A 116,201-nucleotide genomic window follows, 5' to 3' on the forward strand; every position below is an offset into this window, starting at 1 on the left:
AGGCTGACTAGCATAGCCTAGCCACAGGGATATCATATAATATAATTTCATGAAATCACAAGTCCAATACAGCAAATGAAAGATAACCATCTTGTGAATCCAGCCTTCATTTCCGATTTTTTAAAATGTTTTACAGCGAAAACGCAATATGTATTTATATTAGCTAACCACAATAGTCAAACACACAACGGCATGTTGTCACCATGTTTCCACCGCATAGGTAGCTTTCACAAAACCCACAAATAGAGATAAAATTAATCACTAACCTTGAACAAATTCATCAGATGACAGTCTTATAACATCATGTTATACAATACATTTATGTTTTGTTCGAAAATTTGCATATTTATAGCTACAAATCCTGGTTTTACATTGCAGCCACCATCACAAATAGCACCAAAGCAGACAGAATAATTACAGAGAGCAACGTGAAATACATAAATACTCATCATAAAACATTCATGAAAAATACATGGTGTACAGCAAATGAAAGATAAACATCTTGTGAATCCAGCCAATATTTCCGATTTTTTAAAGTGTTTTACAGCGAAAACACAATATAGAATTATATTATTTCATCACAATTGCCAAACACACAACGCCATTTATCCACCGCCAACATAGCTTTCGCAAAAACCAGCAATAGATATAAAATTAATCACTAACCTTTGGACAACTTCATCAGATGACAGTCTTATAACATCATGTTATACAAAACATTTATGTTTTGTTCGAAAATGTGCATATTTAGAGCTGCAAATCGTGGTTATACATTGTGAATACGTAGCAACAATTCACCAAAATCTCCGGAGATATTTTGGACAGTCACCTAATCTAATCAAAGAACTCATCATAAACGTTACTAAAAAATACATGTTGTACAGCAAATAAAAGATACACTGGTTCTTAATGCAACCGCTGTGTTAGATTTTTTAAAATAACTTTAGTAGAACATACAGCATGCAGTATTGTGAGACAGCGCTCACATATTCTCCGCCTTGTTGGAGCCAACATTTGCCACAAAAATACGAAATAACATCATAAATATTCTCTTACCTTTCGTGATCTTCCATCAGAATGTTGTGCAAGGAGTCCTATTTCCAGAATAAATCGTTGTTTGGTTTTAGAATGTACATTTCTTCTGTCAAATTAGCAACTTTGGCTAGCCATGTGAAGCTCACGTGTCCAAGAAATGTTTGCGCCTGGAACGAAAAATTCCAAAAGTCCCAATAAACGTTGAATAAACTGATCAAACTCGGTTGAAAAATCCTACTTTATGATGTTTTCTCATATGTATCAAATAAAATCAGACCTGGAGCAATTCGCCGTTTATACCGAACGCTTTTCAGAAGACAATGTCGAGTTCCCCAGCGCGCCGTCGAAAACTGATAAAATACCGGACCTGCCACTCCAAAAGCTCTTATTCGGCCTCACATCAAGCTAGACACCCCATTCAACCTTCTACTGCCTGTTGACATCTAGTGGAAGGCGTATGAAGTGCATACATATCGATAAATAAAAACCAATTGAATAGGCAAGCCTTGACACAGAGCCTCATTTTCAGATTTTTCACTTCCTATATGGAAGTTTGCTGCCAAATGAGTTCTGTTTTACTCACAGATATAATTCAAACCGTTTTAGAAACTTCAGAGTGTTTGCTATCCAATAGTAATAATAATATGCATATTGTATGATCTAGAACAGAGTACGAGGCCGTTTAATTTGGGCATGATTTTTTCAAAAGTGAAAACAGCGCCCCCCTATTCACAAGAAGTTTTAAAGAAGAGTAAAGTTAAGTCCTCAACATCTATCTGAATTTATCTGAACTAACATCTATCTGAATTTCTGTCGCTGTCCATTTATAAAGTGCTGAATGAACAGGCTGACCTGATCGCAGCTCGTTTACTTGCACTTGCTTATACTTAGAGCTAAGTGTTAATTATGTAAGTGTTGCAAGTGTTAATTATATAAGAACAAACATTGTGAATTTACTGAACATCAGTGTAATAATGTTTGTTTATGGTCTAAACTCATGTCGACATTCATTATCATTGAAGGAGAATGCGGTTCTTATCCAGTTACACAAATCCACAAGGAGTCAGTAGAAACCATATGTATTGAATCAAGTCAGCCATAAGCTCCACTCTAAGGACAGCTGGATGTACCCTATACGTTTGTGGTACCGTTTGTCACCGTTATAGTGCATTTCATGTATTGTTTAGAGTTGTGTAGAGGCTTCGCTGTCAAGCAGCTAAAAATAATTGTTGTTTGCCCAACCAAGATTGACATGATAAAATCACCACTGAAAATAGTAGACGTAGACATATCATTACATACAATATAAAACACCATCTAGAAGACATAGACATATCATTACATACAGTATAAAACAGCATCTAGAAGACGTAGACATATCATTACATACAGTATAGAACACTATCTAGAAGACATAGACATATCATTACATACAGTATAGAACACCATCTAGAAGACATAGACATATCATTACATACAGTATAGAACACCATCTAGAAGACAGAGACATATGTTGATAAAACGTTTACTTGAGACAGGAGAACAAGTGGAGACATAGGACGAGGTGGATAATTTTATAATAAGGCCGTTTTATTCAAGTGTAAAGATATCAGGCAAAAACGTGCACGGCCCCTTTCTGTCAGATTCTTATGAAATCGTCGGAGAAGAGGCCGCTCTAAGCAGTACATACAGATTATATAGGCAACAAGCAAAGTAGGTTGATCTTGTCGTCTGGCCTTCCGATTGGTCGATCTGGGTCGTAGGTAGTCCTGTTCGGCCTGATGTCGACATTCCATTGGTTCTTGACATAGTTCTTTGTCTGGAGCTCCAACCCTGAGTTGTGTGTGTCTGAGTGATTGTCATGGGGGAGGGGAGTTGTGGGTGTCGTGCATGTGTCCAATGAGTCCAGCATATGTCCAATAGAAAGAGGGAGTGTGTATATTATGTCATCCATAGCTAATGTTGAGAAGTTGTCAAAACAAGTTACCAATATCTAATACAATTCCTTACAAATCCCCCTCTTCACGTCTCACAAGAGACGTGACATAAAGTATATAAAAAGACAAAACTAAAGGATAAAATTTGTCAGAAGACAAATTTTTGATTCCCTCTCTTCACGTCTCACAAGAGACGTGACATAAAAGTATCTTAGTCCTCAAATAGATAAACAGGTCCAGCTTCCCCATCATCAAGCAATGGGAACATTTGGGCCCTTTCCTGAATAGGGTCTATGGCGGCAGTGATAACACGACTAGCAAGCGTGCGCGCACATGGAATGCAACAGCATCCACAAAGTACAAGAATGCCTGCAAACACGGAAATAGATACTAGGATGGAGGAAACCAGCGTCTTATATTTCCCAAAAGCATCCATCCATGAGTCCCACATAGACGTGTCCACTCCAGAATGCTGTTTCATCTTACCATTAAGGGTACGGAGTCCCTCCAATACCTCAGTCAGACTCCCATCCGTAGCTGTATTGTTGGGAATGAAAGTACAGCACTGCTCACCAAACATGGCACAGACCCCCCCTTTCTCAGCCAATAACATATCTACCGCGATTCTGTTTTGAAATGCCATCAGGGATGTAGCTGCCAATTGTCCATGGACCGCCTCAAATCCTTGTTGAGTCCAATTGCCCAGTTTCTGGACATTAAAATGAATGTAGTTAATTCTGTCCACATTTTTATTAACTGTACACCACCAACAGACAGAAGATTCAAACCCAGCTGTCACTTAGTCCACCAGTTTATATTCATCTGGCACCCCCTAGGGACACCACTAGCATCAATGTAAGTTGAGTCGTAAATAAGCAAGGACCAAAAAGGAGACCACTCCAATAACTACACCTGGAGTGGCCAACCACACATTAGTAAACCAAAAAAACGAGAATATGTTAAACCCTCAGGCCCATCCCTCTATACAACCTGTACCAGGTGGGCTCGTCGCCACCCGGGAACTTCAAACCTTCACAACAGGGAGGACAAACATCACTTTTTATTCATTCGACAACATCAACTACAGCAAACCAAGGGTCCTCCTCTGTCAAGCCCACTTTCCTGCGGAAACTTGTTTTCATATCAGCCTCACCAACTGGAGCATCAAGCAACGGCATCATACCAGAGGCCCCCTACACATCTGTAACAGACTTCATCAAACAAGATATGATACAAGCAACACAGAAATGAAAAACAACAACTAGTGTCAGAAATCCAGTAATCCTCATTGCAGTGTACTTACCAAAACAACCACCCAGCCAGGGGAACAGTCCACTCTCCTCCACACCTGCAAGACCCTTCATCTCCACTGATAACCTTGCCAACCCACTCAGAGCTTTTGAAATGCTCCCATCCGGACTAGTATTGTTTAGGGACAAACGTGCAACACTGTTCTACAATCTTGTTACATACACCTCCCTGGTTGGCCAGACTTATGTCTAGTGTTAGTCTATTGTGTCTACTGGTTTGAGAGGTAGCATCCAATTGTTCAGCCATCCCTGTAAGTCCTTTGTGGGTGTGTTTAACAAATCATCATTAATTATAGTAGATATAATTGATCCAAGCATTCTGCTTAGCATCAACAATAGCTGGGCCAAACTGGGCAATAGATGCCACAGGCCATCATTCCTGTTTGATGTCTGGTATTCGTGGGGGACCCCTATTGGGACCCCAACAGGTTGGTGTGCATGTTATCTGTACCCTCGGACCAAGGAGCGTCACGTTTCTGCCGTCTCCTGGGTTGGTACCGAGTCTCTGTGTCATGTGCAGCTCCCAGAAGTTGATTAGCTATAACCTCAATAATAGGCAATGGTGGTATCAGACTGGCCAAAACACATGAGCAACGACAATTTCCTTTCAAAATGGGGTCAACCGCCTGGCAGGTCCACACATCCACCATACATCAGCAACACCTCTAGTTAATAGTGGCATTAGTGATGCAGTTTGTAGTAGGGAGCCTCCCATAGTCCACACCCCTACCTGTACCAGTGATACAGCTGTAACATCCTCCATATGCCTTAACTCCCCACGGTACCTTCTGGGGAGGTACTTCTGGGAACACAAGACTCAGAGTTTTACACCGGGTTGAATTTGGCTTGAACTTTCCAATATGCACATCCAACCTTCCACATTACTTAGGGCAAATGGGTGAGCAGCCAGAATAGGTCTGGCATGTCCACATACGACACAGTCCTTTCTATTTATTGTTTTGTAGGCCAACCACATATTCTCCCTTTCCTCATATTCAGTTTAAGTCCCCAATTGGTCACTATCTGAGATGTCTTTTACATTTATTACCTGTACCAGATTGGAGAGCTTAGGTGATGGCGTGGGACTTGGTCTTGAAGTGGTGGAGGAGGCCGGCTGAACCCTGGTCCGTTGGAACTGGTGGTGGTTCTGGCAACACTGCGATGGTAACATCCCCATCGTATCCTAATCAGACAGCTCAGGACTACAAGCAGTCCTGTAAAACCCCACCCTCTCCCAAAGAACACATCATCAGCCAGAGGTCAAACAACACTTTCACTTCTATGAACGTACACAGTGAGGAAAGGTCGGGGTCAGGGAATTTTCATTAAGGAGTTGACCCCCGAGCTTTATTAGCAACAGTTCTTCTCCTTAACTCTGTGATCATTCGGCAGTGTCAGTGTGTCTCACCCTCCAAGTGCGATATGCCCCCAGGTCGAGTGAATCACCTTCTCCTTTAATTCACCTGCAACGCATAAAATCCTGGACATACAGATTTGGTTAACCACCAGTTTCTCATTTGTTTTATCTGATTATATATTTAACTTCTATACCTATTTGTTAGCTATAATTTTGAATTTTACATTAGTTTATTTTCCAATAGGCCCCATCCTATCCTAGACCACAATGTACCCCTCCCCCGTTTGATACCTGGCTCTGGCCAGGTATCAACCTTACCTACTCTAAATAATGACTTAGTACATTATAATATAGAAACGTCCCATTCATTCGCCGCATATCCAATTCTCCCTTGGGCGTACATTCATATCTATTTTTTTCCAATTCTCTGTCAAGTGACTTATCTACTTTAAAATGTATCTGTGCTACTTATATATGTTAAACCCTTTCTCTCCTTTCTTATTTCACAGCCTACCTTGCTCATTTCCCGGTCCACCCTCCCCACTCTACTCTCAAACCTTCAAAGTCTCAACAGTGCGGGGTAGACCCATCTGTCTGCCTTTTTCTAATAATAGTCAATAACAACTATGTGTTCTTTTGCAATATTAACTAAGTGTCTCACTGTTTTGACTTTATCTATCCCAAATGGATTTAAAATAACAACATGTCTTATAGTGTCAATCTCTAAAGTCCTTACATAACCTTAATAAACCTATCTCTATCTTCTAATGGCCAAAACAAATGCTAACCTTATGGTCAAGAGTTATAAACTAGTATCCCAAATGACAGAAATTCATTATTCCCACTACATTCTCCCGTGAGTGATCAAGTCACCGGAAAATGCAATGAAAATAGGTCAAAAAGGTTACACCTACATTCGTGTTCCATACCATATCTAGGCATACCAAAAGAACCCTTCATCTTCTCAAAGTCCCTTGCCTAAATAAAACTCAGAAAGTAAAACTCCTATTCCAATATGAGTGTATTCTTTTAAGATATCTTGTCTCTGGGAACACGGAAAACCCCTTAACCCAAACGTTTACCACAAAAACAAAACCTAATAATTATGATAATACCCTTAAATCATTCGTTCTAAATTTCCCCGATGTTTCATGTAACACAACTGTGATAAACGTGTACTGTCCCTTTAAAAACTCCCTGCCAGCCATACCAGGTTGCGAGTCGTTCATTGTTCCCCATAATGAAAACAGATCACGTTTAGAATACGTTTACTTATTGTTCGAATTCTCTGGTGTTACCTAAACAAAAACCAATAACTTTCAACAACTTTTGAAAAGTATCTCAAAGCTATAATGTACACATTTTCCCTCTAAATGACACAACCAATTTTCTCTAGCATAATTTAATACGGCCACACCCGGTGGGGAAAGTACACATTCTATCCCGTTCCTCCTATAATACTCAATGCTAAATTCAAAGTTGTGGTTAAATATATGGATTTGCCAATTATTATCAAATGTTAAATATACAGGTTTAGTACTTTTATCAAATAGATTAGTATAGTTCAAATAAAGATATGCGTTTACTAGCGCTCAACCTGTGTTCAGAACGCAGCAACTAGCCAATATAATACCAAAAATGACTGTCTTATTCCTGCCTCTAGGCAAAACATCTAGTTACCCCAACTAAGTTTGGCAGCAAAACTATCGTATAAGTAAAATCGACTTCTCAACTTTCTCCATTCCAAAGTGTAAACTTACCATATACTTCGCTAAATTTATATCGCATGTCACCCAATCCATAACAATAATATCATTAGTCTGTAAATTTAACCTGAATAAGTTATTAAACGTATTCTCTCTACTCCGAATTGGTTTTAAGTTTTTTCTCTGTCACCAGCACTCAAACAGGCTCCTGGGAGACCGTTGAGTGCTGCAATACTGCCATCTTCTGTCCATTCTCTGTATAGCTCTCCACCCCCAAACTATCCTAAGAGTTATGAGTGTGTGGAGTAATATCACAAATAAGGGGCCAGATACCCCTAGTCTTGCCCAGGGAGGGAGAAATGTCCCTCTAAATGGGCGAGGTTCCTTTTTCAGGGGAGGCGGAGTTTGATGCCGCATCCCCTGAGTCAGGAATGTCTTCATTTGGAATCGGATTCAAGCTGTTTAAATCAGCTCTGACTTCTGTCAGTGTTCTAGAAGGGATTGGGGCTGGAGTGCAATGTGTGAGGTGGTGCCAAGGTGCGCCTGATTTACCTTTGACCTGGACTGAGTGTGAAGTAACCTCCCTCACTTCGTACTGTCCAGTCCACCTGGGTTCTAGCCACTTTCTCTTGTGGACTTTAACCCCACCCAGTCACCAATTTTTTACCTTCCGTGGTGCCGGATCTCTCGTCAGCTCCCCTTCTTGGACCTTGTGAATCTGTTTGGAGAGAGCTGCAGAAAGTTCCGTCAATTATCAGACATTACAATTTGTTGTACATCAAGGGCGGGCATATGACCTCCCTCCCTTGGTGAACCAAGCATAATTCTTCCAACCATTATCTCATGAGGAGAGAGATGGGTGCCTGCACCTGGAGAGGCTCTCATGGCCAGCAACGCCAGGGGCAGGGCTTCAACCCAAATCAACTTCAAACCTGCACATACATTTGATTGGCGCGTTCCACGAGACTTTTGAGATTGTGGCCTGTACACTAACCCAAACTTGTGTACAATACCCAATCTTTCCTCCACCTGTCTCAGGTGTTGGTTACTGAAATGGGACCCGTTTGTCGGATCTGATTTGCCTTGGAACTCCATACCTTGGTATGAGTTCGGTTTGGAGCCACTTAATGATCGATTTTGCATCCTCCCTTGCTGTTGGCATTGCCTCAACCCATTTAGAGAACCTGTCTACCATAACTAACAGGTACCTATTTAGAGAACCTGTCTACCATAACTAACAGGTACCTTTTTCCATTTGTCACATTGTCTTGCCCCATATCTGTGTAATCTATGCTGATGTCCTGCTAACCCATTGTGGTCCAACAGTATGGACTGCTCCATGAGCATACGCTGAGTCGGTGTAGATGTTTACAGTCTTTCCTTCAGCTCTTTCCAGAGCTTGTGTCAACCCTATGAATACAGTTAACTGGGCTGATGCAGGTGTGTGATGATGGCAGATTCCAAAGTCACATGTGATCTATCCGGGAGCTGCTGCACCATTGCGTATGCTGCTATGTTCCCTTCCTCTCCTCTATAGCAGCATCCATCTGTGTATAACCATAGGTCCGGGTTGGTGAGTGGTTCGTTCCCCAGGTCAGGTCTCAGTTTCAGTTCTTGTGCAGCTCTTTCTGCACAGGAGTGGGGCAGACCTTCTTCAGCATTGAGTGCGTCTGCCATGTTTTTGTCAGTGTTGACAAATGTGATGTGTGATTGTGTGCATTTATTCTGGATTTTCGTTTTTCTTTCTGAATTCTTTGCTCATCAGATATGCTGCAACCCCATGGTGGGTGTGTATTTCCAATGGATGGCACATTACCAAGTGGGCTGTTTTTTAATAGCTTTTGCCACTACAGCTACATACCTGGAGCATGTGGTTTGTCCTAGTTCAATGTGGTCCAGTTTGGAGGAGTGATACATCACCACTCTACTCTCCCCCTCTGTTTTGTACCTTCTTATACTGCATCTTTCCCCCTGATCTATCTTTCATTCTCTGATCTAAGTATTCATTGAATTTGTGTTTGGGGACGGTGGTTGTGGCCATTTTGTCGTTAAGCTATGTCTGGCTCTTATGCTATTTTGGTGCACTTAGCCCATCACTGGCCAAAACTAACAATGTATCTCTGGTGCTGACACAGTCTTATCTCTGGTGTCTGTCTCCCCCTTGTGTACAAAGAATGTTATTGCTTTATGTTTGGCGAATTAATTAAATACTTTCCCAAAGTATTTCGGCAATATCCTTTTGGAACACTCTACTAGTATTATCTAGCGCTTCTATTTTAAATATAATAATAATTTTAGGAACTATTTTCAAACAGTTATTATTCGTTTTCACTTTTTCGATTATTTAAATACTTTGCCAAAACATTTCAGAAATGTCCTTTCGGGACATTATATTAGTATATTCAAGCGTTTCTAGAATAAATATTTAATTAATTCTAGGACTCATTTTTCTCAAAAACTAATTAAAAAACTGAAAACTCAAAAACTAACTTAATTAATTAAATACTTTCCCAAAGTATTTCAAACGTGTCCTTTTAGGACAATATATGGTGTATCCTAGCGTTTCTAGAATAATTATCAAATTAATTCTAACCCTTAAGGATTTACCAACAGCACGAGAGGGAAAAATCAGGTCAACTTATCAGCAGAAAATAGCTGCTTCTCTGACCCGGCGGTCACTTCCAACACAGCCTCAACTTAGCATATGGCTAATTATTAGCAATCGGCCTCGTGGAACGTTCAATCACTCACATTGATTTGGCGTTATCGACTTATCTCGGTTCTGCTCATGCAACTTATTTCATCGATTCCTCACTGGTATATCAGACTACTTGGAATACATTTCAGCATTTAATTCCTCACTGTTATCAGACTACTTGGAATACATTCAGCATAGCCTTCTGTCTACTGGAATGCCAACTCCAGTAGGCTCAGGTTCGCTATTACCACAATTCCTCACTGTTATATCAGACTACTTGGAATATATTTCAGTTAATTCCTCACTGTTATCAGACTACTTGGAATACATTCAGTTAATTCATTTAATTCCTCACTGTTATATCAGACTACTTGGAATATATTTCAGTTAATTCCTCACTGTTATCAGACTACTTGGAATACATTCAGTTAATTCATTTAATTCCTCACTGTTATCAGACTACTTGGAATACATTCTAATTCCTCACTGTTATCAGACTACTTGGAATGGGATTTTTAACGCAGATATCCTTACAGCATGCCTTAAATTCTAGACAATTCCACATAAATTTAGCAACAATTCACACTCACCTCAGTACTCCTGATCATAATTTAGATATTGGCTATTATACAATATGCAGATTTTGATTAAACCGGCTCTGCTTACCTTAATATTTTCGAGCTCTTTGATCAGTTTCCTGGGTGAGTTGAATCGCGATTCTCCTTCAAAACAGGTCACCTCTCCTTCTCGAATCTTTCTCCCACGCGTCTCCTGTCTGATCAACTTTCTATTGGACCGAAATCAAAGGTGTCTAATTACCATCCTCTGCTTACCAAGTCTGTTGATAAAACGTTTACTTGAGACAGGAGAACAAGTGGAGACATAGGACGAGGTGGATAATTTTATAATAAGGCCGTTTTATTCAAGTGTAAAGATATCAGGCAAAAACGTGCACGGCCCCTTTCTGTCAGATTCTTATGAAATCGTCGGAGAAGAGCCCGCTCTAAGCAGTACATACAGATTATATAGGCAACAAGCAAAGTAGGTTGATCTTGTCGTCTGGCCTTCCGATTGGTCGATCTGGGTCGTAGGTAGTCCTGTTCGGCCTGATGTCGACATTCCATTGGTTCTTGACATAGTTCTTTGTCTGGAGCTCCAACCCTGAGTTGTGTGTGTCTGAGTGATTGTCATGGGGGAGGGGAGTTGTGGGTGTCGTGCATGTGTCCAATGAGTCCAGCATATGTCCAATAGAAAGAGGGAGTGTGTATATTATGTCATCCATAGCTAATGTTGAGAAGTTGTCAAAACAAGTTACCAATATCTAATACAATTCCTTACACATATCATTACATACAGTATAGAACACCATCTAGAAGACAGAGACATATCATTACATACAGTATAGAACACCATCTAGAAGACATAGACATATCATTACATACAGTATAGAACACCATCTAGAAGACATAGACATATCATTACATACAGTATAGAACACCATCTAGAAGACAGAGACATATCATTACATACAGTATAGAACACCATCTAGAAGACATAGACATATCATTACATACAGTATAGAACACCATCTAGAAGACATAGACATATCATTACATACAGTATGGAACACGACGTACTGTAACGTCCTGACCAGAGTTCTTATGTGTTTTGCTTATTTAGTGTTGGTCAGGGCGTGAGCTGGGTGGGAATTCTATGTTGTGTGTCTAGTTCGTCTGTTTCTGTGTCCAGCCTAATATGGTTCTCAATCAGAGACAGCTGTGAATCGTTGTCCCTGATTGAGAATCATATATAGGTGGCTTGTTTTGTGTTGGGGATTGTGGGTGGTTGTTTCCTGTCTCTGTGTTTGTGTTCTGCACCAGATAGGACTGTCTCGGCTTTCACGTTTGTTATTTTGTAGTTTGTATAGTGTTCACGTTATTGTCTTTCTTTATTAAACATGTTGAACACTAACTGCGCTGCATTTTGGTCCTCTCCTTCATCCCAGGAAGAAAGCCGTTACACGTACAAGACATAAACATATCATTACATACAGTATAGAACACCATCTAGAAGACATAGACATATCATTACATACAGTATAGAACACCATCTAGAAGACATATCATTACATACAGTATAGAACACCATCTAGAAGACAGAGACATATCATTACATACAGTATATCATAGATGACATGTATAAATCCTTACTTTATATTTCCTGTACCACTTTCCATGACAGTAGCCTTATTACTAGTTAGGGTTACTGCTGCTAGTACAGTGGAAGAATGAGGCATCACAGTACTTGTTACACCACTGTACTAACAGGACCAATTACACACCAATAAACACACTGTAATGTAAAGTGTTACATCATTCTCAATGATCAGTCTATACATCCAGTATTCATTTCACCTACAGTACATTGTATCCACTTCAAGTCCCCCTCCCCCCATTGTAGCTAATTATAACACATTGTACAGTTTTACAACCACGTATGAGTTATTATGGAGGCTTATAGTTAGTGTCACAGCACATCAGTTTAAGACATTACAACATTCATTAAAAGCATTATAATATGTACTTCATAGAAACTGTTACTCTTTATATATTCTAAACACTCTATTTAATGTATTCCATATTAAGGGTCCTAACCTGGGAACTAAAATATGTGTCTCTATTAACATTAAAAACAGTTCTCTCCCTCTAATCCCACCCCTCTGGCAGAACCAGGAAGTCCCTCCCCTTCACAAACTCACTTCTGAGGAAACGAAACTGATCTGTGTCTCTGTGTTGTCTGTCTGTGTGAGAGTGAACTACCGTCCAAATGGCTCAGCAAGGAGTTCTGCTGAACCAGGACCAGTTCTGTTGTTCTGTCTGTCTGGATCTACTGAAGGAGCCGGTGGCTATTCCTTGTGGACACAGTTACTGTAGAATCTGTATTGAGGGCTGCTGGGATCAGGATGTTCTGAAAGGGGTCTATAGCTGTCCTCAGTGCAGAGAGACCTTCACTCCAAGGCCCACTCTGAGGAAAAATAACATGTTGGCTGAGCTGGTGGAGAAACTGAGGAAGGCAGGACTCCAGGCTGCTCCCCCTCCTGCTCTGTGCTGTGCTGGACCTGGAGATGTGGCGTGTGATTCCTGCACTGGGACCAGAAAGCAGAAAGCCCTCAAGTCCTGTCTGGCGTGTCTGGCCTCTTACTGTGAGTCTCACCTCCAACCTCACTATGAATCTCCTGCTTTCAAGAAGCACAAGCTGGTCAAAGCCACCGCACAACTACAGGAGAAGATCTGCTCTCATCATGACAAACTGCTGGAGGTTTACTGTCGTACAGATCAGCAGTGTATCTGTCTGCTGTGTACAATGGATGAACATAAAGGCCATGATACAGTGTCAGCTGCAGCAGAGAGGACTGAGAAACAGGTAAGACCAGAACAACTTGTTGGTGACTGTCTGATAAACAAAGAATTAAAGATACAGTAGGAACTAAAACTGTTTGACTATGAGATCATTCAAATTAAATTGATCCTCAGCAGAACAAATATGAACACAAACCTTGATTATGTTAACCCAGATTCTCCAAATGTATCACCATTTTCTAAAGTCAAACACTATTATCATTCTGAATGCCCTTTAATGAGTCCAAAGTTCAGTCTCAACTCCTTGATACGTTTACACCGAATGTTAAAACTATAATCATTCACATAGCAACATAATAATATCATTTCACACAGATACATTTGAATCCTTACTCTCTATGGGCCCGATGTCACATTACTATACTATTGATCTACTGGACTAGTAAAGCTTGATAGCTCATTGAAGAGTGATTCTCCACAGAGGCAGCTGGGGATGAGTCAGCAGATGGTCCAGCAGAGATTACAGGAGAGAGAGAAGGAGCTGAAGGATCTCCAACAGGCTGTGGAGTCTCTCAAGGTGAGTATTGTTGACCAGAGGAGACACACCATTACACCAAGAGGACATTCCCGATTGGGCCGACACTGAATTTGAAGTCACAGGCGGGGCTACGTCATCACAAAGCCTTGAGTAACCATGACTGACTCATGTCCCCTATACATTAACATGGAGCTCTCTCTGTCTCTCTCTCTCTCTCAATCCAATTAAATGGGCTTTATTGGCATGGGAAACAGATGTTTACAATGCAAGTGAAATAGATAATAAACAAAAGTGAAATATACAATCAGAAGATAACAGTAAACATTACACTAACAAAAGTTTCAAAGGAATAGAGACATTGCAGGAGCAGATAGGGTCAAAGCAGTTGAATGGGGTAGTGAGTTTTTAATGACTGCAGGGTTAGTTGGAAGGGGTTTTATTTAGTATTATTATATTTTCTCCTTTTCCCATGTTGTATCACAAAGTAAATAGATTTATATTATAGTCCAGTTGGGGGAGGTAATGCAACATATTGGATGCCAACTGCCGTTAAACTCTAAAGAAGAATAAAAGTTATATTAAGGGGAATACCTAGTCAATTGTACAACTGAATGTATTCAATTGAAATGTCTCTTCCCCATTTAACCCATCCCCTCTACATCAGAGAGGTGCGGAGGGCTGCCTTAATCCACATCCACGGCACCCCGGGAACAATTTCATTCATTAATTAACAAAAGTTAATTGCCTTGCTTAGGAGCAGAATGACAGGTTTTTACCTTGTCATCTCGGGGACTCGATCCAACAGTCGTTCAGTTACTGGCCCAATGTTCTAACCACTAGGCTATGGCTAGTGTTGTAAAGATGTAAATTCAATTCAAGGGGCTTTATATAATATCTTAACATTCCCAAAGCAAGTGAAGTAGATATTAAACTAAAGTGAGGAGTTGGTTGTGTGTGGGTGCTGTGGGTCGTGAGGAGGGATACTATACTTTTTCTTTACTTTTGGTTCTTGCGTATTTTCTTTGTATTTCCAAATGTATTTTCTCATGGTGGAGGGTTTGTTTGTTGCAATTGGTTTTCAAGTGCTCTGGCTAGGTGCCAAGCCTTTTGCATTTTGGTACACCAGAAGTACATTCATTTCCAATGGAACCCTGCGTTTTCCTTGCAGCATTGCGTTGCAGAGGAAGTTGCAGTGTGTTCGTTGTGGTGCGTATGTTGGATGTATCATATGCGTCAAACTGTATGTGTAGATGGCTTGACAGAAATGTTTGTTGCATATATATCCAGCTGCGTACTATTTTGCGCAAAACTCCATCGGTGTGATCAAGGCGTTCAAGGTTAATCAGGGGGAGATTTTGTAAGTTTACTAACACAGATAGTTTATGGTGTTTTGAGGGGACATAGAGCATAATGCTAGTGCAGACAAGTGGGACCAGCCGGCAGCGGGGGCTAGGACTAGACTGGACACAATACATTAAAGCCTATTAGGACTCGGGGCAGAGCTCTTGTTCCCAACCCCCCCGGTGGTCTGCTTGCGGAACTGCAAGCAGAACAAGTTAGTGATTTTTTATCTGGTCGGGGAGTCACTGGCTGAGGGCGGCGGGGACTGTACCTGCCTGTCCAGGAGGGGGGACCAGGCCTGGTGGACCTGGAGAGCAGGGTGGCAGCGTTCTGACTCAAAGCAGCACAGAGGCTACTGTACCGTACGGAGGTGGGCTTAGCGGGAGTGAAGGGGCATCAGTGGCAGGGGGTTGTGGGGGCTGAGAGCATGGCAGGGTATAGGTGGAGGGTGCTCTATAAGCTCCCAGTGCTGGAAAGGTCAGGGGTCATCCAGTGGAGGGTATTACATGGAGCCCTGGACACCAATAGCTGGTTGGCTCGGGATGACCTGGGAGTTGGGGAGGGGTGTCCGTTTTCTGCAATGACAGACTGTTCATCATGTTTTGTCTGTGTTGCCAGGGTAATGCCATTACTGTTGACGCCTTAGGGTTGAGTTTGAGTTTTACAAAATGATCAACGGTGTGGAGATGTTTCAGGAGGTATGGGGGCTCAGGGGGGCTGTCTGTACGGCTGGAGAGGAGGGGTTGGATGTACGGTTGGAATGTGGTGCTGGATGGTGTATTGTACTGTGGTGTTGGGTACTGTATAATGTGGTTGTGTGGATGTTGTGGGGGCACGCAATGTGTTTTTAGGAGGAGGGGGGTGCTATGAGGATAGCTCATTAAAGTAAGACAAGTCAGTCTCTCTCTCTCTCTCTCTCTCTCTCTCTCTCTCTCTCTCTCTCTCTCTCTCTCTCTCTCTCTCTCTCTCTCTCTCTCTCTCTCTCTCTCTCTCTCTCTAACTCTCAACAGCGCTCTGCACAGGCAGCAGTGGATGACAGTGATCAGATCTATACTGAGCTGATCCGCTCCATTGAGAGAAGGCGCTCTGAGGTGAAGGAGCTGATCAGAGCCCAAGAGAAGGCTCAAGTGAGTCAAGCTGAAGGACTCCTGGGGCAACTGAAGGAGGAGATAGCTGAGCTGAGGAAGAGAAGCACTGAGCTGGAGCAGCTCTCACACATAGAGGATCACATCCATTTCCTCCAGGTAACTAAACTGTCTTGTTACATGTGATATGAAATTATCTTAATGTGAAACTATTCATCTCAATCATTATGTTGTCCTGTCCCTCTCTCTCTGTCCCTCTCTCTCTGTCCCTCTCTCTCTGTTTCTTCCCTCTCTGTGTCCCTCTCTGTCTCCATCTGTGTCTCTCCATCTCTGGCTCTCTCTCTCTCTCTCTCTCTCGATCTCTGTCTCTCTGTCTGTCTCTCTCTGTCCAGAGTTATCAGTCTCTCTCCAGTATCAGTGTATCTTCAGACTTACCCAGCATCGTTGTCCGTCCTCTTCAGTACTTTGGAGATGTGAGTAAGACTGTGTCTGAACTGAGAGAGAAACTAGCAGACTTCCTTAAAGGAGAATGGACCAAGATCTCCACTACAGGTGTGTTGAAAATAATAAGAACATCAACTTTAGACAATTGAAAGTTCCCTACTAGACATATACATGTGGAATATGGTATGATGATAACATTCCCTCTCTCTGTCAATGTGTTTGTGTGTCTGTAGTGAATATAGTGGAGGTTGTACTGCCTCCAGAGCCAGAGAAGACCAGAGAACAATTGTTACAATGTGAGTCTCTTTATCGTGAAGTAACTAACAGTCTCTTTTTACTGACACTCCTAACAATCCCTCTAGAAATATATAGCAATAGTAGATCTAATCAAAGACTGGGTATCTATTTGACTCCTCATATTTCTCATATTTGATCTCTGCTGTGCTCTAATCAAAGACAGGGTAGATACAGTATCTGACTTAACTTATTGTTCTAACTCCCCTCATTGGTCTCTGCTCTGCTCTTCTCCCAGATTCCTGTCAGTTCACACTGGACCCAAACACAGCACACACTCACATGTCTCTGTTTGAAGGGAACAGAAAGGTGACCTGTACAGGCAGAGCCCAACCATATCCTGATCACCCAGACAGATTCACAAACCATTGTCAGGTTCTGTGTAGAGAGGGTCTGTCTGGACGCTGTTACTGGGAGGTGGAGTGGGGTGGGTCATGGGTTGATACAGCAGTCTCATATAAAGACATCAGCAGAACATGGACAGATAATAGATTTGGAGACAATAACAAGTCCTGGAGTTTACTGTGCTCTAGTGATGGTTATTGTTTCATACACAATGATGTTGAGACTAAAGTATCAGACCCTCAGTCCTCCAGAGTAGGAGTGTACCTGGATCACAAGGCAGGCACTCTGTCCTTCTACAGTGTCTCTGACACAATGACCCTCCTCCACAGAGTCCAGACCACATTCACTCAGCCCCTCTATCCTGGGTTTAATCTCTATAATAGTACTGCTGAGCTGGTAAAACTGTAGTAGGGTCCACATAGATACTAGTCATGCTGGTGTAGTCTATAGCTGAGCTGGTTAAACTGTAGCAGGGTCCACATAGATACTGGTCATGGTCCCCAGATGTGATGATTCATTCTGCTCTGTTTTATGTACAATGTTTTGATCTTAAGATGTTACGAATTAAAATTCAATGCATTCATATTTTTTATTGATAGTATTGATAGTATTGATAGTATTGATAGTAAAGCCCAGTTTGGACTATCAATACTGGTACTGTATATAGAACCTTAGTGAAGCCCAGTATGTACTAAGGTTCTATATATAGTACCAGTATTGATAGTCCATACCAGGCTTTACTATCAATACAGGTACTGTATGTAGAACCATAGTAAAGTCCAGTATGGACTAACAATACAACGTGACCATTTAGAATGAGGCCCAGTTCAATGAGAGGAAGTCTTAACAGAACTGGGGGATGACAGCCATGAAGTGGGTGAGTGGAGATCTAATATTGTTTTGGTGCCAATTACTACAGCATGATATTGTAATAAATCTACACCCTATTCCCTATGTAGAACACTACTTTAGACCTGGTCAGAAGCACCGTAGTGCACTATGTAGGGAATAGGGATGTGTTATGCTCACATATTCCTTTATCTCCACAACTTTATCTGATTCTCTCTCTAGCTCTCCCACTTTCCTTCATGGATTTATAAGGAAATGACTGGTATATGTAAACTCCCTCTACCCCATGTCAACACCAATCCAATGCTTTTACATTTGTGATGAGTAGTGAAGGAATGCTACACTTCAGGAGGAAGGAGAGATTATTGGGACGCCCCCATGGAGTGATGATAGAGGGATGTGAAAGAGTAATGGTTGTACTGGAATTATTTATTCTCTCATTATTGACATTCTTTTTCAACATAATTCAAGTAAATAAAATAATTACATCCAGGAAGTATTCTGGTAACAAAGTAAACCTGTATTAAATCACCATAAAATGTACAATTAATTCCATAGCTTAACATGGGAAATGCTCCCTCCCTCCTATAAGAGTCATTGAAGTGTTAGTTGAGATAGGACCCTGCCTTCACAGGGGGATATTTGTTGGACCCGTCACAACAGGTGATGAGGGCCTCATCCTCCAGCTGCACATAAAAATCCAGGGACTGCAGTGTGATCCAGTCTCCAGCAGGGGGCAGTAAAACCCTATGGACCTGAAAGGGAAATTGAGGAGTAAAAATGTCACAGGAAGGCCAAAAAGGTCATCAAGGACAACAACCACCCGAGCCACTGCCTGTTCACCCTGTTATCATCCCGAAGGTGAGGTCAGTACAGGTGCATCAACGCTGGGACCGAGAGACTGAAAAACAGCTTCTATCTCAAGGCCATCACTGTTAAACAGCCATCACTTACATTGAGAGGCTGCTGCCAACATACTGACTCAAATCTCTGGCCACTTTAATAAATGGACTTAATAAAGGTATCACTACTCACTTTAAATAACACCACTTTAATAATGTTTACATATCCTACATACTGTTCTCAAATTAAAATAATGTATTTTATACCATCTATTGCATCTTGCCTATGCCGCTCGGCCATCGCTCATCCATATATTTATATGTACCATATTCTTATTCCATCCCTTTACTTTCGTGTGTATAAGGTAGTTGTTGTGGAATTGTTAGACTACTTGTTAGATATTACTGCACGGTCGGAACTAGAAGCACAAGCATTTCGCTACACTCGCATTAACATCTGCTAATCATGTGTATGTGACCAATACAATTTGATTAGATTTGATTTTGACATTGATGTTTCCACAGAGACCTGAGTCATATTCACTAGGCACCAAACTGAAGAAAATGAACTGAAACAGGGAGGGACTAACTGAAACAGGGAGGGACTAACTGAAACTAACTGAACTTAAGAAAATGAACTGAAACAGGGAGGGACTAACTGAAACAGGGAGGGACTAACTGAAACAGGGAGGGACTAACTGAACTTAAGGAAATGAACTGAAACAGGGAGGGACTAACTGAAACAGGGAGGGACTAACTGAAACAGGGATGGACTAACTGAAACAGCGAGGGACTAACTGAAACAGGCAGGGACAAACTGAACTTAAGAAAATGAACTGAAACAGCGAGGGACTAACTGAAACAGGGAGGGACTAACTGAAACAGGGAGGGACTAACTGAAACAGGGAGGGACTAACTGAAGTTAAGAAAATGAACTGAAACAGGGAGGGACTAACTGAAACAGGGAGGGACTAACTGTACTTAAGAAAATGAACTGAAACAGGGAGGGACTAACTGAAACAGGGAGGGACTAACTGAAACAGGGAGGGACTAACTGAAACAGGCAGGGACTAACTGAACTTAAGAAAATGAACTGAAACAGGGAGGGACTAACTGAAACAGGGAGGGACTAACTGTACTTAAGAAAATGAACTGAAACAGGGAGGGACTAACTGAAACAGGGAGGGAATAACTGAACTTAAGAAAATGAACTGAAACAGGGAGGGACTAACTGAAACAGGGAGGGAATAACTGAAACAGGGAGGGACTAACTGAAACAGGGAGGGACTAACTGAAACAGGGAGGGAATAACTGAAACAGGGAGGGACTAACTGAACTTAAGAAAATGAACTGAAACAGGGAGGGACTAACTGAAACAGGGAGGGACTAACTGAAACAGGGAGGGACTAACTGAAACAGGGAGGGACTAACTGAACTTAAGAAAATGAACTGAAACAGGGAGGGACTAACTGAAACAGGGAGGGACTAACTGAACTTTACATTTCTGTTGTTGAACATAAGAAAATAGATGTTTGTTTTCGTTTTATGTTGCTAAATGTTTTTGCTACACTGTGCCCTAACGAATACAACCCTGTATTCAAATTCTACATGCAATTAGCCTGTAACGTCTTGTATGATCTTATCAAGTAAAGGTATTTCTATTGGAAGGGCAATTCTCACCACTGAGAGGAAAACATCACTGGTCCACCTCTGCATCAGGTCAGCTATGTTGATCAGTACTGTCCCAGGGATGCTGGGAGCAGAGATGAACTCCCCTGACCTGGTACCACCTATGGAGTTGTCATTTTAATATCAGTTTAACCCCATTACTGCTATAACACACACAAACCATGTTAAGTCACCACAGAGAGAGAAAGAGAGAGACCCAGACTCAACGGTTAGCTTACCATTTGAAGTACTTTATTAGGCCTACGTGGTCTAAAAGGAAGGACAAAACAATCAGGAGGATCCACTTTTACAGACATGATTGTCACGGCTGTTGAATGAACTGAACCAAGGTGCAGCGTGGTGAGCGTACATTTAGTCTTTTATTCGAAATGACGCCGACAAAACAATAAACAATACAAAACAAACCGTGAAGCTTAAGGCTAAGTGCCATCAAACAAAGTTAACCTCCCACAAACACAGGTGGGAAAAAGGGTACCTAAGTATGGTTCCCAATAAGAGAAAACGATAGACAGCTGTCCCTGATTGAGAACCATACCCGGCCAAAACCTAGAAATAGAAAATCATAGAAACCCAAAACATAGAATGCCCACACCAACTCACGCCCTGACCAGACCAAAATAGAGACATAAAAAGGATCTCTAAGGTCAGGGCGTGACAATGATACAGACCCACTGACAGCACATTGACCAAACAAAACAACCAGGAGGATCCACATTAACAGACATGATACAGACCCACTGACAGCACATTGACCAAACAAAATAACCCTGTCAATGTGAGCTGGAATTACATGGGTCGATTATAAAACTGTTTGTTGAACACAAATATTTGAATTGGAATAGACTGTCACTGGCAACCATGGTTACGAGGAGGGGATACTATAATATAATGTTGTTGGGTCTGTAAAATCACTCTCCTCGTGGAGAAAAGCACCAGAGAAAAGCATCAGAGAAAAGCATCATTCTAACATTACCTCAAATCATTAATAAGATACTAATGAGATGGACCTTTATAAGCAATATAACAACGCAGATGTACAAACTATGGCATATATGACGATAAGAGGTTTAAGAGGCAAGACGTCATTTAAGAGGACATTAAGACATGAGCGAGCTGAGACGGATCTAGCCTATATGCTGCCTATTTGTTCAGCACTTTTGAAATGGACAGCGACATAATTCAGAATATGGGCCGTTCTTACAATATTCTCCCTGTACACCAAGTCAGAACAGTAGGCTAAATTAACAGGGGCACATAAGCAAACAATGAAAGCTTTTACAAGGGGGCAGGTAAGCAAACAATGAAAGCTGTTACAATATTGGAATATGAGATTTCTCAGATACAGGCTATGTAGGTTAGATGTGCACCACCAAGTCAGAACAGTAGGCTAAGACATGAGGGAGAAACGGACCACATTCTTCGGGTGATGCACATGGGCTACCAACTGCTTACTACACAACATACACTTAGTATTATTTTCTTAGCTACAGTATTTACATCTCCCTGATATATTTTAGCCGTACCCTTATCCTACTCCTCCTCTGTTCCTCTGGTGATGTAGAGGTGAATCCAGGCCCTGCAGTACCTAGCTCCACTCCTATTCCCCAGGCGCTCTCTTTTGATGACTTCTGTAACCGTAATAGCCTTGGCTTCATGCATGTTAACATTAGAAGCCTCCTCCCTAAGTTTGTTTTGTTCACTGCTTTAGCACACTCTGCCAACCCGGATGTTTTAGCCGTGTCTGAATCCTGGCTTAGAAAGACCACCAAAAATTCAGACATTTTCATCCCCAATTACACGATTTTCAGACAAGATAGAACGGCCAAAGGGGGCGGTGTTGCAATCTACTGCAAAGATTGCCTGCAGAGTTCTGTTTTACTATCCAGGTCTGTTCCCAAACAATTTGAACTTCTACTTTTAAAAATCCACCTCTCTAAAAACAAGTCTCTCACCGTTGCCGCCTGCTATAGACCACCCTCTGCCCCCAGCTGTGCTCTGGACACTATATGTGAACTGATTGCCCCCCATCTATCTTCAGAGCTCGTGCTGCTAGGCGACCTAAATTTGAACATGCTCAACACCCCAGCCACCCTACAATCTAAGCTTGATGCCCTCAATCTCACACAAATTATCAATGAACCTACCAGGTACCACCCCAATTCCGTAAACACGGGTACCCTCATAGATATCATCCTAACAAACCTGCCCTCCAAATACACCTCTGCTGTTTTCAACCAAGATCTCAGCGATCACTGCCTCATTGCCTGCATCCGTAATGGGTCAGCGGTCAAACGACCTCCACTCATCACTGTCAAACGCTCCCTGAAACACTTCAGCGAGCAGGCCTTTCTAATCGACCTGGCCGGGGTATCCTGGAAGGATATTGATCTCATCCCGTCAGTAGAGGATGCCTGGACATTTTTAAAAAATGCCTTCCTCACCATCTTGAATAAGCATGCCCCATTCAAGAAATTTAGAACCAGGAACAGATATAGCCCTTGGTTCTCTCCTGACCTGACTGCCCTTAACCAACAGAAAAACATCCTATGGCGTTCTGCATTAGCATCGAACAGCCCCCGTGATATGCAACTTTTCAGGGAAGCCAGAAACCAATATACACAGGCAGTTAGAACAGCCAAGGCTAGCTTTTTCAAGCAGAAATTTGCTTCCTGCAACACAAATTCAAAAAAGTTCTGGGACACCGTAAAGTCCATGGAGAATAAGAACACCTCCTCCCAGCTTCCAACCGCTCTGAAGATAGGAAACACTGTCACCACCGACAAATCCACTATAATTGAGAATTTCAATAAGCATTTTTCTACGGCTGGCCATGCTTTCCACCTGGCTACCCCTACCCCGGACAACAGCACTGCCCTCCCCTCTGCTACTCGCCCAAGCCTTCCCCATTTCTCTTTCTCCCAAATACAGTCAGCTGATGTTCTAAAAGAGCTGCAAAATCTGGACCCTTACAAATCAGCCGGGCTAGATAATCTGGACCCTTTCTTTCTAAAACTATCTGCTGAAATTGTGGCCACCCCTATTACTAGCCTCTTCAACCTCTCTTTCGTGTCGTCTGAGATTCCCAAAGATTGGAAAGCAGCTGCGGTTATCCCCCTCTTCAAAGGGGGGGACACTCTTGACCCTAACAGCTACAGACCTATATCTATCCTACCCTGCCTTTCTAAGGTCTTCGAAAGCCAAGTCAACAAACAGATTACCGACCATTTCGAATCCCACCATACCTTCTCCGCTATGCAATCTGGTTTCAGAGCTGGTCATGGGGCACCTCAGCCACGCTCAAGGTCATAAACGATATCTTAACCGCCATCGATAGGAAACAATACTGTGCAGCCATATTCATTGACCTGGCCAAGGCTTTTGGCTCTGTCAATCACCACATCCTCATCGGCAGACTCGACAGCCTTGGTTTCTCTAATGATTGCCTCGCCTGGTTCACCAACTACTTCTCTGATCGAGTTCAGTGTGTCAAATCGGAGGGTCTGTTGTCCGGGCCTCTGGCAGTCTCTATGGGGGTGCCACAGGGTTCAATTCTTGGACCGACTCTCTTCTCTGTATACATCAATGATGTCGCTCTTGCTGCTGGTGATTCTCTGATCCACCTCTACGCAGACGACACTATTCTGTATACTTCTGGCCCTTCTTTTGACACTGTGTTAACAACCCTCCAGGCGAGCTTCAATGCCATACAACTCTCCTTCCGTGGCCTCCAATTGCTCTTAAATACAAGTAAAACTAAATGCATGCTCTTCAACCGATCGCTGCCTGCACCTGCCCGCCTGTCCAACATCACTACTCTGGACGGCTCTGACTTAGAATATGTGGACAACTACAAATACCTAGGTGTCTGGTTAGACTGTAAACTCTCCTTCCAGACTCACATCAAACATCTCCAATCCAAAGTCAAATCTAGAATTGGCTTCCTATTCCGCAACAAAGCATCCTTTACTCATGCTGCCAAACATACCCTTGTAAAACTGACCATCCTACCAATCCTCGACTTCGGTGATGTCATTTACAAAATAGCCTCCAAAACCCTACTCAATAAATTGGATGCAGTCTATCACAGTGCCATCCGTTTTGTCACCAAAGCCCCATATACTACCCACCACTGCGACCTGTACACTCTCGTTGGCTGGCCCTCGCTTCATACTCGTCGCCAAACCCACTGGTTCCAGGTCATCTACAAGACCCTGCTAGGTAAAGTCCCCCCTTATCTCAGCTCGCTGGTCACCATAGCAGCACCTACCTGTAGCACGCGCTCCAGCAGGTATATCTCTCTAGTCACCCCCAAAACCAATTCTTCCTTTGGACGCCTCTCCTTCCAGTTCTCTGCTGCCAATGACTGGAACGAACTACAAAAATCTCTGAAACTGGAAACACTTATCTCCCTCACTAGCTTTAAGCACCAGCTGTCAGAGCAGCTCATAGATTACTGCACCTGTACATAGCCCATCTATAATTTAGCCCAAACAACTACCTCTTTACCTACTGTATTTATTTATTTATTTATTTTGCTCCTTTGCAACCCATTATTTCTGTCTCTACTTTGCGCTTTCTTCCACTGCAAACCAACCATTCCAGTGTTTTTAGTTTTTATTTTACTTGCTGTGTTGTATTCACTTCGCCTCCATGGCCTTTTATATTTTTATTTATTTATACATATATTTGTTTGCCTTCACCTCCCTTATCTCACCTCACTTGCTCACATTGTATATAGACTTATTTTTTTCACTGTATTATTGACTATATGTTTGTTTTACTCCATGTGTAACTATGTGTTGTTGTATGTGTCGAACTGCTTTGCTTTATCTTGGCCAGGTCGCAATTGTAAATGAGAACGTGTTCTCAATTTGCCTACCTGGTTAAATAAAGGTTAAATAAATAAAAAATAAAATAAATATATTACATCATTTATGCAGCAGCATACTAGACATATTTATGGACCATTGTTATGCCGTGCTCACATGAACAGGAAGTTGGCACAGCGGTCCTTCTTGTGGGAAAACTTCTCAATGACTTTATCAAAGTCGGGCATTCTCAGGATGAAGTCATGCTGGATTGACAGCATGGCCAATGCATTTAACCTTTTCTGACCCATGGAGTTGCGTATGAAGGCTTTTATCCTTTTAAGGTTGAAAAGTTTCTCTCTGACTCGCCGATTGTCATCAGAGTGAAGATGATGATTTGGCCTCCTGCAGATTGTTCTCGTAGACTGATTTCAATCAAGTGTTGTTTTCCAGTGTGCAGCCCAGGATGCAGGTAGACAGTGAACAGCTCCCTGTTCAACTTCTCCTGGTTGCCCTCAGGCCATAGCTTTGTAGTACACTGGAGTTGTGTGGTGGGAAAGGAATCCTAGCGTTTGGACACCAGGTACATTACCACTCATCACCGCTGCCCTGTCACAGGTTTGTACAACTTGACATGCAGTGGTGCTAGGACTTGTTTGATAGTGTTGGAGAGGCCAACACCAGTTTTGTCCTTCACCTCTACAACAACCTCTCACACACTGTTGTCTGGTAACATGTAGCACAGCACTATCACCATCTGTAATTTATAAGAGACGTCAGTGGTCCCGTCTGCCTGTACAGACACAAAAGGAGTCTATGAAGACACTCTGTCTGTTCCAATGGAAGACACTCACCAGCTCTATGAAGACACTCTGTCTGTTCCAATGGAAGACACTCACCAGCTCTATGAAGACACTCTGTCTGTTCCAATGGAAGACACTCACCAGCTCTATGAAGACACTGTCTGTTCCAATGGAAGACACTCACCAGCTCTATGAAGACACTCTGTCTGTTCCAATGGAAGACACTCACCAGCTCTATGAAGACACTCTGTCTGTTCCAATGGAAGACACTCACCAGCTCTATGAAGACACTCTGTCTGTTCCAATGGAAGACACTCACCAGCTCTATGAAGACACTCTGTCTGTTCCAATGGAAGACACTCACCAGCTCTATGAAGACACTCTGTCTGTTCCAATGGAAGACACTCACCAGCTCTATGAAGACACTCTGTCTGTTCCAATGGAAGACACAGAGGTTTCAATACCTTGGGATCTTTGTAACAACAGGCCTGAATTGCCTTTTCAAGGAAAATTATCTCCCAGTTCTTGATCGAATTGAGAATGATCTCTGAACCTGGATCTCCCTCCCAATCAGCTTAGTGGGAAGAATCAATGTTCTGTATGAACATCCTCCCTAGATTCAACTATTTATTTCAGATGCTCCCATGATATCGCCCAGTTTCTATTTTCAAAACAACCAACCAAAGCATCACCAAATGTATATGGGCCAATAAAAACCCTAGGATCAAGTTCTCCACTCTATTGCAACCTGAATCTAAGGGTGGTCTTACCATTTCCTGCCTTCAATTGTACTACTGGTCTGCCCAAATCCACAACATGTTAACATGGATCACAAAAAGACAAGACTCAATGTGGATTCAGATAGAGGCCCAATCCTGTGGTTCATTGTCCCTAAGCTCAATTCTATTCATGAATAACTTTAGTGAAGTGGTCAACATCGCCAGAACCTTTGTGATTTACAGCACCCTACTAGCATGGAAGGACTACAGGAAATACCTTGACAACCAGGCTGCATCACATCCGGTCCTGATCGGGAGTCCCATAGTGCGGCTCACAATTGGTCCAGTGTCGTCCGGGTTTGGCCATCATTGTAAATCAGAATTTGTTCTTAACTGACTTGCCTAGTTAAATAAATGAAATAAAGTAAAAATTAATCCCAGATATGCTCTCACTCACCTATAGTATACAACTCAGACTTGCCAAAAGCCCTGAGTGATTCCACTCACCTATTGTACGCAACCCAAACTTGCCAAAAGCCCTGAGTGATGCCAACTTTCATCTTTGGCATTCTCTAGTGTTCAGAACCTTTTCAGACCTGTTACATCAGAACACTACTACACTGAAAGCCTTTCAAGAGCTCTGCAGTGAATTCAATGTGCCAAGATCCAGTTTGTTTTCATATCTTCAGATTAGACAGGTCATTTCCTCATTGACTTCCAAGGGGAGGTTTAGAGCTCAGCTGAATGAAGTTGAGAGCCTTCTTGCTACAGAACAGTCCATCAAAGACTACATCTCCTATATCATATATCTCCTTTCTGAGAATGTGGACTCCTCCTTTACTCCTGTAAAATGAAATAATCTAATTACACATTCTATTACACCTCAGTGAGACTCCATAGAATGAGTCCTTTTAAATTTCTCCTGATTGTAAAAGATGTACCTCTGAAAGTGGAACCTATATTCATCTATTTTGGAGTTGTAGAGAGATTACCAGATTTTGGCAATCTATACATACTGCCGAACTGAACATATTAGATATACAGTTTGATAGGACCCAGTGTCTCTGTCTTCAATCTATACATACTGCTGAACAGAACATGTACCGTTTGATAGGACCCAGTGTCTCTGTCTTCAATCTATACATACTGCCGAACAGAACATGTACCGTTTGATAGGACCCAGTGTCTCTGTCTTCAATCTATACATACTGCTGAACAGAACATGTACCGTTTGATAGGACCCAGTGTCTCTGTCTTCAATCTATACATACTGCTGAACAGAACATGTACCGTTTGATAGGACCCAGTGTCTCTGTCTTCAATCTATACATACTGCTGAACAGAACATGTACCGTTTGATAGGACCCAGTGTCTCTGTCTTCAATCTATACATACTGCCGAACAGAACATGTACCGTTTGATAGGACCCAGTGTCTCTGTCTTCAATCTATACATACTGCTGAACAGAACATGTACCGTTTGATAGGACCCAGTGTCTCTGTCTTCAATCTATACATACTGCTGAACAGAACATGTACCGTTTGATATGACCCAGTGGCACTGTCTTCAATCTATACATACTGCTGAACAGAACATGTACCGTTTGATAGGACCCAGTGTCTCTGTCTTCAATCTATACATACTGCTGAACAGAACATGTACCGTTTGATAGGACCCAGTGTCTCTGTCTTCAATCTATACATACTGCTGAACAGAACATGTACCGTTTGATAGGACCCAGTGTCTCTGTCTTCAATCTATACATACTGCTGAACAGAACATGTACCGTTTGATAGGACCCAGTGTCTCTGTCTTCAATCTATACATACTGCTGAACAGAACATGTACCGTTTGATATGACCCAGTGTCTCTGTCTTCAATCTATACATACTGCTGAACAGAACATGTACCGTTTGATAGGACCCAGTGTCTCTGTCTTCAATCTATACATACTGCTGAACAGAACATGTACCGTTTGATAGGACCCAGTGTCTCTGTCTTCAATCTATACATACTGCTGAACAGAACATGTACCGTTTGATAGGACCCAGTGTCTCTGTCTTCAATCTATACATACTGCTGAACAGAACATGTACCGTTTGATATGACCCAGTGGCACTGTCTTCAATCTATACATACTGCTGAACAGAACATGTACCGTTTGATATGACCCAGTGGCACTGTCTTCAATCTATACATACTGCTGAACAGAACATGTACCGTTTGATAGGACCCAGTGTCTCTGTCTTCAATCTATACATACTGCTGAACAGAACATGTACCGTTTGATAGGACCCAGTGTCTCTGTCTTCAATCTATACATACTGCTGAACAGAACATGTACCGTTTGATAGGACCCAGTGTCTCTGTCTTCAATCTATACATACTGCTGAACAGAACATGTACCGTTTGATATGACCCAGTGGCACTGTCTTCAATCTATACATACTGCTGAACAGAACATGTACCGTTTGATAGGACCCAGTGTCTCTGTCTTCAATCTATACATACTGCTGAACAGAACATGTACCGTTTGATAGGACCCAGTGTCTCTGTCTTCAGTCTATACATACTGCTGAACAGAACATATAGTCTGATATGACCCAGTGTCTCTGTCTTCAGTCTATACATACTGCTGAACAGAACATGTAGTCTGATATGACCCAGTGTCTCTGTCTTCAATCTATACATACTGCTGAACAGAACATGTACCGTTTGATAGGACCCAGTGTCTCTGTCTTCAATCTATACATACTGCTGAACAGAACATGTACCGTTTGATAGGACCCAGTGTCTCTGTCTTCAATCTATACATACTGCTGAACAGAACATGTACCGTTTGATATGACCCAGTGGCACTGTCTTCAATCTATACATACTGAACTGAACATATACAGTCTGATATGACCCAGTGTCTCTGTCTTCAGTCTATACATACTGCTGAACAGAACATATACAGTTTGATATGACCCAGTGTCTCTGTCTTTTTAATCTCCAGCAGGATTTTGTTCTTGATCCAGACAGAGAACACGTGTTTATGACATCACATACTGTGATCCAGACTGAGAACATGTGTTTATGACATCACATACTGTGATCCAGACAGAGAACACATGTTTATGACATCACATACTGTGATCCAGACAGAGAACACGTGTTTATGACATCACATACTGTGATCCAGACAGAGAACATGTGTTTATGACATCACATACTGTGATCCAGAAAGAGAACATGTGTTTATGACATCACATACTGTGATCCAGACATAGAAAATGTGTTTATGACATCACATACTGTGATCCAGACAGAGAACATGTGTTTATGACATTACATACTGTGATCCAGACAGATCATTATTTTTTATGACATCACATACTTTGATAAGAAATGTATTCTCCTACTGTGGTCATCTACTTCTTCTCCTACATTTAAAATGTGGATTGACCAGATTGTTGACTTTCTTCCTTGAAAGCTCACTGATGACCTCTGCAAGAGACAGCCCAGGTTTGATAGACTCTGGTCTCCATTACTCAACTATATTTCACATTGGACAGAGAGAATGGACTGATTAGGGAAATGAGTGTATGTACATGTTGTGTAAGGTGCTGTAAAACTAATTCTTTACTCGTTGACTCAGCTAAGGCTGGAAATAGCTAACATGATCACAGTGCTGCTGCTGCAAATCTGTTGTTTTGTTTAATTTTATTATATTATTTATGTCTGAATGTGGGATGTGTTTTGTTTGTTGATTAAACAACTTAATACAACTTTAAATTGAAATAAAAGAATGTGACCCAGTTCAATGGGTCTGAACAGAACTGAGGGATGTCAGCAACTGGAATATAATTAGTTTGTGATTCATTGTTAATGGATTTTCAATTAGGAACACAGAGGAACAACCTGACAACACACATAACAAAATTACAATAACAACAAAGAGGAGGACCCCACTAAAGTCATTACCATATTGTCATGTTGTAATGACAGGGAGAAACAATCTAACATCTAGAACACTACTGTAGATCTGGTCTAAAGAAACCTAGTGCACTATGCAGGGAATAGGGAGCTATTTGGAACAGAGACACTAACTCCTGTATGAACATCTTTCTCTCCCTCATCTGTCTGATATATCTGCCCATTTCCCCTCTCATCCTCCCTTTTCATTCTATTCTATCAGCCACACCACTAGCTCACCTCCACACAATACATTTACAAGTTAAAGACACACCTTGGAATAAATAACAAAGGAAAACTATTACTACATGAAGTTTAGTGTTGTATTTTTTATTTCCCATCACCATAAATCATATTTAATCACTGAACAGTAGCAGACCTAACTTCATCTGTTCCTGACTCTGGATAGTGGATTAATAAGACCATCAATCTCCAATGATATTAAAGTACTATTCTGAACATTACTGATATACTGAGTGGCAAGTCAAGATATCTGCTGGTTTTATTGTTTGGTCAACAGCACCACCTGCTGGACAGGTTTAATGTTGCTTGACTGAGCAGTATGGGAGGATGAAAGATGCCAAATTTAGGGCTGGTTCCTGGACATCTACATTGAACATACCTTTTAGTCCAGGACTAGTTTTAATCTGTGTCTGGGAAACCAGACCATATAGTTTTGTAGAAAGTAAGTGATACCAGCTTGTAATTGGCTAGTCCTGAATTGTCCTTTTGTTCCTGGACCATTTTCCATGCAGCTCCAGGTGACAGAGAACACATCAATTAGGGCCGAGCCTACAAGCTGTTCAATGATACTGAGGAGAATTACATAGAGACAGAGAACCAACTGAGAAAACATATCAATGGCTCTGAATGACAACCAATATACATCAACACCACACATCATGATTCATGGAAATGCACAAGATTAAAACAATATGAATGTATTGAATTTTAATTCATAACATCTTCTGAAGATCAAATCATTGTACATAAAACAGAGCAGAATGAATCATCACATCTGGGGACCATCACCACCAGCATGACTAGTATCTATGTGGACCCTACTACAGTTTAACCAGTTCAGCTATAGACTACACCAGCATGACTAGTATCTATGTGGACCCTACTACAGTTTAACCAGCTCAGCTATAGACTACACCAGCATGACTAGTATCTATGTGGACCCTACTACAGTTTAACCAGTTCAGCTATAGACTACACCAGCATGACTAGTATCTATGTGGACACTACTACAGTTTAACCAGCTCAGCTATAGACTACACCAACATGACTAGTATCTATGTGGACCCTACTACAGTTTAACCAGCTCAGCTATAGACTACACCAGCATGACTAGTATCTAAGTGGACCCTACTACAGTTTAACCAGCTCAGCTATAGACTACACCAGCATGACTAGTATCTATGTGGACCCTACTGGTTTAACCAGCTCAGATAGAGACTACACCAGCATGACTAGTATCTATGTGGACCCTACTACAGTTTAACCAGCTCAGCTATAGACTACACCAGCATGACTAGTATCTATGTGGACCCTACTACAGTTTAACCAGCTCAGCTATAGACTGCACCAGCATGACTAGTATCTATGTGGACCCTACTACAGTTTAACCAACTCAGCTATAGACTACACCAGCATGACTAGTATCTATGTGGACCCTACTACAGTTTAACCAACTCAGCTATAGACTACACCAGCATGACTAGTATCTATGTGGACCCTACTACAGTTTAACCAACTCAGCAGTACCAAAAAAGAGATAAAAACAAGGATAGAGGGGCTGAGTGAATGTGGTCTGAACTCTGTGGAGGAGGGTCATTGTGTCAGAGACCCTGTAGAAGGACAGAGTACCTGCCTTGTGATCCAGGTACACTCCTACTATGGAGGACTGAGGGCCTGATACTTTAGTCTCAACATCATTGTGTATGAAACAATAACCATCACTAGAGCACTCTAAACTCCAGGACTTGTCATTGAGTCCAAATCCACTATCTCTCTCTGTTCTGCTGATGTCTTTATATGAGACTGCTATATCAAAACACTCCCCACTCCACTCCACCTCCCAGTAACAGCGTCCAGACAGACCCTCTCTACACAGAACCTGGTAGTAGTTAGTAAATCTGTCTGGATGGTCAGGATGTGGTTGGACTTGGTCTGTATAGGTCACCTTTCTGTTCCCTTCAGACAGAGAGAGGTCTGTGTTTGCTGTGTTTGGGTCCAGTGTGAGCTGACAAGAATCTGTGAGAAGAGCAGACCAGAGACCAATTAGGGGAGTTAGAACAATAAGTTAAGTCAGATACTGCATCTACCCTGTCTTTGATTAGAGCACAGCAGAGATCAAATCAGAGAAATATGAGGAGTCAGATAGATACCCAGTCTTTGATTAGATCTACTATTGCTATATATTTCTAGAGGGATTGTTAGGAGTGTCAGTAAAACGAGACTGTTAGTTACTTCACAATAAAGAGACTCACATTGTAACAACTGTTCTCTGGTCTTGGGCTCTGGAGGCAGTACAACATCAACTATATTCACTACAGACACACAAACACATTGACAGAGAGAGGGAATGTTATCATCATACCATATTCCACATGTATATGACTAGTAGGGAACTTTCAATGCTCTAAAGTTGATGTTGTTATTATTTTCAACCCACCTGTAGTGGAGATCTTGGTCCATTCTCCTTTAAGGAAGTCTTCTAGTTTCTCTCTCAGTTCAGACACAGTCTTACTCACATCTCCAAAGTACTGAAGAGGACGGACAACGATGCTGGGTAAGTCTGAAGATACACTTATACTGGAGAGAGACTGATAACTCTGGAGAGAGAGAGAAAGAGAGAGAGAGAGACAAAGAGAGAACATGTTATGGGAATTTTATGAATAATGACTAAATGATGTATACATTTAACGTAGAATTATAACTAACAAATTATATCCTGTCTGATGAAGAATGTTTGTCCATAAGAAAAAGGGACTGTTGGTAGGCAAGGAACTGTGGCAGACAACTTGTGACCACTGTGAAACTGATAACAGGGAAGGAAGTTTCCCCACCCAGGGAGGGGAAGACCTTGGGCTTGTAGTAGATTGTATAACAGGTGGCAGACAAATATATGAGAAGAAGACTTGCGAACTAAGTTGCCATTGTATCTAAGAGGAGGAGGGAAGTTTATGACGAAATGTGAGTTATATAGACCAATGTACCGGAAATGATAAGGAGAGCTCTCTAAATAAACATTCCTGATAATTGTAGCTGGGCCTCCGCCTGATTCATTTCAACCAGTTTCTTACAAATTCTGGTTTTCAGGCTAAGTAATTCATTAAATTGGGTATTATGAACAACTGAGAACAAAATTATTGTAACAGAACAGAACCAAATGATTGAGAGTTTTAATTTCATATCACATGTATCAAGACAGTTTAGTTACCTGGAGGAAAGTGATGTGATCCTCTGTGTGTGAGAGCTGCTCCAGCTCAGTGCTTCTCTTCCTCAGCTCAGCTATCTCCTGCTTCAGTTGCTCCAGGAGTCCTTCAGCTTCACTCACTTGAGCCTTCTCTTGGGCTCTGATCAGCTCCTTCACCTCAGAGCGCCTTCTCTCAATGGAGCGGATCAGCTCAGTAAAGATCTGATCACTGTCCTCCACTGCTGCCTGTGCAGAGTGCTGGTAAGAGAGAGAAAGAGAGAGGGAGAGAGAGAGAGGGGGGGAGAGCGAGAGACTGACTTGTATTACTTTAATGAGCTATCCTCATAGCACCCCCCTCCTCCTAAAAACACATTGCGTGCCCCCACAACATCCACACAACCACATTATACAGTACCCAACACCACAGTACAATACACCATCCAGCACCACATTCCAACCGTCATCCAACCCCTCCTCTCCAGCCGTACAGACAGCCCCCCTGAGCCCCCATATCTCCTGAAACATCTCCACACTGTTGATCATTTTGTAAAACTCAAACTCAACCCTAAGGTGTCAACAGTAATGGCATTACCCTGGCAACACAGAAAAAACATGATGAACAGTCTGTCATTGCAGAAAACGGACACCCCTCCCCAACCCCCAGGTCATCCCGAGCCAACCAACTATTGGTGTCCAGGGCTCCATGTAATACCCTCCACTGGATGACCCCTGACCTTTCCAGCACTGGGAGCTTATAGAGCACCCTCCACCTATACCCTGCCATGCTCTCAGCCCCCACAACCCCCTGCCACTGATGCCCCTTCACTCCCACTAAGCCCACCTCCATACGGTACAGTAGCCTCTGTGCTGTTTTGAGTCAGAACGCTGCCACCCTGCTCTCCAGGTCCACCAAACCCAGTGATCAGTGGGTTGTGGAAGATGGTCTCCTCCCATACCCACGACCCAGGCACCACACCCCCCTCTCGTGTGGGTCTCAGCAGCTGCCAGGCCCTCAGTACTGCAGCATAGAAAACAGAGACCCCTGCTGTATTGAGTCTCTCCGGCCGGTTGATGAAGAGCTGCTGATCCAGCCACAAACCCAATTCCATTTTCCCTAAATGGCACCAAAAAATGCCCCTTCACTCCCGCTAAGCTCCTGGTGTGTCTAACCTTGACACTGAGGGTGTACAGCACCTTACCCCCCACCTCTGAAAACTCCCCCAGGCTCAGAGTGTTAAAAGTCAGTAAGTTCTCTGGACTCTCCTGCCAGTCCCCAGTCTCTGCTGTCACTTGCAGTGGTGGAAACGGTAGAGGCCCCTCCTCGGGCTGCTCCAGCCCCCTCCTCACTGGGTCAGGCAGAGCCTCCTGGACCTCCCCCATGACTCTCTCCAGCAGCCTAAGAGACATCAGTCCCGCCTGCTGTGTCAACTCTCCCCCACCCCGACCAGAAAATAATTCACTAACTTACTCTGCAGGTCCACAAGCAGACTACCGGGGGGTTGAAAATGGCCAGTTTCTGCCATAAGGAGGATTCTGCCAAGTTGTTGATGATCAGCACCCTCCCTCTGTATGACACTTGGAGCCACCTCCACTTCGTCATCCTCGACACCACCACTTGTGACACTCCTTCCCAGAACTTCCGAACCCACCCCTCCGAGCCCAGAGACACACCAAGCATCTTGAGTCACTCACAGCCCCACTGCAACCCCCCTGGAAGCTGTGGAGGTGCCCAGTCCCTCCATGCTCCAGATAACAGAGCCTCACTCTTGCCCCAGTTTACCTGGGGCAAGCTCATCCCTATCAAATACAGACGTCATCAGCATATGCTGACACTGCTATGTCTGTCCCCAACCCTGTGCCTGGCTCCCACACTCCCTGTAGCCTCCTACGTAGCAGGCTCAGAAATGTCTCAATAACAAGAGTGTATAGCTGCCCCAACAGAGGGCATCCCTTGTGAATGCCTCTCCCTACCCAGACTGGCCAACTGAGCCGTCCCCCCACCTTGACCATACCAGCCTTACGTATCGGCCGGGCTAGAGTGGGCATCGAGCCAGGTGCCATGAAGCCGGCTCAACACATCTGGTCTCCAGTGCGTCTCGGATTTGTGGGTGGTTGTTTCCTGTCTTTGTGTTTTCTCTGCACCAGCTAGGACTGTATCGGTTTGCCACATTTTGTTATTTTGTTATTTGTTAAGTGTTCACGTTTATGGTCATCATTAAACATGTTGAGCACTGGCTACGCTGCGTGTTGGTCCGATCCCTGCTACACCTTTTCTTCTCTTGAAGAGGAGGAAGGCTGCCGTTACAGTATCCAGTATAACCATATCCAGTATAACCGTATCCAGTATAACCATATCCAGTATAACCATATCCAGAATAACCATATCCAGAAATCATCAAAAGCCGTGCTATAAATTATCGGACAACTCAAAGATTCCTAGATGCCCTTCCAGACACCCTCCACCTACCCAAGGATGTCACAGTACAACAATCGGTTAACCACCTCACTGAGGAAATTATTTTACACTTGCGTAGTACTCTAGATGCAGTCGCACCCCTAAAAACAAAAAAACATTTGTCATAAGAATCTAGCTCCCTGGTATACAGAAAGTACCCGAGCCCTGGAACGGAAATGGTGCTACACCAAACTGGGAGTCTTCCGACTAGCTTGGAAAGACAGTACCGTGCAGTATCGAAGAGCCCTCACTGCTTCTCGATCATCCTATTTTTGCAAATTAATTGAGGAGAATAAGAATAATCTTAGATTTATTTTTGATACTGTTGCAAAGCTAACTAAAAAGCAACATTCCCCAAGAGAGGATGGCTTTCACGTCAGCAGTGATCAATTCATGAACTTCTTTGAGGAAAAGATCATGATCATTAGAAAGCAAAATACGGACTCTCTTTAAATCTGTGTATTTCTCCAAAGCTCAGTTGTCCTGAGTCTGCACAACACTGCCAGGACCTAGGATAAAGGGAGACACTCATTGATGAAAATAGTCATGGCCTCTAAACCTTCAGGCTGCATACTGGACCCTATTCCAACTAACCTACTGAAAGAACCGCTTCCTGTGCTTAGCCCTCCTATGTTGAACATAATAAACGGCTCTCTATCCACCGGATGTGTACCAAACTCACCAAAAGTGGCAGTAATAAAGCCTCTCTTGAAAAAGTCAAACTTTGACGCAGAAAATATAAAAAACTATCGGCCTATATCAAATCTGCCATTCCTCTAAAAAAAATTATAAAAAGCTGTTGCGCAACAACTCACTGCCTTCCTGAAGACAAATAATGTATACAAAAAGCTTCAGTCTGGTTTTAGACCCCATCATAGCACTGGGACTGCACTCGGGAAAGTGGTAAATGACCTTTTAACTTCTTTATGATAGGGCGCAGCATTTTCACTTTTGGATGAATTGCGTGCCCATAGTGAACTGCCTCCTACTCTGTCCCAGATGCTAATATATGCATATTATTATTACTATTGGATATAAAACACTCTGGCGTTTCTAAAACTGTTTGAATGATGTCTGAGAGTATAACAGAACTCATATGGCAGGCAAGAACCTGAGAAAAAATCCAACCAGGAAGTGGGAAATCTGAGGTTTGTAGGTTTTCAAGTCTTTGCCTATCCAATATACAGTGTCTATGGGGTCATATTGCACTTCCTAAGGCTTCCACTAGATGTCAACAGTCTTTAGAACCTTGTTTCAGGCTTCTACTGTGAAGGGGGAGAGAATAAGAGCTGTTTGACTAAGAGGTCTGGCAGAATGCCATGAGCTCAGTCAGGCGCGCGCCTGTGAGTTAGCTGCATTCCTTTTAATTTCTACAGACAAAGGAATTGTCCGGTTGGAATATTATTGAAGATTTATCATAAAAACATCCTAAAGATTGATTCTACACATCGTTTGACATGTTTCTACGAACTGTAATGGAACTTTTTGACTTTTCGTCTGGCCTGCGCCTCGTGAATTTGGATTTGTGAACTGAACGCGCAAACAAAAAGGAGGTATTTGGACATAAATTATGGACTTTATCGAACAAAACAAACATTTATTGTGGAACTGGGATTCCTGGGAGTGCATTCCGATGAAGATCATCAAAGGTAAGTGAATATTTATAATGCTATTTCTGACTTCTGTTGACTCCACACCATGGCGGGTATCTGTATGGCTTGTTTTGGTTCCTGAGCGCTGTACTCATATTATTGCATGGCGTGCTTTTTCCGTAAAGCTTTTTTGAAATCTGACACAGCGGTTGCATTAAGGAGAAGAATATGTTTAATTCCATGCATAACACTTGTATTTTCATCAACATTTATGATGAGTATTTCTGTAATTTGATGTGGCTCTCTGCACTTTCACCGGATGTTTGTTTGAGACAATGCATTTCTGAACATAACGCGCCAATGTAAACTGAGATTTTTGGATATAAATATGAACTTCATCAAACAAAACATACATGTATTGTTTAACATGAAATCCTATGAGTGCCATCTGATGAAGATCATCAAAGGTTAGTGATTCATTTTATCTCTATTTCTGCTTTTTGTGACTTCTCTCTTTGGTTGGAAAAATGGCTGTGTTTTTCTGTCACTTGGCGCTGACCTAACATAATCGCATGGTATGCTTTTGTTGTAAAGCCTTTTTGAAATCTGACACTGTGGTGGGATTAACAACAAGTTTATCTTTAAAATGGTGTATAATACTTGTATGTTTGAGGAATTTTAATTATGAGATTTCTGTTGATTGAATTTGGCGCCCTGCACTTTCATTGGCTGTTGTCAAGTCGATACCATTAACGAGATTTCAGCCGTAAGAAGTCATGGTCTGGTTTACATCTTATCTATCGGAAAGATATCAGTTTGCCTCTGTGGATGGTTTGTCCTCTGACAAATCAACTGTAAATTTCGGTGTTCCTCAAGGTTCTCTTTCGGGACCTCTATTGTTTTCACTCTATATTTACCTCTTGGAGATGTCATTCGGAAACATAATGTTAACTTTCACTGCTATGCGGACGATACACAGCTGTACATTTTGATGAAACATGGTGAAGTCTCAAAATTTCCCTCCCTGGAAGCCTGTGTTTCAGACATAAGGAAGTGAAAGGAGGCAAATGTTTTGCTTTTAAACAAAACAGAGATGCTAGTTCTAGGTCCCAAGAAACAAAGATATCTTCTGTTGGATCTGACAATTCATCTTGATGGTTCTACAGTCATCTCAAATAAAATTGTAAAGGACCTCAGCGTTACTCTGGACGCTGATCTCTCTTTTGACAAACATATCAAGACAGTTTCAAGGACAGATTTTTTCCATCTATGTGACATTACAAAAATCTGAAACTTTCTGTCCAAAAATTATGCAGAAAAATGAATCCATGCTTTTGTCACTTCTAGGTTAGACTTCTGCAATGCTCTACTTTCCGGCTACCCGGATAAAGCACTAAATGAACTTCAGTTAGTGCAAAACAGGGCTGCTAGAATCTTGACTAGAACCAATTTCTTTTATCACATTACTCCAGTGCTAGCCTCTCTACACTGGCTTCCTGTTAAGGCTGGGCTGATTTCAAGGTTTTACTGCTAACCTAAAAAACATTACATGGGCTTGCTCCTATCTATCTTTCAGAAGTGGTCCTGCCGTACATACTTACACGTACGCTATGGTCACAAGACACAGGCCTCCTTATAGTCCCTAGAATTTCAAAGCAAACAGCTGGAGGCAGAGCTTTCTCCAATAGAGCTCCATTTTTATGGAATGGTCTGCCTACCCATGTGAGAGACGCAGACTCGGTCTCGACCTTTGAGTCTTTATTGAAGACTCATCTTTTTAGTAGGTCCTATGATTGAGTGTAGTCTGGCCCAGGGGTGTGAAGGTGAACGAAAAGGCACTGGAGCGATGAACCGCCCTTGCTGTCTCTGCCTGGCCGGTTCCCCTCTCTCCACTGGGATTCTCTGCCTCTAACCCTATTACAGGGGCTGAGTCACTGTCATTACTGGTGCTCTTCCATGCCGTCCCTAGGATGTGTGCATCACTTGAGTGGGTTGAGTCTCTGACGTGATCTTCCTGTCCGGGTTGGCGCCCTCCTCGGGTTCGTGCCGTGGGGGAGATCTTCGTGGGCTATAATTGGCATTGTCTCAGGGTAGTAAGTCGGTGGTTGAAGATATCCCTCTAGTGGTGTAGGGGCTGTGCTTTTGCAAAGTGGGTGGGGTTATATCCTACCTGGTTGGCCCTATTCGGGGGTATAGTCAGACGGGGCCACAGTGTCTCCGGACCCCTCCTGTCTCAGCCTCCAGCAATTATGCTGCAATAGTTCATGTGGCGGGTGGCTAGGGTCAGTCTGTTATATCTGGAGTATTTATCCTGTCTTATCCGGTGTCCTGTGTGAATTTAAGTATGCTCCCTCTAATTTTCTTTCTCTCTCTCTCTTTCTCTTTCTCTTCTCTCGGAGGACATGAGCCCTAGGACCGTGCCTCAAGACTTCCTGGCCTGATGACTCCTTGCAGTCCCCAGTCCACCTGGTTGTGCTGCTGCTCCAGTTTGAACTTTTCTGCCTGCGGCACTGGAGGTCTCGAGCTTAGACCCTGCACAACCCGTCCTGGCTGGATGGTTATCTTCGCCCTGCACATGCGGGGAGCTGGCACAGGACGCACTGGGCTGTGCAGATGCACCGGAGACACTGTGTGTAGAGCCGGCGCAGGATATACTGGGCCGAGGAGGCGCACTGGAGGTCTGGAGAGCAGGGCTGGCACAACCCGTCCTGGCTGGATGCTCACCCTAGCCCGGCAGATGCGGGCTAGGGCTAGAGCTGGGATGTAGCGCGCGGGCTAGATCTGGTATGTAGCGCACCGGGCTGTGAACACGCACTGGAGACCGTGCGCTCCACCGCATAACACGGTGCCTGACCAGTACGACGCTCGCCACGGTAAGCACGAGGAGTTGGCTCAGGTCTCCAACCTGACTCAGCCAATCTCCTCGTGTGCCACCCCCAAAAAAAATTGGGGGCTGCCTCTTGGGCTTCCTCGCTAACCGTGTAGGTCTCGCCGACTCCATTCTCCGGTACTCCGGTACTGCTCAATTGAATCCCAGGCGGGCTCTGGCACTCTCCCTGAGTCGACCGACCACCTCTCTACCTCCTCCCAGGTTGTCTTATACTCCTGGCCACGCTGCTTGGTCCATTGGTGGTGGGAAGTTCTGTCACGGCCGTTAAATGAACTGGACCAAGGTGCAGCGTGGTGAGCGTACATATTCCTTTATTTAAGAATGATGCCGACAAAAACAATAAACCATACAAAAACGACCGTGAAGCTTAAGGCTACAGTGCCAACAAACAAAGACAACTTCCCACCAAGAAAGGAGGGAAAAGGGCTACCTAAGTATGGTTCCCAATCAGAGACAACAATAGACAGCTGTCCCTGATTGAGAACCATACCCGGCCAAGACATAGAAATACAAAATCATAGAAAAACAAAACATAGAATGCCCACCCCAAATCACACCCTGACCAAACCAAATAGAGACATTAAAAGTCTCTCTAAGGTCAGGGCGTGACAGGTAGGCTTGATTACCAATGTTGGAATCAGCTAAACTCTGAACATTGAGATATTAAATAAATGATCAGAAGCATAGAATATAAGGAGTGAAAGAGGGTTTTATGTCAGAAGTTGGTTTTCTGAAGAACATACAATATATAATTTGTATACATGTAGTATATAAAGGAGTGAGATCTGTATAAAGACAGATGGCTTTGGAATCTCAGGAGGCTGAAAAAATGTGGCTTGTCACCTAAAACTCTCACAAACTTTTACAGGTGCACAATTGAGAGCATCATGTCTCACCGCCTGGTACGGCAACTGCACATCCCACAACCGCAGATCTCTCCAGAGGGTGGTATATTCAGAGGTTCCTTTGTCTTCTTCGACCTCGTGTTGCGTTTTGGGGTTGCGACTACTCAGACCTTGGCTGCAGCGCATGGTCACCTAGTCTAATATGTAAATTCTTATCTCACATGTTTTATACCCTCGGGTCAGAAATGGGCGTTTCCGCCTTTATGACAAGTTCTCTGGGCATATGTAGGTAGGATGCAAGGTCTGGGTTTTACAAGACAACTAACTTCACATTTCATCTTTACGAAAACATTCTCTTTGATCTGGACATTTTACAAACAACATACAGTATGCAAACATCAGGTACATGTTATGAAAACTCTTCAAATTACAATATTTTTGTTATAACGTCGTCTTTTAAATTTTATTAACATAACAAAAACGACATTCATTTTCATATTCCATCTATCGTCATTACCACAATTTTGGCTGACGAAACATATTGTCCCAAAGTTCATTTATTGCATGTTATTGTTCTGAGGTAGATTCTCCATAGGCCCATCATAAATTCCATTCCTCCACAATGAGAGGACAAAGGGATTATCTGCTGCCTTAAGATTTACAATGGGCGTGAGATGTCATAAAAACCACCACCTCCATACCTCTCGATCTGTCCCCCTCTTGTGGGTGTGAGATATGTCTCTGTAGGATTGTGGTCCATGGTAAACTGATCCATCAGGCCAGTCATGACAACTGTATTCTATACTATCTATTCACCAATACATATCCTGAAAGCTATGTGCTTGATTCTGTCCAGCCTCTGAAGCAAAGTCTTTGCTCATTCCACTACTTTGACCCCATCTGCTCCTGCACCATGCCAACGGCCTGGGAGGACGTGACACCACCACTCAACACACCCTGGAACTCTTCTGAAGTCAAATCTCGTATGCCCAAATGCTTCTCTGCAGCTATTACCACAACATCTATTTTCTGTTATTTACGTTCCATTTCTGCAGTACAGTTGATAACCATTGCTATGAACGCTAAGAAGCTAACTTTTTATTTATTTTTTTTTATTTTTTTTAAAATATTTTTTATTTTTTGGGGGGGTTGGATCAGCTTAATCTTGCGGAAAGAATGTTGCTTCCAATGTAATTGTCTGCATCATTTCCAATCCCCCATATTTTTTGGGGTAAATATATATATCCATACACGCATGCATACATATACACATATATACAGTGGGGAGAACAAGTATTTGATACACTGCCGATATTGCAGGTTTTCCTACTTACAAAGCATGTAGAGGTCTGTAATTTTTATCATAGGTACACTTCAACTGTGAGAGACGGAATCTAAAACAGAAATCCAGAAAATCAAATTGTATGATTTTTAAGTAATTAATTTGCATTTTATTGCATGACATAAGTATTTGATCACCTACCAACCAGTAAGAATTCCGGCTCTCACAGACCTGTTAGTTTTTCTTTAAGAAGCCCTCCTGTTCTCCACTCATTACCTGTATTAACTGCACCTGTTTGAACTCGTTACCTGTATAAAAGACACCTGTCCACAACCTCAATCAAACAGACTCCAACCTCTCCACAATGGCCAAGACCAGAGAGCTGTGTAAGGATATCAGGGTTAAATTGTAGACCTGCACAAGGCTGGGATGGGCTACAGGACAATAGGCAAGCAGCTTGGTGAGAAGGCAACAACTGTTGGCGCAATTATTAGAACATGGAAGAAGTTCAAGATGATGGTCAATCACCCTCGGTCTGGGGCTCCATGCAAGATCTCACCTCGTGGGGCATCAATGATCATGAGGAAGGTGAGGGATCAGCAAGAACTACACGGCAGGACCTGGTCAATGACCTGAAGAGAGCTGGGACCACAGTCTCAAAGAAAACCATTAGTAACACACTACGCCGTCATGGATTAAAATCCTGCAGCGCACGCAAGGTCCCCCTGCTCAAGCCAGCGCATTTCCAGGCCCGTCTGAAGTTTGCCAATGACCATCTGGATGATCCAGAGGAGGAATGGGAGAAGGTCATGTGGTCTGTTGAGACAAAAATAGAGCTTTTTGGTCTAAACTCCACTCGCCGTGTTTGGAGGAAGAAGAAGGATGAGTACAACCCCAAGATCACCATCCCAACCGTGAAGCATGGAGGTGGAAACATCATTCTTTGGGGATGCTTTTCTGTAAAGGGGACAGGACGACTGCACCGTATTGAGGGGAGGATGGATGGGACCATGTATCGGGAGATCTTGGCCAACAACCTCCTTCCCTCAGTAAGAGCATTGAAGATGGGTCGTGGCTGGGTCTTCCAGCATGACAACGACCCGAAACACACAGCCAGGGCAACTAAGGAGTGGCTCCGTAAGAAGCATCTCAAGGTCCTGGAGTGGCCTAGCCAGTCTCCAGACCTGAACCCAATAGAAAATCTTTGGAGGGAGCTGAAGGTCCGTATTGCCCAGCGACAGCCCCGAAACCTGAAGGATCTGGAGAAGGTCTGTATGGAGGAGTGGGCCAAAATCCCTGCTGCAGTGTGTGCAAACCTGGTCAAGAACTACAGGAAACGTATGATCTCTGTAATTGCAAACAAAGGTTTCTGTACCAAATATTAAGTTCTGCTTTTCTGATGTATCAAATACTTATGTCATGCAATAAAATGCAAATTAAATACTTAAAAATCATACAATGTGATTTTCTGGATTTTTGTTTTAGATTCCGTCTCTCACAGTTGAAGTGTACCTATGATAAAAATTACAGACCTCTACATGCTTTGTAAGTAGGAAAACATGCAAAATCGGCAGTGTATCAAATACTTGTTCTCCCCACTGTACATACACATACCTATATAGACATACATACTTTTTTAAAGAATATACCTTTATTATTATTCCCCGCACCCTACCACCGATCCCCCAATTGGAGTAAACTAATAAACACTTCTGCTTTTACCTTCAATTTATACATCTTATACCCATCTTACAGACACAGTCCACTTTACAATAGTTCTCTCTTATTTGTTCTTAGTCCTTCCTCTATTTCTGTTGTCCATCCAATTTTATTTCCACTTGTAACTGTGCTATTTCACAAAAGCTCCGCACCTATACACATTTCACAGATCCCGTATGCCCTACATTGTTTATCTTGTTATTAATCCCACCCTTCAGTTCCACTCAACCCCTCCCATCTATCTTCCAACATCATCCATTTCGGATTTTTATTTGCCATATATTTTTCAACTGTGCTGTGATGCTTCACAAAAGACTTGAACCTTCCTATTCTCATAGCTTCTATAGATTGTAAATTAAAAATAAACATTTTTGCTAAAATAATTATTATATTATTGATTGATTGACTATGGCTTTTCAAATCCCCCAGTATTGCTATCTGTAGCGTTAGTTTTAGGCAAATGTTGCAATTCTTCAGCCATTCCTGGACCTTGTGACCAAAAACGAGCTACATATGGACAATACCAAAATAAATGATCTAATGACTCTGCCTCCTCACAACAGAATCTGCAGAGCTGGGAAGATTGTATACCCCATATATATAACATTCTATTAGTTGCAAGATTTTTGTACAGTAATTTAAATTGAAAAATTCGAAGTTTTGAATCCGGTGTTGTTTTGCGTATCAATTCATAAACCATGTGCCATGGAATGGGTACATCGAAAATCTCTTCCCAACTATTTTGCAATTTATATGGCACAGCTGTCAGTTTTTTGGTCCTTAAATGAAATTGGTATATATTTTTATTTATCACACTTTTCTTTAACCATTTATGTTCTTTAATACAGGGCCGACATACAAGTTCCTTACTTTTTTCCCCTTCTACTTGCCTCTTCCATTTTTGTGGTAATGCTGCAATTAATTGGTTGTAATTTTGGGTAGAGCAGACATTTCCATATGTCTGTGTTAGCTGCATGTGTGACATAACTCCACCAGTCCTATTTATGACATCATTCACAAAAATTATACCTTTTTTAAACATTTCTTCAATAAATACAGTTTTTTTTATCAATTACTATATTTGAATTTAACCACAATATTTGTTGTACTATTTGTTCCGTCCTTTCAGGTGGATTAAACTGAAATTGCAACCAACTTTCTAAGGCTTGTTTAAAAAATAAGGATATTTTGGAGATTATTTCCTTTTCAAACAACCGAAAGTGAGCAGGTGTAATCTGAATAAAGGGGAAAAGGCCCTTCTTGAATATAGGATGAGACATTCGTACCAATTTACTAGAGAACCAGTTTGGATTTAAGTATAACTTTTGTATGACTGATGCCTTTAGTGAGAGGTCTAATGCTTTAATATTTAATAATTTCTGCCCTCCGAATTCATATTCGTTATATAAATAGGCCCTTTTAATTTTATCTGGCTTGCCGTTCCAAATAAAATGGAATATTTTTTGTTCATATAATTTAAAAAGCAGGTCACTAGGTGTAGGCAAAACCATAAGCAAATAGGTAAACTGTGATATGACTAAAGAGTTAATCAGGGTGATTTTTCCACAAATAGACAGGTATTTTCCTTTCCATGGTAGCAAGATCTTATCTATTTTTGCTAACTTTCTATAAAAATTTATTGGAGTGAGATCATTTCTTTCTTTTGGGATTTTTATACCGAGTATGTCCACATCTCCGTCAGACCATTTAATTGGTAAACTACATGGCAATATAAAATGTGTATTTTTTAGTGATCCAATACGTAATATGGTACATTTATCATAATTTGGTTTTAATCCAGAGAGGATAGCAAAGGTATCTAGATCCTCTATGAGGCCCTGGAGGGACTCTAGTTGTGGTTTTAAAAGAAAACATGAATCATCAGCGTACAATGACACCTTAGTTTTTAAGCCACGGATTTCTAATCCCTTAATATTAATGTTTGATCTAATTTTAACAGCTAACATTTCGATGGCAATAATAAATAGATATGCCGATAGTGGACAACCTTGTTTTACTCCTCTAGATAGTTTAAAACTTTCTGAGATGTAGCCATTATTTACTATTTTACACCTAGGGTTACTATACATAATTTTAACCCATTTTATAAGAGATTCCCCAAAATTGAAATATTCTAGGCATTTATATATAAACTCCAGTCGTACTTTATCAAAAGCCTTTTCAAAATCAGCTATGAAAACCAGGCCTGGTGTCCCCGATATTTCATAGTGTTCTATTGTTTCCAGTACTTGCCTTATATTATCTCCAATGTATCGTCCATGTAAAAAACCTGTCTGATTAGGATGAATAATATCTGACAAAACTTTTTTTATTCTATGCGCCAAGCATTTTGCTAGGATTTTTGCATCACAACACTGAAGTGTAAGAGGTCTCCAATTTTTTAATTGGACTGGATCTTTATATATACCACTTGGGTCCTGTTTCAGTAATAACGATATCAGACCTTCTTGTTGCGTGTCTGATAATCTACCATTTATATAGGAGTGGTTAAAACAAGCTAATAATGGTCCTTTGAGTATATCAAAAAAAGTTTTGTATACTTCCACTGGTATGCCATCCAGCCCTGGAGTTTTCCCATCTTTAAAGGCCCCAATTGCATCAAGCAGTTCCTCCTCTGTAATTTGGCCTTCACATGAGTCTTTCTGTACAGATGTTAATTTTACATTATTAATAGGAAAAAAATCCATACAATTAGTTTCAGTTAGTGGAGATGGAGGAGCCTGAAACGAAAACATATTCTTAAAGTACTTTACTTCCTCTTTCAAAATATATTTTGGTGAATCATGCGTGACTCCATCATTTGTAACAAGTTTTAATACATTTTTTTGGTAGCATTTCTATATTGAAGATTGAAAAAGAATTTGGTGCATTTTTCCCCATATTCCATCCAGTTCGCTTTATTTTTATAATATATTACACTGGATCTTTCTTGAATAAGTTCCTCCATTTCTTTTTGTTTTTCCTCTAACTTATTCTGTGCCTCTGTGGTACCGTTTTTATTGCTATCTAACTGTACTGTTAGTCCTTCAATTTCCTTTGTTAATATGGACTCTTTTGATCTAAATTGCTTTTGTTTTAAAGATGAGTACTGAATTGCATGGCCTCTAAAGGCACACTTAAAAGTGTCCCATACAATAAGGGGATCTGCTGTACCTATGTTATGTCTGAAAAAGTCAGTTATAAAGTCTTCTGTCCTAGTTCTAAACAATTTATCATCTAGTAGACTTTGATTAAATTTCCAATATCCTCGCCCACGTGGAAATTCTGTAAGAGAAATATATATGCCAATTATGTGATGATCCGACCGCATTCTATCCCCTATCAACACTTTTTTAACTTTTGGTGCCAGAGAGAATGGTATAAGAAAGTAGTCAAGACGACTAGCTTGATTCAGCCTCCGCCATGTATATCTCACTAAATCAGGGTATTTAAGTCTCCATATATCCACTAATTCCAATATATCCATGACATTCATGATTTCCTTAAGTGCCTGAGGGTGATAGTTTGTAGTGTGATTTCCTTTCCGGTCTATAGAGGTATTTAAGACCGTATTAAAATCTCCCACTATAATAATAGAGTCTAGTGTTGCTTGTAGAGTTGATAAATTCTTATATATATTTTCAAAGAAGCTTGGATCATCATTATTCGGACCGTATAGGTTGACAAGCCATATTTGTTTATTGTCCAATAACATATTTAAAATAATCCATCTACCTTGAGGATCTGTTTGGACAATTTGCACATTTGGATCAAAATTATTGTTAATTAAGACCATCACCCCCGTGTGGTCCCGTGTGGCTCAGTTGGTAGAGCATGGCGCTTGCAACGCCAGGGTTGTGGGTTCATTCCCCACGGGGGGACCAGGATGAATATGTATGAATTTCCAATTTGTAAGTCGCTCTGGATAAGAGCGTCTGCTAAATGACTTAAATGTAAAATCACCCCTTTTGAATTTCTTTGCCCATGGGAGAAATATATTTTGCCCCCCCAGTTCTTTTTCCACAAAACTTCATCTAAAACTGTTGAATGGGTTTCCTGTAAACAATAGATATTATAATCCTTCTCTTTTAGCCAGGTAAATACTGATCGTCTTTTCTTATTATCTGCTAAGCCATTACAATTGTAACTGGCTATACTTATTTCACCACTTACCATAATGAGACACACCTTTCATTCTTTTAATCAGAATATATTTTTGTAAACGTACTATTAAAAAGTAACATAATGATTGAGTGTCTATATAGTTGTACCATGATATTTGCATTTCTACTAAGTAAACCTCCAATTGGTCCCTACTATTCCACGCGCTAAAAGCCCTCCTCAACCCGAGTTGGGTTGTCATCCCAATGCCCGGCAGACCACCCTCGACCCCCTGTATCCCATAGCCCTGAACCGACTGGGATCCATCCTTTGAAAAGAGCATACAGTGCCATTTACCGGATTGTAGTAGATCAGTTGCCATATGCATTTCCATTGCCCTCACCTCTTTTTGTATTATATATAGCTGTGGATCATCCTCTATTGTCCCTAACATCTTTTACTTCTTCCTTCGCAACAGTTGTGGGATACACACATACACTCACACACACACACACACACACACTCAGCCCTTACCCACACATAACCATAAGCTCACTTTCTCAACAATTGCACCATCCCAGAGCCCAACTCAAGATGGGTCATGATTTACAAATGTTACTGCAGTTGCAGCTGCATGAGAAGGCCTGCAAGACCGCGCAAAATAATGAGCAAAAATTGAGAGATTTATTTACCATTGTCACATCCTAGATAATGGTGGTCAAATGTACACCTTATTCCTGAAACACCCACAATACGGCCACCCGTCATGACCATGTCCCCACGCATCTCCATGCAGTCCGACTTTGATTTTGTGCCGCCAGGGCCACAATAATATACTAAGAAGCTAACTTTACTGAAGCATACAGTGCCTTCAGAAAGTATTAAGACCCCTTGACTTTTTCCACATTTTGTTAGGTAACAGCCTTATTCTAAAATTGATTAAATAGTTTTTTCCCTCATCAATCTACACACAATACCCCATAATGACAAAGCAAAAACAGTTTTTTAGTACATTTTGTGAATTCATAAAAAATATAAAAAGCAGATTCTTTGCAGATCCTCTCAAGCTCTGTCAGGGAGCATCGCTGTACAGCTATTTTCAGGTCTTTCCAGAGATGTTTGATCGGGTTCAAGTTCGGGCTCTGGCAGGGCCACTCAAGGACATTCAGAGACTTGTCACGAGCCACTCCTGCGTTGTTTTGGCAGTGTGCTGTCGTGTCTTTACTATCATTAAATTGAAGACTTATAGTTTTTTATCAAAGATTCTCTGTAATTAGTTATTACGCGATCAACTGATTAATAACGTAACTAATTAACTGGGAAGTTGGGGCAACAAGGAAAAATATTCAGATTACAAAGTTATTATTTCCTAAAATAACTTTTCAGATATTTTATCTGATCAATTAGTCTTCGAATTAATGAATTATTTACTTTACCTCACGTTAGTCTCATTCCAAACGTCATCTGCACGAACCCAGTCTTCACTATGAGTCATCCATACATCAATTGTCTTAAATCATTTATTTATTAATAACTAAGTAATTCACAGAACTGCATAAACAAACAAACAAAGAAATTAAATGTGGTTACAAGAAATGATAGGAGAATCGGCCCTAGTGGGCTAAACCGGCATGGCGGCTTGTTAGACCAAAGGCAAGTGGGGGTCGACTGAGATGACACACTACAAAATTCTTAATTATAACAATTGAAATGCTAATCCATTGCACATGAACGCTCACTCATTCGGGAACAATTGCAATCAATATATATATTTACGCTCAGTGTGTCGTCGGGATCTTTGTTGAAAAGTTTGTTTCTGTTGGAGAGTTTTGTCCGTCTCTCTCTCTCTGTCTTGGTTAGAGGAGATAGTTCAGAGTGACATTCATTCGTTTCGTTATCGAGTGGATGTTTTGGCGGTTGTCGTTCTTTGCGTTCAATGATACCGAATTCCTAGCTGCAGACTAGTAATTAATATCAAAGACTTGTTATTATGCTGTCGGTATCGATAGTCTAAGAGTTTAACCACGTGGTATGGTTAAACGATTCAGCAATGGTCTGCAACCTTCAGCCATCTCGTAATTGAGGTAAGCTCGGTCTGGTGATAATTTCTCAAAGTTGGGTTTTATTCGGAATGGCAGAAAAGGGCTGTCCCAGGATGTCTGACCCTAACTGAGCTCAGGGGCGGTCCTCTGATTTAGTTCAAATCAAAAGGGAATTGTATTTTTCTTCATTAAACAGTCCAAAATCATATTACACAATTATACAAACAGTATCATACTCACTCATTCATCTTATACAACAATTAGATGTAAACCTCATATCTGAGGCTATTATATAAACAGCGGTATGGTAATGTAGCCAAACAGTCTCCCTATAAACTGTTCTCTATGAAAGTGTACCCAGGGTCTTCTACTCAGGAATTTACGACCTCTCTCTGACCACAGCAGCATAGTTGTAGGGGGCAGGGAGAGGCAGGGAGAGGGGGATGGGGCTTGCTGGACCCAATCAGGCAACGTCATGACAGTGCTTAGGGTCATTGTCCTGTTGGAAGGTGAACTATTGCCCCAGTCTGAGATCCTGAGCGCTCTGGAGCAGGTTTTCATCAAGAATCACTCTGTACTTTGCTCCGTTCATCTTTGCCTCGATCTCACAGTCCCTGCCACTGAAAAACATCGCCACTGTATGATGCTGCTACCCATGCTTCACTGTAGGGATGGTGCCAGGTTTCATCCAGACGTGACACTTGGCATTTAGGCCAAAGAGTTCAATCTTGATTTCATCAGACCAGAGAATCTTGTTTCTCATGGTCTGAGAGTCTTAAGGTGCCTTTTGGCAACTCCAAGCGGGCTGTCATGCGCCTTTTACTGAGAAGTGGCTTCCGTCTGGCCGCTCTACCATAAAGGCCTGATAGGTCGAGTGCTGCAGAGATTGTTGTCCTTCTGGATGTGACCATCGGGTGACCATCGGGTTCTTGGTCACCTCACTGACTATGGCCCTTCCTCGATTGCTCATTTGAGTGGGCAGGCGGCCAGCTCTAGGAAGAGTCTTGGTGTTTTCAAACTTCTTCCAATTAAGAATGTTCTTGGGGACCTTCAATGCTGCAGAAATGTTTTGGTACCCTTCCCCAGATCTGTGCCTTGACACAATCCTGTCTCGGAGCTCTACGGAGAATTCCTTCGACCTCATGGCTTGGTTTTTGCTCTGACATACACTGTCAACTGTGGGACCTTATATAGACAGGTGTGTGCCTTTCCAAATGTCCAATCAATTGAATTTACCACAGGTGGACTCCAATCAAGTGTAGAACCATCTCAATGATGATCAATGGAAACAGGATGTACCCGATTTCAATTTCGAGTCTCATAGTAAAGGGTCTGAATACTTATGTAAATAAGGCATTTCTGTTTTTTATATATTTTTTTTATAAATGTGCAACATTTTCTAATAACCTGTTTAGACTTTGTCATTATGGGATATTGTGTGTAGATTGTTGTTGTTAAAAATCCATTTCAGAAAAAGGCTGTAATGTAACAAAATGTGGAAAAAGTCAAGGGGTCTGAATACCTTCCGAAGGCACTGTATATCACTCGTTGGCCTATCCCTCTGTGCTGGCACAGATCTACTACTCGCAGAGATCCTCTCAGGATCCCTCACCCTTGACCCATCCTCCTCTACTTTCTTCACTGCATCAGCATACGACACCTTCTGCACTACTCTGACTCTAGCCACCTCAACCTGCCTCTCTCTCACCAGACACTTCTGATCCCCAGCAACATGGACACCCCTACAATTGACACACACAACTTTATCCACTGAAACTACACAATCCTCTATCACATGCCCTTCTGCACACTTCCCACATCTTGGAATTTCCCTCCTACAAACTGCTGCAACTTGACCATAAACGTTGCACCTGAAACAGCTCAGTGGATTCAACACAAAGACTCTAACAGGATAACTGATATATCCTAACATGACTTTGTCAGGTAAAGACTCAAAACTCAAAAGGACTGAGTGACTCCTCTGTTTCACCACGCTCACCACCGGGTCTGCGTCGTACCAAACGGTGGGAAGCAACTTCAATTGCTCCACCTCCACACTTAACACTACCCCAGAAATCACTCCTTTCAATGGTGTCCTGTTCCTGAGATCAAAGCAAGAAACAGATATTGACCCAAGTTGCGTGATACGGAGCGCCCACTCCCTCTGGTCAGAAGAAACACAAACAAAATTTCACATGTCCACTACAGGTTACCTAGGTTACCTTCACTGATTCAACTGCACCCAACTCCTTTCCCACCCACCCTGAAACCACAAATGGATCTGCCAACAGGTATGGATCTACTTTCTCCAAAAATGTAACTTCTACTGCACTAGATTCTTCTTTATAATGTCCATTGATGCCAGGCTCTGAACTCTTCTCCACACCTTCTACCTCACTTAACTCTCCCTCATTCATTTCCATTTCACCTCCAGAACTTGGTCTGGCGCAGGACTCACTCTGTTTGCACTTGAATTATAACATTTGAAATGTCTCTATTCTTTTGAAACTTTTGTGAGTGTAATGTTTACTGTTCATTTCTGATTGTTTATTTCACTTTTGTTTATTATCTATTTCACCTGCTTTGACAATGTAAACATATGTTTCCATTGCCAATAAAGCCTTTTGAATTGAATATAATTGAGAAAGAGAGAGAGAGAGAGGTATGTATAGGGGACATGAGTCAGTCATGGTTACTCAAAGTTATGTGATGAGGTAGCCCCGCCTGCAACTTCAAAATCAGTGTCGGCCCAATAGAAAATATTCTCTTGGTGTAATGATCAAAATGTTGGTTTTCTTCCGTGGTAGACCTGGGTTCTTATCCCGTCAGTTACATGAAGCAGTCTATTCTCTGAAAGGGGTACAGACAGCCTGCTCCCAACAGTGGGGTCAGTGGGATTGAAGAGGGGCCCCTCTCTCTCTCTCTCTCTCTCTCTGACCGGAGGAGACAGGTACAATAGTGTATCTCCTCCGGTCAACAATACTCACCTTAAGAGACTCCACAGCCTGTCTGAGCTCCTTCAGCTCATTCTCTCTCTCCTGGAATCTCTGCTGGACCTTCTGCTGACTCATCCCCAGCTGCCTCTGTGGAGAATCACTCTTCAATGAGCTATCAAGCTTTATTTGTCCGTTAGATTAATAGTATAGCTATTTTTTGGACATTATAACTGGAACCTCCATCAGGAGCTAGCCAGCTAATTAGCTACTATATTTTTAGTCATTGTTAGCCACTGCTAGCGGCCTTTACCTTTAGCTCGGACTCCAGACGCTTTAGCACGGATAGCCTGGATAATACCTGCCAGTCTGCACAGCACGAAATCAGCCCTGAGCATATCGAATGTTTTTTTTCCCACTACATCACCGGGTTCCTGCCTTAAGCTCTGGACCACTACACCGGATCATCGCAGCTAGCTAGTTGCTACCGAGTGGCTATTGTGGCTAACGCCCTTGTCCAGAAGCATGCACCAGCTAGCCTCAAGCTAAGTCCATTTCCCAGCTAGTAAACGAAGTACACCAACTACAATACCGCTCTTGTCAATTGGCCTGGAACCTTTGACGATACGGAGCCCCGCCAATCCATAACGACTGGTCTGCTGGTCTGCTGACGTAATTCGGCCGACGTGCTCTCAACCAGCCTCTGCGTCGTGGATGTTGGTGTTGATCCATCTGCTATCCCCGGCCTGCTAGCTTCCTGAACTCCGTGTCTCCCGCTAGCCTTGCGTAGTAATCAATTACCGAACGGATCCCTGTTTCATCTTTGCTGCTCATTGGACCCTATGATCGCCTGGCTACACAGCTGATGCCTGCTGGACTGTTTATTAACATGGTACTTCATTTTGTTTATCTGTCGGCCCCAGCCTCGAACTCAGGCCCTGTGTGTAGTTAACAGACCCTCTCTGCCCATTCATCACCATTTACCCATTATTGTTGTCCTAGCTGTTTACCCATTGTTGTCTCACCCGTTGTTCTCTTAGCTCTCCCAATCAACACCTGTGTTTGCTTTATGCCTTTCTCTAACGTCAATATGCCTTGTATACTGTTGTTTAGGGCAGCTCTCATTGTTATATTTTACTGTGGAGCCCCTAGTCCTGCTCAACATGCCTCAGATAGCTCCTTGTCCCACCCCCCACACATGCAGAGACTGCACCTAGCTTAACTGGCGCCTCCAGAGATGAAACCTCTCTCATCGTCACTCAATGCCTAGGTTTACCCCCACTGTACTCACACCCTACCATACCCTTGTCTGTACACTATGCCCTGAATCTATTCTACCACGCCCAGAAATCTGCTCCTTTTATTCTCTGTTCCCAAGGCACTAGACGACCAGCTCTTAAAGCCTTTAGTCGTACCCTCATCCTACTCCTCCTCTGTTCCTCTGGTGATGTAGAGGTTAACCCAGGCCCTGTGTGTCCCCAGGCGCTCTCATTTGCGGACTTCTGCAACTGTAAAAGCCTTGGGTTCATGCATGTTAACATTAGAAACCTCCTCCCTAAGTTTGCTTTATTCACTGCTTTAGCACACTCCGCCAACCCTGATGTCCTAGCCGTGTCTGAATCCTGGCATAGGAAGGCCACCAAAAATTCAGAAATTTCCATCCCCAATTACAACATTTTCCGTCAAGACAGAACTGCTAAAGGGGGCGGAATTGCAATCTACTGTAGAGATAGCCTGCAGAGTTCTGTCATACTATCCACGTCTATGCCCAAACAGTTCGAGCTTCTACTTTTAAAGATCCCTCTCTCCAGAAATAAGTCCCTCACTGTTGCCGCTTGTTATAGACCCCCCTCAGCTCCCAGCTGTGCCCTGGACACCATATGTGAACTGATTGCCCCCCATCAATGTTCAGAGTTCGTGCTGCTATGTGACCTACATTAGGATATGCTAAACACCCCGGCTGTCCTACATTCTAAACTAGATGCCCTCAATCTCACACAAATTATCAAGGAACCTACCAGGTACAACCCCAAATCCGTAAACATGGGCACCCTCATAGATATCATCCTGACCAACTTGCCCTCCAAATACACCTCTGCTGTATTCAACCAGGATCTCAACGATCACTGCCTCATTGCCTGCGTCCGTTATGGGTCCGCGGTCAAATCACCACCCCTCATCACTGTCCAGCACTCCCTAAAACACTTCTGCGAGCAAGCCTTTCTAATCGACCTGGCCCGGGTATCCTGGAAGGATATTGACCTCATCCCGTCAGTAGAGGATGCCTGGTTGTTCTTTAAAAGTGCTTTCCTCACCATCTTAAATAAGCATGCCCCTTTCAAAAAATGTTGAACTAAGAACAGATACAGCCCTTGGTTCACTCCAGACTTGACTGGCCTTGACCAGAACAAAAACACCCTGTGGCGTACTGCACTAGCTTCGAATAGTCCCCGCGATATGCAACTTTTCAGGGAAGTCAGGAACCAATACACACAGTCAGTTAGGAAAGCAAAGGCTAGCTTTTAAAAACAGAAATTTGCATCCTGCAGCACTAATTCCCAAAAGTTTTGGGACACTGCAAAGTCCATGGAGAATAAAAGTACCTCCTCCCAGCTGCCCACTGCACTGAGACTAGGAAACACTATAACCACTGATAAATCCATGATAATCGAGAAATTCAATAAGCATTTCGGTACGGCTGGCCATGCTTTCCACCTGGCTACCCCAACCCAGGCCAGCAGCTCTGCACCCCCCGCAGCAACTGGGCCAAGCCCCCCCCTCTGCATCTCCTTCACCCAAATCCAGACAGCTGATTTTCGGAAAGAGCTGCAAAATCTGGATCCTTACAAATCAGCTGGGCTAGACAATCTGGACCGTCTCTTCCTAAAACTATCCGCCGCCATTGTTGCAACCCCTATTATAAGTCTGTTCAACCTCTCTTTTGTATCATCTGAGATTCCTAAAGATTGGAAAGCTGCTGCGGTCATCCCCCTCTTCAAAGGGGGAGACACTCTTGACCCAAACTGTTATAGACCTATATCCATCCTGCCCTGCCTTTCTAAAGTCTTCGAAAGCCGAGTGAACAAACAGATCACCGGGGCCTCCCGGGTGGCGCAGTGGTCTAGAGCACTGCATCGCAGTGCTATGCTGCGCCACCAGAGTCTCTGGGTTCGCGCCCAGGCTCTGTCGCAGCCGGCCGCGACCGGGAGGTCCGTGGGGCGACGCACAATCGGCTTAGCGTCGTCCGGGTTAGGGAGGGTTTGGCCGGTAGGGATATCCTTGTCTCATCGTGCTCCAGCGACTCCTGTGGCGGGCCGGGCGCAGTGCGCACTAACCGAGGGGGGCGGGTGCACGGTGTTTCCTCCGACACATTGGTGCGGCTGGCTTCCGGGTTGGAGGCGCGCTGTGTTAAGAAGCAGTGCGGCTTGGTTGGGTTGTGCTTCGGAGGACGCATGACTTTCGACCTTCGTCTCTCCCGAGCCCGTACGGGAGTTGTAGCGATGAGACAAGATAGTAATTACTAGCGATTGGATACCACGAAAATTGTGGAGAAAAGGGGATAAAATAAAACAAACAGATCACCGACCATTTCGAATACCACCGTACCTTCTCCGCTTTGCAATCTGGTTTCTGAGCTGGTCACGGGTGCACCTCAGCCACGCTCAAGGTCCTAAACGATATCATAATCTCTATCGATAAAAGACAGTACTGTGCAGCCATCTTCATCGACCTGGCCAAGGCTTTTGACTCTGTCAATCACCGTATTCTTATCGGCAGACTCAACTGACTTTTTTTCTCTAATGACTGCCTTGCCTGGTTCACTAACTACTTCTCAGATAGAGTTCAGTGTGTCAAATTAGATGGCTTGTTGTCCGGACCTCTGGCAGTCTCTATGGGTGTGCCACAGGGTTCAAATCTCGAGCCGAAAATGTTCTCTGTATATAGCAATGATGTCGCTCTTGCTGCGGGTGATTCTTTGATCCACCTCTACGAAGATGACACAATTCTGTATACATCTGGCCCTTCTTTGGACACTGTGTTAACTTCTCTAGGGTAGGGGGCAGCATTCTGAATTTTGGATGAAATGCATGCCCAAATTAAACGGCCTGTTTCTCGGGCCCAGAAGATATGATATGCATATAACTGTCATGTTTTGTCTTTGATCATGTCTTGTCCCTGTGCTTCCCTCTGCTGGTCTTATTAGGTTCTTTCTCTTTCTCTCTCTCTATCGTTCCGTTCATGCTCCCAGCTGTTTCTCATTCTCCCTACGACCTCATTTACTCTTTCACACCTGTCCCCTATTTTGCCCTCTGATTAGAGTCCCTATTTCTCCCTCTGTTTTCCGCTCCTGTCCTTGTCGGATTCTTGTTTGATGTTTGCAGTTCCTGTGTCTTGTTCCGCCCTGTCGTGTTCTTTTGCCTTCTTCAGATGCTGCGTGTGAGCAGGTGTCTATGTCAGCTACGGCCTGTGCCTTCCTGAAGCGACCTGCAGTCTGTGGTCGCGTCTCCAGTCGTTCCTCTCTATTGACGAGAGGAGGATTACCATTGATTTATATCCAGGAGAATCATTATTTGTTTTATACTGGAATAAAGACTCTGTTACTATTACGTCGCTTTTGGGTCCTCATTCATCAGCATAACAGAAGAATCCGACCAAGAATGGACCCAGCGACTACGGATTCTCTCAACACTGCCGTCGAGTTCCAGGGAGCTATGCTCGGCAGACACGAGCAGGAATTGTTTGCTGCTCGTCATGCCGTTGAGACCCTGGCCGCTCAGGTCTCCGATCTCTCTGGACAGTTTCAGAGTCTTCGTCTCGTGCCACCAGCTACTTCCTGGTCTTCCGAGTCTCCGGAACCTAGGGTTAATAACCCACCATGTTACTCTGGGCAGCCCACTGAGTGTCGCTCCTTTCTCACCCAGTGTGATATTGTGTTCTCTCTCCAGCCCAACACGTACTCAAGAGAGAGAGCTCGGATCGCTTACGTCATATCACTCCTTACTGGTCGGGCTCGGGAGTGGGGCACAGCTATCTGGGAGGCAAGGGCTGAGTGTTCTAACGATTATCAGAACTTTAAAGAGGAGATGATACGGGTTTTTGATCGTTCAGTTTTTGGGAAGGAGGCTTCCAGGGCCCTGGCTTCCCTATGTCAAGGTGATCGATCCATAACGGATTACTCTATAGAGTTTCGCACTCTTGCTGCCTCCAGTGACTGGAACGAGCCGGCGTTGCTCGCTCGTTTTCTGGAGGGACTTCACGCTGAGGTTAAGGATGAGATTCTCTCCCGGGAGGTTCCTTCCAGCGTGGACTCTTTGATTGCACTCGCCATCCGCATAGAACGACGGATAGATCTTCGTCATCGAGCTCGTGGAAGAGAGCTCGCGTTAACGGTGCTTCCCCTCTCCGCATCTCAACCATCTCCTCCCACCGGCTCAGAGACTGAGCCCATGCAGCTGGGAGGTATTCGCATCTCGACTAAGGAGAGGGAACGGAGAATCACCAACCGCCTTTGCCTCTATTGCGGTTCTGCTGGACATTTTGTCATGTCATGTCCAGTAAAAGCCAGAGCTCATCAGTAAGCGGAGGGCTACTGGTGAGCGCTACTACTCAGGTCTCTCCATCAAGATCCTGTACTACCTTGTCGGTCCATCTACGCTGGACCGGTTCGGCTGCTTCCTGCAGTGCTTTGATAGACTCAGGGGCTGAGGGTTGTTTTATGGACGAAGCATGGGCTCGGAAACATGACATTCCTCTCAGACAGTTAGGGAAGCCCACGCCCATGTTCGCCTTAGATGGTAGTCTTCTCCCCAGTATCAGATGTGAGACACTACCTTTAACCCTCACAGTATCTGGTAACCACAGTGAGACCATTTCCTTTTTGATTTTTCGTTCACCTTTTACACCTGTTGTTTTGGGTCATCCCTGGCTAGTTTGTCATAATCCTTCTATTAATTGGTCTAGTAATTCTATTCTATCCTGGAACGTTTCTTGTCATGTGAAGTGTTTAATGTCTGCTATCCCTCCTGTGTCTTCTGTCCCCTCTACTCAGGAGGAACCTGGTGATTTGACAGGAGTGCCGGAGGAATATCATGATCTGCGCACGGTCTTCAGTCGGTCCAGAGCCAGCTCCCTTCCTCCTCACCGGTCGTATGATTGTTGTATTGATCTCCTTCCGGGGACCACTCCCCCTCGGGGTAGACTATACTCTCTGTCGGCTCCCGAACGTAAGGCTCTCGAGGATTATCTGTCTGTTTCTCTCGACGCCGGTACCGTGGTGCCTTCTTCCTCTCCCGCCGGAGCGGGATTTTTCTTTGTTAAGAAGAAGGACGGTACTCTGCGCCCCTGCGTGGATTATCGAGGGCTGAATGACATAACGGTTAAGAATCGTTATCCGCTTCCCCTTATGTCGTCAGCCTTCGAGATTTTGCAGGGAGCCAGGTGCTTTACTAAGTTGGACCTTCGTAACGCTTACCATCTCGTACGCATCAGAGAGGGGGACGAGTGGAAAACGGCGTTTAACACTCCGTTAGGGCATTTTGAATACCGGGTTCTGCCGTTCGGTCTCGCTAATGCTCCAGCTGTCTTTCAGGCATTAGTTAATGATGTACTGAGAGACATGCTGAACATTTTTGTTTTCGTTTACCTTGACGATATCCTGATTTTTTCACCGTCACTCGAGATTCATGTTCAGCACGTTCGACGTGTACTCCAGCGCCTTTTAGAGAATTGTCTCTACGTGAAGGCTGAGAAGTGCGCCTTTCATGTCTCCTCTGTCATTTTTCTCGGTTCTGTTATTTCCGCTGAAGGCATTCAGATGGATCCCGCTAAGGTCCAGGCTGTCAGCGATTGGCCCGTCCCTAAGTCACGTGTCGAGTTGCAGCGTTTTCTCGGTTTCGCTAATTTCTATCGGCGTTTCATTCGTAATTTCGGTCAAGTGGCTGCCCCTCTCACCGCTCTGACTTCTGTCAAGACTTGCTTTAAGTGGTCCGGTTCCGCCCAGGGAGCTTTTGATCTCCTCAAGAAGCGTTTTACATCCGCTCCTATCCTTGTTACTCCTGACGTCACTAAACAATTCATTGTCGAGGTTGACGCTTCAGAGGTGGGCGTGGGAGCCATTCTGTCTCAGCGCTTCCAGTCTGACGATAAGGTCCATCCTTGCGCTTACTTTTCTCATCGCCTGTCGCCATCGGAACGCAACTATGATGTGGGTAACCGCGAACTGCTCGCCATCCGCTTAGCCATAGGCGAATGGCGACAGTGGTTGGAGGGGGCGACCGTCCCTTTTGTCGTTTGGACTGACCATAAGAACCTTGAGTACATCCGTTCGGCCAAACGACTTAATGCACGTCAAGCTCGTTGGGCGTTGTTTTTCGCTCGTTTCGAGTTCGTGATTTCCTATCGTCCGGGAAATAAGAACACCAAGCCTGATGCCTTATCCCGTCTCTTTAGTTCTTCTGTGGCTTCTACCGACCCCGAGGGGATTCTCCCTGAAGGGCGTGTTGTCGGGTTGACTGTCTGGGGAATTGAGAGACAGGTAAAGCAAGCACTCACTCACACTGCGTCGCCGCGCGCTTGTCCTAGTAACCTTCTGTTCGTTCCTGTCTCTACTCGTCTGGCTGTTCTTCAGTGGGCTCACTCTGCCAAGTTAGCTGGCCACCCCGGCGTTCGGGGTACGCTTGCTTCTATTCGCCAGCGGTTTTGGTGGCCTACTCAGGAGCGGGACACGCGTCGTTTCGTGGCTGCTTGTTCGGACTGCGCGCAGACTAAGTCAGGTAACTCTCCTCCTGCCGGTCGTCTCAGACCGCTTCCCATTCCTTCTCGACCATGGTCTCACATCGCCTTAGACTTTATTACCGGTCTGCCTTCGTCTGCGGGGAAGACTGTGATTCTTACGGTTATCGATAGGTTCTCTAAGGCGGCACATTTCATTCCCCTCGCTAAGCTTCCTTCCGCTAAGGAGACGGCACAAATCATCATTGAGAATGTGTTCAGAATTCATGGCCTCCCGTTAGACGCCGTTTCAGACAGAGGTCCGCAATTCACGTCACAGTTTTGGAGGGAGTTCTGTCGTTTGATTGGTGCTTCCGTCAGTCTCTCTTCCGGGTTTCATCCCCAGTCTAACGGTCAAGCAGAAAGGGCCAATCAGTCGATTGGTCGCATTTTACGCAGCCTTTCGTTTCGAAACCCTGCGTCTTGGGCAGAACAGCTCCCCTGGGCTGAGTACGCTCACAACTCGCTTCCTTCGTCTGCTACCGGGCTGTCCCCGTTTCAGAGTAGTCTTGGCTACCAGCCTCCTCTGTTTTCGTCCCAGCTCGCCGAGTCCAGCGTTCCCTCCGCTCAGGCTTTTGTCCAACGTTGTGAGCGCACCTGGAGGAGGGTCAGGTCTGCACTTTGCCGTTACAGGGCGCAGACTGTGAGAGCCGCCAATAAGCGTAGGATTAAGAGTCCTAGGTATTGTCGCGGTCAGAGAGTGTGGCTTTCCACTCGTAACCTTCCCCTTACGACAGCTTCTCGCAAGTTGACTCCGCGGTTCATTGGTCCGTTCCGTGTCTCTCAGGTCGTCAATCCTGTCGCTGTGCGACTGCTTCTTCCGCAACATCTTCGTCGCGTCCACCCTGTCTTCCATGTCTCCTGTGTCAAGCCTTTTCTTCGCGCCCCCGTTCGTCTTCCCTCCCCCCCCCCCCGTCCTTGTCGAGGGCGCTCCTATTTACAAGGTACGGAAGATCATGGACATGCGTTCTCGGGGACGTGGTCACCAGTACTTAGTGGATTGGGAGGGTTACGGTCCTGAGGAGAGGAGTTGGGTTCCATCTCGGGACGTGCTGGACCGTTCGTTGATCGATGATTTCCTTCGTTGCCGCCAGGGTTCCTCCTCGAGTGCGCCAGGAGGCGCTCGGTGAGTGGGGGGGTACTGTCATGTTTTGTCTTTGATCATGTCTTGTCCCTGTGCTTCCCTCTGCTGGTCTTATTAGGTTCTTTCTCTTTCTCTCTCTCTATCGTTCCGTTCATGCTCCCAGCTGTTTCTCATTCTCCCTACGACCTCATTTACTCTTTCACACCTGTCCCCTATTTTGCCCTCTGATTAGAGTCCCTATTTCTCCCTCTGTTTTCCGCTCCTGTCCTTGTCGGATTCTTGTTTGATGTTTGCAGTTCCTGTGTCTTGTTCCGCCCTGTCGTGTTCTTTTGCCTTCTTCAGATGCTGCGTGTGAGCAGGTGTCTATGTCAGCTACGGCCTGTGCCTTCCTGAAGCGACCTGCAGTCTGTGGTCGCGTCTCCAGTCGTTCCTCTCTATTGACGAGAGGATTTCAGTTTCCTGTTTTGGATTACCATTGATTTATATCCAGGAGAATCATTATTTGTTTTATACTGGAATAAAGACTCTGTTACTATTACGTCGCTTTTGGGTCCTCATTCATCAGCATAACAATAACTGGTAGATTTGGATAGAAAACACTCTAAAGTCTCCAAAACTTTTAAAATAGTGTCTGTGAGTTTAACAGAACTGATTTGGCAGGCGAAAACCTGAGAAAAATCCATTCAGGAAGTATATATTTTTTGGGTTTGTAGTTTTCTATTCAATGCCATTACAGTATCCCTTGACTTAGGACTCAACTTGCAGTTTTTATGCCTTCCACTAGATGTCAACAGTCTTTAGAAAGTGTTTCAGTCTTGTATTCTGAAAAATGAGGAAGTAAGAGCAGTCTGAATGAGTGGACCCTAAAGTTTCACTGAGCTTTTTCTTGCGCACAACTGAGAGAGTGCGTTTCTTGTTTACATTTTATATTGACGACGTTATTGTCCGGTTGAAATAGTATCGATTATTTAGGCTAAAAACAACCTGAGGTTTGAATATAAACATGTTTCTATGAACTTTACGGATACAATTTGGATTTTTTTGTCTTCCTGTTTTGACTGCGTTTGAGCCTGTGGATAACTGAAGAAAACGCGCAAACAAAACTGAGGTTTTTGGGTATAAAGAGACTTTATCGAACAAGAGGAACATTTATTGAGTAAATGAATGTCTGCTGAGTGCAACCATATGAATATCATCAAAGGTAAGGGGTTAATTTTATCTCTATTTCTAAATTGTGTAAATGTTCTATCTGGCTGGCTACTGTTTGTAATGATTTGTCTTGTGGGCTATGTTCTCATAATCGTAATGTATGCTTTCGCCGTAAAGCATTTTAAAAATCTGACACCGTGGTTGGATTCACAAGAAGTTACTCTTTAAACCTATGTAAAATATGTTTTGTTTTCTGAATTTTTATAATGACTATTTCTGTATTTGAATTTGGCGCCCAGCAGTTTCACTGGCTGTTGAAGAGGTGGGACGCTACCGTCTCACGTGCCCAAGAGAGGTTAACAAACCTCCAAATGAGCTTCAACGCCATACAACACTCCTTCCGTGGCCTCCAACTGCTCTTAAATGCTAGTTAAACTAAATGCATGCTCTTCAACTGATTGCTGCCCGCACCCGACCAGCATCACTACTCTGGACGGTTCTGACTTAGAATATGTGGACAACTACAGATATCTAGGTGTCTGGCTAGACTGTAAACTCTCCTTCCAGACTCACATTAAGCATCTCCAATCCAAAGTTAAATCTAGAATTGGCTTCCTATTTTGCAACAAAGCCTCCTTCACTCATGCTGCCAAACATACCCTCGTAAAACTGACTATCCTACCGATCCTTGACTTCGGCGATGTCATTTACAAAACAGCCTCCAACACTCTACTCAGCAAATTGGATGCTGTCTATCACAGTGCCATCCGTTTTGTCACAAAAGCCCCATATACTACCCACTACGGCGACCTGTATGCTCCCTTTGGCTGGTCCTCGCTACATATTCGTCACCAAACCCACTGGCTCCAGGTCATCTATAAGTCTTTGCTAGGTATCTCAGCTCACTGGTCATCATAGCAACACCCACCCATAGCACGCGCTCCAGCAGGTATATTTCACTGGTCATCCCCAAAGCCAACACCTACTTTTGCCGCCTTTCCTTCCAGTTCTCTGCTACCAGTGACTGGAACGAATTGCAAAAATCACTGAAGTTGGAGACTTATATCTCCCTCACTAACTTTAAGCGTCAGCTGTCAGAGCAGCTTACCGATCGCTGCAGCTGTACACAGCCCATCTGTAAATAGCCCATCCAACCAACTACCTACCTCATCCCCATATTTTGGTTTTTCTGCTCTTTTGCACACCAGTATAAATACTTGCACATCCTCATCTGCACGTATATCACTCCAGTGTAAATTGCTAAATTGTAATTACTTTGCCACTATTGGCCTATTTATTGCCTTTGCCTCCTTACTTCATTTGCACACACTGTATACAGATGTTTCTATTGTGTTATTGACTGTACGTTTGTTTATCCCATGTGTAACTCTGTGTTGTTTTTGTCACACTGCTTTGTTTTTTCTTGGCCTGGTCGCAGTTGTAAATGAGAACTTGTTCTCAACTGGCCTAAAATATATATTTAGTATTGTGACATAGGGCCCATAGAGAGGAAGGTCTAAAATATTAATGGTCCCTTTACAATATGATATTTATTCGTTGCTAGGTGAATGATTATAGTTTTATGGTTGGCATACATGTATCAAGGGGTTGAGACTGAACTTTGGACTCTTTAAAGGGCATTCAGAATGATAATAGTGTTTGACTTTGTAAAATGGTCATACATTGGAGCAAACTCAATATACTCAAGGTTTGTGTTCATATTTGTACTGCCGTGGATCCATTTAATTTGAATGATCTCATATTCAAACAGCCTTAGTTCCTACTGTATCTTTAATTCTTTGTTTATCAGACAGTCACCAACACGTTGTTCTAGTCTTACCTGTTTCTCAGTCCTCTCTGCTGCAGCTGACACTGTATCATGGCCTTTATGTTCATCCATTGTACACAGATAACAGACACACTGCTGATCGGTACGACAGTAAACCTCCAGCAGTTTGTCATGATGAGAGCAGATCTTCTCCTGTAGTTGTGCGGTGGCTTTGACCAACTTGTGCTTCTTCAAAGCAGGAGATTCATAGTGAGATTGGAGGTGAGTCTCACAGTAAGAGGCCAGACACGGCAGACAGGACATGAGGGCTTTCCGCTTTCTGGTCCCAGTGCAGACGTCACACGCCACATCTCCAGGTCCACCATAGCACAGAGCAGGAGGGGGAGCAGCCTGGAGTTCTGTCTTCTTCAGTTTCTCCATCATCTCAGCCAACATGTTATTTTTCCTCAGATTAGGCCTTGGAGTGAAGGTCTCTCTGCACTGAGGACAGCTATAGACCCCTTTCAGAACATCCTGATCCCAGCAGCCCTCAATACAGTTTCTACAGTAATTGTGTCCACAGGGGATGGTGACTGGTTCCTTCAGTAGATCCAGACAGACAGAACAACAGAACTGGTCCTGGTCCAGCTGAACTCCCTGCTGAGCCATATGGATGGTTGTTCACTCTCACACAGACAGACGACACAGAGACTCAGATCAGTTTAATTTCTTCGGAAGAGAGTTTGTGGGAGGGGGAGGGACTTCCTGGTTCTGCCAGAGGTGGGGTTAGAGGGAGGGAGGGGTGCTGAGAGGGAGCCAGTGAGGTAGAAGTTAGAGGAATGGAGGGAGGGAGGGAGAGAACTGCATGCAAAGTATAGAGTAATTGAGTAATTGTCTCTGGCCCCCTCCCAGTTAGGGGGAGTGATGAGCTCTACAGCAGAGTTTCACAACTCAATCGCTGGTTGAAAACTGTTTTCTGCCCCTCCCAAAAGATAGAATTTGGAGATAATTGGCCCTCTTTCTGGCACTCACACACAAACAGGACCAAGCCTGACCTGCTGAGGAGTGACGGACTCCATCCTAGCTGGAGGGGTGCTCTCATCTTATCTACGAACATAGACAGGTATCTAACTCCCCTATCTCCACAATGAAATAGGGTGCAGGCCAGGCAGCAGGCTGTTAGCCAGCCAGCCTGCCAGCTTAGTGGAGTCTGCCACTAGCACAGTCAGTGTAGGCAGCTCAGCTATCCCCATTGAGACCGTGTCTGTGCCTCAACCTAGGTTGGGCAAAACTCAACATGGCGGTGTTCGCCTTAGCAATCTCACTGGAATAAAGACCTCTTCCATTCCTGCCATTATTGAAAGAGATTGTGATACCTCACATCTCAAAATAAGGCTACCTAATGTTAGATCCCTCACTTCCAAGGCAGTTATAGTCAATTAACTAATCACTGATCATAATCTTGATGTGATTGGCCTGACTGAAACATGGCTGAGGCCTCACCTCCTGGTTACACTAGTGACCATATCCCCCGCGCATCCCGCAAAGGCGGAGGTGTTGCTAACATTTATGATAGAAAAATTCAATTTACCAAGAAATACTAAAACTTTTTCGTCTTTTGAGTTTCTCGTCATGAAATCTATGCAGCCGGCTCAATCACTTTTTATAGCTACTGTTTACAGGCCTCCTGGGCCATATACAGCGTTCCTCACTGAGTTCCCTGAATTCCTATCGGACCTTGTAGTCATGGCAAATAATATTCACATTTTTGGTGACTTTAATATTCACATGGAAAAGTCAACAGACCCAGTCCAAAAGGCTTTCGTAGCAATCATCGACTCAGTGGGTTTTGTCCAACATGTCTCCGGACCTACTCACTGCCACAGTCATACTCTGGACCTAGTTTTGTTCAGTGGAATAAATGTTGTGGATCTTAATCTTTTTCCTCATAATCCTGGACTATCGGACCACCATTTTCTTACGTTTGCAATCACAACAAATAATCTGCTCAGACCCCAACCAAGGATCATCAAAAGTCGTGCTCTAAATTCTCGGACCCAAAGATTCCTAGATGCCCTTCCAGACTCCCTCCACCTACCCAAGGACATCAGAGTACAAAAATCGGTTAACTTCTCTGATCTACCCATCCCGGTATCGGGATAATTGTCATCAGCAACGCTGAATAGCATAGCGCCACAGTCAAATAATATTACAAAAAAATATTAATATTCATGAAATCACAAGTGCAATATTGCAAAACAGCTTAGCCTTTTGTTAATCCACCTGTCATCTCAGATTTTGAAATTATGCTTTACAACGAAAGCAATACAAGCGTTTGTGTAAGTTTATCGATCGCTCGACAAAACATTAAGTACACTTAGCATCAGGTAACTTGGTCATGAAAATCAGAAAAGCAATCAAATTAATCGTTTACCTTTGATGATCTTCGGATGTTTTCACTCACGAGACTCCCAGTTAGACAACAAATGTTCCTTTTGTTCCATAAAGATATTTTTATATCCAAATACCTCCGTTCGTTTGGCGCGTTATGCTCAGAAATCCACAGGAAAGAGCGGTCACGACAACGCAGACGAAAATTCCAAATAATATCCATAATATCCACAGAAACATGTCAAACGTTTTTTATAATCAATCCTCAGGTTGTTTTTCAAATATATATTCGATAATATATCAACCGGGATTGTTGGTTTTTCAATAGGACAGGGAGAAACAATGGCCGCCTTTCTCTGTTGCGCAAAACTCACTCTGAGAGCCCCCACCTATCCACTTACGCAATGTGATCGTTCTCGCTCATTTCTCAAAATAAAAGCCTGAAACTATGTCTAAAGACTGTTGACACCTTAGGGAAGCCATAGAAAAAGGAATCTGGTTGATATCCCTTTAAATGGATGATAGGCATGCATAAGAACAGAGAGGTTTCAAAAAAAGAGGCACTTCCTGATTGGATTTTCCTCAGGTTTTCGCCTGCAATATCAGTTCTGTTAAACTCACAGACAATATTTTGACCGTTTTGGAAACTTTAGAGTGTTTTCTATCCCAATCTGACAATTATATGCATATTCTAGTTTCGGAGGCTGAGAAATAGGCAGTTTCAAATGGGTACGTTTTTTAGCCAAAAACTAAAATACTGCCCCCTATACTTAAGAAGTTTTAACCACCTAACTGAGGAACTCAATTTAACCTTGCGCAATACCCTAGATGCAGTCGCACCCCTAAAAACAAAAAACATTTGTCATCAGAAACTAGCTCCATGGTATACAGAAAATGCCCGATCTCTGAAGCAAGCTTCCAGAAAATTGGAACGGAAATGGCGCCACACCAAGCTGGAAGTCTTCCGACTAGCTTGGAAAGACAGTACCGTGCAGTATCGAAGAGCCCTCACTGCTGCTTGATCATCCTATTTTTCAACTTAATTGAGGAAAATAAGAACAATCCTAAATTTATTTTTGATACTGTCGCAAAGCTAACTAAAAAGCAGCATTCCCCAAGAGAGGATGTCTTTCACTTCAGCAGTGATAAATTCATGAACTTCTTTGAGGAAAAGATCATGATCATTAGAAAGCAAATTACGGACTCCTCTTTAAATCTGTGTATTCCTCGAAAGCTCAGTTGTCCTGAGTCTGCACAACTCTGCCAGGACCTAGGATCAAGGGAGACACTCAAGTGTTTTAGTACTACGGAAGGTGGAGTCAATCACCACCTTCCGGAGACACCTGAAACCCCACCTCTTTAAGGAATACCTAGGATAGGATAAAGTAAGCCTTCTAACCCCCCCCCTTAAAAGAGTTAAATGCACTATTGTAAAGTGGTTGTTCCACTGGATATCATAAGGTGAATGCACCAATTTGTAAGTCGCTCTGGATAAGAGCGTCTGCTAAATCACTTAAATGTAAATGTAAATGTACTATATCTCTTGACACAATGATGAAAATAATCATGGCCTCTAAACCTTCAAGCTGCATACTGGACCCTATTCCAACTAAACTACTGAAAGAGCGGCTTCCTGTGCTCGGCCCTCCTATGTTGAACATAATAAACGGATCTCTATCCACCAGATGTGTACCAAACTCACTAAAAGTGCCAGTAATAAAGCCTCTCTTGAAAAAGCCAAACCTTGATCCAGAAAATATTTAAAAAACTATTCTATATCGAATCTCTCATTCCTCTCAAAAAACTTTTTTTCATGTCTGTGACGGAAGAGTCCGTCACTGGCCGCGGGCAGCATTTGGTACACACACACACACACACACACACACTCATCACGTCTCCCTGCTCCGTTATCAGCTACGTTAACAATGTGGGTCGACACACAAGTTAGCTTCCCTATCTTAGTACATACATTACAGTTTATGGTATAAAGAATATCCAGACAAGCGTTCATGTTTAATTTAAGCAACGTTTATTGTACTTATCAATGTTATTGATGAGCACGTTGTTTGTTTGGTTCTGTTCCTCTCTCTCTGTCTCTGTAGCTTCCGGTTGGGATAAGGACCAGAGCTACGGTAATCAGGCTGGGATAAGGACCAGAGCTACGGTAATCAGGCTGGGATAAGGACCAGAGCTACGGTAATCAGGCTGGGATAAGGACCAGAGCTACGGTAATCCGGCTGGGATAAGGACCAGACCTACGGTAATCAGGCTGGGATAAGGACCAGAGCTATGGTAATCAGGCTGGGATAAGGACCAGAGCTACGGTAATCAGGCTGGGATAAGGACCAGAGCTACGGTAATCAGGCTGGGATAAGGACCAGAGCTACGGTAATCAGGCTGGGATAAGGACCAGAGCTACGGTAATCAGGCTGGGATAAGGACCAGAGCTACGGTAATCAGGCTGGGATAAGGAACAGAGCTAAGGTAATCGGGCTGGGATAAGGACCAGAGCTACGGTAATCAGGCTGGGATAAGGACCAGAGCTACGGTAATCGGGCTGGGATAAGGACCAGAGCTACGGTAATCAGGCTGGGATAAGGACCAGAGCTACGGTAGTCGGGCTGGGATAAGGACCAGAGCTACGGTAATCAGGCTGGGATAAGGAACAGAGCTACGATAATCGGGCTGGGATAAGGACCAGAGCTACGGTAATCGGGCTGGCTTTGTAGTGCCTGTCCCGAATGGCTCGTTCTTGTGAATGGGCATATTGGAAGAGTCCATGTCAGTAGGGATTCGATTTTGTAAATGTGTTATATTGGTGTATTGTATCATGAGAAACGTATTGCAAAGTTGTAATGTATATAATTAATGATGTTTAGCTGAGTGGAAAATGTAGGCTTTATGAAGGTAATTGCTTAATTAATTAGTGCTTGGTATGTTCTGATGGGAGGGGCTTCCCCTACAAAAGGAGCCTCTTTCAATTCAAGGGGGAGGGACCATTATGGTTTGAGCTGTTGATGGGGCAGCATTGTTTCTTAGCTGTCCCCATAATGTATACTTTTGATGGCTGAACTTTTTCTTCCTTCCTTTTTCTTCCTGAACACCAGAAGCACAGAAGAACTTTTGCGGCTCCGTCATCTTTTTATTTGATCGAGGTAAAGTTTATCTGTTTATCCTTCTGGCCTACTCTACGCGACAATGTCAAAACTGTTATTATATTCTATGTTAATATATTATATCTATAGGCTCCACTCAGTATAGTGTTAATGATGACTGTTTGTGTACATTGATTGAATGGTTAGGACTATCTCTCTGTATTCACAGTTTAAATCCCAAGAGACCAGGAGACCTAAAGGAAGCCTTCAACACTGCATCCCTTCATCCAGTCATAGTAAACAATCTGTCTGTCTGCCTGCCTGTGTCTATTGTGACAGCTGTAAACAAAGCCAACTTTTCGACAGTTGTTGTTGCTATCAGTGCTGCACAGCTATTATCAGGTCTCTCCAGAGATGGTAGATCAGGTTCATCTCTGGCTGGGCCACTCAAGGACATTCAGAGACTTGTCCCGAAACCAAATCTGTGTTGTCTTGGCTGTGTGCTGAGGGTTGTTGCCCTGTTGGAAGGTGAACCTTTGCCCCAGTCTGAGACCCTGAGAGCTTTGAAAAAACAATTTATCAAGGATCTCTCTGTACTTTGCTCTCTTCATCGATCCTGACTAGTCTCCAAGTCCGTGTCACTGAAAAACATCCCCACAGCATGATGCTGCCACCACCATGCTTCACCGTAGGGATGGTGCCAGGTGTCCTCCAGATGTGAGAATCTTGTTTCTCATGGTCTGAGTGTCCTTTAGGTGCCTTTTTGCAAACTCCAAGCGGGCTGTCATGTGCCTTTTACTGAAGAGGGGCTTCTGTCTGAAGGCCTGATTGGTGGAGTGCTGCAGAGATGGTGGTCCTTCTGGAAGGTTCTCTCATCTCCACAGAGGAACTCTGGAGCTCTTTCAGAGTGACCATCGGGTTCTTGGTCACCAACCTGACCAAGGCTCTTCTCCCCCGATTGCTCAGTTTGGCTGGACTGCCAGCTTTAGGGAGAGTCTTGGTGGTTACAAACTTCTTCCATTTAAGAATTATGGAGGCCACTGTGTTCTTGTGGACCTTCAATGCTGCAGAAATCTTTTGGTAACTTCCCCAGATCTGTGCATTGACACAATCTTGTCTTTGAGCTCTACGGACATTTCCTTCAAACTTATGGCTTGGTTTTTTCTCTGACATGCACTGTCAAATTTGGGACCTTATATAGACATGTGTGTGCCTTTCCAAATCATTTACCACATGTGGATTCCAATCAAGATGTAGAAACATCACAAGGATGATCAATGGAAACAGGATGCACATGAGCTCATTTTAGAGTCTCATAGCAAAGGAGCTGAAAACGTATGTAAATAAGGTATTTCAGTTTACATTTTTCTTCTAAAAACCTGTTTTTCGCTTTATCAATATAGGGTATTGTGATGTCATTATGGGGTATTGTGTGTAGATTGATTAGGAACATTTTGTATTTAATCCATTTTAGAATAAGACTGTAACGTAACAAAAAGGGGAAGGTGTCTGAATACTTTCTGAATGCACTGTACTGTATCTTCCACTGTTCTCTTCTCACCACAACATGTTTTTCCACATTCTCACACACATTCCTCACTGCTGCAGACCTTAGCCTGAGTCCCAGTCTATTTGTGACATCATGCCAACTCCTTGTCACTCATGGTGATACCAAATGTTTGGCCTGACAATGACAGCAATAGAGTTGGCAAGGACACAAATCTATGACCAGGCTACAGACACCTAGGATTATTCCTGTAGTCAACTCACACTGCACCACAAACACACACACTAACCCAGTACCTGTATGTCCCCTCTGTCTAGGATCAGTAACACACACTAACCCACTACCTGTATGTCCCCTCTGTCTAGGATCAGTAACACACACTAACCCAGTACCTGTATGTCCCCTCTGTCTAGGATCAGTAACACACACTAACCCACTACCTGTACGTCCCCTCTGTCTAGGATCAGTAACACACACTAACCCACTACCTGTACGTCCCCTCTGTCAATCTGTTTTCTATTTAGAGAATTATCAATTGTCATGAACTTGTATTTTTCTACTGATACAAACTGTCTTTGTGTAACTTAGTAACACGGCTAAGAGCAGTTTGGGTGTGACCACAGTAAGTGACACATCCTGTTTTTTTGGTATCTGCAAAGGGCACAGCTGGGTGGAGCAATGCCAGAGTACAGAAACTAGCTGAGCAGTAGCACCTAAATATCAGCAGAAAAGAGTAACAAAACTGCCGGTTATCACTTATCTGCACTCTATGCCTCCACCTGTTGTATTCACAAAGCTGCTTACTGCCACAGACAAAGAGGTTGTACTTTTATATAAAAGCTGAGACCCAATCCTGTTTGTTGGACTTTTGACTCTGCACTATTGAGTGATTGTCAACCTATCCAGATGTGCAAATCTAAAAATAAAGTTGCTGTTTGAAGAATCTACAGTCTCTCTTCCTTTTGGTTACAATTTCCATGACAATAGTCATCCTGCTGCTTCCACGCCTCTGGTGGGTTGTAGTACAGACAGACAGTACATTAATATATACAGGACTGTGTGGTGGTAACCCTGTAGTCATCCTGCTGTCTCTACCTCTCTGGTGGGTTGTAGTACAGACAGTACATTAATATATACAGGACTGTGGTGGTAACCCTGTAGTCATCCTGCTGTCTCTACCTCTCTGGTGGGTTGTAGTACAGACACACAGTACATTAAGTGGATAGCAGAAAACACACCTACTGTTTACCCATACTTCTAGGACAGACCAGCAACTGTAAAAGGTCTCTGCAGTTTTAGAAACTGTTCTTCATCCTGTAAGCTTTTGCAGGAATTGTGATAGCACAATACTGTAAAGCCCAGGAAAATGATCAGGTACAGTTGGCTACAATACTGTAAAGCCCAGGAAAATGATCAGGTACAAAAGGCCATCTGGAATCTGCTGACATCACCGCACAACATCAAGATCGCTCTAATCACAGTCGGAAGACAGTTAAAGAAACCTGAGTGGACTTACGGAAAGGCTCTGTAAGAAATTATATTTCAATTTTTTTTCAGAACACAAATGTGTTCTCTTGTTTTGTACTGTTCTGTAGTTTCGACCCAATGATTCATCGGACAAACAAAGACCTTTGCGTGCTGCAGGCCCAGGCATGGATCAAAGCTAGAAAGACATTTAATGACATCATCAAGAGATATGCTGGATCCTATGTCAGAGAGGTGTTTTTGGGACCACATCGTGTCTATTGTCCTGTTAATACCACTTGTGAAAAACAAGTGTTTGAAAACATACTTTTCCCTCTTCCACTTGCCAGTCATGACTTGGCCTCATGGGCTGAGGATCAGTGTACCGGCATTCATCGGAAGAAGGTGAGGACCAAGGTGCAGCGTGATACGTGTTCATATTATTTATTCGAAACTGAACACTAAATACAAAATAACAAAAGGAATAACCGAAACAGTTCTGACAGGTGATACAAACACTAAACAGAAAATAACCACCCACAACTAACAGTGGGAAAACAGGCTACCTAAGTATGGTTCTCAATCAGAGACAACGATAGACAGCTGCCTCTGATTGGGAACCATACCAGGCCAAAACATAGAAATACAAAACCTAGACATACAAACATAGAATGCCCACCCACATCACACCCTGACCAAAAAATAGAAACATACAAAGCAATCTACGGTCAGGGCGTAAACAATCAGAGATGCCGGCTAGGCAAAGGTTTGAACACCCCCTCTCCTGGGGGCCAGTTTACTGACCGGTCGTAAATACCGGGCAGACTTTCTCTTCCTGGCCATGCAGTATTAAGGGAGAGAAATTCTGGTGGAACAAAATGTTGTAAAACGTATATGGTTAAATATGAAACTCTTTGTGAGAAGGTGAAATGTGATGTTAGCCTTCTAAATGAGACAGTGTTTCATATAAACTTTGCCAAGTCAGTAACCATGCCCACTTGGGCACAGACATTGGCAACTTGATGGAACGCCCTCTTTTGCCAGAGTGCTTATAGAGGACTGCTAACGAAATTTACATTAGACAAAAACACGCAGGGTTTCTGCCGGTGTGTGAAGTGGTTCCAGCTGAATACGTTACACATGGTTTGAAAACTTCCAGACCAGAAAATGGTAAAACCCTCTGAAACTCACTACACAAGAAGAAGAAACTCACTAGACCGTAACATTCCTAGGCTGCAGCTAACAAAAAGAGAGCAGACATTTCTTCTTCTCCTTTGTTCACACGGCAACTCCTGTGCCGGGGAAAATGGAAGTTCCGCTTCCTTTGAACTCCCGTTTGATTTCAGCTTTCTGCGAATCGCGTGGTACGTTGTATCTTATCCAACCAATTACAACTGATTGGATATCGTTCGAATTCAATTTTAACTAAAGTTCAAAATGCCAGTCTTACCTTTTCAGGTGGATCTTTTGAATAATATCCAAATTGATTGGTTTCTACAAATGAGACAATTTAAACCTTTCCACATTAACCTAGATACAGCAATGCTTTCAGGTTAATTTAAGTTTAATTCCCAAATAGTCTATACAGGTTTGATTTATCATGACCACTAAATTTACTTTTGCAAGCTCATTGAGTCGAACTCCCACATTACTGATCCAGTATTGATGGAAGTCCCGCCTCTGCGATACAAACCCTACCTGTGCCATTAGGGGTAAAACAGCACAAATTGTGACAAACGCTCTCCAAAATCAACCATTGGGTACAAGGTTCTCTCTAGTTTAGCCCTGATGTATCACCAACAGAGATTGGCATTGGCCCAGTACCGCAGTGCACAGAAAAAGCACTAGCAATAACTGGTTGATATGAAGGGACAGGTGGTGAGAACCGACCAACTAATGACAACAGCAGAAAATGAAAACATTCTGCTCGCCGAGGAACTGCATTTGAAAACTGAACAATTAAAAGTAATGGTAAATACTTATGATGATGAATGAGCACAAACTCTTAAAAAAAAAAAAATCTACAGAAACAACTCGATTTAGCCAAAACTAAATACGATGAAGTCCATGCTAAACTATATAAATCTGTCTAGTTATCTACAAACAGGAGCGTGCAATTTTATAACATGCATGCAGTTTTGATGAACGTTACACAAAGCAACACTGTTCTAGTCCAAATGCTGCAGACCAAAAACGATCAGTTAATGAACACAATGACCAAGTTGGATGACAAATCAGAAGAACTCATTGAAGTCGCTGACCAAATGAATGATGAGAGAACTCAGGTGATGAAGATGGAAATGTTGATTTCTTAGCAAGCGGAGGAAATCTCATCACTGAATATCTTGCTCCGTACTCAAGTCCTCTATCTGCAAACCATGACAGATAAGTATGAGGCCGAATGGAGCAAGTGTGACACTCACATGTTTAAAATCAGTACTCTAAGCGCCCAAGTGGAATCTGCTATGCAGCAGAATACCACCCTCAGGTATCGCGCTACAGCGTGACTACACAACAAAGCAACCGGAGCTCGGTACTCAAAGGAGTGAAGACTATAAAAGGTTTCAGATTGACCACTCTTTTCATGATTTCGAGCCAGCAGTCTCTGTGAATGAGCAACTTCCCTCCTCCTTGAAGTCACTGTTGCTGAGATTAACTTCACTTGTCCTTCGGACACTTCCGCAAGCACTGCGGCCGTCTCAGGAATAAAAGCATTGACATACAGAAGGTACTCTGCTTCCGATGACACATTTTCAGCTTTGAAGGGGACTGAAACCCCTCACAATGAAACTTACGGCCAGTACCGCAACTGACCCGAGGACTCCCACTGGTGAAACTGTCCGATACTGCAGACAGATACCCTCCTCTCAGTTCACAGGTACTGGAACGGTTGCCACATGCAGACGCTGTGGTGACTGACAGACCTCGACAGCCACTAAGTGTTTTGAAGCACAATCACCAGAAGATTTGGTTGAAAGGTTACAGCCGATCTAATACCAACGTGGCTGCTGATAACTTATACAAAGGGTCCGACTTTTTCATTTGTGCCTCAGATACCAACACCAACCGCTGGTGGGGGAGTGTTCCGAGACACAAGGGGGGGGAATACTAGCCCAGACCCATGATGAGCCTCATTGAGGCCAGTGGGGGGGTCGAGACTATGCGCAACACCGTACAAGGCCACCAGAGCAGAAAACAAATCTAGTTGTAAACTTTCCCATGAGAACAGAGAGGAGCGGACGGGCCCCTCGACGGGGGATAACCTTAGAAAACATATAAGATATTACTGAGGTGTCCCACACTGGTCGTAAAAGAAGTCCAGTGGACTTTCCACCTCCAAAACAAATGGCAACAATAATCATTCCTTGCCATGTATAGTTTCAACTACAATGCACATAGTAAAATGCTCTAATCATGTGTTCCGGTAGGATAACATTTCAGAATAAATCGGTAGGATAACTGGTCCCCTTGAGTACCAGTACCAATGCCAGCACAGTCAGTCCAGCCACAGTCAGTAGGAAGGTTAGAGACCTCACAAGTCAAATTGCTTTTGATAACAGCGACAGAGGAATTAGTAGTCACTCAGATTGGAACATGTGGAAGAGAATCTCCAAAACATTCTTCTGATGTAAGAGATATAAATATCTTTAAGAGTTAATTCGGGAAAAAGTAACTCGTTAAATAAACTTTTTCCGTGGTGCCGCAGGTTACTAATGAGTTAATTGTTGAATGATTCATTTAATAATTAAACGTTAGGTAATCGGTTTGATAAAATAGCATTTCATGACATTAAATTAAGCCACGTCATGACATGCCTCTTCCATTTTTGTGGGTAATGCTGTAATTAGTTGGTTGTCATTTTGGGTAGAGCAGACATTTACATATTTGTGTTAGCTGCATGTGTGACAACTCCACCAGTCCTATTCATTTACAAAGATTATACCTTTAATGTTAGAGTACTTAATACACTGCAAATTGGGGTGATTTTTTTTCACATCTAGCCGAGGTATCCTTTTGTAAAGGTTGAAGAGTCTATTGTCTTGCTAATAGCCCATCAGGAAACGTTGTTTGCACCATAGGTTTTAGGCCTGCAGTAGGTTATAGTAATCCAGGCCCTTCTGCGAATGTTTAAAAGTCCAAAAGTTATGGGTAGAGTCCGAATTTTGGCTGTCAGAAGTCAGAAGTATTACAATCAACCAATGTCAGCTTTTAAATGCTTTATTATCCAAACGTTTAAAGTGCGTGTGGGCGCTGGAGAGAATGTATTTGACTTTTTAAATATTGGCCATCAACCAAAAACACAACTTCTTTTGTATTTCAATGTGAGGAGAACTGGAAAGGTGTGACTCCAGGTTACAATAGGCCATACATATACAGCAGATTGCCTCACTTTGATCATGCTGTAACAACGTACTGTAGCAACATGACCAGGATCTCTATTCATTTAAGTGAGCAGATTAGGGCTTTCAAGAGGAACAGAAAATGGCGTGTCAATTGATAAACCATGAAACCATCGAAAATCTCTTCCCAACTACGTTGCAATCTACATGGCACAGCTGTCAATTAGTATATTTAAGTTTAACCACAATATTTGCTGTTTTATTTGTTCAGTCTTTTCTGGTGGATTATTTAAACTGAAATTGCAACCAACTTTCTATTGCTTGTTTAAAAAATAACAATATTTTGTATTTTGTTTTCAAACAACCAAAAGTGAGTGGTTGTAATCTGAATAAAGGGAAAAAGGCTATTATTGAATATGGGGTGAGACATTCTTACTAATTTGTAAATAAAGCCAATTTGTTATTTAGAAGGATTTATTTCTGTTTTTAGAGGGAGAGAAACCAAAAGCCCACCGTGCCTATTTTTCGAATATCGTCAGTCCACATGTCAAGTGTAATTCCCCCATCGTATTTACCCAAGTTCTCTCTTAATAACTCCAGGACCACCAACAGTTTTGGTGTTGTTGCCTGATGCAGGACTCTAGTGTCAGAGAAGAGAGTCTCGGACTGAAAACGCCTCCATTAATTTACAAAAAGATAGTACATTTGTGCCACAGTTTAGATTACCGATAGATCAGCGTTCTAACTCCCCCTTGTGATAGTGTGGTGCAATGACAGAATGACACCATCTACCACTAACGGTCGCGGCATAAGCTCATAACTTTTAAAGGAAGAACCACTGAACCACTGTTCATCTTATCATATTTCTCCAATGCCAAATCAATGTGTCTTGTTGGCGACGAAACTGTCCCTGATTGCAAAGAATAAAATCTGAGATATCATTATGCAGGGTACTTTCAAAGGTTAGGCCTACCTTTACACCCCAGACAGAGCAAGCCTACCTTTACACCCCAGACAGAGTAGACCTACCTTTCCATCCAAGACAGAGCAGGCCTACCTTTACACCCCAGACAGAGAAGGCCTACCTTTCCACCCCAGACAGAGTGGGTCTACCTTTACACCCCAGACAGAGCAGGTCTACCTTTACATCCTAGACAGAGCAGGCCTATCTTTACACCCCAGACAGAGACGGCCTATCTTTACACCCCAGACAGAGCAGGCCTACCTTTACACCCCAGACAGAGAAGGCCTATCTTTACACCCCAGACAGAGCAGGCCTACCTTTACACCCCAGACAGAGCAGGTCTATCTTTACACCCCAGACAGAGCAGGTCTACCTTTACATCCCAGACAGAGCAGGCCTATCTTTCAACCCCAGACAGACCAGGCCTACCTTTACACCCCAGACAGAGCAGGCCTATCTTTACACCCCAGACAGAGCAAGCCTACATTTACACCCCAGACAGAGTAAACCTACCTTTCCACCCCAGACAGAGCAGGCCTACCTTTCCACCCCAGACAGAGCAGGCCTACCTTTCCACCCCAGACAGAGCAGGCCTACCTTTACACCCCATACAGAGCAGGCCTATCTTTACACCCCAGACAGAGTGGGCCTATCTTTCAACCCCAGACAGAGTGGGTCTACATTTCCAACACAGACAGAGTGGGCCTACCTTTCCACCTCAGACAGAGTTGAACCCAATCAACTGAGCCCGCGGTTTGTCAGGCCGTTATTAACCCTCCTCAGGACTTTAGAGGTAATATATCGTTTGCAACTCCCTTCTGATTACCCCATTAACCCGACTTTTCATGTGTCTCTCCTCAGGCCAGTGGTGCCTGGTCCCCTCGCTGAGGCTGGACCCAGTGACGCCCTGCCTCCTCCTCTGGACATCGAGGGAGGTCCGGCATACTCGGTCCATGAAGTCCTGGATTCGATGCGTCTCCAGTACTTCATCGACTGGGAGGGGTACGGCTAAGAGGAGCAGTGCTGGGTCCCTGCGGTTGACATCCTGAACACTTTGCTGACCAGAGACTTTCACCTTCGGCCCCCTGATCGACCCCCTGATCAACCCGCGTCCCCATTTTATTGCTGCTTAATCCGGGGTTACAGCACCCTGGCCTCCCCCCTGTCTGTACTCACCTCTACCAAGGTACTGTTCACATGGTCCTCTGCCGCTGACCGGGCGTTCCGGGACCTTAAATCACTGCTTCACCACTGCTCCTATCCTGGTTCATCCTGACCCTTCCCGTCGTTTCATGGTGGAGGCCGATGCTTCGGATGTCGGAGTGGGGATTGTTCTGTCCCAACGTTCTGCCCTGGACATTAAGCTGCATCCCTGCGCATTCTTGTCCCACTGCCTCAACGCCACGGAGAAGAACTACGATGTGGGGGATCGGGAGCTTCTCGCGGTGAAGATGGCGTTGGAGGATTGGAAGCACTGGCTAGAAGGGGCGGAACATCCGTTCATTGTGTGGACCGACCACAAAAACCTGGAGTATCTCCGCACCGCCAAGTGCCTCAACTCCAGGCAAGCGAGATGGGCCCTGCTGTTTACCCGGTTAAACTTTTCCTCTACTACCGGCCAGGATCCAAGAACGTCAAGCCGGATGCCCTGTCTCGCCGCTTTAACCCCACGGTTACCACCCCGGAGCCCGAGACCATCCTTAACACCACGTGCCTGGCGACGGCACTGAGCTGGGGTATAGGGAAACAGGTCCGGGAGGCGCAGCGGTCCCAGCCGAACCCTGGGGGGGCCCAGATAACCAGATGTTTGTGCCTAACGCTGTCCGCTCCGTGGTCCTGGATTCCTCCAGGCTTGTCTGTCACCCGGGCTCTCGTCAGACTCTGGACTTCGTGCGACAACGCTTTTGTTGGCCTAATATCTCCCCAAACTACCCTCGGTCAAGGAGATGGCCCAGCTTATGATGCAGCACGTCTTCCGATCCACGGACTCCCCGTGGACATGGTCTCCGACCGGGGTCCGCAGTTCTCGTCCCGGTTCTGGAAGGCGTTCTGCACGCTCATTGGGTCGTCGGCCAACCTGTCCTCCTGATTCCACCCCAGTCCAACGGCCAGTCGGAGCGACTCTTCCCTGCCTTGTCTCCGCCAACCCTACCACCTGGAGTCAGCAACTGGTATGGGTTGAGTACGCTCACAAAACCCTTCCTTGCTCTGCCACGGGTCTCTTGCCCTTCAAGTGTTCTTTGGGATGTCAGCCTCTGCTCTTCCCCGAGCAAGAGGAGGAAGTCAGCAATCCCTCTGCCTAGATGTTCTTCCGCCGCTGTCGCCGTACCTGGAAGAGAGCCTGGGCCGCTCTGCTGAAGACCACTTCCAGGTATAGGCGACAAGCGGATCACCACCGGACCCCTGCTCCACGCTATCAACTCGGGCAGAGGGTATTGCTTTCCACCCAGGACCTGCCCCTCCAGGTGGAGTCCCGTAAACTTTCCCCCTGTTTCATCGGCCCGTTCCCCATCCCTAGAGTCATTAGCCTCACTGCTGTTCATCTTTTGTTACCCCGTACCCTCTGTATTCACCCTCCTTTCCATGTGTCAAGGATTAAGCCCGTGTCTCACAGCCCTTTGTCTTCTGTTTCCAGGCCCACCCCTCCGCCCCATGTCATCGATGGCCATCTGGCGTACACCGCGAGACGCCTCCTGAGTTTTCAACCACAGGGCAGGGGTTTCCAGTACCTGGTTGACTGGGAGAGTTATGGTCCGGAGGAGAGGTGCTGGGTCCCCGCTAGAGACATCCTGGACCCAGCCCTCATCGCCGACTTCCACAGCCGGTACCCCAGTCAACCAGGTATGCACCCAGGTAGGACAACAGGTGGCGCCCCTAGAGAGGGGGGGGGGGGGTACTGTCACATCCTGATCTGTTTTACCTGTCTTTGTGATTGTCTCCACACCCCTCCAGGTGTCGTCTTCAGTTGACAAACCAGTTCGTCTTGTTTGTCAAGTCAACCTGCGTTTTTGTGTCTCAGCTACTGCTTTTTCCAGTCTCTCTTTTTCTCGCCCTCCAGGTTTTGACCCTTGCCTGTCCTGACTCTGAGCCCGCCTGCCTGACCACTCTGCCTGCCCCTGACCCTGAGCCTGCCTGCCAACCTGTAACTTTGCCCCACCTCTGGATTATTGACCTCTGCCTACCCTGACCCTGAGCCTGCCTGCCGTCCGGTACCGTTGCCCCACCTCTGGTTTACTGACCCCTGCCTGCCTTGACCTGTCTATTGCCTGCCCCTGTTGGATTATTAAACCATTGTCAATTCAACATTGACTGCATCTGGGTCTTACCTTCATACCTGATAATGTTATCATATAATACGATATAATGACTAGAATAGAATAACAGCGTTGACATGAAAGCACAGCCAGATGTTTTAGTCCTTTAGTAGATGTTCTTATCCAAGTGCCTTGCTCAAGGGTACATAGAAAGAGGTTTCACCTAGTCCGCTCAGAGATTCACACCAGCGGCCTTTCAGTTACTGTCCCTACGCTATAAACCACTAGGATACCTGTCACATTGACAGTGTGTCTCTATACCTCTCAGTCTCTGAAGACACCCAGCCATGGTTAGGATTATTAGAGAAGCTTTTCCTGCTGAAAGACAGTTTCATTTCATCTGGTTTCAGAAGTAATGTATTTGATATGTTCATAACCCCGTCCACCTATAAGATGTGGGGGATCTGTATGACTAAGAAGAGATACAAAGAACTCTGATTGTAAAAGGTCTTCTCTGTTTAGTCCTAGATATGTCTAGGGTTACTGCTGAATGTAGTACCTCTAACCCTGACCCTAGACCTAACAGTAATAACCACACTGTAATGTAAAGTATTACCTCATTCTCAATGATCAGTCAATACATACAGTATTAATTTAACCTACAGTACATGGTATCAATATCAAGTCCCCCCCCCATTACAACCACTTATTAATTATTATAGACACTTATAATCAGTGTATTTTAAGGCATTTTAAAGGTAATTTAAATAATTATAATATGTACTTCATAGAAACTGTTACCCTTTATATATTCTAACAACTCACATTAGTTAGATTTATTCCAAAATAAAGGCCAAAACCTAGGAACTAAAATCTTTGTCTCCCTCTAGATGTTGCATGCAGTTCTCTCTCTCTCTCTCCCTTCCTCTAACTTCTCAGTCCCTCCCTCTAACCCCACCTGTTTGTCAGAACCAGGAAGTCCCTCCCTCTCCTCAAACTATTTTCTGAGATAACAAAACTGATCTGATTCTCTCTGTCGTCTGTCTGTGTGTGAGTGAACAACCGTCAAAATGGCTCAGCAGGAAGTTCTGCTGGACCAGGACCAGTTCTGTTGTTCTGTCTGTCTGGATCTACTGAAGGAGCCGGTGGCTATTCCCTGTGGACACAGTTACTGTAGAAGCTGTATTGAGGGCTGTTGGAATCAGGATGTTCTGAAAGGGGTCTATAGCTGTCCTCAGTGCAGAGAGACCTTCACTCCAAGGCCTAATCTGAGGAAAAATAACATGTTGGCTGAGGTGGTGGAGAAACTGAAGAAGACAGGACTCCAGGCTGCTCCCCCTCCTGCTCTGTGCTATGCTGGACCTGGAGATGTGGCATGTGATGTCTGCACTGGGACCAGAAAGCAGAAAGCCCTCATGTCCTGTCTGGTGTGTCTGGCCTCTTACTGTGAGACTCACCTCCAACCTCACTATGAATCTCCTGCTTTCAAGAAGCATAAGCTGGTCAAAGCCACCGCACAACTACAGGAGAAGATCTGCTCTCATCATGACAAACTGCTGGAGGTTTACTGTCGTACCGATCAGCAGTGTATCTGTCTGCTGTGTACAATGGATGAACATAAAGGCCACGTTACAGTGTCAGCTGCAGCAGAGAGGACTAAGAAACAGGTAAAACCAGAACTACAGGGGCGGCAGGTAGCCTAGTGGTTAGAGCGTTGGGCCAGTAACCGAAAGGTTGCTAGATTGAATCCTGAGCTGACAAGGTAAAAATATGTCGTTCTGCCCCTGAACAAGGCAGTTAACCCACTGTTCCCCGGTAGGCCGTCATTGTAAATAAGAATTTGCTCTTAACTGACTTGCCTAGTTAAATTAAAGAATTAAAAACTTGTTGGTGACTGTCTGATAAACAAATAATTAAAGATACAGTAGGAACTAAGACTGTTTGATTATGACATCATTCAAATGAAATGGATCCTCAGCAGAACAAATATGAACACAAACCTTAAATATATAGATATGTTAACCCAGATTCTCCAAATGTATCACCAGTTTCTAAAGTCAAACACTATTATCATTCTGAATGCCCTTTTATGAGTCCAAAGTTCAGTCTTAACCCCTTGATACATGTAGTCCTACCATAAAAACTATAATCATTCACAAAGCAACATAGAAATATCATATTGTAAAGGGACCATCAATATTTTAGACCTTCCTCTCTATGGGCCCTATGTCACATTACTATACTATTGATCTACTGGACTAATTTAGCTTGATTGCTCATTGAAGAGTGATTCTCCACAGAGGCAGCTGGGGATGAGTCAGCAGAAGGTCCAGCAGAGATTCCAGGAGAGAGAGAAGGAGCTGAAGGAGCTCCAACAGGCTGTGGAGTCTTTCAAGGTGAGTATTGTTGACCAGAGGAGACACACCATTTCACGTCTCTCCTCCAGTCAGAGAGAGAGAGGGGCTCCTATCCAATCCCACGGACCCCAATGTTGCGAACAGGTTGTCACTGCTGAGGCAGTGAAGAAAGTAGAGGAGGATGGGTCAAGGGTGAGGGATCCTGAGAGGATCCCTGTGAGTAGTAGATCTGTGCAGCACAGAGGGATAGGCCAACGAGTGATATATGCTTCAGTAAGGTTAGCTTCTTAGCGTTCATAGCAATGGTTATCAACTGTACCGCAGAAATGGAACCTAAATCACAGAAAATAGATGTTGTGGTGGCAGCTGCAGAGAAGTATTTGGTCATATGAGATTTGACTTCAGAAGAGTTCCAGGGTGTGTTGAGTGGTGGTGTCCCATCCTCCCAGGTCGTTGGCATGGTGCAGGAGCAGATAGGGTCAAAGTAGTGAAATGGGGTAGTGGGTTTTTAGTGACTGTAGGGTTAGTTGGAAGGGTGTTTTTTAGTGTTATCATAATTGTTTTTATTAAATGTTCCTTAACCTTTTTCCCATGTTGTATCACAAAGTAAAATAGATTTATATTATAGTCCAGTTGGGGACGGTAATTCAACATATTGAATTCCAACCGCTGTTAAAATTTCTTATGGCTGCAATCCCGTTAACGGGATGATATGGCAACAGCCAGTGAAAGTGCAGGGCGCCAAATTCAAACAACAGAAATCTCATAATTAAAATTCCTCAAACATACATGTATCTTATACCATTTTAAAGGTAATCTTGTTGTTAACTTCTTGATGCACAGATCCCTTTAGCGGGATCATTTTCGTAAACAACCTCTGAATTGCAGAGCGCCAAATTCAAAAAAAATACTAAAAATATTTATAATCATGAAATCACAAGTGAAATATACCAAAACACAGCTTAGCTTGTTGTTAATCCACCTATCGTGTCAGATTTTGAAAATATGCTTTACAGCGAAAGAAATACAAGTGTTTGTGAGTTTATCAATCACTAGACAAAACAGTAAGAACAGCTAGCCGCAAATTAGCTCCGTCACGAAAGTCAGAAAAGCAATAAAATTAATCGCTTACCTTTGATGATCTTCGGATGTTTGCACTCACGAGACTCCCAGTTACACAATAAATGCTATTTTTGTTCGATAAAGATTATTTTTATAACCAAAAACCTCCATTTGGTTTGCGCGTTATGTTCAGAAAACCACAGGCTCGTGCCGGTCCTGAAGGGCAGACGAGGGCAGACAAAAATAAAAAATAAAAAATAAAAAAAGTATCCGTAATGTTCGTAGAAACATGTCAAACGTTTTTTATAATCAATCCTCAGGTTGTTTTTAACATACAAAATCGATAATATTTCAACCGGACGGTAAACTATTCAATACTACAGAGAAAGAAAATGTCGAGCTACAACTCTAGCTCGCATGAACTAATCAAAGGACACCTGACGCGTTTTGATAAATCTCGCTAATTTTTTAAAATAAAAGCTTGAAACTATGTCTAAAGCCTGGTCACAGCCTGAGGAAGCCATTGGAAAAGGAATCTGGTTGATACCCCTTTAAATGGAGGATGGGCAGGCAATGAAAAAGGGTTTTTTCCAAATAAAAGGCACTTCCGGGTTGGATTTCCTCAGGTTTCGCCTGCAAAATCAGTTCTGTTATACTCACAGACAATATTTTGACAGTTTTGGAAACTTTAGAGTGTTTTCTATCCTAATCTGTCAATTAATCTGTCAACTATATGCATATTCCAGCATCTGGGCCTGAGAAATAGTCCGTTTACCTTGGGAATGCACTCCCAGGACTCCCGCTTCCACAAGAAATGTTTGTTTTGTTCGGTAATGTCCATCATTTATGTCCAAGTAGCTACTTTTGTTAGCGCGTTTAGTACACAAATCCAAATGCTCGTGCAGGTCCCGCATAACGTCGGACGAAAACTTTAAAAAGTTATATTACAGGTCGAATAAACTTGTCAAACTAAGTATAGAATCAATCTTTAGGATGTTGTTATCATAAATATTCAATAACGTTCCAACCGGAGAATTCCTTTGTGTCTATAGAAGTAATGGAACGCAAGTCCCTATCATGTGGAATGCACTTGACCAGGTCTTGGCTCTCTGCCAGACCACTGACTCATTCAGCTCTCATTCAGCCCCACATCACAGTAAAAGCTTAATTCGAGGTTCTACAGACTGTTGACATCTAGTGGAAGCCGTAGGAAGTGCAAACAGATCCATATCCTACCGTGTTCTCAATAGGCGATGAGTTGAAAATCGACCAACCTCAGATTTCTCACTTCCTGGTTGGATTTCTTCTCAGGTTTTTGCCTGCCATATGAGTTCTGTTATACTCACAGACATAATTCAAACAGTTTTAGAAACTTCAGAGTGCATATAATATGCATATATTAGCAACTATGACTGAGGAGCAGGCCGTTTACTCTGGGCACCTCTGTGCACCTTTCAACCAAGCTACTCAATACTGCCCCTGCAGCCATAAGAAGTTAAACTCCAAAGTAGAGGAAACGTTATATTATGGCTATGTACCGTGTTGTAATGATGTCTCTCTCTCTTTCTCATTCCATCACTGTCATTGTAGTTTGTTGTGTGGGTCTCTGGTTATGAATGTGGTGCTGACAGACAATCGTTGATGGATATTTATAGAGCTCTGATCAGGACGACAATTGATTATGGGTGTATAGTTTATGGAACAGCAGCAAACACTTGTCTTCAGAAGCTGGACAGAATCCAGTATATAGCTTTAAGGATATGTATTGGTGTATTTAAATCAACATCTGTATGTGTCTTACTAGTGGAGGCAGGTGACATGAATTTGGATATACGGCGTAATAAATTGTCATTAGCTTATTGGGTTGAAAGGCTGTGAGGTTGAGCATCCCACTGCTACTGTTCTAGATGACTGTTGGGAATATACTAGTAGACAATGAAGTGGTTTCGGTTGGACAGTTGGAAAGCTTGCTGATCAGAGTGGTTTGAGGGAGTTGGAGGTTGGCCCTTCTGTGGTGAGAGGGGGTGTTCCTCCATGGTTACTCCCAGATCCTGTTGTTGATCTAACCTTGGTAGAGAAAAGGAAGGATTGGTCAGAAGTCAGTGATATAGGCAAACTGGTTGACAATTACATTGGTAGAAGTTGTTGTGATTTTTTACCACTTTTCACAGATGGATCCAAGGACCCAGATAGTGGAGCACAGGAGCAGGCGTTTACCTTCCTGAATTTGATGTGCTGATATGTAGAAGACTAACAGATGAACTGTCAGTACACTCAGTTGAACTGTTGATGATAATAGTTGCCCTCCAGTGCGTGGAGGACGTACAACCTGTTAGAATTATAGTATGCTCAGATTCTCTGTCTGTATTGAATAGTTTATCATCTGGTAAATCTAATAGGAGTGACCTACTAAATCAAATCAAATTTTATTTGTCATATGCGCCGAATACAGTAGACCTTACCTTAATGTAGACCTTACTGTGAAATGCTTACTTACGAACCCCTAACCAGCAATGCAGTCTAAAAAATATGGATAAGAATAAGAAACAAAATTAACAAGAAATTAAAGAGTAGCAGTAAAATAACAATAGCGAGATTATATACAGGGGGGTACCGGTACAGAATCAATGTAAGCAAAGCAAATAGTCTGGGTAGCTATTTGACTAGATGTTCAGGAGTCTTATGGCTTGGGGGTAGAAGCTGTTTAGAAGCCTCTTGGACCTAGACTTGGCGCTCCGGTACCGTTTGTCGTGCGGTAGCAGAGAGAACAGTCTATGACTAGGGTGGCTGGAGTCTTTGACAGTTTTTAGGGCCTTCCTCTGACACCGCCTGGTATAGAGGTCCTGGATGGCAGGAAGCTTGGCCCCAGTGATGTACTGGGCCGTTGGCACTACACTCTGCAGTGCTTTGGAGGCGGAGGCCGAGCAGCTGCCATGCTATTGGAGGTATCAATGTTATAATGGAGAATTGAGAGAATGGGTGTAGTAGTGAGATTCTGCTGGCTCCCAGCACATTCAGGTGTGGAAGGGAATGGAATTGTAGACCAGTTAGCTAAAAGACCTTTAAAACAGCCAGATGTAAGATCAGAGCCATTTTGATAGATGTGTGGCAGAAGAGATGGGACTCTGAGCACAAGGGACGGCATTTATATGCCCTCCAAAGAAAGGTCGGTGGACCAAGATTCAAAGGTCAGACTAGGAAGGAAGAGGTGGTGTTTACTCGATAGGACATTGGACATTGAACTGGTCATTACATCTGGTTGGCAGCATGTGAATGGTTTGTGTCTGGAGGGTATGGTCAATGAAACGGTGGAGCATGTGTTGTTATATTGTTTTAAGTATGTTGAAGAGAGGGAAAGATTGAAGTGTAGGGTCATTGAGGTTGGACGGGGTTGGGGGATTGGAAGGGATTTGGGGGATGGGGGAGGGTCTATTAGAAGTTAGTAGGGCACTTTTTTATTTTCTCAGATGTACTGAGTGAGGTAGGAGGATTTTGAAATGTTGTAAACCGTGATTGAACACACTCCAGCACTGTAGGTGGCACCATGCACCTTTTACGTTGGTTTGTGGACCGGCATTATATCATAGAAGAAGTTGGTTGTGTGAGGGTTTTGTGGTTCCTGAGGAGGACTACTATTCTTTTTTCCAATTATATTTTCTCTTTGTTGAGGGTTTATTTTTTGGTTTCTATTGTTTATTGGTTAGAGTTGAGGCTGTAGTTTGTTTGGGCGGCGTGATGGCCTCAACCGAGTGGAGAAGAAACGCTGTCGCATCAGATGCGTTCTGGAGAATCAAATCAAATCAAATGTATTTATATAGTCCTTCTTACATCAGCTGATATCTCAAAGTGCTGTGCAGAAACCCAGCCTAAAACCCCCAAACAGCAAGCAATGCAGGTGTAGAAGCACGGTGGCTAGGAAAAACTCCCTAGAAAGGCCAGAACCTAGGAAGAAACCTAGAGAGGAACCAGGCTATGAGGGGTGGCCAGTCCTCTTCTGGCTGTGCCGGGTGGAGATTATAACAGAACATGGCCAAGATGTTCAAATGTTCATAGATGACCAGCAGGTTCAAATAATTATAATGACAGTGGTTGTCGAGGGTGCAACAGGTCAGCACCTCAGGAGTAAATGTCAGTTGGCTTTTCGTAGCCGATCATTCAGAGTATCTCTACCGCTCCTGCTGTCTCTAGAGATTTGAAAACAGCAGGTCTGGGACAGGTAGCACGTCCGGTGAACAGGTTAGGGTTCCATAGCCGCAGGCAGAACAGCTGGTGAATGGTGTGGAGGAATTTTTTATCATGTTCGGCAAACAGTGGGGAGCGGAACATATACACTCTCTATCCAGAATGAACAAGGCGGTGGTTTTGATAATGAAAAAGGTGAGTCTTGTTTCGAGTGGGATTTTTGTGAGGGGTGTGTTGGTGCCGATTTCGCCTCTTTCGACAAGAGTAGTGGTGGCTAATATGCCTCCATTTATTACGTACGAACAGATCCATAAGAAGTTGATTTGTTTTGGTAAATTTGCAAGTGGTTGTTTCTGAACGAAATTCAATACTAAACAGGGGGAGGGGTGGTGCACAGATAGTGTGGGGACTTATGGCTTGATATTTTCTTATATTTTCTGATTGAAGTTGTAACGATTTTCCTCCTCCTCTTCGTCTGAAGAGGAGGAGTAGGGATTGGACCAAAGCGCAGCATTGTGATAGGACATAGTAATTTATTAAACAAAACCGAAAACACGAAGAACACTTGAATTGATACAAAATAACAAAACGATGTAGACAGACCTGGACATGAGAACTTACATAACAACGAAGAACGCACGAACAGGAAAATGACTACACAAACGAATGAACGCACAAACAAACCGAAACAGTCCCGTGTGGCGCAACATACACAGACACGGAAGACAATCACCCACAACAAACAATGTGAAACCACCTACCTTAATATGGTTCTCAATCAGAGGAGATGAAAACCACCTGCCTCTAATTGAGAACCATATCAGGTCACCCATTTACCAACATAGAAACACATAACATAGAAATGCCCACCCACACTCACGCCCTGACCGACTAACACATACAAAAACAACAGAAAACAGGTCAGGAACGTGACAGAAGTAGTATATTGCATCCGCCAAAGAGCCCAGTTATATAATATTACCATATGTCACAACTGTTTGCCGTAATTGCGATAAAGAGGGCTTATTTTAGGTAATTTCCCCCCCTGCCAGCTCCTATTAGTTGTATTGAATAAACAGGTCTTATTTTAGGTGACGTTTCACCCTGCCAGCTCCTATTAGTTGTATTGAATAAACAGGTCTTATTTTAGGTGATGTTTCACCCTGCCAGCTCTTATTAGTCATATTGAATAAACGGGTCTTATTTCAGGTGATGTTTCACCCTGCCAGCTCCTATTAGTTGTATTGAAAAAACAGGTCTTATTTTAGGTGATGTTTCACCCTGCCAGCTCTTATTAGTTGTATTGAATAAACTGGTCTTATTTCAGGTGATGTTTCACCCTGCCAGCTCCTATTAGTGGTATTGAATAAACAGGTCTTATTTTAGGTGATGTTTCACCCTGCCAGCTCTTATTAGTCGTATTGAATAAACTGGTCTTATTTCAGGTGATGTTTCACCCTGCCAGCTCTTATTAGTCGTATTGAATAAACAGGTCTTATTTTAGGTGATGTTTCACCCTGCCAGCTCCATTTAGTTGTATTGAATAAACAGGTCTTATTTTAGGTGATGTTTCACCCTGCCAGCTCCTATTAGTTGTATTGAATAAACAGGTCTTATTTTAGGTGATGTTTCACCCTGCCAGCTCTTATTAGTCGTATTGAATAAACTGGTCTTATTTCAGGTGATGTTTCACCCTGCCAGCTCTTATTAGTCGTATTGAAAAAACAGGTATTATTTTAGGTGATGTTTCACCCTGCCAGCTTCTATTAGTTGAATTGAAAAACAGGTCTTATTTTAGGTGATGTTTCACCCTGCCAGTTCCTATTAGTGGTATTGAAAAACAGGTCTTATTTTAGGTGATGTTTCACCCTGCCAGTTCCTATTAGATGTATTGATAAAACAGGTCTTATTTTAGGTGATGCTTCACCCTGCCAGGTCCTATTAGATGTATTAATAAAACAGGTCTTATTTTAGGTGATGTTTCACCCTGCCAGCTCCTATTAGTTGTATTGATAAAACAGGTCTTATTTTAGGTGATGTTTCACCCTGCCAGCTCCTATTAGTTGCATTGAAAAAACAGGTCTTATTTTAAGTGATGTTTCACCCTGCCAGCTCCATTTAGTTGTATTGAATAAACAGGTCTTATTTTAGGTGATGTTTCACCCTGCCAGCTCTTATTAGTCATATTGAATAAACGGGTCTTATTTCAGGTGATGTTTCACCCTGCCAGCTCCTATTAGTTGTATTGAAAAAACAGGTCTTATTTTAGGTGATGTTTCACCCTGCCAGCTCCTATTAGTTGTATTGAATAAACAGGTCTTATTTCAGGTGATGTTTCACCCTGCCAGCTCCTATTAGTGGTATTGAATAAACAGGTCTTATTTTAGGTGATGTTTCACCCTGCCAGCTCTTATTAGTCGTATTGAATAAACTGGTCTTATTTCAGGTGATGTTTCACCCTGCCAGCTCTTATTAGTCGTATTGAATAAACAGGTCTTATTTTAGGTGATGTTTCACCCTGCCAGCTCCATTTAGTTGTATTGAATAAACAGGTCTTATTTTAGGTGATGTTTCACCCTGCCAGCTCCTATTAGTTGTATTGAATAAACAGGTCTTATTTTAGGTGATGTTTCACCCTGCCAGCTCTTATTAGTCATATTGAATAAACTGGTCTTATTTCAGGTGATGTTTCACCCTGCCAGCTCTTATTAGTCGTATTGAAAAAACAGGTATTATTTTAGGTGATGTTTCACCCTGCCAGCTTCTATTAGTTGAATTGAAAAACAGGTCTTATTTTAGGTGATGTTTCACCCTGCCAGTTCCTATTAGTGGTATTGAAAAACAAGTCTTATTTTAGGTGATGTTTCACCCTGCCAGTTCCTATTAGATGTATTGATAAAACAGGTCTTATTTCAGGTGATGTTTCACCCTGCCAGCTCTTATTAGTCGTATTGAATAAACAGGTCTTATTTTAGGTGATGTTTCACCCTGCCAGCTCCATTTAGTTGTATTGAATAAACAGGTCTTATTTTAGGTGATGTTTCACCCTGCCAGCTCCTATTAGTTGTATTGAATAAACAGGTCTTATTTTAGGTGATGTTTCACCCTGCCAGCTCTTATTAGTCGTATTGAATAAACTGGTCTTATTTCAGGTGATGTTTCACCCTGCCAGCTCTTATTAGTCGTATTGAAAAAACAGGTATTATTTTAGGTGATGTTTCACCCTGCCAGCTTCTATTAGTTGAATTGAAAAACAGGTCTTATTTTAGGTGATGTTTCACCCTGCCAGTTCCTATTAGTGGTATTGAAAAACAGGTCTTATTTTAGGTGATGTTTCACCCTGCCAGTTCCTATTAGATGTATTGATAAAACAGGTCTTATTTTAGGTGATGCTTCACCCTGCCAGGTCCTATTAGATGTATTAATAAAACAGGTCTTATTTTAGGTGATGTTTCACCCTGCCAGCTCCTATTAGTTGTATTGATAAAACAGGTCTTATTTTAGGTGATGTTTCACCCTGCCAGCTCCTATTAGTTGCATTGAAAAAACAGGTCTTATTTTAAGTGATGTTTCACCCTGCCAGCTCTTATTAGTCATATTGAATAAACGGGTCTTATTTCAGGTGATGTTTCACCCTGCCAGCTCCTATTAGTTGTATTGAAAAAACAGGTCTTATTTTAGGTGATGTTTCACCCTGCCAGCTCCTATTAGTTGTATTGAATAAACAGGTCTTATTTCAGGTGATGTTTCACCCTGCCAGCTCCTATTAGTGGTATTGAATAAACAGGTCTTATTTTAGGTGATGTTTCACCCTGCCAGCTCTTATTAGTCGTATTGAATAAACTGGTCTTATTTCAGGTGATGTTTCACCCTGCCAGCTCTTATTAGTCGTATTGAATAAACAGGTCTTATTTTAGGTGATGTTTCACCCTGCCAGCTCCATTTAGTTGTATTGAATAAACAGGTCTTATTTTAGGTGATGTTTCACCCTGCCAGCTCCTATTAGTTGTATTGAATAAACAGGTCTTATTTTAGGTGATGTTTCACCCTGCCAGCTCTTATTAGTCATATTGAATAAACTGGTCTTATTTCAGGTGATGTTTCACCCTGCCAGCTCCTATTAGTTGTATTGAAAAAACAGGTCTTATTTTAGGTGATGTTTCACCCTGCCAGCTCCTATTAGTTGTATTGAATAAACAGGTCTTATTTTAGGTGATGTTTCACCCTGCCAGCTCTTATTAGTCGTATTGAATAAACTGGTCTTATTTCAGGTGATGTTTCACCCTGCCAGCTCTTATTAGTCGTATTGAAAAAACAGGTATTATTTTAGGTGATGTTTCACCCTGCCAGCTTCTATTAGTTGAATTGAAAAACAGGTCTTATTTTAGGTGATGTTTCACCCTGCCAGTTCCTATTAGTGGTATTGAAAAACAAGTCTTATTTTAGGTGATGTTTCACCCTGCCAGTTCCTATTAGATGTATTGATAAAACAGGTCTTATTTTAGGTGATGTTTCACCCTGCCAGGTCCTATTAGATGTATTAATAAAACAGGTCTTATTTTAGGTGATGTTTCACCCTGCCAGCTCCTATTAGTTGTATTGATAAAACAGGTCTTATTTTAGGTGATGTTTCACCCTGCCAGCTCCTATTAGTTGTATTGAAAAAACAGGTCTTATTTTAGGTGATGTTTCACCCTGCCAGCTCCATTTAGTTGTATTGAATAAACAGGTCTTATTTTAGGTGATGTTTCACCCTGCCAGCTCCTATTAGTTGTATTGAATAAACAGGTCTTATTTTAGGTGATGTTTCACCCTGCCAGCTCTTATTAGTCATATTGAATAAACTGGTCTTATTTCAGGTGATGTTTCACCCTGCCAGCTCCTATTAGTTGTATTGAAAAAACAGGTCTTATTTTAGGTGATGTTTCACCCTGCCAGCTCCTATTAGTTGTATTGAATAAACAGGTCTTATTTTAGGTGATGTTTCACCCTGCCAGCTCTTATTAGTCATATTGAATAAACGGGTCTTATTTCAGGTGATGTTTCACCCTGCCAGCTCCTATTAGTTGTATTGAAAAAACAGGTCTTATTTTAGGTGATGTTTCACCCTGCCAGCTCCTATTAGTTGTATTGAATAAACAGGTCTTATTTTAGGTGATGTTTCACCCTGCCAGCTCTTATTAGTCGTATTGAATAAACAGGTCTTATTTTAGGTGATGTTTCACCCTGCCAGCTCCTATTAGTTGTATTGAAAAATAGGTCTTATTTTAGGTGATGTTTCACCCTGCCAGCTCCTATTAGTTGTATTGAAAAAACAGGTCTTATTTTAGGTGATGTTTCACCCTGCCAGCTCCTATTAGTTGTATTGAATAAACAGGTCTTATTTTAGGTGATGTTTCACCCTGCCAGCTCTTATTAGTCGTATTGAATAAACTGGTCTTATTTCAGGTGATGTTTCACCCTGCCAGCTCTTATTAGTCGTATTGAAAAAACAGGTATTATTTTAGGTGATGTTTCACCCTGCCAGCTTCTATTAGTTGAATTGAAAAACAGGTCTTATTTTAGGTGATGTTTCACCCTGCCAGTTCCTATTAGTGGTATTGAAAAACAAGTCTTATTTTAGGTGATGTTTCACCCTGCCAGTTCCTATTAGATGTATTGATAAAACAGGTCTTATTTTAGGTGATGTTTCACCCTGCCAGGTCCTATTAGATGTATTAATAAAACAGGTCTTATTTTAGGTGATGTTTCACCCTGCCAGCTCCTATTAGTTGTATTGATAAAACAGGTCTTATTTTAGGTGATGTTTCACCCTGCCAGCTCCTATTAGTTGTATTGAAAAAACAGGTCTTATTTTAGGTGATGTTTCACCCTGCCAGCTCCATTTAGTTGTATTGAATAAACAGGTCTTATTTTAGGTGATGTTTCACCCTGCCAGCTCCTATTAGTTGTATTGAATAAACAGGTCTTATTTTAGGTGATGTTTCACCCTGCCAGCTCTTATTAGTCATATTGAATAAACTGGTCTTATTTCAGGTGATGTTTCACCCTGCCAGCTCCTATTAGTTGTATTGAAAAAACAGGTCTTATTTTAGGTGATGTTTCACCCTGCCAGCTCCTATTAGTTGTATTGAATAAACAGGTCTTATTTTAGGTGATGTTTCACCCTGCCAGCTCTTATTAGTCATATTGAATAAACGGGTCTTATTTCAGGTGATGTTTCACCCTGCCAGCTCCTATTAGTTGTATTGAAAAAACAGGTCTTATTTTAGGTGATGTTTCACCCTGCCAGCTCCTATTAGTTGTATTGAATAAACAGGTCTTATTTTAGGTGATGTTTCACCCTGCCAGCTCTTATTAGTCGTATTGAATAAACAGGTCTTATTTTAGGTGATGTTTCACCCTGCCAGCTCCTATTAGTTGTATTGAAAAATAGGTCTTATTTTAGGTGATGTTTCACCCTGCCAGCTCCTATTAGTTGTATTGAAAAACAGGTCTTATTTTAGGTGATGTTTCACCCTGCCAGCTCCTATTAGATGTATTGAACACTGTGGCACCAACTCACCTTCTGAAAGTTCAATTCCCAGTCCATTGTTCTACGTCACAATGTCAGCTTCACTATTGTTATCAATGAGACCAGCCCGCGTTAACCTCGTAGGTAACTCAGGTAACTTATTATTAACTAGGTTACAGCTACTTGGTGAGGAAGCTCACTGTTAATCTGGTTACACATTTTGGTGATGATCAGTACCTGCGATGGTTGGCGCATATCCATCAAACGTTAGATTTTGTCGTCATGGTTATAAATAAAATAAAAATTCAGAAAAATATGTAAAACCTAAACAAACCGTATGTCCCTGTTCTCTTTTTCAAGATGTGGCTGATTTAAACAGCCAGAAGACATATAAAAAAGAAAAAAAAGAAATGATTTGTTGTTTCTAAATGGCTGTTGGGTAATTTTGATATGCGTTGAAATCTGTTCGTTCGTAGGCATCAAATAGAGAGAATGCTGCGCAGGTTCACTGAGTTTTAAACCAAATGGATAGGTGGAGCTCATTGATTTGTAGCTCTGACGCAGTTGCTACCTCAGATTATGAGCCTATCGAGTGTCGACAGCAATATGATTGACATAAAATAGCATGCAACCAAAGACTATATGTCCGATGATTTTCTAAAATGGTCACTCATTACTTTACAGTTAGTTATATATCTCATATTAGTCCTGTGTTGCTTTTGGGAGAGTAAAATAACATTAACTATAGCAGGTATTGCAGGCCTCGGAATAGAAAAGACGATGCATCTTCCAGCCCGACAATAAATGACATCATACAACCCTCACGATTAGTAAATGTACCTCAACATGCCCCTCTCTTGTGGGAGAAGGCAGAGTGCTCGCTGCCGCTTGTTGAGTTGGCTACTTGTACTTGACCTAAACTAATCTTAACTGTCTGATGCTGCCATCTATTGGAATTATTTATCAACTGCAGCAGTACTGAATAAAGTGTTTATCCTTACTAAAGTAGTAAATACTCAGAATTGCAAAATATAAAATGTTCTAGTTCATTTTTTCACTAACAACCATAAAAAAACATTTATAGCATAATAATGAAACTGACATAAACCAAAAACACCATACATTTAGTTAATTATATAAAAAAAAAATGTATATTTAGATGGGTGACATTATCTGCCAAAGTAACACCCTTTTAACATATAAACACAGACACTGGACACAGACACTGAAAATTTGCTTTTTTAATATAAATCTTGTACCTCTCAAAAGAGCCTTTGCTTTGCTGAGCAGTTTTTTTTTTTTTAGGAGTGTGCTGCCTGTCTGCCTTCAGAGGAGTCTGTCTGTGAATAATGAAACGTTTTTAAGTTATTGCCATGCTTTTTATTTTTTAAATGTAACCTTTATTTAACTTGCAAGTCAGTTAAGAACAAATTTGTATTTACAATGATGGCTTACCGGGGAATTGTTGGTTAACTGATAGATTTTTACCTTGTCAGCTCAGGGATTCAGCCTGTAACCTTTTGGTTACTAGTCCAATGCTCTAACCACTTAGCTACCTGCTGCTCTTTCACAGAGGTCTAGTTTACGTTTACATGTGAGTCATTTAGCAGACACTCTTATCCAGAGTGACTAGGGTTACGTGCCTAAATCTATATAGAAATAATCAGAAGTTGCAGTTTTTTCCTACTTCCTGGTAATGCAGACATAAACACTCGCCCAAATCTTAAATGCCCAGATAAATCTATCCTGATTGATTTGATATTGACAAATGTTCCACATAAATATTCTTCGGTTGATGTTTTTTGTGATGATTTAAGTGACCATTGTGCTGTTATTGCTGTTAGAAATACTAAGGTTCCTAAGACAAACCCACGTTTTATTCGTAAGAGAAATTTGAAGTGTTTTAATGAACAGGCTTTCTTTCGTGATTTGTTTTTTAATTTTGACTGGAGCAAGATTGAGCTTTTCCCTGATGTGGAAACTGCCAGGATATTCTTTCATGATGGTTTTTTCCAAATAGTAAACAACCATGCCCCATTCTGCAGGTTCAGGGTTTAAGGGCGGGATAATCCATGGTTTTCTTCTGAGCTGTCTTGTATTATTCACGACCGTAATCTAGCCTTGTCTAAAGCAAAAAAATCTTGTTTTGATACTGATTGGCTTATTTTTTGTAGGCAGTTACGAAACAGTTACGAAACAATTGTTATTTTCTTCTCAGGAAGAAATATTCAAGTCTGAATATTTTATGTCTGTTACCACTGATAACCTGAATGACCCTAGAAAGTTTTGGAAGGCAATTAAGTCTATGTCTGGTAACAGTAATGTTAATGAATTACCGTCATGTGTTTTGAAGGACTCATATATGACAAAACTGAAATGCTGAATTGTTTCAATGAGCACTTTGTATCATCTGGTAGGCTGTTTGATTCAGTGTCCTCTGTCTCTGTACAACCCTGTGTGGATGAACCAGTGTCCTCTGTCTCTGTACAACCCTGTGTGGATGAACCAGTGAGAGCTGGTCAAACTTTTAGCTTTTTGCCATTCTCAGTGCAGGTGGTACATAAAGCCCTGAAATCCTTAGATCAAAGAAAGCCTGCAGGTCCTGATCTTTTGGATCCCTGCTTTTTAAATCTGGCAGCTGATTTCATAGCTGAACCACTTACATATCTGTTCAATCTAATCCTGGAATGTAATGAAATTCCAAAGATCTGGAAATCAGCATTTGTTCTACCACTTTTAAAAGGGGGAGATCCAACTCTTTTAAATAATTATAGGCCAATCTCAAAGCTGTCACCCCTGGTGAAAATACTTGAAACCCTTGTAAGTGAACAGCTAAAAGAGTTTTTATTTACTAACTCTATTTTATCAATGTACCAATCGGGCTTCAGGGAGTAGCATAGCACAATTACAGCAGCCATGAAGGTTTTAAATGATATCACTGAAGCCCTTGACAAGAAACAGCACTGTGTCTCACTTTTTATTTATCTCTCTAAGGCTTTTGATATAGTTGATCATGCTATACTAAGGCAGAGATTGTTGAGTGTAGGTCTTTCGGAGCATGCAGTTGCATGGTTTGCTAACTATCTGTCTGATAGAACTCAGTGCACTCAATTTGATGTGCTTATGTCTGTTAAATTGTCTGTCCTTAATGGTGTGCCCCAAGGCTCTGTACTTGGTCCTCTCTTATTCACTATTTATATAAATGATTGAGACAACAATGTCCAAAATGCACAACTTCATTTTTATGCTGATGATACTGTTATTTACTGTTGTGCCTCATCTCTTACAAAAGCTTTCCAGAACTTGCAAACTGCTTTTTATACTGTTCAACATACCTTGTGTCAATTGAAGCTTATCCTCAATACTGACAAAACTAAACTAATGGTGTTTTCTAATGCAAGAAATAGACCTCTGAACCTTTCACCTATTACTACCTGTCAGGGCAAGGAGATTGAGGTTGTAACCTCATATAAATATCTTGGAATTCTAATTGATGACGGCCTCTCTTTTAACCAGGTAGGCCAGTTGAGAACAAGTTCTCATTTACAACTGCGACCTGGCCAAGATAATGCAAAGCAGTGCGACACAAACAACGGAGTTACACATGGAATAAACAAACATACATTCAATAACACAATAGAAAAGTCTTCAGTCGTGGCCAAAAGTTTTGAGAATGACACAAATATTAATTTTCACAAAGTTGGCTGCTTCAGTGTCTTTAGATATTTTTGTCAGATGTTACTATGGATTACTGAAGTATAATCACAAGAATTTCATAAGTGTCAAAGGCTTTTATTGACAATTACATGAAGTTGATGCAATGAGTCAATATTTGCAGTGTTGACCCTTCTTTTTCAAGACCTCTGCAATCCGCCCTGGCATGCTGTCAATAAACTTCTGGGCCACATCCTGACTGATGGCAACCCATTCTTGCATAATCAATGCTTGGAGTTTGTCAGAAATTGAGCGGTTTTGTTTGTCCACCCGCCTTTTGAGGATTGACCACAAGTTCTGTCCCTGATGTTTTTCATGGAGAGAAGTGGCTTCTTTGCTGCCCTTCTTGACACCAGGCCATCCTCCAAAAGTCGTTGCCTCACGGTGCGTGCAGATGCACTCACACCTGCCTGCTGTCATTCCTGAGCAAGCTCTGTACTGGTGGTGCCCCGATCCCGCAGCTGAATCAACTTCAGGAGACGGTCCTGGCGCTTGCTGGACTTTCTTGGGCACCCTGATGCCTTCTGCACAACAATTGAACCGCTCTCCTTGAAGTTCTTGATGATCCGATAAATGGTTGGTTTAGGTGCAATCTTACTGGCAGCAATATCCTTGCCTGTGAAGCCCTTTTTGTGCAAAGCAATGATGACGGCACGTGTTTCCTTGCAGGTAACCATGGTTGACAGAGGAAGAACAATGATTCCATGCACCGCCCTCCTTTTGAAGCTTCCAGTCTGTTATTCAAACTCAATCAGCATGACAGAGTCAATCAGCATGACAGAGTGATCTCCAGCCTTGTCCTCATCAACACTCAAACCTGTGTTAACGAGAGAATCACTGACATGATGTCACGACTCCCACTGAAGGTAGCTCCCCTGCCTGTTCGGGCGGTGCTCGGCGGTCATCGTCGCCGGTCTACTAGCCGCCACCGATCCCTTTTTCCTTTTCTGTTTGTTTGGTCTTATTAGTTGCATCTGTTCCTTATTGTGTTTCTTGATTTTTGTCTATTTAAGCCTGTTAGGCCCGCCTAGGTTTGTGCGGGATTGTTATTCTGTTAGTGTGTGGATGTTCGTTTGTATTTTGTTTTTCCGGACATTTTGGGTCCTGTGTATGGGCCGGTCAGTTTATGCACCTTGTGTTTTTGGCGTGACCATTTTTTCTGGGAATAAAATATACATTTATTCGAACCCTCTGCTCTCTGCGCCTGACTCCAACCCACTGTTCTTAAAGGACTCTGACACATGATGTCAGCTGGTCCATTTGTGTCAGGGCTGAAATGCAGTGGAAATGTTTTTGGGGGATTCAGTTCATTTGCATGGCAAAGAGGGACTTTGCAATTAATTGCAATTCATCTGATCACTCTTCATAACATTCTGGAGTATATGCAAATTGCCATCATACAAACTAAGGCAGCAGATTTTGTGAAAATTAATATTTGTGTCATTCTCAACTTTTGGCCACGACTGTATATACAGTGTGTGCAAGTGAGGTACGATTAGGGAAGTAAGGCAATAAATAGAAATAATTACAATTTAGAAATTAAACACTGGAGAGATAGATGTGCAGAAGATGAATGTGCATGTGGAGATATTTGAGTTGGATGGGCTATTTACAGATGGGCTATGTACAGCTGCAGCGATTGGTGAGCTGCTCAGATAGCTGATGCTTAAAGTTAGTGAGGGAGATATAAGTCTCCAACTTCAGTGATTTTTGAAATTCGTTCCAGTCATAGGCAGCAGAGAACTGTAAGGAAAGGCGGCCAAAGGAGGAATTGGCTTTGGGGGTGACCAGTGAAATATACCTGCTGGAGTGCGTGCTACGGGTGGGTGCTGCTATGGTGACCAGTGAGTTGAGATAAGGTGGGGCTTTACCAAGCAAAGACTTATAGATGACCTGGAGCCAGTGGGTTTGGCGACGAATATGAAGCGAGGGCCAGCCAACGAGATCATACAGGTCGCAGTGGTGGGTAGTATATGGGGCTTTGGTGACAAAACGGATGGCACTGTGTTAGACTGCATCCAATTTGCTGAGTAGAGTGTTGGAGGCTATTTTGTAAATGACATCGCGGAAGTCAAGGATCAGTAGGATAGTCAGTTTTAAGAGGGTATGTTTGGCAGCATGAGTGAAGGATGCTTTGTTGCGAAATAGGAAGCCGATTCTAGATTTAATTTTGGATTAGAGATGCTTAATATGAGTCTGGAAGGAGAGTTTACAGTCTAGCCAGTCACCTAGGTATTTGTAGTTGTCCACATATTCTAAGTCAGAACCGTCCAGAGTAGTGATGCTAGTCAGGCGGGCAGGTGCGGGCAGCGATCGATTGAAGAGCATGCATTTAGTTTAATTAGCATTTAAGAGCAGTTGGAGGCCACGGAAGGTGAGTTGTATTGCATTGAAGCTCATCTGGAGGTTAGTTAACACAGTATCTCAAGAAGGGACAGAAGTATACAGAATGGTGTCGTCTGCGAGGAGGTGGATCAGAGAATCACCAGCAGCAAGAGCGACATCGTTGATGTATACAGAGAAAAGAGTTGGCCCGAGAACTGAACCCAGTAGCACCCCCATAGAGACTGCCAGAGGTCTGGACAACAGGCCCTCCGATTTGACACACTGAACTCTATCTGAGAAGTAGTTGGTGAACCAGGCGAGGCAGTCATTTGAGAAACCAAGGCTGATGAGTCTGCCGATAAGAATGTGGTGATTGACAGAGTCGAAAGCCTTGGCCAGGTCGATGAATACAGCTGCACAGTATTGTCTCTTATCGATGGCGGTTATGATATGGTTTAGGACCTTGAGCGTGGATAATGTGCACCCATGACCAGCTCGGAAACCAGATTGCATAGCGGAGAAGGTAAGGTGGGATTCAAAAATGGTCGGTGATCTGTTTGTTAACTTGGCTTTCAAAGACCTTAGAAAGGCAGGGTAGGATAGATATAGGTCTGTAGCAGTTTGGGTCTAGAGTGTCCCCCTCTTGAAGAGGGGGATGACAGGGGCAGCTTTCCAATCTTTGGGGATCTCAGACGATACGAAAGAGAGGTTGAACAGGCTAGTAATAGGGGTTGCAACAATTGCGGCGCATAATTTTAGAAAGAGACGGTCCAGATTGTCTAGCCCAGTTGATTTGCAGGGATCCAGATTTTGCAGCTCTTTCAGAACATCAGCAATCTGGATTTGGGTGAAGGAGAAATGGGTGAGTCTTGAGCTAGTTGCTGAGGGGGGTGCAGAGCTGTTGACCGGGGTAGGTGTAGCCAGGTGGAAAGCACGGCCAGCCGTAGAAAAATGCTTACTGAAATTCTCAATTATAGTGGATTTATCGGTGATAACAGTGGTTCCTAGCCTCAGTGCAGTGGCAGCTGGGAGGAGGTGCTCTTATTCTCCATGGACTTTACAATCTCCCAGAACATTGTGGAGTTTGTGCTACGGGATGCAAATTTCTGTTTGTACTGTACTGTTGATGCCTTAGGCTTGAGTTTGAGTTTTACAAAATGATCAACAGTGTGGAGATGTTTCAGGAGGTATGGGGGCTCAGGAGGGCTGTCTGTACGGCTGGAGAGGAGGGGTTGGATGTATGGTTGGAATGTGGTGCTGGATGGTGTATTGTACTGTGGTGTTGGGTACTGTATAATGTGATTGTGTGGAGGTTGTGGTGGCACACAATGTGTTTTTAGTGTAATGAGGATGGCAAGTCCCTCTTTCTCTCTCTCTCTAAACAGCGCTCTGCACAGGCAGCAGTGGAGGACAGTGATCAGATATTTACTGAGCTGATCCACTCCATTGAGAAAAGGCGCTCTGAGGTGAAGGAGCTGATCAGAGCCCAAGAGAAGGCTCAAGTGAGTCAAGCTGAAGGACTCCTGGAGCAACTGAAGCAGGAGATAGCTGAGCTGAGGAAGAGAAGCACTGAGCTGGAGCAGCTCTCACACACAGAGGATCACATCCATTTCCTCCAGGTAACTAAACTGTCTTGTTACATGTGATATGAAAATAACTTAAATTAATGTAAAACGATTCATCTCAATCATTATGTTGTCCTGTCTCTCTCTCTCTCTCTCTCTGTCCCTCTCTCTCCTCATCCTGACCCTCTCCCTCTCTGTCCCCCCTCACCCTCTCTATCCCTATTTCTCTCTCTCTCTCACTCTCTCTCTCTCTCTCTCTCTCTCCCCCCTCTCGCTCTCTGTCCCCTCTCTCGCTCTCTGTCCCCTCTCTCGCTCTCTGTCCCCTCTCTCGCTCTCTGTCCCCTCTCTCGCTCTCTCTCTGCCCCCCCCTCCTCTCTCACACTCTCTGTCCCTTTCTCTTTCTCTGTTCCCCTCTTTCTCTCTCTCTCTCTCTGTCCCTATCGCCCCCTCTCTGTCCCCCTCTCTCTCTCTCTTTCTCTTCCTGCCTCTCTTTCTCTCTGTCCCTCTCTCTCTCTCTGTCCCTCTCTCTCTCTCTGTCCCTCTCTCTCTCTCTCTCTCTCTCGCTCGCTCTCTCTCTCTTGCTCTCTCTCTCTCTGTCCCTCTCTCTGTCCCTCTCTATGTCCCTCTCTCGCTCTCTCTCTCTCTCTCTCTCCAGAGTTATCAGTCTCTCTCCAGTATCAGTGTATCTTCAGACTTACCCAGCATCGTTGTCCATCCTCTTCAGTACTTTGGAGATGTGAGTAAGACTGTGTCTGAACTGAGAGAGAAACTAGAAGACTTCCTTAAAGGAGAATGGACCAAGATCTCCACTACAGGTGTGTTGAAAATAATAAGAACATCAACTTTAGACCATTGAAAGTTCCCTACTAGTCATATACATGTGGAATATGGTATGATGATAACATTCCCTCTCTCTGTCAATGTGTTTGTGTGTCTGTAGTGAATATAGTGGATGTTTTACTGCCTCCAGAGCCCAAGACCAGAGAACAGTTTTTACAATGTGAGTCTCTTTATTGTGAAGTAACAAACAGTCTCTTTTTACTGACACTCCTAACAATCCCTCTAGAAATATATAGCAATAGTAGATCTAATCAAAGACTGGGTATCTATCTCTCCTCATATTTCTCTGATTTGATCTCTGCTGTGCTCTAATCAAAGACAGGGTAGATACAGTATCTGACTTAACTTATTGTTCTAACTCCAATCATTGGTCTCTGCTCTGCTCTTCTCCCAGATTCCTGTCAGCTCACACTGGACCCAAACACAGCAAACACACACCTCTCTCTGTCTGAAGGGAACAGAAAGGTTACCTATACAGACCAAGTCCAACCATATCCAGACCATCCAGACAGATTCACCAACTACGACCAGGTTCTGTGTAGAGAGGGTCTGTCTGGACGCTGTTACTGGGAGGTGGAGTGGAGTTGGTGTATTACAGCAGTCTCATATAAAGACATCAGCAGAACAGAGAGAGGTAATGCATTTGGAGACAATAAAAAGTCCTGGAGTTTACAGTGGTCTAGTTCTGGTTATTGTTTCAGACACAATAATGTTGTGACTAAAGTATCAGGCCCTCAGTCCTCCAGAGTAGGAGTGTACCTGGATCACAAGGCAGGTACTCTGTCCTTCTACAGTGTCTCTGACAAAATGACCCTCCTCCACAGAGTCCAGACCATATTCACGCAGCCTCTCTATCCTGGGTTTTGGCTCTCTGGTACTGCTGAGCTGGTTAAACTGTAGGAGGGTCCCCATAGATACTAGTCATGCTGGTGTAGTCTATAGCTGAGCTGGTTAAACTGTAGTAGGGTCCACATAGATACTAGTCATGCTGGTGTAGTCTATAGCTGAGCTGGTTAAACTGTAGTAGGGTCCACATAGATACTAGTCATGCTGGTGTAGTCTATAGTTGAGCTGGTTAAACTGTAGTAGGGTCCACATAGATACTAGTCATGCTGGTGTAGTCTATAGCTGAGCTGGTTAAACTGTAGTAGGGTCGACATAGATACTAGTCATGCTGGTGTTGATGGTCCCCAGATGTGGTGATTCATTCTGCTGTTTTTTCTTTCTAAAAAAAACAATTCTGACTGATTTGATCTTCAGCGATTTCATCCATTATAATGCAATGTATTTATATTTCATAAAATACAATGTTTTAATATTGTACATTTCCTTGAATCATGATGTATGGTGTTGATGTATATTGGTTGTCATTCAGAACCATTGATATGTTTTCTCAATTTGTTCTCTGTCTCTATGTAATTCTCCTCAGGGGCATTAAACAGTAAGTAACTAACTAAACTATATGGTCTGGTTTCCCAGACACAGATTAATCCTAGTCCTGAACTAAAAAGTAAGTTCAATGTAGATGTCCAGGAAACCGGCCCTAAATGTGTCATCTTTCATCCTCCCATACTGCTCAGTCCAGCAACATTAAACCTGTCCAGCAGGTGGTGGTATTGACCAAACAATAATACCAGCAGATATCTTGACTTGCCACTCAGTATATCAGTAATGTTCAGAATAGTACTTTAATATCATTGTAGATTGATGGTCTTTTTAATTCACTATCCAGAGTCAGGAACAGATGAAGTTAGGTCTGCTACTGTTCAGTGATTAAATATGATTTTTGGTGACGGGAAATACAAAATACAACACTAAACTTCATGTAGTAATAGTTTTCCTTTGTTATTTATTCCAAGGTGTGTCTTTAACTTGTAAATGGATTGTGTGGAGGTGAGTTAGTGGTGTGGCTGATAGAATAGAATGAAAAGGGAGGATGGGAGGGGAAATGGTAAAAATGTACTTAACAAGTCACAAAATAAGTTACATGGACTCACTCTGTAATCAATAATATAACTTGAGACAAAGTCTTTCCTGCCAGAGACGTAGCCAGGAAAACTCCTGGCCCTAATAGAAGCTGCAGAGGATTCAGTGTTGTCTTGTTTACCTGCAGGCCACCCTCTTGGTTCTAGAAGACCAGAGGATTCAGTGGTGTCTTGTTTACCTGCAGGCCACCCTCTTGGTTCTAGAAGAGCAGAGGATTCAGTGGTGTCTTGTTTACAATGAGGGCTGTGTACATAGAGTCTGGTAGTGCTCAGTTTTAGCAACACTGTAATGAGGGCTGTTTACATAGAGTCTGGGAGAGCTCAGTTTTAGCAACACTAGTTAAACTGTAGTAGGATGTTTCAGCCTAGCTCCTTGCTTTCTGTGGTGGTGGGGAAGCCAGCGGAAACACAGAGCATAGGGGTTGGTAATGTTGTCTAGTTGCGCCGTAATTGTCTCAGTGTTCTGTCACTCATGGGCACATAACGTCACCACAAAATCTACGGGGAGAGCTCGAAAATGTAATCCCCTTGGGTGCTGCCATAGAGTTACATTAGAAGTGCCCATCCAAGAAGGCTCAAGGTCATTGGCCACAGATAAAATTATGTCAAATCACATTATAACTACTGTAGCTTTGATAGGACTGATCATGTCAACACCCTACTTTCAAAATCTTAGCTAGCTGTCATCATCATGAATCAAGTCGACAATCTACTGGCAAAACCTTTTCAATCCTTGTCATATGAAGAGAAATTAGAGATAAATGGCTCGGTGCTCATCGGCCATTGGACATAAACATTACACAACAAGTGGGAAATGTCAAATTCAACAATGAGTGGTTTGGAAGGAAGCAGTGCTAGTGTCACAAAGCAATCACTGTGTTGCTTCCCCTGCCTGCTATTCAGTGGAGAGGGTGTGTGGTCCAAGTCTGGGTTTAAGGGTTTAAAACATCTATCTGAAAGGGTTCAAAACATGACAACTTTGCGTCACATATAGACAACGTGGTTAAATTGGGATTACTGGGGAAAATAAATGTTTGGCTCAGCTAGACTCCGCATATAGATGAGCCATCAACCTTCACAACCAACAAACAGAGGAGAATAGGTACGTGCTTGCCAAAATTATAGCATGCATTAAATTGTGTGGCAATTGTGAGACAGCATTGTGGGGCCATGACGATTTGACTCCTTGAACCCAGGGGTTTTCAGGTGTATTTTTGAGACCATGTGTGAAGGAGGTTACAGGCTTCAAATACATTATGACAACCAACCCATTTGAAGGGTACATCAAGCATGATCCAAAACACACTATTGGATTGTATGTATGAAATGTACAGAGAAGCTGTAGCTAAGGAGATGTCTGAGACTCCTTTTGTGTCTGTACAGGCAGATGAGACCACTGAAGTCTCCTGTAAATAACAGATGGAAATAGTGCTGTGCTACATGTTACAAGACAACAGTGTGTGAGAGGATGTTGTAGAGGTGAAGGACAAAAATGGTGTTGGCCTCTCCAAGTCCTAGCACCACTGAATGTCAAGTTACACAAACCTGTGACAGGGCAGCGGTGATGAGTGGTAATGTACCTGGTGTCCAAACGCTAGGATTCCTTTCCCACCGCACAACTCCAGTGTGCTACCAAGCTATGGCCTGTGGGCAACCAGGAGAAATTGAACAGGGAGCTGTTCACTGTCTACCTGCATCCTGAGCTGCACACTGGAAAACAACACTTTCTTTATTGAAATCACTCTACGAGAACAACCTGCAGAAGGCCTTGTCTGCGACGGTCTCTCTTCTCAAAATCATCACCATCACTCTGATGACAACTGCCGAGTCAGAGAGAAACTTTGGGTCAGAAAAGGTTAAATGCATCGGCCATGCTGTCAATCCAGCATGACTTCATCCTGAGAATGCCCGACTTTGATAAAGTCATTGATAAGTTTTCCCACAAGAAGGACCGCTGTGCCAACTTCCTGTTCAAGTGAGCACAGCATAACAATGGTCCATAAATATGTCTAGTATGCTGCGGCATAAATAATGTAATATGCCAGGAAGATGTGAATACTGTAGCTAAGAAAGTAATACTAAGTGTATGTTGTGTAGTATGCAGTTAGTAGCCCATGTGCCTCACCCTAGGAATGTGGTCCCTTTCTCCCTCATAACTTAGCCTACTGTTCTGACTTGGTCGTGCACATCTGAGAAATCTCATCTTCCAATATTGAAACAGCTTTCATTGTCTGCTTATGTGCCCCTGTTAATTTAGCCTACTGTTCTGACTTGGTGTACAGGGAGAATACTGTAAGAAAGGCACATATTCGGAGTTAGTTTGCTGTCCATTTCAAAAGTGCTGATCTAATAAGCGGCATATAGGCTACGTCTCAGCTCACTCATGACTTAATGGAAATGACGGCTTGCCTCTTAACCTCTTATCGTCATATATGTCATAGTTTGTACATCTGCATTGTTATATTGCTTATAAAGGTCTATCTCATTAATATCTTATTAATCATTTGAGGCAATGTTAGAAAGATGCATTTAATTGTTTTTCTTACTTTGTATGTTATTATTATCTCTGGTGCTTTTCTCCTCGAGGAGAGTGGTAAGTTACAGACCCAACAACATTATCTTATAGTATCCCCTCCTCGTAATCATATTTGCCAGTGACAGTCTCTCCCAATTCAAATATTTGTGTTCAACAGACAGTTCTGTAATCTACCCATGTAATTCCAGCTCACATTGACAGGGTTGTTTTGTTTGGTCAATGTGCTGTCAGTGGGTCTGTATATTGTCTATAAAAGTGGATCCTCCTGATTGTTTTGTCCTTCCTTTTGAGACCACATGGGCCTCATAAAATACTTCAAATGGTAAGCTAACCACTGACTCTGGGTCTCTCTCTCTCTCTTTCTCTCTCTGTGGTGACTTAAAGAAGAGTAAAGTTAAGTCCTCAACATCTATCTGAATTTATCTGAACTAACATCTATCTGAATTTATCTGAACTAACATCTATGTGAATTTCTGTCGCTGTCCATTTAGAAAGTGCTGAATGAACAGGCCTCCCTCATCGCAGCTCGTTTACTTGCACTTGCTTATACTTAGAGCTAAGTGTTAATTATATAAGAACAAACATAGTGAATTTACTGAACATCAATGTAATAATGTTTGTTTATGGTCTAAACTCATGTCGACATTCATTATTATTGAAGGAGAATGTGGTTCTTATCCAGTCACACAAATCCACAAGGAGTCAGTAGAAACCATATGCATTGAATCAAGTCAGCCATAAGCTCCACTCTAAGGACAGCTGGATGTACCCTATACGTTTGTGGTGCCGTTTGTCACCGTTATAGTGCATTTAATTTATTGTTTAGAGATGTGTAGAGGCTTCGCTGTCCTCTGAAAGAAATAGGTTGTTTGCCCCACCAAGATTGACATGATAAAATCACCACTGAATATAGAAGACAGAGACATATCATTACATACAGTATAGAACACCATCTAGAAGACATATCATTACATACAGTATAGAACACCATCTATAAGACATATCATTACATACAGTACAGAACACCATCTAGAAGACAGAGACATATCATTACATACAGTATAGAACACCATCTAGAAGACATAGACATATCATTACGTTACAGTATAGAACACCATCTAGAAGACATATCATTACATACAGTATAGAACACTATCTAGAAGACATAGACATATCATTACATACAGTATAGAACACCATCTAGAAGACATAGACATATCATTACATACAGTATAGAACACCATCTAGAAGACATAGACATATCATTAAATACAGTATTGAACACCATCTAGAATCAAATCAAATCAAGTTTATTTTATATAGCCCTTCGTACATCAGCTAATATCTCGAAGTGCTGTACAGAAACCCAGCCTAAAACCCCAAACAGCAAGCAATGCAGGTGTAGAAACACGGTGGCTAGGAAAAACTCCCTAGAAAGGCCAAAACCTAGGAAGAAACCTAGAGAGGAACCAGGCTATGAGGGGTGGCCAGTCCTCTTCTGGCTGTGCCAGGTGGAGATTATAACAGAACATGGCCAAGATTTTCAAAAATGTTCATAAGTGACAAGCATGGTCAAATAATAATCAGGAATAAATGTCAGTTGGCTTTTCATAGCCGATCATTAAGAGTTGAAAGCAGCAGGTCTGGGACAGGTAGGGGTTCCATAACCGCAGGCAGAACAGTTGAAACTGGAATAGCAGCAAGGCCAGGTGGACTGGGGACAGCAAGGAGTCATCATGCCCGGTAGTCCTGACGTATGGTCCTAGGGCTCAGGTCCTCCGAGAGAGAGAAAGAAAGAGAGGAGAGAATTAGAGAGAGCCAAGATTTTCAAAATGTTCATAAATGACAAGCATGGTCAAATAATAATCAGGAATAAATGTCAGTTGGCTTTTCATAGCCGATCATTAAGAGTTGAAAGCAGCAAGTCTGGGACAGGTAGGGGTTCCATAACCGCAGGCAGAACAGTTGAAACTGGAACAGCAGCAAGGCCAGGTGGACTGGGGACAGCAAGGAGTCATCATGCCCGGTTGTCCTGACGTATGGTCCTAGGGCTCAGGTTCTCAGAGAGAGAGAAAGAAAGAGAGAAGGAGAGAATTAGAGAGAGCATACTTAAATTCACACAGGACACTGGATAAGACAGGAGAAGTACTCCAGATATAACCAACTGACCCTAGCCCCCCGACACATAAACTACTGCAGCATAAATACTGGAGGCTGAGACAGGAGGGGTCAGGAGACACTGTGGCCCCATCCGATGATACCCCCGGACAGGGCCAAACAGGAAGGATATAACCCCACCCACTTTGCCAAAGCATAGCCCCCGCACCACTAGAGGGATACCTTCAACCACCAACTTACAATCCTGAGACAAGGCCGAGTATAGCCCACAAAGATCTCCACCACAGCACAAACCAAGGGAAGGCGCCAACCCAGACAGGAAGATCACGTCAGTAACTCAACCCACTCAAGTGACGCACCCCTCCTAGGGACGGCATGAAAGAGCACCAGTAAGCCAGTGACTCAGCCCCTGTAATAGGGTTAGAGGCAGAGAATCCCAGTGGAGAGAGGGGAACCGGCCAGGCAGAGACAGCAAGGGCGGTTCGTTGCTCCAGAGCCTTTCCGTTCACCTTCACACTCCTGGGCCAGACTACACTCAATCATATGACCTACTGAAGAGATAAGTCTTCAGTAAAGACTTAAAGGTTGAGACCGAGTCTGCGTCTCTCACATGGGTAGGCAGACCATTCCATAAAAATGGAGATCTATAGGAGAAAGCCCTGCCTCCAGCTGTTTGCTTAGAAATTCTAGGGACAATTAGGAGGCCTGCGTCTTGTGACCGTAGCGTACGTGTAGGTATGTACGGCAGGACCAACTCGGAAAGATAGTTAGGAGCAAGCCCATGTAACGCTTTATAGGTTAAAAGTAAAACATTGAAATCAGCCCTTGCCTTAACAGGAAGCCAGTGTAGGGAAGCTAGCACTGGAGTAATATGATCAAATTTCTTGGTTCTAGTCAGGATTCTAGCAGCCGTATTTAGCACTAACTGAAGTTTATTTAGTGCTTTATCCGGGTAGCCGGAAAGTAGAGCATTGCAGTAGTCTAACCTAGAAGTAACAAATGCATGAATTCATTTTTCTGCATCATTTTTGGACAGAAAATTTCTGATTTTTGCAATGTTACGTAGATGGAAAAAATCTGTCCTTGAAACAGTCTTGATATGTTCGTCAAAAGAGAGATCAGGGTCAAGAGTAACGCCGAGGTCCTTCACAGTTTTATTTGAGACGACTTTACAACCATCAAGATTAATTGTCAGATTTAACAGAAGATCTCTTTGTTTCTTGGGACCTAGAACAAGCATCTCTGTTTTGTCCGAGTTTAAAAGTAGAACGTTTTCAGCCATCCACTTCCTTATGTCTGAAACACAGGCTTCTAGCGAGGGTAATTTTGGGGCTTCACCATGTTTCATTGAAATGTACAGCTGTGTGTCATCCGCATAGCAGTGAAAGTTAACATTATGTTTTCGAATAACATCCCCAAGAGGTAAAATATATAGTGAAAACAATAGTGGTCCTAAAACGGAACCTTGAGGAACACCGAAATGTACAGTTGATTTGTCAGAGGACAAACCATTCACAGAGACAAACTGATATCTTTCCGACAGATAAGATCTAAACCAGGCCAGAACTTGTCCGTGTAGACCAATTTGGGTTTCCAGTCTCTCCAAAAGAATGTGGTGATCGATGGTGTCAAAGGCAGCACTAAAGTCTAGTAGCACGAGGACAGATGCAGAGCCTCGGTCTGACGCCATTAAAAGGTAATTTACCACCTTCACAAGTGCAGTCTCAGTGCTATGATGGGGTCTAAAACCAGACTGAAGCATTTCGTATACATTGTTTGTCTTCAGGAAGGCAGTGAGTTGCTGCCTTCCTGAAGCTGAAGCTGAAGCTTTTCCTGTTAGAAGCTGTTAGAAGCTTTTCCTGTTAGAAAAGCAACAGCTTTTTCTAACATTTTTGAGAGGAATGGAAGATTCGATATAGGCCGATAGTTTTTTATATTTTCCGGGTCAACGTTTGGCTTTTTCAAGATAGGCTTTATTACTGCCACTTTTAGTGAGTTTGGTACAAATCCGGTGGATAGAGAGCCGTTTATTATGTTCAACATAGGAGGGCCAAGCACATGAAGCAGCTCTTTCAGTAGTTTAGTTGGAATAGGATCCAGTATGCAGCTTGAAGGTTTAGAGGCCATGATTATTTTCATCATTGTGTCAAGAGATATAGTACTAAAACACTTAAGTGTCTCTCCCGATCCCAGGCCCTGGCAGAGCTGTGCAGATCCAGGAGACATAGACATATCATTACATACAGTATAGAACACCATCTAGAAGACAGAGACATATCATTAAATACAGTATTGAACACCATATAGAAGACAGAGACATATCATTACATACAGTATAGATGTCACGCCCTGGCCTTTATTATCTTTGTTTTCTTTATTATTTTAGTTAGGTCAGGGTGTGACATGGGGGATGTATGTGTTTTGTATTGTCTAGGGGTTTTTGTATGTTTATGGGGCAGTGTTTAGTCTAGGTGTATGTATGTCTATGGTTGCCTAGATTGGTTCTCAATTAGAGATAGCTGTCTATCGTTGTCTCTGATTGGGAGCCATATTTAGGCAACCATAGTCATTAGGTAGTTTGTGGGTGATTGTCTATGTCTATGTCTAAGTTGCCTGTGTCTGCACTTTTGTTTATTATAGCTTCACGTTTGTCGGTTTATTGTTTTGTCTAGTTTGTATTAGTGTTCGTTTCGTCTTCTTCTAATAAAGAGAAGGATGTATTTATATCACGCTGCGCCTTGGTCCTCTCTTTCACGTAACGACGATCGTGACAGAATCACCCACCAAAACCGGACCACCATCTAGAAGACATAGACATATCATTACATAAAGTATAGAACACCATCTAGAAGACATATCATTACATACAGTATAGAACACCATCTAGAAGACATAGACATATCATTACATACAGTATAGAACACCATCTAGAAGACATAGACATATCATTACATACAGTATAGAACACCATCTAGAAGACATATCATTACATACAGTATAGAACACCATCTAGAAGACATAGACATATCATTACATAAAGTATAGAACACCATCTAGAAGACATAGACATATCATTACATACAGTATAGAACACCATCTAGAAGACATAGACATATCATTACATACAGTATAGAACACCATCTAGAAGACATAGACATATCATTACATACAGTATAGAACACCATCTAGAAGACATAGACATATCATTACATACAGTATAGAACACCATCTAGAAGACATATCATTACATACAGTATAGAACACCATCTAGAAGACATAGACATATCATTACATACAGTATAGAACACCATCTAGAAGACATAGACATATCATTACATACAGTATAGAACACCATCTAGAAGACATATCATTACATACAGTATAGAACACCATCTAGAAGACATAGACATATCATTACATACAGTATAGAACACCATCTAGAAGACATAGACATATCATTACATACAGTATAGAACACCATCTAGAAGACATAGACATATCATTACATAAAGTATAGAACACCATCTAGAAGACATAGACATATCATTACATACAGTATAGAACACCATCTAGAAGACATAGACATATCATTACATACAGTATAGAACACCATCTAGAAGACATAGACATATCATTACATACAGTATAGAACACCATCTAGAAGACATATCATTACATACAGTATAGAACACCATCTAGAAGACATATCATTACATACAGTATAGATCACCATCTAGAAGACATAGACATATCATTACATACAGTATAGAACACCATCTAGAAGACATAGACATATCATTACGTTACAGTATAGAACA

General features: G+C 42.8%; 3 protein-coding genes and 1 long non-coding RNA gene across 6 annotated transcripts; 3 read left to right on the forward strand and 1 right to left on the reverse strand.

Moving 5' to 3' along the window:
• The first annotated feature begins 12,823 nt into the window (after positions 1-12,823).
• On the forward strand, positions 12,824-18,790 carry LOC139577514 (tripartite motif-containing protein 16-like). The gene is made up of 6 exons (XM_071404555.1): positions 12,824-13,466; positions 13,884-13,979; positions 16,292-16,525; positions 16,759-16,918; positions 17,044-17,106; positions 17,343-18,790. The coding sequence occupies exons 1-6, from the start codon at positions 12,870-12,872 to the stop codon at positions 17,855-17,857; spliced, it is 1,665 nt and encodes a 554-aa protein (XP_071260656.1). The 5' UTR covers positions 12,824-12,869; the 3' UTR covers positions 17,858-18,790.
• Positions 18,791-31,695: 12,905 nt separating this feature from the next.
• LOC139577521 (tripartite motif-containing protein 16-like) lies at positions 31,696-66,859 on the reverse strand. Its single transcript, XM_071404565.1, has 6 exons — positions 66,243-66,859; positions 54,454-54,549; positions 34,565-34,798; positions 33,797-33,956; positions 33,612-33,671; positions 31,696-33,375 (listed from the first exon to the last, which is right to left on the reverse strand). The coding sequence occupies exons 1-6, from the start codon at positions 66,837-66,839 to the stop codon at positions 32,861-32,863; spliced, it is 1,662 nt and encodes a 553-aa protein (XP_071260666.1). The 5' UTR covers positions 66,840-66,859; the 3' UTR covers positions 31,696-32,860.
• A 4,425-nt stretch (positions 66,860-71,284) lies between these two features.
• LOC139577522 (uncharacterized) lies at positions 71,285-83,238 on the forward strand. 2 transcript variants are annotated; one of them, XR_011675320.1, is made up of 4 exons: positions 71,285-71,716; positions 71,886-82,396; positions 82,567-82,784; positions 82,990-83,238. It is a non-coding gene; the product is annotated as an uncharacterized lncRNA (long non-coding RNA). The 2 variants fall into 2 exon arrangements; XR_011675321.1 differs by having other exon boundaries at positions 82,567-82,772.
• A 951-nt stretch (positions 83,239-84,189) lies between these two features.
• LOC139577517 (tripartite motif-containing protein 16-like) lies at positions 84,190-107,551 on the forward strand. Of its 2 annotated transcripts, none has more exons than XM_071404559.1 (6): positions 84,190-84,852; positions 85,486-85,581; positions 104,725-104,958; positions 105,560-105,719; positions 105,845-105,904; positions 106,139-107,551. In XM_071404559.1, exons 1-6 carry the CDS (start codon positions 84,256-84,258, stop codon positions 106,642-106,644), a joined length of 1,653 nt encoding a protein of 550 aa, XP_071260660.1. In that variant the 5' UTR covers positions 84,190-84,255; the 3' UTR covers positions 106,645-107,551. The 2 variants fall into 2 exon arrangements, with proteins under 2 accessions (XP_071260660.1, XP_071260661.1); XM_071404560.1 differs by having other exon boundaries at positions 105,854-105,904.
• The last annotated feature ends 8,650 nt before the right edge of the window (positions 107,552-116,201 follow it).

This window comes from Salvelinus alpinus, chromosome 6 (assembly GCF_045679555.1).
Source record: "Salvelinus alpinus chromosome 6, SLU_Salpinus.1, whole genome shotgun sequence".
Taxonomy (NCBI): domain Eukaryota; kingdom Metazoa; phylum Chordata; class Actinopteri; order Salmoniformes; family Salmonidae; genus Salvelinus; species Salvelinus alpinus.

Excerpts from the sequence above, each read along its gene's own strand:
- LOC139577517 (XM_071404559.1), top strand. The coding sequence starts at position 84,256 with ATGGCTCAGCAGGAAGTTCTGCTGGACCAGGACCAGTTCTGTTGTTCT. Across the intron at positions 84,853-85,485 it reads CAGAGAGGACTAAGAAACAG|AGGCAGCTGGGGATGAGTCA; the intron begins GTAAAACCAGAA and ends GATTCTCCACAG. Across the intron at positions 104,959-105,559 it reads ATCACATCCATTTCCTCCAG|AGTTATCAGTCTCTCTCCAG; the intron begins GTAACTAAACTG and ends CTCTCTCTCCAG.
- LOC139577514 (XM_071404555.1), top strand. The coding sequence starts at position 12,870 with ATGGCTCAGCAAGGAGTTCTGCTGAACCAGGACCAGTTCTGTTGTTCT. Across the intron at positions 13,980-16,291 it reads AGGCTGTGGAGTCTCTCAAG|CGCTCTGCACAGGCAGCAGT; the intron begins GTGAGTATTGTT and ends AACTCTCAACAG. Across the intron at positions 16,919-17,043 it reads GACCAAGATCTCCACTACAG|TGAATATAGTGGAGGTTGTA; the intron begins GTGTGTTGAAAA and ends GTGTGTCTGTAG.
- LOC139577521 (XM_071404565.1), bottom strand. The coding sequence starts at position 66,839 with ATGGCTCAGCAGGGAGTTCAGCTGGACCAGGACCAGTTCTGTTGTTCT. Across the intron at positions 33,672-33,796 it reads GACCAAGATCTCCACTACAG|TGAATATAGTTGATGTTGTA; the intron begins GTGGGTTGAAAA and ends GTGTGTCTGTAG. Across the intron at positions 33,376-33,611 it reads CAGAGAACAGTTGTTACAAT|ATTCTTGTCAGCTCACACTG; the intron begins GTGAGTCTCTTT and ends CTCTTCTCACAG.